General features: G+C 36.2%; 5 protein-coding genes and 1 long non-coding RNA gene across 12 annotated transcripts in view; 3 read left to right on the top strand and 3 right to left on the bottom strand.

Moving 5' to 3' along the window:
• LOC117411890 (protein Wnt-7a-like) overlaps window positions 1-13,541 on the bottom strand; it is a 17,409-nt gene extending 3,868 nt beyond the window's left edge. Inside the window, exons 1-3 of the mRNA XM_034019710.3 lie at window positions 12,628-13,541; window positions 10,799-11,025; window positions 4,807-5,078 (exon numbers count right to left, since the gene is read on the bottom strand). Of these exons, the coding sequence (XP_033875601.1) occupies window positions 4,807-5,078; window positions 10,799-11,025; window positions 12,628-12,698 (570 nt within the window). The 5' untranslated portion in view covers window positions 12,699-13,541. The remainder of the gene's footprint in view (window positions 1-4,806; window positions 5,079-10,798; window positions 11,026-12,627) is intronic.
• Window positions 13,542-17,281: 3,740 nt separating this feature from the next.
• On the top strand, window positions 17,282-23,251 carry LOC117412080 (F-box/WD repeat-containing protein 12). 3 transcript variants are annotated; one of them, XM_034904141.2, is made up of 10 exons: window positions 17,282-17,519; window positions 17,859-17,896; window positions 18,370-18,533; window positions 18,958-19,070; window positions 19,416-19,625; window positions 19,796-19,960; window positions 20,300-20,510; window positions 21,990-22,171; window positions 22,278-22,408; window positions 22,751-23,251. In XM_034904141.2, the coding sequence occupies exons 1-10, from the start codon at window positions 17,421-17,423 to the stop codon at window positions 22,848-22,850; spliced, it is 1,413 nt and encodes a 470-aa protein (XP_034760032.1). In that variant the 5' UTR covers window positions 17,282-17,420; the 3' UTR covers window positions 22,851-23,251. The 3 variants fall into 3 exon arrangements, with proteins under 3 accessions (XP_034760032.1, XP_058844430.1, XP_058844429.1); XM_058988447.1 differs by having other exon boundaries at window positions 17,481-17,591; XM_058988446.1 differs by lacking the exon at window positions 17,282-17,519 and adding an exon at window positions 17,527-17,576.
• Window positions 23,252-33,034: 9,783 nt separating this feature from the next.
• Window positions 33,035-35,105, bottom strand: LOC117411814 (E3 ubiquitin-protein ligase TRIM63-like). The gene is made up of 4 exons (XM_034019585.3): window positions 34,932-35,105; window positions 34,540-34,698; window positions 34,063-34,233; window positions 33,035-33,694 (listed from the first exon to the last, which is right to left on the bottom strand). Exons 1-4 carry the CDS (start codon window positions 35,103-35,105, stop codon window positions 33,035-33,037), a joined length of 1,164 nt encoding a protein of 387 aa, XP_033875476.3.
• On the bottom strand, window positions 33,568-49,670 carry LOC117412678 (protein tyrosine phosphatase domain-containing protein 1-like). Of its 4 annotated transcripts, XM_034021230.3 has the most exons (12): window positions 49,471-49,670; window positions 45,015-45,088; window positions 44,487-44,582; window positions 42,471-42,642; window positions 41,882-41,962; window positions 41,477-41,595; window positions 40,980-41,117; window positions 39,455-40,725; window positions 38,362-38,547; window positions 38,012-38,122; window positions 34,540-37,674; window positions 33,568-33,694 (listed from the first exon to the last, which is right to left on the bottom strand). In XM_034021230.3, exons 3-11 carry the CDS (start codon window positions 44,572-44,574, stop codon window positions 37,540-37,542), a joined length of 2,301 nt encoding a protein of 766 aa, XP_033877121.3. In that variant the 5' UTR covers window positions 44,575-44,582; window positions 45,015-45,088; window positions 49,471-49,670; the 3' UTR covers window positions 33,568-33,694; window positions 34,540-37,539. The 4 variants fall into 4 exon arrangements, with proteins under 4 accessions (XP_033877121.3, XP_033877122.3, XP_033877120.3 ...); XM_034021231.3 differs by lacking the exon at window positions 45,015-45,088; XM_034021229.3 differs by lacking the exons at window positions 45,015-45,088; window positions 49,471-49,670 and adding an exon at window positions 46,164-48,568.
• An 8,291-nt stretch (window positions 49,671-57,961) lies between these two features.
• Window positions 57,962-61,810, top strand: LOC117411809 (homeobox protein BarH-like 1). The gene is made up of 4 exons (XM_058988444.1): window positions 57,962-58,582; window positions 60,140-60,413; window positions 60,782-60,866; window positions 61,229-61,810. Exons 1-4 carry the CDS (start codon window positions 58,381-58,383, stop codon window positions 61,394-61,396), a joined length of 729 nt encoding a protein of 242 aa, XP_058844427.1. The 5' UTR covers window positions 57,962-58,380; the 3' UTR covers window positions 61,397-61,810.
• Window positions 61,811-68,026: 6,216 nt separating this feature from the next.
• Window positions 68,027-142,185, top strand: LOC131697695 (uncharacterized). 2 transcript variants are annotated; one of them, XR_009307446.1, is made up of 7 exons: window positions 68,027-68,741; window positions 71,107-71,247; window positions 95,293-95,363; window positions 123,254-123,348; window positions 124,199-124,260; window positions 135,354-135,487; window positions 142,014-142,185. It is a non-coding gene; the product is annotated as an uncharacterized LOC131697695 (long non-coding RNA). The 2 variants fall into 2 exon arrangements; XR_009307445.1 differs by having other exon boundaries at window positions 123,251-123,348.
• The last annotated feature ends 1,994 nt before the right edge of the window (window positions 142,186-144,179 follow it).

Here is a 144,179-nt window from a genome sequence, read left to right as displayed (position 1 = left end):
TGGCCTGTGGAATATGTGTCTACAGGCTTAGTACTGAAGCTTTTTTTTTTTTTTTTAAATAGTTTTACAGGTTGAGACAAAGGTTTTTAAACATTCCAAGTGAAAAATGCAAAAGTTCTTCGACTCATTGTGCCAGGATATGGTGTGCTTCACACTTTAAACCTGAAAGAAAAATGGGTTGTAAACGAAAATCAAAACAGCAACTACCAACTTCACAGATCGACATGCAGTATACAGTACACCTCCACTAAACTTCTCAAACCTTTACGAATAAAGAAAGACACTTCTTCCACTGCGAAGTACCACAAGCACCAATCAAGCATGTTCAAAAAACAAATCAAATACGTGCAGACATTCTTTCCAAACTAAGCACTGGGAGCCTAGCAAAACAGGCATAATAGATCTGAAATAAACAGACTGGGAAAGACGTTCACAGAGTGCCTAAAAACAATAGCCCTGTGTACACTGTACACAGATAAAGTGAAGGCATCAAGTTTCAGCCTTCCATGCTTACTCAGGGCAATCTGTATCTTTCACTATGCGACCAAGCTTGGATGTGTAGAAAGCCATTACTTAAGAGACATTAAACATTCTTAACTTTTCCTCTTTCATCTTGTCTGTAATAAGTTGAAGTAACCTGAACGCAAGAATGAGTATTCAAAGGTTTGTACAAAGGGCTGTTTAATATATCGGCTCGCCTTCATTTTTTTGTTACCAAAATTGCAAAAGATTTTTACTGGTCATTACCATTTTATAGACATCATGCCAATGACAGTAATGAAGTAACCTAATACTTAACAAATGAGCCTTCTTGTATTTCAATACTTTATTCATAAAATAACTTGTATCAAATTTGTAGTATACCCACAAGTTTTCAAATTGAATTTCCCGTATGAAACAAATGTTATGCTAGACAAAAAAAGTATAATATCTTTATAATGTTATTAGTAGTTTGTGGTTAATAGAATTTTCAACAGAACTACTACTTATTTTTCAATGGAGAAGTTTTAACAAACTGAATTAATGTGTTTGCCCAATTATTAAGAGAAACACTTTCCTACACATGCACAAATGGAATATCATAGGAATGAAATCACTACCAACAGAATCCATATGATTTGCAGACATTATTTTTAAAGTGTTACCAGGCTTATATGTGCTTTGTTATAGAAAAATATAAACAGATTCAAGATTTCTCCAAAAAGTGTCTTCATTTACGTTTTTCAATATGTCTGCGCATAACTGTCTGGGGAATCTCGCTGATTCGCGAATGCTCATTTACTGTTTCCAATATGCTGTTCTTTTCACGTTGCATAGTAAAACACACAGTCTAGAGAGTTCATAGCTGGGCATCAAAAACACTAACACATCAACTGTACTGTGACTAAGCACTGCTGACTCCCTTTGTCTTCCTCTATGAGATCTGTGTGAAGGAATATGCTCCTGCTTTAATGTAATTAATTTGATTCGCATAAATAAAAACTATTGGGCATAAGCTTCTTCACAAGGACAGGGGAGGAGAAAAAAAAACAAACAGCTCCATAACTTCTACTAATCATGAATACATTATTTGTTATAGAGGGACGATTTACCTGCCTGGCTAAACGAGCGTGGATTTAATTACACATAATGAAAACAGCGGATTGCTTTCTTGCAGTCTAAACGGTATCTCCCATTACGCTCGGAGATGGTGCAGCTGTGTGAAAGCCAGCTCTCTGTGACTCGGGATGATAATGCCCCCTGATTAGATGCTTGTTTCCTGTTCAATGAGTAGGAACTCTGAGTGCCACGGCAGCCTCACCCACTTTTTAATTATTCTATTTTCTATTTGAATACCTAGACATTCTGGAGTCGTTGAAGCAATTTTCAACAGCTTCAAATATATTATTATTATTATTATTATTATTTATTTCTTAGCAGATGCCCTTATCCAGGGCGACTTACAATTGTTACAAGATCATTTATCTTGGTCTGAGTCCCACTTCCACTAAAGCTCTTAGCTGTGGCTGGTGCTCCGCGGTGCTGGGTTACCTTGTCAGGCTCTGTATGCTAGAGCAGCAACACCAGCTCTGGTAACCTGCAGTAGAACTGCTATCTTAGACTAGCTCAGCAAGAAAGTCTATCAATTCTAATTCAAATCTGCCCAGAGGTCTTCCTCAGTGCTGAATGAAACTGTAAGACTTGTATAACAGCTAGGGATATGCAAATGAAAATGCCCCATCAATTTAGGATTATTATGATGCATTACCCGTTATTTAAATCTGCTGTACCTAACATTATGATTCAGTTATTCAAAACCCCCACTATAAAATGCTCTTGGGGGTTTTAACCCCCCCCCCCCCCCCCCCCCAATGCCCTGTCCAGTGTCCTGAAATGTACCGATCTCAAAGACTGATGAAAACATTTGTTTGATTTCTTTCAATAATAAAAAAAGGCAATTGTTACTGCCAATCTAACTAATATAGCTACCGATTTCCCTTTCACTTAAGGCCAATGAAACAGAACTATTTCTCTTTCTTCCTTCCCTTCAGATGCATCATTTCTACAGGCTGTTATCCACACTACTGTACATGCATTCCCTGGAAATAATGCCAGCTTGCAGCTGCACAGATCTGTACACTGGCTGAAACAGCTTCTTCTGAAGTACACTAAACACAATGTGGGCTACAATAGCACTCTTTGCGCTAACCTTAATCCTATGAAGGCTTAGACTTTTAGTTTCATTTCTTTTGATTTTCATATAAAAATTACTGAAAAAAAGTATTTCAGTGATTTGGCTCTAGGGTATGCCAGTGGGAAGCTAGCACCCCCCGATATTGTTGGTACAGGTCAGGTCACTTGCCAACTCTTCCAATGTGAGCAGGAGACTCCTGTTATCAGCAAAGGATTGCTTACCTCCTGCATAGTGTAAAGAATGTAACCAGTCTTTTCTAAATGTTATTGCTTTGAGTTGCCCATGGTATTTGCTTTCTGACTGCTGACTATGCAGGTATGTTCCCAAATGATGCTCCGTTAAAGGGGTCTGATGCAACTCACTCTTTAACTTGAAGGAAACAAGTGTTATATACATTTTTATTCACATTAAATATAAGGGGGGATTAAGCACTCATTTGCTATGTTATTTAATTAAACTCATTCAATTCTGTAGACCATATCTAGGATAATAACCAAAAGAGTTTGACAGTTTGTTCACAAAGGTCACTATAACTTTGACATCACACAACCTTGCTACGCTATAATTATAATACATAATATACTTGACATAACAGTAAAAGATGAGAAAAAAAGATTTAAAATTAACACAGGAAACAAAAAACACTCCAAAGGGACCGCAAGTTTGGCACCCAATCCGTCTGTTATAGGAAAAGTTAGATAGACAAATAAATAAACAAGGATGGAGTTCACGGATTCTTCTTGCCATCATGCCCTCCACCTCCTGTTTCAATCAGACTCCAGGCCCCCTACTGAGCTTCACTTATCTCCGTTAGATTTCACTTGGCTCTTCAAACGTGTTTATTTTGCTTTGCTTCCTAACCTGCATAGGCTAGATATATCTGCTTCAGGCTCTGGGTCTTTGCAAACACGAATCACTTCCTATTTCATCAAAATTTATCCAGAATCTGGTACAACAGGGCATAGCTAGTGACCAAAATATAATACAAAAATAAAATAAAAATCAGGATCATATTCCTGAAAATCGGGCTGATTGCTGGGGACTGGTTGTTGCCTATACATAGTTTCTTTATAACCCTTTCATAAATCTTCTGCAGTAACACTAGAAAATATTAGTATTTTACATTGCTGCAGTGCTGTGAGTGCCAATTCTATTTAGTGATTCCATTCCCCTCCCCACCCCTAGATGGTTCCTCTGTGTTTCACGTGTATAAACACAGGTTCAAATTACCCGCATTTTACAACAGACGGGGCCAAGTTGAAAGGTCACGTCCTCAAACAGGTCCTGAACTTGGAGGTAGCTATAGAAGGAAATCTCTGGAGGAACAGAACTCAGACCCACTGAAACTGATTGCAAACACCATGGAAAATGTTAAATGTCTTTTGTGGATTAGTTATGTAGCCAAGCAGTCGTTACTTAAAATATCTGTGTATCTACTAAAAATAAAAACATGTTACTTCACTGTCAGTTCTTTTCTCAAACTTCTGCTATTCTTCACTATCTTGTTCACTAAAACAAACCGGAAAACCAGGGTTAAACTGTTATAGGGTTAAACCTCAGTATCAATACAGCGGGACGCAAACTGAGGCCCTGCGGAGATCCTTGGTGAATTTTATCAGCTGGTACAGGGACTGTAAATCACACTGCCAAGGTTAGACTGCACTCTGGAGTTCTGTTAACCCATGATAACTACGGTGCTTTATAGATACAGCCATGTTTTCTTATCAATGTTGCTGCAAATGTTTATTCCTGCTCTAATTAACCCAATATTAATCAATCAAACCAATTCCTGTATTTAAAAAAGCAATGCCCACTGAGCTACTGTATGCAATGCACCCCTTTACCAACTGCTCTCGACCCTCTTTAGGATCTTTACACTTACAGATTACAATGTAGGTACCTTAGAATGCAATCAGAAGACCAGCAACAACTGTACTTGGATACAACGCCAGGGAAGTAATGCTCAGGAATACATATAGGAAAGAAGACAGTGATGATAAGTAATGGGTTTGTTCTAAACTTTATACACTAATTGAAACTAATTTCGGCCAGGTGATTTAGAGCATATTATTTTAATCTGCCTCTCCACACTGCGCTTGATTGAGTTTCTGCTCAACGCGTTCAATACACACCTTGCGTCCTGCCTCGTTGTTGTGTAAGTTCATGAGCGTCCTTGCGTTCTGTTTGATCTCCCTGGCGTCGACAAACACCTTGGAGAAATCCAGGCCGTAGCGGATGTCGGCAGAACAGCCTCCCCATTTCCAGCCTTCCTGTTGGGTGTAAAATCCTTGCTTTTTTTGGTCACAGCCACAGTTGCTCAGGTTCCCTTGGGTGCAGGCAGCTGTGATGGCATGAGCAACACCCGCGGCAATGATGGCATAGGTGAAAGCTGCTTCTTTACTCCCTGGATTAAGACAAAAGGACAGGTCTCATGTAACAGCAGAAGATGGATTGTGAAATTTACCCTCCAAACTTTTTAAATACACTTTTCAGAACCAGATTTGCAATCTCACACTAGCCCTGCCTCCAGTCCTGGATTTCAGGGCTACTGCGAGTTCTCAAGCGACGACAGTGAACTAGAATCAGTCTTCCTGCATCTACTACACCATGATTTGAACAGTTTCATAACATTTGATATGGTAGCACAAAAGGTCCCAGAGCAGTATTGGAAACTGCTATGGACAGTAGAGGTACTGGATAAATGATTCGTCTCCCCAGTGCCTTAGGTTTCTTTTCAGTAGTGCTTGCGGTTAAGCAAGTGAGCCTTCTACTTCCACATGTTTACACAAAATACCCAATCTCACCTGGCTCCACTGATGGTGGGCATCCGACTAGCTCTGGAGCTGCCTTCTACACTGAATTCTAGTGCATCAATGTGTGTGCTACCCATTGGGATTGCTTGTATGAAGATGGTGTTGTACAAAGCTTCTCTAGAATGTAATCTCCAGCACTTCTCTAAAATAATTAAGACCATCAGACCTCAGTGAGTGCTACACCACTTGCAAGCAGGGTTGTGCGACAGCCTTCAATACTTGGGTAATAGAGTTATATATTGTCTTCTGCATATATTGCTGGTACTCAACATTATTCATTAGTTTGCCCATATACGTTTTTACAGTAATTTGTTGGTTTATGCATCCCTCTAACATTAGGCTGTTTGTGAACAACATATTTTCTAAATAAGTGTGACTATTTTTACATTATGTTAAAAGATATAAACCTTGCATGTGATTAAACCTAAGGTTTTTTTGTTTGTTTGTTTGTTTTCACTAAGTTTGGAAGATTCTGCACCCTTTGCACTGCAGCAATGTGTAGCATTGGTGGAAGGAACAGTGCTTGGAATTCTGGGTGTGAAACTCTTAGGGTAAAGCAATATTATTTTTAGTTCACTTTCAAGCCAAAAGGACTTTATCACAGCCAAAATATGCTATGCAATACGCTTCTTTCTCTGTATTTATTATCTAAATAATCACTTAAACTTGAAAGTGGATCATCATGCACCCATTTGATCAGATTTGCCTTATCTGCCTGCATTCTAAAACAAAGAAATATGCATGGAGATAACCGGAGATAACTGCTTTTTAAGCATCAGACGGCCATCCAGATACAGTTAAGTATGTCTGTCACTGCTACAGACACGAACAGCCTTACTTCCTTACATATTGCTATGGAGTATACCATAGAGAAACAACAACAAAACCAACTTCTTTGGTTGATCTGTCAAAGATCTGCTCTTGTTTAAATCTGATTGATCTCCATCTGTAAAGCTGCATAGCTGTCAGGCAAGCATCTCAATTTCTCTTTATATATATATATATATATATATATATATATATATATATATATATATATATATATATATATATAGGCATGTATGTATACGTGTTGTGATAAGTAAATCAGGGGTTGAACTGTATGTACCCAAGTATCTCTTATATAAGTTTAGAATGATAATTTTGCAGTTTTCCAATGCTTTTCCCATGGTTATACTATAATTTACCATGGTTTGCATGTTTGTTTTTTTAATATGCTTGACCATACCTCTCAGGGTTTTACCATGCTTATCTGTGCTTTACCATGTATTAACTTTTTGAGAAAAATATTAATGCAAAGTTTTAATTTTATTTGAAAGGTTATACAACTACAAAGAAAAATGAAGGTGCACTAAGGGTTTTTAAAAATGAAGCGAAGATAGAGCTAAATCTTTAAAGGCAAGACCCAGTTCTCGTTACAAACATGTCACGAAGTTAATCTGGCTTGTGAAAAGGTAAGTATACAAAACTGAAAAGTGAAGCGTGCGACTACCAGCAGACCTTTGTGAACAACACAGACGACAGCGCTTACGTAGGCCACCATACTGAAGACATGGGGTGGGGGGGGGGGGGGTTGTTTGATGTTCTAAGAGCCCTCAAACCCTCTGCTCACAACATTGAGACCTGGGCCTATACAGTTTAAATAATGCAAGTTATGTATTCATTTTCCATCTCTGCTCACCTTCATTGTTTTGTTGTTAGATAGGGAGAGAAAGTCCCACACACCTTATTTACTACTTTCTTTGAGAACGAAGTACAGGCTAACCTGTTTTTGATAAACATCTTGGACCGGTGCCTTATTTTTACAATGTTCAAAAAAGGCATTTTAAGCATCAGTTCTTCCATTTTTTATGGTTTGAATGGGCATACAGCCAAAAAAGAAGGTGCGGCAGTAATTCAAATGAGCCTGCGCTACTTTAAAAATGTGAAAATAGTGCAATTCCAAAATGATGCCTCTTGCTTAGTCCACCGGATCAGGGAAGCGTTTATTTAAACCTAACTACAAGGCAATGAAAGAAAGACAGATAATAAAATCATAAAACATATGAGTTATTCTCTGTTAAAACACCATCCTACAGCACAGCAAAAGGTACATTTATAAACCTCACACAATATGCTTGTCAGGACATGAGAATTTATCAGGAAAAAAATGCTAGTTAGAATTACTCAAAATGGCAGTTGAACATTTGACAGCTGCAGAGGTGTAGTGTAGCGGGTATTGCAGCTTAATAACATGATTTAGCAGCGGCTGTGTTTCAATCTTTATTTATCTATCTTTTTGTATTTTCTTTATTTCTAATTACTGTATTTTGTATATATGTGTTTCTTTTGCATTTTTATTGCCTGTAATTTGTATACTTTTATATTTTAGTTTTAATTCAATTTTCTGTAAGTCGCTTTGGATAAAAACGTCTGCTAAATAATTAAATAATATTAAGAAGAAGAAGAAATGAGATGCATTCAATGCTTTACAGCAACAATCCGTTTGACTGCTTTCCGCTCATTTCAGAAAAAAAATACCCTGCTCTTTCTGTACAAAAAAAAGAGAGTTAGGTTAATATTTAGATTAGTGATTTACCATTTTAAAGACAGGAGAGTGATTAGGGCACATACATACCAGATAATTGCCATAGCAACAAAAAAGGGATTGCTTCTGGCAAGGATTAGTCTAAAAGGAAATATATTTGTAAAAAATATATATATATATTGTCAGACTAAAAAAACGATGAAAGAAAGTAAGAATCCTCAGAACTTAGTGTGTTTATTTTTTTTTCTAGATAACTATACTTCCATCTTCCATTCCTGCTGTTTAGCAATTTATGTGTCTATTAAAATCCTTGCAAGTTATGACATTTTCAGAACCATAGGGTCTTTCAGAGTTAGAAACAGCGAGTTAGACTGTATGAAACCTCCTACCAGTAGTGAAATCCCCTGTTTGAATGAATTAACCCTGAGCGCTACTGTGCTGGCATGCAAGCCCAGCCATTCAGCAGAGTTACAAAGCAGCTGACAAGTACATGTTCAGTCACAGACGCAGGTTTAACAGTGCAAGCAGTACCTTATCTCTTCTTCAGATCAGTATATTAATCTCCGAGCAATCTGCCATTACACACACAAGGGACAAAACAAGCACCGCTGCCAAGCTTCACTGTCAAGTTTGTTCCTCCAGCACAGTCTACCAGCAATGTGATATGCTTCCCCACCTCACTGCCCCAGTTTTTGCTGGAATGATATCATAGATAGAAGGGTAAACAACAACAGAGAAGCATACAGAACTCACATAATTGAATGCTTCCTAAAAATCCAATTTAGTGAATGACAAAGAACCAATAGAAACACAAGATTATAAAGGTCAGCTGACCATAATTTTTTTTTTTTTTTTTTATGTCCAAGCAACTGCATCACCAAAGGCTAGTGGAAGACTTCCAGTTTCTTGCCAGTATCAGACACTGAAATGTTTTCTATGCCACAGGCCTCCTCCTCTGTTAAATTAAGTAGTCTGATGAGTTCACCCCAACTGCACTATACTAAGATAAAGGTCAACAATACAGTGTGTCCCAGATTTCTCGGCCGTCCAATCAACCGCCCAAAACAACCTCTTATGGGATTTTTGGCTTTGCTCTAAATATGTCAAGACAACAAGAAAAAACAGACTAAAACAAGATCTTGCCACCTTTCTTTAAGAACAGGCCATTTCAGTATCTCATCCCTCTCTGGCCACCTGCCAAAGCTCACTAGCCAATAAGCAGGCTGTATTTTCCAACAAGTGAAAGCCTCCTGTCTGGTAGAACTGATCTTCCCACCAATGTCACTCGAGCAGCAATTTGTCAATGCGCTGAGACTTAATACCTCAAAAGAGTCTGTAATGTGCCTCAGGAAAAGGGGTAGCGTTACTTTTAAGAGAAGAGTTCGGAGGAATTGTAACTCTCACTTATATACATTTCAGCTTTTCTTTCTCGTGTTTCTCCTTGTCTGTGTAATCCCTACTTTTATTTCAATCTCTCTTCAGTCTTTGTAACACATGCTCATGAAACATTCAACAACCTGGTGCTAGTCCCACTGAGCGTCTAATGATTACTGTAGATATGTTATAATGTGCTAAAGAATACACACTCTTCAAAAAGTCGAGGGAGCTTGATATGGGGGAAGGAGCACGTTCAAACAGTAGCAGGCTGGGTTTTTACACCCCTGGTGTGTTTGGATTCTGAAGAACCTGAGATAAGATGACCCTCTCTCTCAGCAGGTCAGGGTAGAAATAAAAACTGTGATTTACTGTGGCTGCTTCAATCAGTTCAGCTACAGATAAAGACATTCATATTCCTGGCTAGTCTAATCTCACTTCTGTGAAGGCAAGCACGCTCCTTCTTGTTTTGATAGGGTCATAATGATAGGTATGTTGAAACACACTGACACTGTTCCATTTCATTATTCCACTATTTTATTACCTGTCTACAGTAATACAATTACAAGCAATGGAGAAACGTGTATGGCTTCATTGTGTATAGGGAAAGAGGATGCATTACACATCCTAACCACGATGTGATGGTTTTAAGAAAGTTACACTATATAGGTCTATTGGGGTGATACTGAATAGCTGAGCATCTACTGATCCTTACAAAAGCACATAATAGTGTAGCTGGGTTGTGTAAACTGTAAATACTGCAGTAACAATAAGAGAACCTGGACTGTAGTTTCAGGTTGTGTGAAATCAAGACAATACAAATCTAAAGCTCTTGGAATGGAAAATCCCTCTTTGAGAACACACCATATCTAAAAAGAGCTGTTGCAGCTGTGCAAGGCCTGGTAATGTTGTGCCAGGTTCACTCTGCCTTGTTTAGCACAGGTACAATGTGATAATGTCTTTTTATGATAATGGCATTTCAGTATTTATAGAAATGTTTCGTTTTATATACAATGCCTGCTTTTCTGAAAATGCTTCTGTGGCAATTTAGTGTCTGCAACAGGAATTGAGTGCGTTAGATCTTTGCAGCACTAAATGCAGTTATGAAAAATGCAGTTTAAAAAGGGGGCGACACTTACCTGTACTGTACCCCAGGGTCTACATTCTTATTTGACATCTTTAGACATTTCTTTCTACACAGCAGTTATTATAGCAGGCGTGTAGGGGTACACTTAATGCTAGCTGTGGATGTGAATGTCAAATTTCCAGAATCAAAGGGCGTTAAAGCAGGAAGCACTATAAACAATAATTCAATTCAATTGCAAAAAACGCACACCATTAAGTGATGTGTACAGTAACAGGACAGTTTCGGATAAATGCAAAGCATGGAGGATTAGATTTGTAACATACCCACTTTCAACTCTTTTCCAAAGACAGTCCTCTCCCCGAGAGCTGAGCAGTTCCAGCGTCCACTTTTGAATTGAAACTGGCATTCGTTGATTCCCATTTGGGCTCCTTCTCCGATCACAATGATAGCATCGGGTCGGCTCTGACAAATCGCCCGCTGTCTCGGGGCCAAACCTGGAATCTTGTTACAGATTATACTCGCTCCCAATGCTACAACGGAGGAAAAGCCCCTACCAAAGATAAAGAAAACGGCAAATAAGAAAAACAAGGGCATTTTATTTACAGACAGGCGGTTAAGCACAACCCCGTTCGACAGTTACACGATCTGGATCGTTCCTTGTACAGTACATATTTGAATAAGGTTCCACGCGTGGAAGCAAATGGTGCTGTTTGCACTCTGTAATCTATTGTTTGCCAGTGTAATTGTTTGTTTTAAATATTATCATTAACATGCTACAATACACAACTGACGTGCTTTCAGATACAAAATAATAATAAACACGATTTTACGCCTGCAGGTTTACGCAAATCGGTTCTGTTAACAGTGTTACTGAAGAATATTTTATTAGCCTATGTGCAATTCGTGTTTAGTTCTGTTTCCACTGTCTGTACAGGAGGCTATATATATCTGACCATGAAACTGTAATATTAATGACGTTTCAGGAAAAGGCTGTGTTGATTTTATGCCTTCCCTTTCCCCTATCACTTTCTCTATAATTAAAACACAGATGAAGAATCGGAGTCCTTTGCCAAAACGTGACAAAGCTTCCTGAATCATACACGGCCCGAGTATAATCAGAATGTGTCTAACAGTTTGAAAATTTGTTTTACTCCAACTTCGATAATAATAATAATAATAATAATAATAATAATAATAATAATAATAATAATAATAATAATAATAATAAATGCGTTTTATGAACGTTTTTATCTGCAACATGTGGATTTCAAATATCATTAAGAAAAGTTCATTTTAATATAATGCAATAATAGTTACAGATACAATTGTATTATACGCTATACCAATATATTAAGAAATGTTTAAAATAAACTAAAATTAAATGACAAACTTTTCGACTAGAAGTATTTTTTTCAAGGTTGAAACATTTTTCATTTCATTTTTGTTTCTTTTAGAATTTCTAAATTCAGCACTGTTGAGTTTAATAATTATGGCCCTAGTATTGTATTTATAACGATCCACTTAATTTTCATCCGATCCATGTGAATTTTATCTTCATTGGCAAATAAACGGTTATTGCTGTTAAACAATGACTAATACATACACTAATATTTTACTTTTTATGACCTAAGTGGTATTTAATATTAATGTTTTTTTAATTTCATTTAATTTAATTTGAAGTCTTATATTTTAATTTACATGACAGTCCATTAAAAAAAAAAACTCGTAGCTAAATAATATCAGTACATAATAATTTTGTAGATGTAATAACTGTATGCGTTTGATAATTTTTATATAAATTACCATGTTTGTGATTAAAATGCGTAAAACTGTCACTCTAGGCTATTCCAAAATGTTCATCGTAACCTTTATAATTCATAAAGTGTTTGACGCACTGTAATCGGCAATGTGAATCAAGTCACTTACCTTTCGATTATTTAGTGATATTACATATTTACCTCATGAAGATGTAATATCACAAAAACGAAGACTAAAGTATATACAGATTACTGCTGGCCAATTTTACAGTTATAATAATCTCAACCACCATAACTGTTCTGGTTTTCCAAGCATACAATTCCCTCTCACACAACCTTGAGAAGTTAAGCATTTATCAGGTCTGAACACGCTGAGATTAAGGAAAGATTCTTACCCTATTTTGAGATACACAATCCCGAGGCAGAGAAAAATATGAAAAATCCAGCGCCGAGTTTTCCTGTTCATGATGTTTGCTTTCTGTCTATGGTTTGTTCTGTATAATAATTCTATATAGTTATCGGTGTTCTGTTTTGAAGATCAGTGCTGGACGGCTCAACACCAGGTCAAGGTGTAGGCTACAGACAAAACAGAAACCCGTTCTGTGCTCAAAGTCACCTCACACTGTGTGCATTTGTAAATCCCAGTGGAGAATCACACTACTGTATCCAGCGACCCTGCTTCCCGTGTCTCTCTCTCTCTCTCTCTCTCTCTCTCTCTCTCTCTCTCTCTCTCTCTCTCTCTCTCTCTCTCTCTCTCTCTTTTTTTTTTCTGAGTTTATTTGGTATTTGTATGCGTGTCACACGTTACTTCAGAGATGTGAATGCCTAGGCAGGACTGCAGTGATCTCAACCACGCAGCTCCTGTTCTTCCCTCAGGTTTTATATAACTATCTCATCTATTTGGGCGTGTTCTCCAGAGAAAAGAGCGACCTACATTGGAATCCCATAAATAACTCCAGAGTGCGCATTCACCTGTTTATATTAGCGAGTCTTTTCGGAGGGCTCTCGCATCAGTGAGGCACTGCTAATTAGAGTTCTTACCGTCTTGACACACACGCAGCAAGCATGCTTATAAATGCAATTTAATTCTTCTTTACATTTTGTAATTTATTTTGTTGAACCCGCAGATTTAAACTGTGCATATATATGTTGCCTTTTCAGTCTTTATTTGTTGCTTTACTTATATATTTACGATTACAGTTTGAATGGGCGAAGCCCTATCTCTTCAGGAAAGGAAGCGTTCCTCCTTAATGTAGATAGCCTACTGGTATGGATTTTTTGTTGTTGTACTTCTTCCCTTGCCGGTGTAATCTCTGCAGCTGGTTTTTTTTTTATCTATTTTCCAACACACAGGCGCTCCTCCCTCATTCTACATAGACATTTGTTTGACTTCATTTCATTTTTTTTTGTTTTTTTGTTCATCTGATTTACGAGTCCGGATTAGCGAATTGTCACTCCAGTAATTCTTTCAACAGCATCGCTCAGACCACTGAATGGGATTATCTTGAATAGACAGTGGGAGAACAACTCGATCAGCACTGCAGCTAATTTAGCACAATCAAGATCGTATCTGATTTATTAAGGAGGCGAGACTAGTTAAAGACCACACAAAAAAGCCTTTGTTGCTTTCCTAACAACTTCATTGCCCAAGCGTCTTCACGCATTATGATCAATACAGATATACTGTACGAAACATGTCATTAAAAAAACACAACGAGCCTCAAGAAACCAAAAATGCTGGATGAGTGAGTTTGTTTTTGCTTCACACCTGCCTACAACACAAACAAGCTATACACACAATCATCACTTTTTTTAGATTAGCATATAGTACTGTATGATCTGTTGTGTGTTAATTTTTAGCAAAATAGGGTGCGGCAGTGGTTTTGCCTCCGCTGCAGTGGTATTTGATGTGCATTTAACTAATATGGGAACCACAGAAACAGTATGTTATCTAATTTCGGAGTTGAACCTGTGTATATAGACGGCTGTGTTAAAGGTGTTTTATGACTGGCGTCACAGGCACCGATTAGTACTAATGATGGACTACCTAATGTTAATTTGGATAAAGCAGCCCAAGGACGATAGCTTCTAATCAGTGTCTGTGAAACCAGCCGATAGTGTGTAGAGTAAACTAAGGGCGCCCCCACCTGGAAACCCTTATAAACTCAACTAGCTGCGTCCACCTTTCTATTGCATTAGCCAAGCCTTTGCTGCACTGCACACTTTTTGAGTAAAAATAAATAAATAAATAACTGCTTTAACACAAGAGAAAAAAAAATGTAACTTTAAAAATACCAAATAGACTGTAAGGTAAGCTAAGTCAAGCAGACAAACGTTTCTAGTACTGCCTCCACCAGTATCTTCAAAATGAATATAACCAGCTTTTGAAATAAATCTTCATATTTAAGGAGCTACAGTAATGTGCTAGAATAGTACATCTCATTTCCTTTAATGGGAAAGATCAGGATCAGGTCCCAGAGCTAAATTATATTCCTTTAAAGAGCTTAAAAAAAACAAGCAGTATATTTTTCAATATCCAGTAATAGCCATTCCTAAATATTCTTGGATATTTCAGATGCGATCCCCACCCTTGATCAGTTTCTGCAGTTCCTCCATTGCTGGGGCAGCTATCACTGCTAGTCCGCACTCTCAAGGTCTTTCCTCTGGATACTTATTGTTGCAATGATTCATCTTCCAACCCCTGCCCTTCCTCACTCATAAGGAATACCAAAACTCCCTGGGACTCCTGGGTCAGGCTCGTGCCACACATGTCATTTCCTTCTGGACACCTTGACAACAAGTGGGAAGCCAAGGGTCACATTTCCTTTATTAAAAGCTCAGTCAGCTTTAAAGGTCAACCCAACTACTACTAATAGGATGTTATCAGAGCTGTGGAACTTCTCAGCCGCGGAGTACAGTAGCTTCTCAGTAGGTGGAGTCGATTTCCATATCAGTGTTGGGGAAACACAAGCCATGCTGTGCTCTGACATCCCAGTGCTGCTGCCAGTAGTGGAAAAGAGTTATCGCCTGTACATCCTGGCTTTTTTTTTATCTGCCTCATTAATTATCATGCGGCAATGGCAAACAATAACACGTGAGGTGCACATCAGGGTGAGAAGCCTATTGGAGGAAATAAACAGTAAGATGATAAACACTATTTTAGACCTGCTATGTATTGCACTAGTCTACTCTAGGTGGCTCATTACATGTTGCTAATTGCCCAGTATGTATTCAAGTTTCCTTGGTTTATTACTGGTGGAAACTTGCTCACATGATCTCTCTTGTTTTGAGTTTTTTGCCTTCATACTTGACATAAGAACTCAACAGCAACCACAAGTGGAACACAATTCCATGCAGGCAGCCAACGTCACAAAGATTCTTTTAAGGTTCAGAGCAACTTAGAAAAAGGGCATTACAAACAAAATTCTTATCTTTTGTCTTCTTGCAACTTGGGAGTGCTACAGTATATTTCAAGTGAATCCTTTTACTCGTTACATAAATATATTGCTGATGAAAAGGCACCAGTTTTGCACTTGAGGTGAATCAACCAATGAAGATCTGTGGAAGGTTATGATAAAACACATACGAAGTGTAGACATTTCAGGTTACACTGGAAGACTATTGGCCCTCAATCACAGTAGCACCAATGTCACAGACTGTGAAATATGAGTTTTAGAATGATGTCACCCTTTGTTTCGTTGCGGAGACCTTACCTGCAGTAATACAACCTGCCTTCTTTACACCTTAATTTCTCAAGTGTGGTTACGTACAGGCAGGGTACATTGAAAATGATCAAGTGGAAGAACATCTTTATTTAATAAATACATTATGTACATTATATATATATATATATATATATATATATATATATATATATATATATATATATATATATATATATATATATATATCCCCAAATACTTTCCACTAACAGCATGTAATCCTTTCACAGAAGTGGCATGGAAAAAGGCTTTCCTTGTTTTAATTACACATCGTGATTTCTTATGGTGTGTATAGGACGTGTACACACTGGCACAGAAACCAGGATAAGTAAAAAAAAATTGAACACTAAGAAGCCTTTGTTTTTACTATAATGTTTTTCGTATAAGAGGAATTCAAACTTAGTCAAGGAGGCATTTTAAACAGTTATTATTATTATTTTTTTAATCTGAGTCATTGTGCCTAAGCCTTGGATAAATGACCAGCAATCACCTTCACTAACCATAGTAACAGTACAGACCTGTCAGTATGTTTGAAATCAGCACTAACGTCAGTATTTGGCGCAGTTTTCAATACGGAAGCACCTGCCAACCAAGCGCCTCCTCGCAGCCCTCTATGAAAGTTTGCCAGTGATTCCATTCACACAAACGGGTTTGGTGCAGTTGCAAGGGAGTCTGTGTTTTTGTCTAACCGCTGCAGGGTCTAATGAGACCTCCTGTAGCCATTTTTTCACTTAACTGCTATACAGTTTCCCCACACAGATGAATGACAAGATGTACCTTCCCTAGATGATAACAGCAAGACCTTTAAACATGTAGGGGAAAACAAAGACTTTTGGAATCCATTCAGTCAAAAGGGAAGGATCAAGCAGTCTCTGTATCTACTTTCATTAAATCTCCAGAGACAAGCAAAAATGTTATTGTTTTCATCTCTCCCTTTCACCTTTATCATATTTAATGCAGTTACTGCGTGCAAATCCTCGTCAGCAAAGCCCGCCTCTCTTCCCACAGATTTTAACTTTCATCAGCATGTTTAAACACAGACCAGTGCCAGTCAGATTACAATCAAACACGTTTTTACCCAAACCCTTATGAATGAAAATACATGTAGTAAATAAACAAACCACCCCATATTCAACACATTCATTCCTTTCTTAGTTCAAATCAACCCGTTCAGGGGGAGGATAGATCGATGGCAAGGCGTGCTAATGCACAAACAAGTTTATCTCAAAGCAATACATACCGTAATATTCAACTGTACCCAATGTGACCAACTCTACAATGCAAATAAAAACGCGTTTACTGATTTGTTCTTTTGGAGACACTGTAGCAAACCAGGAAGTAAAGGGCGAGCATTAAATGTTAGACTACAGAGTTACTGTAGAAGTATCAAAACAAAGCTACATTTGTTTTAATTAGTATTCAACCGATCGAGTATCTTAAATTATTCTTAAACTAGTGCTATACAGATGGAGTGCGAGTTTCCAACCCTGCCATTGGACTGTCTTGTTTGCATCTTCTCCTATTTAGACGCAGAAGATCTGATCACGGTTTCTTTAGTTAATCAGGTGAAAAGAAACAGTCACATCAATTAGCAAAGGAACGACGGTAACCAGTTCAGATGTGTGAGACATGATTATGTTCGTATTCAGCAAACGCTTTCAAACATTTCAAAGCAGTAGTGGTGCAGCTCATCCATGTGTTGTGTCCGTTGGGTGCGCCACTGACGTACGATAAAATATCCACAGAATTCGGGTAAAAAGTGAGGTTTCACAGATAGGGGTTTTATCACTTGTGTTTACTCAGTGGCGTAACAAGCGTTCTATTTATTTAAAAATGGCTTTGTATCCAATATTTTAATAAGAGGAATTAACTTTTTAAAAACTGTTTTTGTGTGTCTTCAATAGTCATGGAATGGAGCTGCAGAAACAGCATGGTTGTGGAGGTAAGTCTTTACTCAGAAAAATGATGTGGTGTTTGCCTATTCGATTGTTAAAGCTATGTGAGTCGATCTGCGTAAAATAACATGCTAAAAAAAACATTTCTGCAAGTGCCCAATTTTATGAACCAGTGTTTTAAGTAACGTGTTGTTACCTGGTTTGGCCACACGATGGCGCACTAAGCATACAGTATGAAGCAATGCTTTACTGTTCGACAGCCTCACAATGTCCTCGATCATTTCTTTTTATAGTAAAGAAAGAAAAAGTATTATAAATACAGGTTTCAAATGTCACACTGTAATTATGGCAAAAAAGTGAATAATGACATTGGTATTTTGTTAATTTGATATAATGATACATACATATAATTTGTGATTTACATATCATTATTTAAATTGTTGTGATCTTCATTATTTTATTATTATAACATACTGTGTCAATCGTGGTAAGGTTTAATAACTGCATTTCACACCAACAGACAGATGTGCATGCACCGCTGGACGTTTTGCAACCTCTCAAAACTGAATCCAGAAATGCAGACGTGGAAAAATTATTACCTTCGCCGGGCCAAGTTGGAGCAACACATGACGTCAGGAAGAGCATCTGCAGACTACACCTGTAAAACCTTGAGAGGTCACACCGGTATGTGCAATGATTTTAAGTCAGCAGGGCGTTCAGGAGCGTTCGGAAAAATCAACAACGTCCCATTTGTGCAAAGACAGTTTCTAGCTTTTTCAATTTGGATTTGTCTAAACCTATTTCTGAAAAAGTTACCGCAATTCACATATTTGACCACTAGGTGGCATGTGCACATTTGGATGGCATTATACACTGTCATTATTCATTTAACCATAGGTAACGATAAACATCAGAAAGAGGAGGACATCCTTTGTGACAAAGTTTACAATAACAAGGCATTGACAAATATTATTATTATTATTATTATGATTGTTATTATTATTATTATTATTATTATTATTATTATTATTATTATTATTATTATTTTTACTTTCTTTGTAGTACTGCTGTGTAAGTAAACGTTAAGGGTGAATTATGTTTTTTATAGGTAGTGTAGTTGGCTTGGTTTACCTCTCCGACAGCAATCATCAGTTTGACTCAAAGTCCATTGTTTGCTCTGCTTCCAGTGACGGCACCATTCGAGCTTGGAGCATTCAAGAGGTATTCCCCTCCTGTCTTTTTAAAAATGTATTCACACAGCTCCCCGCTGTATTCTGTATGTGCAACACACATTATCATGAGTCATGCATTTCATGTGTTGTTTTTCTGGCTTTAATGTTCCTTTACTCTTACATCCAATGGCAGTATAAAAGACAATTCATGTACTTTAACTTGCAGGCTCATAGTCATCTCTGTGAAATCAATAAGGCACACAGTGATTGAACTCTGTAACCTCCATGGTTACAGTATACTAATGCATTGAATTCATTATTTTACAAGATTTCACCTGAAAAAAAAATGTTTTGTGATGTTTTGAAATCTGAATACTGCTTTCGTCTTTTCCAGGGCATTCAGCTGTGGTCAAGCCAAGTACAAGACGCGCCTTTGACAAAAATTATTGCTGATCAGCAGACAGGCCTTGTGATCAGCACGGACTCACAGGGGAGGATTAAAGCCTGGAAAGCCCAAACAGGAGATGAACTGGCTTCATTCCCCACTGCATCGTCAGCATGCACATTGCTAACCTACTACAGAAAAGACCAGTCTTTCTTGACCGTAAGCTTTTTTTATTATTTAGCCGACGTGCTCAAATTTACTAGAAAGACAAAGGATGGTTGTGTTTTTTTTTGTTTAACTAGTTAAGAAGGCTGTTTTCTCAACAATACTTAAAAGGAGCATGGCACACTCCACACCACATATTGATGTTCGTATTTCTTTTGTTCCAGGCTGGTACATCAGGCGGTGCACTTCACACATTGACTATCCCAGCTCTGTCTCAGGTTTCCCATGTCAGAGCTTTCGATACCTATAAAATAGATATTTTGTTGTTGTCACCAGACAAGCATTGGGTAATAGCTGCTTTAAGGGAAAGTTTAGATTTGCACCCGAAGGTAAGATGCTTTCTCTTTTATTAAAGTTAACATATAGGTGCCATTATTTAAGTGTGATTGACGGGGATATAAGAGCATTAAGCTTTTTATTTATTATTAAAACTTATTATAACAACGCTAACATACATTCTGAAATAATTAAAATGTTGTTCTATACTGTGATCTACACTTGTGTGAGGGCATTTAAAAAAATAATAATAATTGTAGACATCTTAAAATGTGATTAGATGACAGATCAGGACCAGAGAGTTAGGGGGGAAATCATGTAAAGAATATCACTGGTATTAACGGCTGTTGGCTCATGTTTGCTTTGTTATAGTAGGTTTACTTTTTCTTTAGGTCTATTTCACTGAGAGTTTAAGCTGTCCTTGTGAAGATGATCCACCTGTATCTGCTTCCTTACCAGTTAACGGGTGCACAGCAGCAAGTTTCTTCCCCTCAGAAGCTGCCAGGGTGATGATCGTTCACAGTGACGGTCTGTCAAACACCAAAAATATCTCCATCTTTGACATCAAATCAAAAAAATCAAAATACAAAACAGAAATCATGGGTAAGATTCACTTTTAATAATGATCACGCAGCTGCTCACTTTACTTGCTTTTACACTACAGTCAGCACTCACATATCCGACACGTCAGTGACGGTTAAACGAGTGTGACGCATATCTGATTATTTAATCTGATTTGACGTGTATGTAGGTGAGCACGTTGTAACCAGCCCCCTACCACCCAAACAACCCCCTGCCCTGCACACACACACACACACACACACATTTCATACTGAAAGAAAAAGTATGGCTTGGATTTGAGGAACTGTACAGGGAGACGTATATTTTAGCCATATTTTTATTTTCTTTGGCACTGTTGCTATTTTATTTTTCTTATTTTTTTGCTTATATCTGACATATCCCAAGAGATGGCTCATGATGATGGTAGATCTTCCATGGAAGATTTGATTCAGCAGACTCAAGGCAGGATAGTTATAGCAATCTGTCTCGACTGTTTAACTATTTGAAGACGGTCCTCCTGTTAGTTTCGTTTTTCATCCAGAGGGGTATTTAGTTGATTCTTTCATTGAAATTTGTTAGAGCACGAGTTGGGGGAATAATACAGCACTAAAAGACAAACACTTGTCCGGTTTGTCAGGGAACACAAAAAAGATACAATGTCAGAAAATACATAGCTGAGTTTTAAAATAAGTTGGCTTCAATTTAGATGTTCTGTAGTTGGTTTTGTTGGTACAGTACTATATTTTCAACAGAAGTAGCGTTTAATTCATAACGATGATTCTGAAAATATCACTTGCCAAAACAGACGACACGTGGGCTGTAGTACAGCACATACATTTAAATCCAGTATATATTGTATTCTCAATTAACGATCCAACAGCAAAATTAAATTAAAATCTTAACCATACAGAACTGCGTACAACGTAAAAGGCAATGCAATTTAGCAAAAGATTAAAAACAAACAAACAAAAAAAAAAACACCAGTTTCCAGAATTAAAACAGTATCCAAAGTCAGTATTCAAAATTATAAAATATAGTGCTCGATAAGGCCCTAATGTCAGTTCACTCGCAAATGAAAATGCACAAAAGCAACTAAAGATCAGATTTTTAAAATAAATGTACCACAGTATCTCGTTCGCTTTGTTTTTGGAGGAAGCCACCTTAACTGCACAATATTAAAGACAAACTTATTTGCCATGCCAGAAAAAAAAAGAAACACGGGCTGTGCCGGATAAACAAGTCAATTCTAACACTAAAGAGATGGACTTTGTATCAGAAAACTGGAAATCGCGTGTGACGGGCAAGTGCATTCATTTGTTACACATATATATATATATATATATATATATATATATATATATATATATATATATATAATGGGGATTGATTTTATTCTTAATACAAGGCTGGTAAAACGTGCCTGACGTGTATCTGGGTAATGGGTATCCAAGTGCTGACTGTAGTACTTAAATAAATGTCTTGTTGTAAATGTTACTTGACTTGTGCTCTGCTGTTTTTAAGTTGAACAGGTTGGAAGTTTTAAATTGCTGTTTGACGGATGGAATTCAGATATCCTCCTTGAAGCACATGGAAGTGGCACGATTCTTATTGCCCAAGGGAAAGAACTGAAGTTGTATTCCATTGCGGGTACACAGATTGCAAGCTTCCAGGATCACAAGGAACACATCGCTGCCATGTGTGTGGTATGACCCGCATTGTCTTTTAATCCGTTGCAGTTCATTTCAATAGTTATATTTATTTGCTAAATGTTAATCTTTCTACTTGTTTGTGTCATGTGCTATTTTAAAGGACTCGTTCCGGGTTGTTACTGCATCCTATGACCTATCCCTCAGGGTGTTCACTTGGAAAAAAGAACAAAACAAGGACCTTTCTCTTGAAAGCCGTTATCATTTGCTGGGAGGATCCCACATGTTTTCAAGGTATTCCTGCACGGCTCTGGATTTTTCATTTATGTGCTCTTGGAACCCCTCCTTTGTATTTTGGCAACAAAGAAAAAAAAATGGCTGTAAATGCTACATTTTATACACAAATCTATCATTTTGACAATACAGTTAAATTCATTAAAAAATTATTTAGGTTATATTACTGCAGTGATTTTGCTACTTTGCAGTGAAACCTCATTAGTTTAAATTCCAATGGCCATTTTAAAGCATTTAATCAGAGACAGCAACTAGATTTTTAGCATAATTACCTTCTACTTGTAGCCTTTTACACTCACCCATCATTTTTTTGTTAATCATTCCTTTTTTTCTTGTTCACAGGGGATTTACACATGTGGCTTGTGACTACGCAAGCATAGTGGCCTCTGTAGCAGCCAAAGATGGAAAAGATGTCTTGAAAGCCTATTCCTTCAATGCATAAGACTTTCTGAAAAACCAGTCAACCAAATGAACTGTTAAAGTTGTAGGTTAAGAGTTTAGAGGATTTTGTAAAGGTGATAAGAAAGGTTTGAACACACCCGCAGATGGATTCCTTGTTTTGTAATGGAAGAGGCTTGCTTTGTTTAAACGTCTATGTATTATAATAACCTCACAGACTTTCAGCAAGCCATTATACTAGGATATATGCCCCATATTGCTAACAGCTATATAGATGTATACTGCCTATAAGGCAAATAACTTAACACTGCATTATGAATACTTGCTTACTACAGTAGGCATGTACAGCTCACCTTGTCTGCTTTTATTTGTGTGCAACCAGAGTGTAGCCAGCCTCTTGTCAACCACAGCAGATAATGTAAGTAAAATATTTGAGAATTCAAAGTTATTTGCTTTAATTTCTTAATTGTGTTTGTTTGTTTTTGGGGGGGGATTTCCTACATGCCTACAATACCTACCTAACGTTAAAAACCAAAATCGGTTACATTTTTAAGGGTGGCCTGATGGTTGTTAATTTTTATACATAACACATTTCATTTACAATTAATAGCTGTTAAGACACATTTGTTTACAGAAAACCCTCCAGTCAATACACAGTTTAAACAGATTTCTTTTTTATTTAAAATTTTTAAAAAACTATACAAAGAAACTTAAAAACAAATAAAACATACCTGTCATACTGCACCTTCATTTCAGTGCGTGACAAACACCAACCTTTGAACAGTTTTTTTTCCCTACATAAGAATGTTTAAACAAGTCACACGGTATAGTGAGATGCCCACCCTTTAATTCAGAAAATCCTGAAAACAGGTGGAAAAGACTCAGTCTCGAGGTGTTAAGAATGAGTTAGTCAGGAAGCTTGCATAACAGCATACAATCTACTGTGGTACAAGCAATACAACAGATCGATTTAATAACTACATCAAAATCCCCAAAAGTTAATTGTAAAAACCATCCTTTACGCAGGTAAACCCTTCAGACCTCTTTGACTCTCCTAATCCTTTTATCATTTATTTCCACACCTTCTCAACGTGCCCTGCTTTTAAAATGAATGTCGCTTTTTTTGTCTTCCGTGCTAACCTTTCTTTTGGTGCTCATTAAAATAAACTGCCTATTGTTTGCTCCAAAATAATACAGGAAACCAGCCATAATGTGTGTGCATATATATGAATTCCGATCAATTTAAATATTGTGGCCATACTTAGATATTCTGTTGCAATCCTGAAGCCCTAAGAAAGGCAGCAGCTTGTATAGTTATCTCCTCTGGGGCAAAATCCCTGCCCTACAACTATGCAACCTGCTACCTCTCCCCAGGAGCCCCTATTTCACTTGAATTTCTCCAAGGAAGACGTTGTCTTTCAGACTGCTTCAACCGATCCAGAAAAAAAAAGAAAACTTTAGTGTTCAGGTAATTCATGGTATGATGCATTTTATATGCACGTACGCTGCTGATGAAATAAAATTAACAAAAGCAGGGCTCGAAATATACTTTCTGGCTTTTGTGGGTGGGGACCGGCAGGCCAAGCGCACCTTTACCTTTTTTGTAAATCAAGCGTGATTTATATTTTTTAACAGATGAATTACTCGAAAGATCTTTAATAAATTAACTTAACCACTAGTGAAACCTTTAGTATATATAATAATATTGCAAATGAAAGACCCCGACCCCCCCTTCCCACCCAGGATATCAATAATACTGCACCTAAAAATAGGGGGGACTTGTTCTTATGAGGGAGTCCCGTTAGAACCCATGTATTTCAAACCCTGAACAAAATGTTTGAACACCTTAGTTATATGCACATCTTGTTTTATTAATGAACCGTTCCAACAATGATGACAAATAGTGCTGCATTGCTGCTCCTCAGGGAAGGCAATAGATTGTATAGTTATCTTCTAAACAGGGTAAAATCACTACCCTACAACTATACAATTTACTACCTCACTCTGACAAGGCATGATTGACAACAGGTGATTACACTTTGCAGAGAATAGATATTCTATAGCATAGAAATACAATTTCAGGATGGGTTGACTATTAAAAAAAAAAATAAACATTTCATGTTACAGTTTTTAACATATTCCAGTTTAATTTGCTTTTTCGGTTCTTCGTTGAAAACATACAATGATTAAGAGCTTCTGTCTTACTTTCCAAGAATTTCGCCACCCAGAACCTTTATACAAAATTACTTTTCCATTCATTTAAAATGAATACAGTATAAAACACGGAAAGCGCATCATAATGTTACAGTTTGAGCTCATCTGTATACCGCATTACAGTATGAGCTCATTATTATAACAAACACAGTACACCTAAACCCATCATTCTTACCTCACTTCACTTGTGTCCACATGGTAATATAGTATAAAATAATAAGTATAAAAAAACGTCCCTTGTCCAGCTGTATAAGTTTTAATCTTTATTTAAAATTTCTTCAGAATGCTAATAAAAAGAATAATGTACAGGCTATAATTTAAGAGGGGTACTGATGATTCAGAGAACGTCACAGATGATTTTCTGCCACTTTAGGAAAGACAGTAGATTGTATAGTTATCTCCCAGTGTGGGTGTGACCCTAAAACTATACAACCTACTACCTCATCCCACAGTGCAAACAACGTCTTCGTACCTGTTTCATGAAAAATAAGACAGATCGTGAACACTGTACTTCACGGTGAACTCCAAACATAACTTAAAAACAAATACGGTAGTCAAGTGCTTCAAAGTACCAGCTCAAAATCTTAATACAGCTATTGAAAAGTAAATGGTGTCGGCTTCTCTCTGCTTCTGTGTAGGTGTTGTCTGGAATTACATCTGTAACTCTGGCTAGACGGGAGTTGATAAAAAAAATACAACTTTGTGGACTGGTATTTTGAACGAGGTGCAGAATGCATGTTAACCGCATCATCGCATTAACTGAGATGCATCTCAGCCATTCAGCAACTGCTTTTAAGAACAGTAAACTGCACGGCCTAGGAATACATAATGTGTTTTGGGAGTAAAACAAAGCAATTAGGCATTCTCAGCACTAAATGGCTAGACTCCTTTTTTGGAGGGAGTTGGTAGGATGGGAACCAAAATAAATTTGCCTTTCAATACACAGCAGATCTTGGCAGAAACTTTTTCTTGTGGTCCAGTCTACTTTTTTTCTGTTCACACAAAAATAAATGCGCAGTGCAATAAAACTCGGAGGCTTTGTGCAGCGCTGGGTCCCTCACTGCAGACAGCAGCCATGTTTTTATTGTGTGCCTGCTTTGACTGTTAACTGACTTTTCTACTAAGCATGAATGTCATTCACTTTAGATGCCCTACTTCCCATAACTAACTGTCTTCATTTGCCAGTGAAAAGGGAGTGAAGAACCTAAGAACAATGAAAATCAGAATTAAAACGTGCATTTCTACAAAGCACAATTTTCTCCCAACGCCATTCAGTTGGCAAATGTTCAAGTAGCCGTATCCCCTTCCGATATTTGTAGTACAGAATTTGAATAAATAGTAATATGTAGCGGAATTGCTTCCTAATTTCTATCTTTATGAGGAAGTAAAGAAAAAAAAAACGGGGTAGTAATTCCTCAAATGATTGTGACCCACTTTTTACTGTTCTTTACATTCCAGTTAACAAAAAGCTCAGTGCAATAAGTCATCTTGATCAGATACAAATATAGAATTGATACAGTATTAAAATATTTTTTTTTTATGCTGGTATATATTTTGTATTTTATTTATAGCTTTTTAAATTTTATTTTGTTTTATTTTTGTCCCCCCGAAGCTGAAATACTTGCCACACAGACGTGCAAGAATTCGGAATCCACTTCTTGGCACCATCCCCTCTGCAGAAAAACAAAAAGAAGCCATCAGCATTTCAGGAAAGACCAGTCATAAACAAAAATAAACAGTAAAAAACCTTTTAAAAGCATTTGGTGCATATATACTCGATACCTCTCCAGCGTCTCTCAAAGCGCATCATAGATAACTTGCTTTAGCTTCTGAGACAATAAATAAGTCTTTGAACAAAGCCTTGATGAAAAGACAAGCTGTACTTCTGATGCATGCTAATGCACTGAATACTAGCCTCGTATTCAGCTGCATTAATATTCAAAAGCAAAGATGACGTTCCTTCCTACACCGTAATCACAAACCTTTAGTAGCATAGATGTTTACGTTTAAAAAAGAAAAAAAAAAAAAAAAAAAAACACAAGCACCATAACCTGCCATATCCTTTTATACCAACATATGAACAATGATTTGAGATTCTGCCAGGGCTTGGCGTATGTCCCAGATATGCTTTCGTGAACCCACAGTGCCCATCATCAGAATCTAATCAAAAGCATTTTTTTTTTCTGTTGTGTTTTTTAAGTATTCCAGTGCACAGATGGATGTAAGCAGTTGGTCCAAACTATCCCCTAACACAGATACATACAGAATATATTGGCACAAGGACAAAGATCAGCAGCCGTTGTGATACATTGGCACAAGGCCTTCACTAGATTAGCTCAATAAAGGATCTCGCAAAGGCCCATGGCAAACTAAAACCATTCAAAGGCAAAAACGGCAGCATTTTTTTTGTTTTCTTTTTTGGGAGATTTCAGCTAGCTTCTGATTGCCCGTATACAAGTACTTACCAAGTAAACATGGGAAGCCCTGGGATGGCGACATACGGCTCAGCCTGTTAATAAGATGCTGATGCTGATGCATTCCCGATTCATTGACTCTGATTACGTCAGAGGATGAGCCATGTAACCGCACTGAATAAACCTGTCCCTCCTAACAACGAAACCTACGGGCTTTCACTTAAAATCAGACAAATCAAATGCAAATGTATATATTATCAAAGATTAGGCCTTAAAAATATATAACATTACATACATATGTTTTAATAAAGCTTCACATCAACTCAGGACACTACAGATATATTATTATTATTATTATTTTTTTTTTTTTTGTGGTTTTTTAATTTATTTTGCAGGTCAGTCTGTTTTGGCTGTACACTAAAGCTAATAAGGCTTCATAATTCCTGTAACATGTAATTCTTGTCTCGTTTAAGCATCACATGCTTATGTTAAAAAGTATTACACAGCAAAACAAATGTAATATAGGTCTGACACTGCATTCTGGATGAACTGAAATGAATTACTTGAGAGGTATCAAACAACACTTGACATCTCAGCTCAAAAAAATACATCAGTAATGTACTAAGTTTATAAAATAAAGCAAAGCATTTTTTTTATGTAGATAAATGTAAAAGTGTTCTGATCGATTGTGAATGTTCCTTATGGAGCAGCTCCCAGTCTATATGACTTTTGAGCTCTTAAAAAAGGGCCACCGCTCCAAGTCTTGAAAAGTTCTCAAAAATGTTTTTTTTTTTTTTTGAAGATCTCAGAAAGTCTCTGAAATACAATAATTAAAACAAAAGATATATATACAAAAAAAAGATAATTTATTTATATATTTTTAAACGTGGCATTACCAGACCAAAAACTGCTAACCATGAAGTCATCAAATGCAGCGGTGCCTCTGCTAGTGGCTCAGATTCAGTTTTATAGCAGTGTCCCAATTCCTTGGCAGCCCCCAATACAAAAGGGACTTCCATTCCATGCAGTTTTAGTCACCTTTGCCGATCTCAAATCCATGTAAAGACTGCAGAATGCAGGTCAGGGAAAATCAGAAGGAGTTTTACGTACATGAACAGCAAGCCAAAAGAAATGAACTACAGCGCTGCTCTTGCATGTTAGCAGAGCGACCGCGTAAACCGACGCTGCAAGTCTGAAGGGCTGCAGTTGGCTGGAAGTTGCAAGTGTAACATCTCGCCATTTTCTCATAGCCAATTACAAATCTGTGCTGTGCTTCCCTTCCTTACGGTTCTATTCTGAAAAGGGAATCCTTGAGCCAAGAGCTCACCTCTGGCATCTATAGTTTCTTCATCTGACTTCAGTATGTTTGTTTTAATGTTTTAGAGTGATGTAAACTTTCTAAATGGTGATGCCTGAATGGACCTGTTACAGTATGTGTTTTATCCTATAGCAACAGTGTATCACAGCCTAGTGTTATGCTTCCATAGAGAGCCAGGGGCAGTAAAATGCTTTTAATCCTTGGTTACAAGTCATATGCAAGTCAATGCAAACATAATGAATGCATATTCTAATAAAATGTAATAAGTTATCCCCAAAAATGTATTAACCACCCTAATGCCAAAAGGGAACAAAGCACTAGTTTTACACCAGCAAGTTCACAATTGTATTACATTTTGCTTTGCTTGGTAACATAATGGTGTTTGGGTCTTTCACATCAGTTAGTATTAGCACTACATTGTGTGGTAAGGTTTATAGCATTGAATTATAGTTATATAAATTATTTTAAGCAGTGATGTGCATTTAAGCCATTCCAGTTTATTCAATTACGTTCATGAGGGCTCCATATTGACCACATCCAACCCTGTAACTTAAAATCTCTTAATAATAATTAACTTTTCTCCCAATTTTTAATAAATCGGTTAACTGTGTAAAACATATTTGATCTACATAGTTAATTTACTTTTAACATATGGGATCTGGGTTACACTGGCTGTGTTAGGTTTTATTGGCTGTATTAGGTCTACTTCATATTAATGATGCAAGTTATGTAATTCAAAAGCCATTAGCTATATCATCACTCAACACATTTGGCATGCAAACGTCTAAATACAGTGCAATAGACGCTATTACTAGCACTTTCAATGCGCAAAGACGTTAAGATATATCTGAGTCCTAACAGTACTGGACTCAGGACTGGAGGTAATCTTTAACGTACCAGAGCTACCGCTGCACCCCTTATGAATTAAGGAAGAGGCACACCTCCTTCTCCTTCCCCTCCCCCTCTGAATCCCTTTCCCGCAAGGCCAAGGTCTCCGACTCAGCCTAGCTTGACAGTGGAAGTGACGGCGCCTGGCCAGATTGACAATGCGTTACACCAATCCGGAGTACAGACTGACCTCCTGCAACCAATGCGTGAGAAGAGGGGTCGGGATATGCAGCCCTTTTTTTATTAGGTTGAGAGAGGAAGGTAGAGTGCAGTAAATGTGACTGAGTAAAAAAAAAAAAAAAAAAAATAATCTATTGATACCGTGATATACACGGGGCCACAATTAAAGGTATAAAACTAACAAAACATCAGTATAAAAACTACTAAGCGTAAACGAAACCATATTCAATCGTCAAATTAACTATTTTTCCCCCCCAAGAAGGTTTTTTTTTTGTGGAAAGAAAATAAACAGTTAAGAGCTAAAACTAAATAAATCACATACATATTAAGAGCTAAAAACGCCCATTTTTGAAGTTGCTGTTTTACTTTACAGTATCCTCCGCCAATCCCCATTAATTGATGGAATGAAGTAAAGCGGACGCTACGAACGCATATTTTAATACCCTTCCATGAATAAAAGGTCGCCAGCATCGAAAATAATACTGACCTAAATAGCAGAAATTAAATTGAATCGATTCACTGTGTATATATAACAAAAACACACATCTAATTTCCCCGAACTGAGTACTGTATGTGGTCCAGATAATTGTGGAATGTGTACGCCAAGGAATTTTTTTTTTATTATTTTATTTTTTATTTTTACTAACTGTTCAGTACAGTCTTTACTTTAAGTACATGGATAATGAAGAATATTGAAAGAAAATGGCCTTACCGTCTCCTGAATTTATTTTCCATCAAGTGGGACTGGGTACGGTAAGCAGCTCACCTCACGCGTTGAATCCCTCTCCCCTCCCCCCTGCATTTCTGTTAAACACAATTACCCAATTCCCTCCAAACAGCACACATTATTTTGTTCACAAGCAATTCACGAACACTAACTTCTCCTACAAACTTTCCTTCTTTACTTTCTCCTTGCACACCCCTCTCCCCCGTTCTGAAAAAATGGCGGTTTTCAAAGACATGGCTGCGATTTACTGTCGATTATTCCCTTTTTTTTTATTAAACTGTAAAAGACCAAAGGCAAACCCCGTGTTTATCATACCGCGCAGTCCCGTCTGCGGCTGCGTTTTTTCAATCCTCCTCAAAACTAAAACTGCATCATCTGACTGTGTGGCATTAAATATTTGTCGAATAGATTATTTATTTTTTTTTTCTACATTTTTTCAGTCTCCCCTCCTGGGTCCCCCCTCACTTACCTGCTTCTGCTCTCTTTCTGTACTGTACAGTACAGTAACCCGGAGATGGAAGTGCCCGGATGAAGCTGCTCATTTCTTATTCTCCTTCTAGTTGGCTGTGCAGCAGCCTCAACCTCACAACTGTACATGTGCTTGGAATGTTGCAAGCATTCAGTCCAGCGAGCACACACACACACACACACACCTACAAAATCCAAATGCATAGCATTCTGAAAAGCTCTGCTGTTCTTCAGTGAAAGATTTTTAAAATGTGTTTTAAATTAACACTACGGTGATTTAAACTCATTTTGTAATCATGTTCTGTTCAAGTGTATAATAATTATGCAAGCAGAATGTAAACATGTTTACAGTATTACTGTATAATCATCCATATAATATTTTTTATAAGGTTACAGTACTGTTTTTATTTGTATGTGGGCTTGCTCTAATTATTAGACACACACAACAGCCATTACACTGTATCTCATAGAATAGAAGAAGCATATATTTTAAAAAAAAGTCATAAATTAGTCATAGCATGACTAAATATTGGTGCAGCAGCTATACACATGTGGGTGGTTTATCCATTAGCACTGTAATGAAATAAAACAGGAGCAGGCTGAATTGTAGCTGCCTTTGTGGTAGGATTTGTACTCTGGACCCAGGTTACAACATAAGAATGTAAGAAAAGTTGATATAGGTAGCTAAGTAAAATTCCCCAGCTTACACAATGACCGTTGAAAACAGGTGTTTTCTCAAGGAGATCAGAAACAATGAATATGACAAGAAATACATATGAACCAATGAGAAATGTAACTGGGCTGGTAGCAACAGTAGATTAAATGGAAGAGGGGTGGTCACAGTTCCTCTTAGCAGGGAATGGCATTGCACACTATTACACACAGTGCAAGTTTTATCACTCACATTTTTTATTTTTATTTATGTTAGTCATGTCCATAAATGGGGTCAAGAAAAGTGATTTTGAACCACTCTATTATCCTGCTATTCAAAATGAGCTAAATGTCCCTTTACTTTATTTAACTGTATATGGCTGATTAAAAATGACCTGGCCAGATCACACAGCTGGTGACTACAATTCTAAACAGTTCTTTATATGGGTGTGGGCTGATCCGAATGATTAGTGCTGAGGAACTGTTTAGTTATAGTGCGTCTGTCATGACATGATATGTCATTTTTGGTTCGCTTTTAAATCTCTATTTCAAACCACTTTTCTATTGTTTGGATGAATAGCAAACTATTACTTTCATTTAAAAAAAAACAAACAAAAACAACCTGAATACTAATTTTGTAATGGAACTATTTTAAATTTAACAGTGTACTTCAAAATAATATGTGTAAAAAAATGTCCAAAATGTCCACTGCGTGAACAGAAAAGTTTTGGTGAATCCGGGCTCTGAGCCTCTAAAATTAAATCTTCTGTGTAAGTTCCTTATGTATACACTAGATGGTGCTGTTACACATGGGAACTGCTTATTTACAGCAGACAATATACTAAATTAGTTTTGTGTACATGCTGTTTATAATTAACCACTCACCTGCACATTCCCAAAACAACTACTGCCAATTAAAACCTGGTTTCCCTGGGGAGCAACCAAATAATCCCTCTAACTTTTAAAAACACCATTAAAAATAGAAACATTTCACTCTGATGACGAATTTAGCTAAATGTGTGTATGCTTGACTTATTTAAAATAACTTCAGTTGATCAAATACCGTAATGTTTGATATACATGAAACTGTTAGACTTCTGTTTATTTAACATCAATCAAGAACATGAATAGCAAACATAATTTCATGCATACTACAGTCTTTAAATAACTCACAATGACAATCCACTGGAACATTTTTTTAAATGCTAGTATTTCACTTTAACCCTTTGAAAACAGATTATCTGACAAAGTATAAGGATCATTTAGGAGCAGTAAGATCAAAATCAAGTCTATTAACTGTTAACTAGTAAGCTTAGTAAAGTAAAACATTGTATAATTGAAATGTCCCCAAGAAGACGCCACAGGATTTATAAAGATGTTTTTTGTATTGTGATAACTTTAACCTCTTCTGGGGAGTAATTATCTTCAGATGAACCGCTGGTCGAGTAAGGTGACGGACATTCCCAGCTCAAACTATTGTTTGCATCACTGGACTTCAGTGTTAAACTTGACATAATTTTGCGTATCATCTGATCCAAGCCATCGTAAGATGACGTATCTACATTCGAACAGCTTGAACTCCATGCTGCATACTCATCACCAACTTTCACAAGAAGATCGTCTGCTTTTGATATGGCCACCTGTTTAATATCTATGCCCTTGATTAGCTCTTCAATATACTGCCCTACTGAAATGTTATCCCTCTTGGGCACAGGCAGCGGACGGTCTTCTTCAAACAGCTTTGCCACTTCAATTTTCAGCTGCTTGTCCTCTTTGAGAAACTGTATGGGATTGATGTGTTCCTCCAGGAGGGATTTCATTTTCATGTACAGTCTCCGGGATCCCTGTAAGTCCTCCAGAGCGGATTGCAGTTCATTGCATTTCTCAGTGCTTTCCTTGTCCACCTTCATCTTTAATGATGATACTTTGAATCGTATTTCCATCAACAAGCTGTCCCCGACTGCGTTGATCATAGCTTTTGTTTCTTCGGCAGTTGAAAGAAGTTGATCCTGCAACTTTTCCAGTTCCTGTAAAAGAGAGACTGTGTTAGAATTTGACACAAAGATCAGTTTTAAAAAAATTAATTTAGACTTTGGAGACCTGCCTTCTATATTGGAGACTATTTATGACCATCAGTAAATCACTGCAATCAGCGATCCAGTGTACTGCAGAGATCAGTGGTTGTTTCATGCAGATATGAACGTCTGTACACAAAGAGAAGCTTAATAACAGCTCACCAGGAACATTCAATAAATTACAAACAATAAAAGATGATTCTGTTGGTAGTTCATTTGTCTGTGTGTCACTGCCTACACATCTCTATCAGGATTATAAACTAAACCTAATTGTATTGCATTACATCAGCACCCTCTAAAATGGCATCATATCTGTGTACCTGGCTGACTCTTGCTGCAGTTTCAGATTTCAAAACTATTCTCGTGATCTCTTCAATAAAACTATTTTTCCTTCCCTGATAAACTTCAGACAGTCTGGCCACTTCATGCGTGTTGTGGTCCCCAAACAATTTGCAGATACTGCATATCGGAATATCATCATCCAGACACATCTGTGAAAGAAGACACAAATCAGGAGGTTTATCTTGAATTTACAAAATAAACTCATCTATCAAACCCTAATGTCTACAGAACACACCCATGGCATGGATGCAGAAAATACATCTTAAAATGTTCTCAGATGAGCATCTTCGAGTGAAGGGGAGAATAATCCAGATGGGGATATAGAGGAGATGCCCTCCACAGATGTCACATATTTATCTATAGAATGCAATACCAATAAGTGGAATAAAGCAATAGTGTTATGTTTGCTTGGTAACCTTCATATTAATAATACTGAATAAAAGTCAGATACATACCAGGCTCATCACTTCTTCATGTATCCTGCATGTTTGGGATTTCACATTGTGTTCTCTCACTTGGATCTTTGCCATCTCTTCTTTAACTTTTTCTAGTACATTTTCAACAAAGATATTTCTTTTTAATCCAGTTATTCCTCTTCCCCGCAAACAGATAACCTAAAATAAACACAACAAAATGTCCTGTGGCTTTTAAGATGTAGAGCTTTTATATTTCTGTTCAATCTATAGGAACTTGTGTTGTGGCTAAAATGCAATAGTTGTAGATAAATACATTAAAACTACTGACATCATCTTTGCCTTGCTTTATTTATTGATATGTTTGCATTTACGGTCTTCTTCGCCTTTTTTCACAGAAATGTATATATCAATATCAAACCAGCATCTCTTACCTTCCTGCACATGGGGCAGCAGAATTTCCCATTGACATGAGTGCAGTTTTGGGAGATAAGAGTCTCATGAATGCACTGCCTGCAATAGTTGTGGGAGCAGGGTAGTTCCAGCACTGGCGGGGTGAACAGCTCCAAACACACAGGACAAGAGAGCTCTTTACAGAGACCCTCCATCTCCAAAGCCTTTCACCACAATTTCACAACTGACTTGAATAAATAATCTGGTACATTCTAGAAGCCTGTTTCAGAATTCTAGAACCTACTTGTTGACTGTGTAACTCACATAACAATAATGTGTTTGTTATTTATCCTAGCAACTACTGCATTACAAATACATTGTGTAAAAACAATTTGGATTGTTTTTACAATATGTTTCATCATACATTGTCATATAATTGTGATACTCACTATGGGCGGAAGTCAGATATTTTATTGCTTTATTTTGCTCTTATCTGCCCCCTATTTTACTGCATTTAATCCTGTACTTCAGAATACTGTAATCTGCCAAGTGTTTAACCTGTAGTACTTTGTATTTAATCACATCCTGATGTAACTATCACTATTTAATCATATCCTGATGTAACTATCACTATTATCTGCTGTATTATTGAATTGTGGTTTGTCACACTTGTACTTTGCTTGAACAAAAGTTATTGTATTTCTTGCTCTTATTGTATTACTTGTATTGTAACACTTGAAATGTATTTGCTTACGATTGTAAGTCGCCCTGGATAAGGGCGTCTGCTAAGAAATAAATAATAATAATAATAATAATAATAATAATAATTTTGGTCTAATTCATTTTGGAATTTGGAAAATAAAATTATCTCAATAAATAGAGTGAATATGGGATTGAGATAAACTACAGCATAAACAATTTTGTTTTTGTTATTATATTTGTGTGTGTTTCAAATAGCTAAAAGAACATACTTTCACAAGCCAGTTTTTTCCAATATTTAAATATTAATATTTAATATATGAACAAACAAACATATCACCAGAAGCAGCTGAGGATGTGTTCCTCAACTGCAATCTCCAGGCACAGTTTTATTTTTACAGAGTAAATACTGACCTTAAATTATAGTTTTACAATACAATTAAGCAGACTTTTTAACAGTGTATATTTCCCCCAAAGGATATATAACACTACTGTAAAAGTCAGAAGAATCAATGGTCATCCCATAGCTCACACATTTAAAAAGCAACATATATATATGAAACTCTAGACTAGACTTACATTAAGTGCTGTACTAACCTTAATCAAAGAAATACAGTACCAGCAACTGCTGACATGTTTGATCTTGTTTTCAGTAGTCTAGTACTATATATTCAGGCTTGGCAATACTGTACAAACCTATTAGTTGCTAGTAAGAAGTGTAACTGCATCAAAATCGCTGAATCGATTTGTGTTTCTCATTACAGAGAAATTGAGGTTAAAAGGTTGGAATACTTGACAATCAAAGGTCTAGAATTTTTCATCCATATCTACGACAAATATTTTAATAACCAGAATATATATACGATGGTTTTTGCAATCATTTTGAGTGGTCCTTGGTTCTGTGTTATTATGTTTTTTTCTCTACTATAAATCTGCTTTTATCTGGCTTTGAACTTGATTTCAGCTTGTCTGATGAATCCTAGGTGCCAAGACTGAACAGACTTCCTCATTCTATTCAACAGAACCCAAAAACATCCAGAATCCAAATTATTCCAAACTCCATAAAATAGTAAGGGAAATGTAATCAAAATCAACCTATCTATCTATATCTACATATCTATATCTATATATATAATAGACCCAAAGCCATATATATCATGTACTTAGAACCCTGCCATTTCCTGAATACTTAAGTATAATGTGGGATAACTTACATTTATTTACAATCTATACAGCTGAGAAGTACAGTACATTGCATCATTTACTAATGTTGAATGTTGCTAAAATAGATTTGAATAGCTTATTTTCAAGACTATGCCGGTCAATTGAAATGTTTCTACGAATGATGACCTGTTTAAAATGTGTACCAATATGCTAAAAAAAAATTAAATGGTTGGTAAAAATAATTAGCTTTCTTAGTTGCATATCCAGTGTGAAAAGGTTAATGAAATTGTTGGTACACTGGCATATTCTTTGCTATGTCTTTTTTTTTTTTTATCAAATCAACTTTTTTATATTGAGTCGCTGTTGCAATTCCATTAATCCCATTTGCCAAATATTTAACACACAGACAACACACCAAAAAAAATAGATTATTAAATACATCTAAATAATAAAAACATTACATTTCAACAATGAACAGAATGTACCAAAATTACTGTAAACACTAACATACAGTATATTCAAAAATAAACAAACACCTTTAAGCATTGCAACATGGCACTTGTCAATATGGCAGTTTATATAAAAAAAATGTTTTGAAAAAAATCAACGATGTGAAGACACATCTCGTCTTATTTTTTACAACAAAATAAAATACAAGCAAATCACCAAATAGCAGCAAAGCACTGATTCCATCTGCTGGGATTATAATTCACCTTGTTATCTGTATTCGTTCCATTTCCAAACCTGTGACCACCAACATATTAAATACAGACAAGCCCAGGAGTCTTAGGGACAATATAAACAATAGCAGGAGTTTTCTGACTCTTCTATGGCTCTTCTTCTCTTCTCATGCAGGACTGGCCTTAAAATAGCTTTTAGGGTGCTGTATACCATTGGTCCGTCAGCCGCAGCAAATGTAATCTGGTTTAAAAAATGATATAAATATATAGATATATGATTTCAAATGTAGGTAAGGTAATTACACCTATACCTAGTTAACTCAATGTTGTATTCATACTGATGAAGTATCCTTCAACTATCGGCGAGAAAAAACATTTCAACACATGAAGAACATACATTAAGCTTTAAAAACATTGTATTATATTTGCAAAGCCTGTTATGGAATATTATTAAAATCTATTTATCAAAAGAAATTACATAAATGGATAAACAGTAAGTACAATTTATAGATAACCAGACACAAACAAAATAGTCAAAATGTGAAATGTACACACACAAATATACACTCTGAACTTGCCTTGGTAAAAGCTTTTGTAATACGTGCAAGAAAAGCCTCCTCCACATCCTCTGGTATCGAATGTAAATGTGCTACACAGTCTACAACAGAAACAATGGTTTGCTGTGGTCCCTAAATTGGAAAAATAAAAAATAGTGAATAACTTAATTCAAAAGAATTCAGAACAATTAGATATGCTACAATTCAGCAAGCATGTACATACATATAATACAAGAATATTTTTGAAATAATAGTTAACAGACTGACTGCGCTAAATTAGACTGTAGTTGTACTGCATCATATTAAAAAAAACTGTAAAACTGTACTGTATTATCTGTTTGTTCAAATATAAAATGGGGATTAAATATGACCTTTTCCAGTGTGTAAATGGCCTCATCCGGATTATCACATTTTTGTGCTAAAATTTTAATATCTTCTTTGGTTATGACTGGCTCCTTCAGTTGCTCCAGCCAGGACCATAAAAGGCCAGACAGTACAAAGGGATCTCTTTCTGTGCATATTCTGTCCCAGGCTCCTTCTCTCGAATTAAGTTCCCTCTGTCAAGTAAAATAAAACAATCATATCACAAAAAGTATAATCCTCAACCCTCAACCATTTGTAGAGTTGTATGTGCAGAACCAAGCAACAACAATAAAACCAGAAGCCTTTTAAAAAATTTTCATCAGGTTTTGTATAGATTGTTATTAAATGTTATTCATGTGTTACAGTAATTTAAAACTGACATTCTACAACCTTTATCTTGGGAAAAGGCTTGCAGAGGCATCAACTGACTGCACTCACAAATCATCAGACCACCCAAAATATTTTAACGAACAAGAATGTTTTACAGCTATTAAGAGTTGCTAAGCCAGGAGCAGCACCTGCAGCTGTAACAGTGGCTACTTGCAAGGGGACCATGGTTGGAAACAAGATCTTTGGGGGAGTCAAGCCAGCTCACAATAACAGCTGTGACTCCAGCTGAAAGCTGATGCTTCTGTGACAGCTACTGAGATTTCTAGAGACAGACAGAACAATCACATGAACACATACATGTACATGTACACAGTTAAAATACAGCTTGCATGCAGTGCATTTCACCTAAAACAGACTGATCTTGACATACTGTCAGTAATTAGTTTTGGAGCTCTGCAGTCCTGAATCAGGCACAGCTCAATCTAGACCCTCTACTACCAACTCATTCACTACAGTTGGGAAAACTCAAAAGTAGAGGCTGTTTCAAGGTATTTTAACATGTTATTGTAACTGGAGAATACCAACCAGCTGGTATGTTGATAGTTTTTATGGGATGGCTTTAAAGGAAACAACCACAATATGATATTTACCTAATAAAACCAGAACCCAAGACTAAATTGGTACATACACTGTCAACCTTTTTATGAAATGTTATGAATGTCATTACTTCCTGACCAAATTGATTACATGATAAAGTTAGTCAATACGTACCTGCCAACTTTCAACTTTTTCTATGAGTTCTGCATCCCCATCACAGTCCAAGTCAACTGCAAGTGCTTGTGCTACCAACACCCTTCTGGATTCAAGAGTTAGCTCAGACTGTAAAGTAATAAATGGGATCTCCTCTGAACTATCAGTATCTTCTTCTCCAATATGAAAGACAGTTTTTGAAGATGTGGGAGCTTCTGTTAATGGGGATTGGGAGCTGTTGTTACCCTGTAACACACAAGCACTTTTGCCATTAACAGAAGATTCTTTCTGTTTGGCACCTCCACTGTCAAACTGTGCCTCACTCTTGGTATTTTTTCGAGGTCCCTCCGGCTGGTTGCTAGTTTTTACTGATGAGGACCCGAGAGAGAACGTTCTGCTGCGCTGCACTTCTTTTGGATGTTTTCTCCTTTGGAAAAGTGGAGATCCATTTTGTTCCACTGTGCTAATTACTTTTTTCTGGTCCCAAACACTTGATGTTGTTAAACAAAAAGGATCTTGTTTGCTGTTGCCTGATTGCAACGTTTCAAAGAGAGTGGAAAAGTTTGGTTTTGACGGCTCTGTTACTATACAAGATTGCAAGTTGTTCTGAGACAAACATTGTTTACTGAGGGAGTTGGGGCACAGCATCCCTGCAGGCATGGTCAGAGGCGGACCCCTGTGCTCCAGAAGGAATTCTGCCCTCCTCAGGTCAGAGTCACTGTAACTAAGGCGCTTTTTCAGATAAGATAATGGCTGGAGATATTCAGCATTACGCCTTTTCCAAAGAGGACCAAATTCATTTTCACTGGGAAGTACAGAGTCACTGGGTACAAATTCTGCTTTGGGCATTTTGGATACCTCAACACCCTTTCCATGTAATTCTTTGTCCAGCTGCAGGATAGCCAGCTGCGAGACTGTTTTCTCTATCTCTGCTGAAAGGTCTGGAATCTCTAAAACATCTTCTTCTATAACTTGTCTGTTCTCAGCAATGTCCAGCAGTAACTTGCAAATGAGTTGAACAATTTTTGGCACGTTTTTCAGCTGTCGGGCCTCATAGCCATGCAAAAGGTGACGCTGGCGGATCAAATACTGAGACAGAGTTACAGCATTTGCTTTGGGTTCAGCACAGGCAAAAACATTTCTTAGTGGAATCAAAAACTGGGCAAACTCCCGTACACACAACAGCTGACCTCGGGTCTGAATTGAATTGGGTCTTTTAGCCCTTACAAACAGAATGGCTTGGTCTGCAGTCATTCTTACTGCAAAGACTAAATAACAGGCTAACAAAACCCCTAGAAGAAAAAAAAGAAGAAAGAAATTACATATTTTAGATGGTAACATGAATGGGGTAAAATTACTTGTAAGGTCACTTCAAAAGTTACAATATCATAAATATAAATATAATATGAATTAGGTCAATCTGTGCAGAGCTATCCATAATGACATGATTAAAACGATAAATGAATTGGTATTATTAAATATGCATATCACTTTAATTAATAGAAAGTCTGTTTTGTTATATGAAAAGTACAGGACGATTTTTTACCTGTTCTTCCAAGTCCTGCATGACAATGAATTGCCATTTTCCCCTCTTGCATTGCAAATGACATGACTTTTACCATATCAAGGATAGTAGTAAGTGAAGCCACACCATAGTCCTTCCATCCAAAATTATAAAAGTAAACTGAAAATGTAAATAAATAAATAAATAAATAAATAAATAAATAAATAAATAAATATATACACTGTATATAAACAAAAATGAACATATCTAGAAACAGGAACATTTCATCTTGCTTTTGAACTGAATTCATAGATTATTTAAGCAGCAAGCTCTTTACCTACCTACATACTGTACAAACTCCTCCAACATATACCTGTCAGCAGGACATTCATCCCACCAGGGGGATAAAAATAATCATAAATCCTACTTGTCAATTAATTTTAAAAAAAGAATGAACCTTATCCTGAGTGATGATGCAGAAATCTATTAGTTATGTGCTAATTAAAAGGAGAACAACAGAACAGCAGGCATTGACTCACTTCCAGCATCCATAAATATCTCTGGACGGTAGGTGAAGCCACTCTCTTGTTCCAGTGAGTTCCCACAGCTTGCATGCTCTCCAGGGCGCTGCAGATTAATTATGGTCTTTACATCATACCTGAATCAGCAAGTACCACAGCGAGACAGTAATTACAATATTGATTTACACAACTGTAGGCCATTAAAGATTTATATTTCAACAAGCGTGTATGGCAGAGAACATATCGTTCACTACCTGGTGATGTAAACTAGAAACAAACAACAAATCAATACAGTCCATGGTCTCTTCAACACTCAAATTTTTTTGTTACTGATTCTGTAAGATTTTGTTGTTCCTGCAACAATATATGATGACATACAAAGGTAAAACTGATGTGTTCTGTTACAATTCATTTTAACCTTACCTTTGAAACTGTTTAATTATGTTGTACTTTTCAATAATTTCAGTTGAAGGCCGTGCCATTGCCAGTAAATTATCTGTAATCCTGAAATAAAAAATATTTTTTTGTCCAATTTAAAACTTGTCATGCATACTGCAATAAAGGTTGTGCTATATTTTTTCTTTCATCTGAAAAGCTGATCAAATGGAACTGTACTGCTAAAGACATTTGCCCCACTACAAACTCTAAAACTCTGTTCAGTAAAGAAAATTAAAAAATAAACCCTCAAACAAAAGTCCTTATCCCTAAAATCCTGATAATTATTATGTATTTGAACTTTGTTAATATAGTTTTTAAAACAAAAGTCCTATGAGCTTTAAAAAAAAAAAAAAAATCTATCCCTGCTGATGGAATACAGTTCTAGTCAATACATGCATTTACAATTGATTTTGTTTGTCACAGTATACATAGATTTTTTTGGTCTTAATATTTTTATTACAGCATACATACTTGATTGTACTAACTGCAATATGTGTTTCGATATGTAAATATAGATGGGTTCTTTGCACTGTTTTGCACCATTTTTGAATGTTTAGAGCTATGTATTGTTTACCATGAAGAATAGAGTCCTTTGATCGCTTGTTCCTCGTCACTCCATCTCGATGGATTTTCATACTTGCAGGCACGGCCTCCACACGCCATTGAACACTGCATGTGACCTGGGATGACATGTCGCAGTCTCTCTCCAACTTTTGTATATTTTGCAGTTGGTCTTCTTGTAATAGCTAAACATAAACAACAAAAAAAGACTCGTCATCTTAAATTGCACCTGTAAATCTTTTCTGAATACTATACAATTTGATAGTAATCGTTACCCTTCTCTAATAATAACATTTTAAAAAAATGGTCAATAATACATGCTACTATATTTGTTTGAATGGATAAACTAACAGAAGGTTTTAAACGTCAAAGAAATTGTATTTTAGCAAACAATCTAAATAATAGGAGCAGCATGATACTGATAGCACAAACTAACACCTAACACGACCGCCAGTTGCTCCACAAATAAAAGAAGCAAGCAGACCAGTCCCACAGCATTACATTTACTCCCTGTCAAGTCTGTGTTTGTCTCTGCGATGCTGACTGAAGAGACAGCCGCCATGACCCGATGCGTGGATGACGAAAGCCTCTCGACAGCAGAGCTTCGCCGCCTCTGCAACACGTTCAGAAGAACATCCGAGGCAGAGTGTCTCTGTCCCTGCCTGATGCTGTTTAAAAAATCCAAACCTGAGGACCTCTTCCTGGGACCCTGCGTTCCCAAATCCACTTTCCTCATCTGTCTGCACTTCCACTGAGACCGAGATGGAATGACACTCTAGCTAACAGTGAATCAGCACAGTGCAATTCCCCACTGGTACAGCATTGTTATGATGGTCCAATCCGATCTAACAGCTCATTACCAGAGCTTGAGATGTTTCTATGACAACCAATTCCTAAGCTATCAGTTATAGACTGTGACTGCTGTATTCTACTATCTGGCAGAACTAGTCATACTAAGCAGCAGGGTAGTGGTTTGGGAAGATTTTTTTGTTTTTGTTTTGCCCCAATCTAGTGTGTTAAAATGTATATTTTCTTGGTTTATAAAAAGAAAATACTGCAGAACCAACTGTTGTATATGGGCCAGGTATGTTATGTTATTCTGTAGCTTTGTCCCCATGTACTATGGGATACACAAAGAACATGGATACAAAATACTGTGTGTTAATTTCTATAAATGTGTCAGCAAACAAAGTTTAGGATGGATTTAGGAAATGTCTCAAAATCTTTAAGTCTAGGATTTTATAACATTTTGTAGGCAATTACAACAAAAGACAGCAACCACATAGACATGCATTGAAATAACAGGTTAAGGTCCAACACAAAAGTTAGAAACAACAAATCAAAGCTTGTTTATCAAGTTTTAATGTAGTGATTACAGTAGTTACTTATAACACTATACTAATATATCCGTTTTAGAGAAGCACTGTTAATTTATATAAGATTCATTATAATTTTAGCTTAGATACGTCATGCTGGACATCCCACACACTCCCCTAGGCTATAGATGTAATTACATTCAGTCTGACAGCATTAAGAAAAGATTAACAGGATATTAAATACTGTAACAATAACAGCTGTTTAATGTTGTCTATCACACATCCCACCAGAAGCAATATCCATATTAACATATCAATAGCATAGCTAGTTGGCATGTATCAGAAGTCAGCAATACAAATGGATTAGACGTCATTGTCAAATTGAAGATTAGAACAGGACAAGCTGACAAATAAACCAGTTAGGTTACCTAGCCAAGTGCAAAGCTACAGAACAAATCTGTGGACAAGCATCGAATGATTATTTTCCATGAAGGGCATATTGTCAACAAGCAATTGAGATAAATATTTAGAGCTTTTCAGACATTTCATTTTTCAAGCCAGCCAGAAGGTGAGTTACATTAGATCACAGCAAACTAAACTATAATGTAGTAAACAATGTGACTGTTCTGTTCTTTAATACCACTTTGAAGATAAAGTAATAATAATAACCAGTGTGGAACTGGACAATTAAAGGGTTAATTAAACTGTATTACCTGATTCCATTTCTGGATTATATCCCCAACTATTTACTACTACTGGTGAGTAAGTTATTTCATTCTGTAAAGAAACACCTGCTGCCATGGCAGTACCTGTTAGAATAAAGAGAAAACAAGAGATTTGAGTTTAAACTTTCATAAGTGAAAATTGGTTTAATTTCCAGTTTTCCGTGAATGTGATTATGTGCAGTTTATACTATATTACACACATTTATGATATGACTGTGTACTGTAACCTGTACAGTATGATCTACTGCATATTTATTGTCAAATGCTGCATGAAAATAAATACTGTAGTACATTACTACTGGATTTTTTAAAGCTAAAACTAGGTACTGTAGTGACAATAGAAGCAAATAAATAAACCAGCAAAACAGTTTGGGCGACACCAATTATGTGTGTAAAGTGGCAGAATATTTAACTTGGGGATGAGTAGCAGAACAGTCCATATCAGGTTTTAAGAGATAAAATGTGTAAAATGGGTGCGAAATACACTTGGTTTATAAAAATAAATCAATAAAAAACCTTTAAAACCTGGTCTGGGTCATTCTGCTTATATGTGCAGTTGCTTATTCTGTGCTGGATGTAGAACATGGCATCTGGAAGGAAAAAAGTTATCTTACAATATAGATTTTAAGATTTGAAGCAAACAATCTCTCACAAGGAACCTGGGCCAATTTCAATCAATCATTTGAAAAACTGCCAATATTTCTCATTGGTTGTTCCATATTACCTCCTTAACACCAGTGACCAATAAAATACAGGATAGTAGTGATGGGAGTTGCCGCTAGAAGTATTTTGTACACATCAACAGGTTTACGTGTAAATGGGGGTATACAGTGTGCACACCAATTAACATAAGGTTTGTTTGGGTTGTTTTTTTTGTTTTACCTTAATGTTAAATACCAAGGCAGAATTACAGTATAGCATTTAAACTAATGTTATGAATATTATGAATTAATTTACATTGATATTTATGTTTAAACCTCAAAAAGGCCTCATCATTTGTGATTTTACACACAAGCCTAAACAAAAACGATCTGACCATTCACAGATTTAATTTAAAAGTCAGAATCTCCATAAAAAGATAAAAACAATAAATAATGTGCAATTTGCAATTTGAAATGTGGTCTAAACCTGTATACATCTTTAAATCAATATATAGTATAGGATGAAATGCAATATGCCCACAATTCAAAGAAATGTAATGGAAAGTATGTAATTTGTTCAGTGCCTTACATAAACACATTTCTGGTCAGATCCCGTTTGAACAGTTTGTCATGTCCCAAAGGTTACAATTAATTGAATCTATAATGTGAGTCACGCAATAAGGTATCAGCCTCAAGCTCCACTGCCACAACAAGATTATACTTAAGGTGGTTCAAGGAACATCAAGAAGCATTGAAAAGCAGCAATGTTATTCTTAATTTAGCTCTATTCAATATCCTAATAAATGTAACACTTTATGATATACTGTACATTTTATTAGCTGCATATTAACTGTGTTCATATAGGCACCTCTGCTCCCATATTAAAAAAAACAAACAAACAGAAGGCTATGCTGTCTGCCAAAGAATTCCAACATATGGTGAACTGCTGAAAACTTAAACATTATTTGTAGTTTTTCTTTGGTTAGACAACTACATCATTTAACATGAAGAAAGGATTCTTTACCTGTTACCCAAACAAAGGAATGACTTATAGTCATCTGCATCTTCTTTGAAGGTACAGTTACTGCAGCTAATGAAAAGAACAGTAGACAAATACAGAACAACAAAAGCCTGATGTCCTCTTGACTTCAAAAACACCCCGAGAGAATATTATAGACCCATTGCAATCCAACAAAGTCACAGTAAAAGAATAGCGTCAAAGATATTTACAGCCACTGCGCCTGCCTCCTTGTCCTACTTAATTCACATTTATCCTCCCTGATCCTTTTGGGTAATAACTAACAGAGATGATAACAAGATCCTAGAATTCAATTTATCACATTAGCAGTTGGCATTTTGTTCAAAACACAAGCTTAATGTAACGCTGTGAGATGTAGTGTGAATTCTTGTTTGCCTATAAAAAAGTAAGGCTGCCAAAAGTGTGTAGAGCTGCATGGTGTACGTGACAGTGCTGGGAAAACAAATCAGATGGCTACTTTTGACTCCTCCTCGATTAACAGCCTAATCCAATTACTCCAAAAATAACTACAAAATCTACAAGGTATACCGCTAATAAAATAAGGAAACAAGTACATTTTAAAGGAACCTTTAAACTGTAAACATCTATAATGTGCCAAATTATCATTTACAGTATATTGTATTTTAAAAAAAGGTAGACAATGGTTTAAAATGTAAAATCATTGTATGCATTGTACCTGTACGTATCAATAAATAACAAAATAACTTTAAAGTATCATGATGAAAAAATGCAGATTTAATTTGACCAGATCTAAATGTAAAAAAAATTGTAAACAAGGGGTGTGATAATTGTTGTATAAATAATGAGAAAGTGAGCACTGTACTGCTACTAGATATATCGTATTGGAAATGAAACAGGACTGGATCAGGTGTATTTTCCACTGCAAATTAACAGTAAATAAAGTAATATTTCTCTAAACCTAGTTTTTCCATTCACATGTACAGTATTATAGTGCATTGATGTAAACATCCATCTTATAATTAATGCAATTGATTATTGGACTGGCCTGAATACAACCTCTGATCTTGTTAAGATGGCTGGAGCTAGTTCACATCTGCTGCCGTTTGATGTTTAGTGCACTAAACATCTTCAGTGAGGAAACAGAATCAAAGAGCAAATGCCACATCTATACTTAGCAAAAGATTTGTTCAATCTGCAAAACATTGGCCCTGAAAATAATTAAAAGAAATAGATTTGTTTTGTCTTATAAATATTGCATGATGTGTAGCACAAACGGTATTTTCTTTTTCTCAAATGGTCTTACAGAATTTTGGGGTAAAAATATTATAAATAAAAAATATATTTAAACTCAAATTCGATTACATCCAGGGGAAATCAATAAAAAAAATATATAGAATTTGGAGGATTCTACATTCCAAATCAGCACAGAAGTTGAAAATCAAATTCACTTTGCCAACAAATTCTAAAACTAGGACAAGGACTGTATTGTATATGCCTAAACTTACAGAAAGATCTACTGATACTACTTGTATACCTACAGCATGTGCAAAATGGTTTGACTTGGAAGTTCTTACAATACTTAATTTGTTAGTCAGATTAAACAGACGATAATGTACTGTAAATTAATTATGTAGAAGTTAGGCTAGCACTTGGGCTTGTCCGGACTTGAGAAATGATATGCGGTTAGTCAATTAGAACACTAACAAGCAAAATATGTTTGTTTGTTTTGTATCTCCAATGCTGACTAATGGAAACTGCAAAGCTTTGTTGCCAAGAGACACAGGGCTTTTACCTTTAAAGTGTTGGAACTTTCATTTCAGTCGGAAAGTTAAAACCCCGCCACAAAAGCCCTCCCCGACGGTCGGAAAAGCGTTGATATTCAGGGCCAGTATGTCTTAATCCAATTTTCTTTAGTAAAATGAACTCAAACTTCATAATATTGTATTGATTGCAGTGTTTTTCAATGATGTAAAACATTATTGGATACTTTCTTGAGGCTGTCTTGTTTAGAGATTGCCCCTCATGTCTTTCCAGTTGCTAGGAATATGGAAAGCCACATAATCCCATGTCTAAGGCTATAGGAGACACTGTGATTGGAAGGAAGTTATAAAGGCCACTCTGAAATCTTGTATTGACAATATTTGTACAGTACCTGTAACTTAGTTTACAGGAAGTTTGCCACTTTAAAAATGTAACATTGTAAACCACCTACAGTAAACTGAGTGGCATTTTTTAATAGAGGAGCACAGCAATCTCAAGCAAATAATTTAATTGAAAAAATAAACCATGAAGTAAACTGCCTAAGTAATATCTTTAGATTCTTGCTGCTGTGCTACATAGTGCATTCACTATTATAATAAAGAACCATGAATATAATGTGAATTGTGTGATGTTGAGTACCTGAGCAACTATACAATTAAACTATTTGAATGTCTAGCACTTACCTCGGTTACAGTATTAGATCACATCGTCTCATCTTATCTTGCATTCTGCACAAAATCTCCTTTTGATGAAGAAACCTTCACAAGCGAGCTACTTCAAAGAGGGAGCTAACACAATTTCCTTGTCACGGCAAGTATTTGGATAGTATTATATACTGCTTTGCCTGATGTGTGTTACAAGACACACCACATTGCGTTTAGTTTAAAAAATAAATACAGTGGCCCTACATACACTAACTAGTAAAGGGAGGAAATGTAGTTCAGTGGGGAAAAAAAATAATAAGATGACAGCTTGATGACAAATAATAAGATGACAGCTTGCTATCTTACCAGGATTCCTGCAATTAATAAGCAATGAGTTTACAAGCGATTAGGCACCAACCACATCACTTATTTTTTCTACTTCATTTTTTTTTTTTTTTTTTAATAAATTCCAGGACTGGATTTTTGATGTTTCGTGACATCAAAGTCAGTTACACTTGTGTTTTTCGCTCTTCTAAGATTGAATGAAAAAAATAGTAACTGACTTTTTATAACCATGTCAAGAACACATTCTTAAATGCTGAAAATGGCAAGTGCCAAAACACAAAGAAACTCTTGTATTGACAGAGATCCATCATTTTGTAGACACTGTGCTGATACCCAAATCGTCTCGGTCACTACACGTACACAAAATAAAATTAACCACACGGTATATAAATCTTAAAGTGGTAATAATGAAGCGGGAATGTTCCCTTCACTTGTTTTTTTCCCCACAGTCAAGTCCCAGAAGAAAATGTCTGGCACAGTTCACAATAATACACAATTAGGATTAGGCAGAGTTCTGTGTGTAGCAACCATCTCTGCTGTAGCCTACCTACGGTAACAGAAGAAGTCATTTTATACAGTACCTTGTGCTTCCCTTGACTTAAAGCTTGGGTCAGGTCCCTTTGTTCCATAGCGACTCAAAACAAACAGCACTGTGTTATTAAAAGCTCACATCTAAGAGCTTTTAGCCAATTTTACCGAATTGTGTACATTTTCTATTTTCAGTACTGTCATGTATCCAATACAGTGACATCTCTCCCTGCTCCTCAGAAGCAGCTCCCATTCGCCGAGGCTTAGCATGTGACCACTCCAACGCTACAGCGACTAACGGCCGCTGAGGATTTGGTTCTGTGCGCGTGCACATGGGGGCACGTGCACACTCTGCTGCAGCTTGATCAAGGCATTTGTCTTCATTCCCAAGTTTCCGTTTTTTTTAAATTGTTTCAATTAAATTTTTTCAAAATGTATTACAGAGTCACTTGAAAGGTAAGGGCAGCTGGCTCTTTGAGCTAATATATATATATATATATATATATATATATATATATATATATATATATGAAAAAAAATTGGAAAACTAAGTAACGTTTTAATATTATGCGCAGCTGTGGAAAGTTACCGTGTTTATTTGTCAAAGGATTAATTATGCATTTTTAGGGTCGGAAACATGGGGACTTTAGAATACTTTACAAAAAGGCAAAATGTAAGTTAGAACCTAATATTTGGGTTATTAAATCATGTGACATGTTTTTTTTGTTGTTCTTTTTTGTTTTTTAACTATATGCAACAGTATACGCCGAAAATTACGTAAAAACGGACATAATTTTTTTTAAAATTTGAAAATACGATATAAAAAAGTTGGAAGGGATAGTGCTGGAATTAATACAAAATAAAAATATTAATTGTTCATACTGTTCCACTATCTAAGTAATTGTGTCTATCCATACAAATAAGGAAACATACACTGTAATATATTATTGATGTGTGTGCATATATATATATATATATATATATATATATATATATATATATATATATATATATATATATATATATATAGTTTTATCACTCCCCCTCCCTCTAAACTGTATTTACCGTTGGATAAATAACTTTGCCTTTAGTGCTGCATGGTGGCCAAGTGTTATACTTATGATAACAGCATTATGCCACCTGGTGGATAAACGTTGTACTTGTAATTTTTCTTTGCAAGAAAATACAATCTAAAATATATTTTGCTAAATAGTGTACCTTCAGTTTATGTAGATCATTTTTTTTATGCTTTACTTTAATAGCATGTCTTTCAACTCGTTTGTGGCAGTGTCTGTAACCCCTGTGTTTATCCATTAATAAATGTGTTAGGATCCACTTACTTGAAGTTCATGAACTGTTCACCAAATTGCTTACAGTCTAAAAGTGGTTCAAAAATATATTTAATATAAACAAAAACAAATGGCTTTTGAACAAAAAAAAGAGAACGTTTTACCAGAAGACTATGTGAATGTACGGACCCAAAGTTCTGCACAGCTCTTGGTTCTTATTATGAATTCATAATATATTTATTATACAAGCTATACTTGGTGGCAAGCTCCCATAGCCTTGTTCGCTGTGTGACATCATCCTGGCATGGCTATTGACTCATTTGATGCCAAGTTTATGAATTAGAATCAGTCACCTCCAGCCATGCATTGCTATTACTGGGCTTCTTTAATGCCACTTTCTTGAGCACCTGTATTCGTCAGCATTAGTATCCAAATTCAGGTCCTGTAACACCTCTCTTAAATGCACAGGCAAGCCTATTTTCAGATGTAAAGATGCAAACAGGCGTGTTGGTTGAACTGTCTATATCTATAATCTGTGCATTTGTCATTTTACCTGAAGAATGAAAATGTATTGTATATATTACCCTTGGGACATAAATTAATTGTTCTAGTGTAAGAAATCTGAAGGGCTTCCTATTGATTAGTATACCCCCACACCCTCATAATCAGTATGATTTACTTTTCTACTTGTGTGGTATATGTTTCCATCTGTGCCATGAAATGTATTTTCTGCAAGCTAAGCGTTTGATAATGTATTATACTGTATAGTTTAAGATAAAACCGGAACATGTTTAATAGTCTCTGAGCTCCATTTATTAAGGTTTGTACTCCAGTTTTTCTGTGAAAGTTACAAAACAAGCCACTCAAAAAAATGACTGACTAGACATTATTAGTAGTTCTTTGGAGCTTGTTTAAAGCAGCTACAGATTTCGCCTCTAGAGGGCATAGTAAAACCTGTTCTAGATCTTTTGGGAGGTCGAATTGGAATCCCAAGAGGTGGTGTCAGCCATCTGTTGGAATGATATCATCAGGAATGCTTCGGAATGCTTGATTTTCAATGATGTCATCCCATCAGTATAATACCCCCAAAGTTAACATGGCTGTGGGGTTATGTTCCCTCGAACACCTGTTCACACTACTTCACCACAGTGTATGTTAACTGCATATTTACATTTTACTCCTTTTGTGCTTTATTGTTACTGAAAGGGTAAGGATAAAACGACTGTACTCCTCTGCTAAAACTATTGTTTTCTATTGATATATCCAATTTTTGGGAAAAGACTGCAAGTGTGTAATAACAGCTTGATGGAGAAAAACATGAATCAGTTCATTTAACGAAATAAAAACATGCTTGAGACAAAAAATATTAGTCTCAAATTAATTAACAAACTAACGTGTCCAAGTTATTGTACATTATTTCATGTTGTGCTTATGTTGTTTTTAAGACTAAAATTGTATTTGTTTTAAAATATAATAAAAAAAAATACATTTTAATTTGCAAATATCAGTACATAGGGACTGATTCTCAATTTTGAGAAAATACTCATTTTTTGCAATTTCAAAAGTGTAAATATGCTTTGCCTTTGAATCTCCTGCAGACATCTGCATAATATAAAAATGCTTATTTAGTTTCAGAGCTTTCTTATGAGATATTTAATCAACATAAGACGATATACTAATTTAACAGGTAACAGATGTCAAGGTGAAAGGTTCAATAAAAATATATAACAAAAAAAAACACTTTATAAGTTACAAAATAGTGTGTGTATTTCAAGTTGTATCTGTGAGTTCCCTGAATGGTTTTCCATTGTATTTATATTGCTTTACTAATATGGCATGGTGCTATAAGTGTGCTTTAACCCTTTTAGTTATTTCTGGTGACCTATTATGATAGATAGACCCCCACATGTAAAGTATAACAGCCATACTTAAATGCTTTATTAATTTAAATGTGTGGTGTCACGTTTTCCTTTAAATTGTGGCACTGAAGGTTTCCTGAATATCAAATACCATTAGAAAGTAAGTTAGGGGTTAGAGTGACTAATTTCCCAGTTCAGATGCCCTGAAGGGGTTGGTGTTTCCTTGAGTGGCAAGAAGGTCAGGCGCAATTACAACCAGATGCACTTGGACAAGAGTGCAGAGGGGGAACCTGCCTGCCACCACCCACATACCTGCACAATGCCGCATTTAGGAAAACGAATGACTTTGTAACACACTTTCTAACACAAGACCAAGCTAGAAAGACATTTCATTTGTTTCTTTTTCATGGTTTCTGACAGATCTCTGTGCAGTGCATTTAATTAAACTCCTATGGTGCATATAATATAACTATATGAGTAACAAAGAGCACTGTGCATGGTGCTGAAGAGATAATACTCACAGGGTGAGAAAGAGCTGAAAAGGGAGATAGGCTTTATACTGACTAGATTATACGCACGTGCTTCGGTTTATAGACCGTACAAAAAAAAAGAAAAAAAAACGCTCAAATGCAGGCCGAGTGGATACACATTTTCTTATGCATTTGTAAAATAATTAAGTATACAAAAAGTGTACAATTTGAGCATGTTGTACCTGTACACATACAAAATATTAAATCGTGCAAGAATTTGAAACGGATAATTATATTTGGTAGTCCAACACTTTTTTTGTGTGTGGATTTTGTGTTTATCTTGTGATCCGTGTGTTTGCCTTGCACGTTTCATCTTTTTAAACTTGCTTATTTTTTGCATTAAAGAAAACAAAACACAGATTGGTAGTGTGTCTTCTGGATTAAATGGAGATCATGGATTAAATGGAGACGTTTGACCAATCTAACTTTTCATACTTTTTACTGTAGGCCTATGTATTCGGTCTAACTGCAATGCAGTGTCAATACAATGACCGAATGCGATCAACGGCTATGTTTGCAACGACTTTTAGCAAGCCACAACGGTGCGTTATCACCACAGTTTTAATTTATTTATTAATAAATAAAAAAGAAAAATCTTCATGTAACTGCGTGAGACAAAAGAAAAAACACAGACTGGTCTCATTCCACAATCCCAGGCACACATTTTTCAAAATGTTTTGTGGCGCTTGACTTTTTTATTAATATACATTTAAAATACGCTCGCAGTTTTAATAAACCGTTCACTGCATTACCGGCGTACATTGTAAACACTCATTTTGCAGACTTGTTCCCTTAACATCAGGTAATTAAGTGCTGATGTTACCTTTAGGCTATTGTATTATTATACTGCTGTATTATTGAATTGTGGTTTGTCACACTTGTACTTTGCTTGAACAAAAGTTATTGTATTTCTTGCTCTTATTGTATTACTTGTATTGTAACACTTGAAATGTATTTGCTTACGATTGTAAGTCGCCCTGGATAAGGGCGTCTGCTAAGAAATAAATAATAATAAAAATAATAATATTGCCATTTAAATGCATACAACATATATACAGTACCAGCGTTCCAGATATTGAACTCTTTCACACTTATGAACACATCCGGAGTCTAACCTTTATATTTCTTAAGAAAGCGTTAACAGTGTGATAATACAATAATGTACCCGAGACGTTAAACTAGTTTTCTTAATATGTTTATGGGGTTGTTGCATGGGTGTTATTATAGTCGCACACCTTTTTTTATAATTTGCCATTGCCCACTTTATATCTGCAATGTAATATCAGCCCCTGACAGTCTTCCTCCACAGCAGAGAAAGTCGGCTTTTGCAAGGGTATTATGTGCGTTCTTAAAAGACAACAGGTGTGGTTAAAAAAAGCACTTTTAAAAAAGAGGATTCGAGCCACGTATGGTATGAATATGCTAAATATACAGTAAGGCCTACATGTTGTACAGGCTAGGTTTTTAAGACACCATGCGGTGCTATATTGCTATTGTTAACAATACGTTTATTTTATATTTATTTTAATATAAAGTATATCCCACATTTATTTTAATTTGAACTTGTATTAAACTCTACGATTTTAGCATAACCCAATTAAAATACAATGACGCCCACCTCAGGTCACGGATAAGTTTGTTATAAACCTTCCTAAAAATGCAGATATATCGAAAATATGCAGTTACGCTAACAGCGTGCCAGTTTATGTGTTCTGTTTGTTTTAAACGTAGCCAATCTCTCACTTTGACATTGGATTAACATGGGGCTAATGCAACAACAAAAAGACGTAAAAGGCATGATGTGTCACAGTTTTGTTTGTTTGTTTCTGAACAGAATATGAACATCTTTTAAAATATATTATATAGAAACAAAAGTAAATTGCAGTCTTTGAGAAAGCCCATTCTGTTTTAATGTTGTTCTTCTACAGATGTTAACGCTGGCAAATCTAAGATTGTGTCTGGTGTTTGAATCCTAGTGCAACTTTGTTTTATATACATGTGTAGGGCTGCGTCCACCCGTTTGGGTACCTTGTCCCTAATTTCCCACATTTACTAGTAATTCAATTAATAAATTCCGAGTGTGTTTGAACAGCACAGCAGATATTTGATATTTGGACCACCAACTGAGAAAATACACATGTTATGATTATCAGGTTACCTGGAAAAGAAAAAACTTGTATGGCCTTCCGTCTGACTCATTATTGCTAAGAATGTGCAATGCGCCCCCTGCTGGATAAATTCGTCGTTGCACATTTGGTAAACTAATAGTGAGATCGGTTATATTTGTTGGAGCAATTACAAAGGCTGTAAGCGGTAACATGTTGCTTCAGTCGTAAATATAAATATACGTATAGATAGTAATAATGTAATAATTAATATAGGACCAATATATGAACATCCTTTCCCTTTGTGTTGATGTAGTGTCGCGAGCACGTTTGTAAGAATTATGATGAGAATCAAAAAACGCAACTTGTCGGCTCCTTGCAGCTACTGTTGGCTTATCATCTTAGAGCTATAACAATACACGATTTAAATAAATAAACGAAACTGATTTAGAATGTATTATTGTATTTTTAAAATTAAATAACTTACTCCTCAAACGTTTTTCGTGCTAAACTATTAGGTTCACGTAATTCGAAGTTTCTAAAGACCCCTAACCTGAATATTGCAAGAAATTAAAAACAAAAAAAAATACTTTAAACTCTGAAAAAAAAGTCTCTTAACACATTAAAGCCACTGTAAATTATATTACGTTTCATGTAAAAAAAAAAAAAAAAAAAACTCTTCATATTCCAAAACACTATTTTCACATTACAGCTGTTTTATATTATTATTTTTGTATATATGTTGGCTTAAATTCTTTAGTTAAAAATTGTAATTATCCATAGGCTAATGTATTTATTTATTTTTTTAATCCAAAATGACTCACTAAACACAGAAGTGGATATTACGACAAGCTATTGAAAACTATAGTCCAGCAAATTAACTGAATTAATAATTATGTCAGCTGCGCTACTAAGTTTATATTTAGTATTATTAGTCATGTTCAAATAAAGAAATATTAAATCGTAGATATGGTAAATATGTCACATATCTCTCTACCACATATCTCTGATTTTTTTTCCTTTTTTTTTGCAATAACAATGGTTTTGTATTTAGTAACAAAGCGTGAAATAAAACAAAAAAAATACATTAAAAACTGTTATTCACGAGTTAAACAAAAACTAATTTTGTGTGCACAAATTGCGACTCAAATGCATAACTGACTATTTGGAATGTACTCCTCGTATTATTAGTTTGATTGTTTGTAAAGCACTCCTAGAGCACGTTTAAAACACGTTTTCTATAAGTTTATTAAAAGCTTAGGCATGTTCCTGTATGACGTACGAAACTGACAAATATAAGAAGAAATTATAAAAGCACTTCCACATTTTACCAATATTCGATGTTTCATTCGCAAGGATGAACTGGCATATAAATACACCGCAGATCCGCTTTCATATCACTGAAATAATTAACGCAAGGCTGTTTTGCCAGTGGCAGACAAAGAAATAAAACCGGTCCCGTCTTGCTATTTAAACTTGTATAACATCTAAAACAACAGTAGGCTATGTTTTCAAATTTTTCTACAAAACATTACCTCATCTTGGATCCTTGTAACATCAGTTTAGTACTACTCATATCACGACTTTCCGATTGCCATATTCCATTTTCACTGGTTTCTGTTCAAAAATGTTGCTTGATCTTGTCAGAAAATAAAACGTACTGTCAATTAAAAAAATAAAAAAATAACGTGCGTAACAACATAATTTCCTTGTTTTACGTTTTTATTATATTTTCTTTAGAATGTATAGGCCCTCATATATTATTATTATTATTATTATTATTATTATTATTATTATTATTATGATGATGATGATGATGATGATGATGCATTGTTTTGTATTATTATCAGTATAAATGAGTCGTCTGGAAACAATAACCCATCATACCTCTGGCAATTTGGTGCATTAGTGTTGAACCTTGCACTCCGCTATATTCTTATTAAGGGATATTAGATTTGCGAACAAACTTTTACATTTAAGTTGTTCTTTTTTGATTTGATTTATTTATTGTTTTATGTTTATGATAACGTCGTTTTCGCTTCATATTGTGAAATGCTATTACAGTTTTATATAGTTTGAGAATAGTGAGCTTTTTTATTATTCTTGTAATGGCTGAGTTGTTATATACAAAATAAAATCTTTATAAACTCGTCTTAATCCTAACAGATACCTAATTAAAAAAAAAAAACATTCAAGCAGCAATATAAAATGCATGGATAAAGGGTAAAAATGCAAATTACACCTCAATTAAGTCTATTCGTTTTAAGGCCCCTTTTGGGGAATATATAACGTTTAATAAAGGTTTAGTTTAAGTGATATTTTGCAACGCAACTGTATTACATTTAAATATAATTATACATTATTTAAAACATCACTCAAATGCGCTGTAAATATAATATATGAATAGAACTTTATCCTTTTTTTTAATAACTACATACTAATTGATAGGCTGCTTATTGAAGCTGTGCGTATTCTGTATTTGCAAAGTAATGCGTGGATAATTCTAATCGAATTTTACTTATCGATAAGATAACCTCTTTTTTCCCCACACGCTCTGCGGGGTGATTTGTGTTTCTTTTTTGCAGGCTAATGCAGAACTTTTTAACTTTAAGCCATGTGTTAAAATGTTATGTCTGGGATCCTGTCACATTGGGTACGCGTGTTGGGGAAGAAAGGGGGTGGCACCCTTCAGTTAAAACCAGCAAGGGGGCCGTTGAAGCCTCAAGGTTCTGTGCGAAAGTCCCGTTTATCCATAGGTAAGGCTGGTCCTGCCGAGAACAGTAATAGGCTGTTTTTACTGAAGACTGGGCGGGGAAAGCCAGTGTCTCGTATGACAAGTTTGGACGGGGTTGTACAACTTGTAGTGCCTCACTGCTGAACAACAGCCTTTGCATATCCGCAATCTGGGTTAAAAAAGAGAGGGCAGAGACAAAGACGGATACATCCTAAATCAATGCACTTTTAATTTATTATAAGACTTACCGAATCGGCAAGAAGGAGTAACAGGATGCATTTGTTTAACCACATTTTGCACTGAAGGAAATGTATACGCGTTAGCCACCAGAAACAAGAACATCTCGTGAACCCATGAAGCTCTGAACATCGTTAAAGTTGAAAACGCGGCGTGGATTCTAGAACTTCAGTTTTGTTGGAATAGTCCATTATTATAACGCTTTAAGAATGCAGCATCCTTTGGAGCTGGGGGCCCATTATTTCCCACCAGAAGCCCATCCTGACCACAGGTCCCATCGCTACAGGAGTTTTATGATCGAGGAGATCCTGACTGACCACCCGGACCACAAAATTTCAGCCCCCGCGGGAGAGTTGCTCAAATTCGGAGTGCAGGCTCTGTTGTCAGCGAGACCCTACCACAATCACTTAGGTACGAGTTTAGTACAATCTGGTGTAATAAGCATGACGCCTGTCCAGATTAGAGAGGCTGGATTATCTGCACGCGACAAATTATTGACAACACTGTCCTAAAATTAGTGTTTACTTTACTCCCCTTTATGCGAATTAATTTAGTCGCAAATTCTGGGGGGGGGGGGGGGCGGGGGGGGGGTTCTGCATAATTGTATTATGCAAAATACCTGTTGTGCGATTTTTCAAATATATCTGTTTGATTATATATATATTTTTGTATTAAATATAGGTCTATTGAAGGTGCATTATGCTTTTTTATTTTTATTTTTTTCAGTCAATGTGAACACGCAGGCACAGAGCATAGACCAATCTCGTTTGTTTATTACAGGTCTCAATGTGTAAAATAGTTAATGTACGTAAAATATATAAGCTATTAAAATAGAAGGACGTTATCTAAATTATATTTACAAATGACAAGGATAGAATGATTGTTTCTATACCGCACATATTAAATACATGCAACTAAATCATTATTTAAACATGATCCCAGATATAATTCTAAAAAAAAGGACTAGGCCTATGTGTTGTTTTTATTTTATTTATTTATTTATTTTTGTATTTTTTTTTTTTTTAACAATTGGAGACTAGTCTAGTGTATTATTAATAAAGACATGCCTCTGGGGCGTTCTTTAATGTAGACGTCACATTTTAAGACACAACTGAATATATCTCCAGAAATGATTAGTACCTGTATATGGATGCATTCCATCCATACGGTTATTATGCCAGGTTAGTTACCCTGATTAACCTTGATTGGTGTTGGTATGTCTACAGTTTCAAGCACGTACTCGTCCTGTACGCAGTGCCACACAAACGAAGTTTAGTTTTAAGTCTTGAGTGTTATTTTTGGAAGTTGGCTGCTCTGCAATTTTTTGGTAATGTACTTTAGAGTCATCTGTTCCATAAATATTAGCACTCGATTAATTATACATTAATAAAAACAAATTAATGAATGCTGCGGTCTGGCAGATAGATGTGTGTTTCCTCTGCAAAATTAATAGCATAAGAGAAACTTTGTGTTTGGGAGTTGTTGCTAGTCAAGCAATAAATGGTTTAATTGAGATTCTGCTCATTTCCTATTTCCCAACCTACAGTTAGACTTTGTTTAGTATTAAGGAGCAATTAATCAGATTGTGTAAAAAGTATCCAAACAAATGTTATGGAATGAAAACAATTTGCTGGTATTTATACTGTTACATTTGTGTCCATCATCAATATGTTCCGTTTCTTCTCTAATAGAGGCCTATTACTTTCACATTTTAAATTAGGGGACATTTTGAGGATAGGCCTACTATATGGAACAGAACAATTGTAGCCTCGTTTGACAAATTACATACCCCAGAGTAAGCTATAATCGTTTTGTGCCCGAAGCATTTACTTGTAAAATGTATTTACTGTAAATATTTGGTGTTGTGTTCATTTCCATTGTCTTAAAAATGACTGATGAACAACTTACTATATAAACGTTTAAAAAAAAAAAAAAAAAATGTTGATAGCTTTATTTCATTTCTTACAGTTCTAAAGGCAGACCAGTCTAGTGTTTTTAAATTTCCCATGGCTCCTCTATCCTGTTCGCTGGGCGCCCCTCTCGGATCAGCGCTGTTGTCCGGCGGATCTAGTTCCCATCACCTGCCGTTAGACCTTCACCTCCGGAGTAAAATGGACCCGGGGTCAGATCTAACCAACAAGTCAAAAAAAGGCAGGAGAAGTCGGACTGTCTTTACTGAATTACAACTAATGGGGCTGGAGAAAAGATTTGAGAAGCAAAAATACCTCTCAACACCAGACAGGTACGCAGATAGGTCTTAAATGTTTATCACGTTATGTCTGCAAAACTATACCAACGATTGTTGTTTCCAATAAAACACACGCCATTTAAACAGGCAGTGTGATTTGCTTTTACCAAAACACGGCGACTATGTTTTTAAACATTTTAGTGCACTTTAAAATATTAAAATGGTTACATTTAAAACCGTTTAGCCTTTGTCACATGTGGATCTACACTATCGATCTATCTATAGGTCTATTTAGCTCGTTCTGTCTTTATACCCGCAGTGTATTTACAAGTGGTACAATACAGAATCAGTAATTAGTCATTTTATTAGAAAATATGGCATCATACTTACAATTATTATTATTTCTATATATTGCTCAACAGAATAGACCTTGCAGAATCTCTGGGTCTCAGTCAACTGCAAGTAAAAACGTGGTACCAGAACAGAAGAATGAAATGGAAGAAAATAGTAAGTTTATTTATTTATAATAATAAGCCTACATTAATGTAACTAATAGCGACTGAATTTAATGTGAGCAACAATCTCTTTTCATCTGGGAGAATAAAGAAACCTGGGACTTCTTGAATCCAAAATGTAACTTGATACAATTATTATTATTATTATTATTATTATTATTATTATTATTATTATTATTATTATTATTATTATTATTATTACGACTCTGGATTACAAATTGGTGAACAAATTGTTTAACTAATTGGTTTGTCATTTCACAAACCAAACCCATTGTATTCTAATTTGAATTTGTAGAGACTGAGGTCCATTAGGTATGGAAGCATTAATAGTATTCTTCTTTACTTTTCTGTCAGGTTTTGCAAGGCGGAGGTCTGGAATCACCCACCAAACCCAAAGGGCGCCCCAAAAAAAACTCAATTCCAACCAGTGAACAACTTTCAGAGCAAGAGCGATCAAAAGAAGCAGAGCGACAATCCGAAGGTTCTTCTTCCTCACATTCGGACGTCAATCAGGAGGAATAGCTGATATCCTTCTGCAGGCCGCCAGCGTGTATGGACTAATGAGGCAGTAACAATCAAACTGCTCTAATGAGAGGAAATTGTGACTGCAGCTCCGCCGCTTGCAGTCTGGAACTAATATCATAACTGATGTGCCATATCGTATATTTTAAATGTCTAGTGTTTTTCGCAATATGGACCCTTCATTTGTTTTTTGCGGGATAAACTCATCTGATACACCTATACATTTGTTTCCAGTGGAGGATACAAAACAAATGACTTTAATTGAAGAACTCTATGGTCAGTAGATCGACACTACCTTTTTAATTTCCAATGTATTTAAGGGTATTATTTCTGACACTCACACGAACACACATTTTCTTCATGTAAAATAGTCACATTTCACCAGAGTGTTTTAATTTTTTTTTTTTTTTTTTTTTAAGAAACTGCAAGCATCGGGTCTTTGTGTTTTTTTCTTTTCTGTGGTAGGCTCTATTTTTTGTGCATACTGTATATGCAATAAAAAGGTACTTAATGCTAACTGTAATGAGCGAAAGAGTTTGAGTTATTGGGGCATTCCTTATTTAAATATATTTATATAACATTATATATAATGTCGTGGCAGTTAGCCAGTAGGTATGATTCTGTTTATATTAAAATGTGCCCCGTTTTCTTGAATGACATTTTCAGTCTGTACTGTAGCAAATTGAGATAAACAGTAAATAACACACCGGTCTCATTTCGCTCTTCTAGCCTTGCGATTCCCTGCATTGTCTGCATGATGTTTTCTGTTCTGTTTTTGTAGGTTTCTTGTTATAAAATAAATATTTCTATATTTTAAATCACCCTTTAACTCATATGTTACTTACTTTTTTTTCTTATTATTTCGCACAATGCTTATGAACTTCAAATTATCTGGATTATAGTTTGAAAAGCACATAATTCCAAATACTACCTATTGTTACATTTGTAAACAACAGTGGTCAAGAGCGTTTGTTAAAGCATTGGACCCCTAGTAAAATAAAATAAAATAAAATAAAAAACAACTAATATAATAATTCGAGCTGTTATAGCCTATTGTTGCTACATGTGGCACCATTTCTTTAACCATTGGAAGCCCAGGCTATTGTTGCAAGATCCGCTTGACCGAGGGTATGCATCGTTTTAAACTTACAGCACACCGTTTTAGATGTGTTGCGTTTACTTATACACAAGTGCATTTACTGTAGCCTATAGGTTTTGTTTTTTTTTGTTTTTTTTAATGAGAAACAGCTACGGTGTATCTTCATAGTTTAACTAACGCGTTAACGATGGCGATAGGCCAATTGTTAGTTGAGCGTTGTGGTGTCTATCAAATGGAAACGGGGTTCCCATTACAAACTGCTGTCTAGTGTTTTCATCAAGTTGATTTACCCCTTATGTCACAATGAAAACAATTGCGCGTCTTCGTCTGGACTGCACCGTTTAGGAAGTTTTTAGAAATCTGACACAAACGCTGCCCGAGGGCTTCAATTTTAAGCAAAGTATAGGAAAAACACGAAGGCAAAAGGTGACCGAAAGTGCAAACAGGTGCGTACTGAGGAGGGGGCGGGGTCTTAACATCATATGGATTGATGTTTTATGACAAATTTAAACAGATGACAAAAATACAGTCGAACATTAAAAGCTTAATAAATTGTTTTTTTATTTCTCCAATGAAAACACATTTGAACTCGGCTCACCAGTATTAATTCCTATTTCGGCCTAGTTAATGCAGATCGTATTTATATTCCGCTAATACGTACCACTTATGAGATGGTTAAATTAGGACCATAATTAGCTGTGGTTTTCCAAGTGTCATTTGTTAGAAATAAACCTAATGATTACATAAATAATTGATAAAAATGTTAAAGAACTAGAACCATTCACCTAATTAGTTTTGAAATAAGCAATGGCACTTATGTAAAAACTTACTTCAAAGTCCATAATTTACCTACAAACAAATAGGTGTTTGTAAAGTGGCTCCATTATATACATAACTTTTGTATAGATGCAAAATATGTAACATATAAGCAGTGTGTCAATTGTTTTTTTCCTTCATTTTTATTTGTATATTTATAGAGTATATAGGCCCTTGTTATGGCATCATCAATATTAATTTGGTGCTGTCTGTAATCCAGAGCTTCTGTTTACTGTTTTCACCGCAGTCTTTGCATAAGCAACCTCTTTAATGCACATTTACTGCAGGAGTTTGTAGTGCAACACCCTGAGTTATTTATTCAATGCTTTTTAAAATTAATGTTTTCCCTTTAGGGGGAAAACAAACTGATGGTAACAGCTTTGTGAATATGGCACTAAATGTGTTCTTGCAGATTACAGTGTTTGGAGTGATTTGTGAAACAGCTTGAGACCAGCATACCTCTCCTCTTTACATGACTCATTCTCCTGGGTACTGGTGCCTGTTTCAAATGCTACCAATAGCTGTCAATTTCTTTCTGTGCTTTTAAACCCCAAGTGACACACAAGCCTAAATGAAATCAGACTTTATGCTGCTGCTATAGATAAACTTCACAAAGGCTTATGGCAGTGCCATAGTTTTTTATTTAATCCAGGCCAGTATCTGAGTTTAGTGCTTTTCCAACTAGCCGTTTCTAAAGTGGCATGTATTTGCATCTAGTAAAATGTAACTGTGTTGAATTGCTCCCTTTGCTAAATCGACATACTTAAGCCAGAGAGGTAAACATCATACTTACCTTAAATGTATGTACAGTAAATGTTTTACAGTATTTTATTTTACTTTAAACTTGAAAGAAAAAAACCCCACCAATTATAATTCTAAAAAGACAGTAAAAGACTGTGTTCAGTACAAGCCTCTAAATGTCTGAGCTTGTTTATTTCTGGGTATGTCAGTTTTTTGGTGCATTTATCGAGTCTTAACTGTTTCGTTGTAGTCCAGTGTGCTCGGTATCTTTCTGAAGATCTGGTATGTTGGACTGATATTCTGACATTCTAAAAGACTTTTTGAAAATCCCATCAATTGTTATCATTCCATAAAGTTAAAAATTTAAAAGCGTTTAAATTCCATTTTCATTGGACGTTTTTCTAAGTTATAATTTGTTCAGTTTAATTTTCAACAAATCTATTTTTTGTAGTCTAAAAATTGGTTATATATAAGCTTGAACCACATCACATATAAAGACCTTTAAGATCTTTAATTTAGGGCAGAAGTGTTTAGAATTAGAGTTAACTACTTTGGCAGTGAAATGTCCTTAAAGGATGCCAATTTTCATTAAAACTTGAATTCAGGGAGAACATGTTTACTCTGTAGTGTAAATATGTGGTACGTGCCATTGACTAACACAACATTTTCAGAACTTTGAAACAACTTATTTATTCTTGCAGAAATATTTACAGAACTCTTTTAATCACACAAATGACCTCTATGGTATGCTTTGTATGTGCAATAATTAGGAAAGTCATTGCAATACTTGTTTTAATTAGCAGATACAGCCAGTTAGCAATGGGGGAACGATGAACATAATATATAAACAAATACTGTGTATATATATATATATATATATATATATATAACAAAACAATTTAAAAAAAAACTTTACCTATACTCTTAAAGTATGTTCGTATTAAAATGGGTTGATGTAGTTATCCAGCTTTGTAGACCCTTTTGCTGTATTATTAGTTTATTAAAGACAAAAAAGGGTGTAATATGTGTATTTCAAACAGATTGAGTCTAAACTACAAAAATGTGGTTTAAAAAATGTGTGAAGTCTGTTTAGTTTGTTTTCTAGTAAAACATACATATTCAGTTACTCTATCATAGCTTTTTTTTTTTTTCAAAGGCTTCTCCGGGCACATACTATACTGTATATAGTTTCTTCTTCTTCTTCTTCTTCTTCTTCTTCTTCTTCTTCTTATTTTACTTTTTTCCCCTGCTGGATAAACTTGGTGACCCCAGCACACGGTCATGTATCAGTGGCGATGGCTTTGCCTTCAGAACAGGAACGATGTCATATTCCTTCTTATTAAGTATGTAGATGACCAGATTACTCTCAGTCCACTCCACCTCTTTCACATGCACCACAGGAACAAAGAGGACACACAGAAGCAGACATGTGAGAATAGGAGCTGGTTGCTCTCATTGTTTTGAACATTAGTTACTAAATGTGCTGTTCATGTGCTTAAGCAACGCGAATACGTCCATCTAAAAATAAACACCTACACTCTCCCTAAGACCCTTTAGCAGTATTTCAAACCAAATTCATTCTCGGTTATAAATATCCTGTTCAAAGCAATTATCCGTAATTATCAACCCCAATTTAACAATTGTGTATGTCTGCCTGCAACGTTTCTAAGTTAAATTTCCATTGGTGTTCCAATCATTTCACTTAATGTTCTAAATATCACATTTCACACGTTGTTTGGGATGATTTTTTTTTTTTTCTTAAACCGAGTTTTAAAAGATTGGATAGGTGCCTTTTAATATATATATATATATATATATATATATATATATATATATATATATATATATATATATATAAAGATAAATATAAAGATAAATATAAATTTAGAATGTTCTATACATTCTTATATTTTCTATATGTTCTCCATGGATTTATTTATTTGTGAAAGCTTGGTGTTCCTTCAGCTGTAGGCCCTACATGGCCATTATTTAAACAGAATGTACTGATCAGATATTTCATAAACAATTTTCGTTCATTGTTGATGATATTTGTATATAATTAATGGTAGCTGATGGCTTTGATCGTTTATTATGTGTTATTGGCAATCAAAAAGCTTCACTTTGGTAATTTCACATAGTTATATTAATCAAAACCAGCACTCGGACAATAGCTTACATTTTACAAGCAGACCTACACATTTTAACGGAGAATAAAACACATTTACTACATTTTAATTATTAATATTTAAAAAAAAAAATCTGAATTAAAGTGGGATATATAGATTAACACTAAATGTTTAAGTCAGAGAATAACAGCTGTTTTCTTTCAGTTCGCCAAACAAAAAAACATTTTCATTCATTAACAACCACATTCCAAATGTGTAGTTCTTCTTTCAAAAATATTTTTATGTCTCTAAATATATATTCTTGCAGATTTTAAACTAACTTGGGCCTATGTACAATGTTTAAAAAAGTACTTTAGTGTAATCCGGACCAGGACACCGTATGGTTATGGTGTTATTGACTGAGCAATAAATAAATAAATAAATAAATAAATACAGTCAGAAACGTACGATGAACTGTTTTTACTTAGTTTATTTATTTTAACTTATGTATTTTTTTTTTTTAAACTGTTTATTTTAGTAATATACTTTACTTCCTTCGCTATGGTTTTTAATCACTTGAATCTTAATCTCAGTCATGACGAGCGGAATTGCGTACATTTTGAATACACAGCCTGCCCCCCACACTCACCCGTGTTTTTTTTTGTTTGTTTTTTTTTTAGGATTTTATTAAATGTTCTTTTAAATAATCGTATGAATTAAAAAAAAATCAATATATTGCCGCACAATTGGACACACAAATGAATACTACAAAATTCAAATAAACGATATAGCTAGCAACTTGTATTTAATGTTGCATCAAAATCCCACTGTGTTACACAAACCAACAAAGAGTCATTGAATGTCTAATTTAATATTTAACTCAATCACTATTACATATGTTAGGACAGATACGACAGGCTTATATATATATATATATATATATATAGGCCTATATGAGCCTAATTATTAAGGGACCTCGTGGGTTGTGTTAGGAGAGGAACCGGACAGGAAAATCAGCAACGGCATCTGCCGAAACAGCAACAAAAAGAAAGCATTATACGAGCAGAGCTCGCTTACAGATACTCAAGAAATACAAATTAATAAGGATTTTTTTTTATTTTATTTTAAATGAACAATCGTGTAACGTTTTCCTCAGAGTGCATGAAAAGGACTAACAATTGCAAATAAAATAAATGTTGTCAGCCGCCATAACATGGGATCAAGGTAAAAAAAAAAAAACACCACACAGTTTATAGCAGTTTGAGCTTTAAACTAAATGATAAATATTAATCAGTCTGAAACTGCTTCAGACGACTAATTAAAAATAAATAGCTTGCCAATCAAAAACGGGGGTCTCAGGCCACATGTGCAAATTCTTACACGTGGGATGGTGAGATTAAATAGACAATTAACCTTTTCATTTCATTAGAGAGTTCGTGTCATTTGCTGCAGCGGCCGGCAGTTTATCCTCTCTTACTAGACGTTTTACTTTAGCTTGCTTCCCCTGTTGCCGTGTTTACGATTACAAATAAAATAGTTCAACTTTTTGGAAGAAACAAACAAAAAAAAAACGTTACTTCAAATGCCAATAGTATAGCCTGCAAAATGTATTTTTATAGACTTGATGATACTTGATACATTTATAATTCTTTACAAGGGCAATGTCTTGAGTATCACAGTTAAACATATAGGGTACTTGTATATGTTTATAAAACTTTTTAAAATGCACCGTATTACTTAACATAGCATGCTACTGGGCACACATACATCACGTGCAATCATTAAGAACGCAGACCTCACTGTCAGCGTTTTCTATTAGTCAATTTAAGGCTTTTACATTTTGGTCTTCCGTTTGTAGTGAAAGGCAGGTGCGCATAAATCAGAATGAAACGGAGCATTCAAGATAAAAAACAGACGAACAACTACAGCACTTTAGGGCATGTTAAGAGTTTGCATTCAACAGCTCTTAAATGTGTGTACGTGTATGCTTATTCATTATAACCAGCAGGTTAGTTTGATCAAGTCGTTGGCCACACGCATGCAGAGCCTCGGGAGGATCATAGCATTGCAAAGCAGGACTTTTTACAGATACTATTACATAGAATATAATGATGTGCATATGTATGTGCAGTAGCAAAAACAGCGTATCTTCATTTCATTTTGTTTCTTGTCGCACACTATTTTGTTTCCGGTTCAGTGTTCATTGTAGGCTGTCGATGAAGAATTACCAGACATGTATTTTAGTTTGTAAAAAAAACCCAAAAAAAACCACAGCATTTGAAACAAAAACCAGAAAGCACACAACACAGAGAGCTGGCTAAAATATTTAAAGCTTTTAACTAAAGAGGGCGAATACAACTAACAAGTACATTACGTTATATGCCGTTTAGATGTTTATGGATTTATGTGAAACATGCTGTCATCACAATATACATTATTGTATTTGATTTACGAAGTACTGTAGACAGAAAAGAAACAAAAGTTCCAACTCGTACTACAAAGGCAAAGGCAACAGGATTTTTTTATACAGGTCATTTATTTTTAGAAATATTCTAAAATGTTACAGTTGCCAAAAACAAGTATGGTAAGTAGCTGTTGTATTGCGTAAGATGTACTGTACCAGCCACTGTTATTGTTATACAGTGATAACGTCTTGCATTACGTGGAATGCATTCCCTGTTTTGACAAATACTGAAAACCAGTGTCTGGAAATGAATTTATATCAACATTATTCGATTAAAGATACAATTATATGAGCAGTTCAACGTAAACATCGAACTGCGTCATAAAATAATCTGGTGCTAAAAAACTTTTCAGACTTTTCTTCATTATTTATTTATTTTAATTAATCTTCGGAGTATTTCACGCAGTGAGTCCAAAAGCAATAACTTTCTACTTTTAAACCACCACCAAGCTTAATAGCTGTTTATCAGCTTAGGAAAAACACAAAGCACTGCGGTATCTAGATATGTGTTAATGGCTGTGAAGAACCAAGCCTGGGAGTCAGACAGTGCGTTCTTCTATCTCCTTGCTTGCTGTAATGAGAACATCTAAACGACGCAATCCCCGGTACTGAGGCTAAAGAGAACGAAGTTGCGATGGGGACATAGTGTTACCTTTTGTATCACAAAACACCTTAATATTCACTAATAATCCAGCCACAACCATGGACTTATATGGACCGTAATATGGTACTTATGTGTGTGTGTCTATATATATATATATATATATATATATATAATACACTTCTCACGAGCCATGTGACAATGGTTTTGGGTCTGCACAGCTATAAGAATGTGATTGCTTCATAAAATATTAACATTAACTGTTTATTAGCTGTTGACTCACAGCAGTCTGAAAAAACGTGTAATTGCTGATGTTTAAAATGAATGCCCCTGCCTGCAGTAAACAGTGCAGTAAACAGTGGTTATTCCATTACTGTTCTGCCATTACTGGTAATCTACCGATTCTACTGTATTACTGTAATCTCTTGCCATAATCTAAACAGTCCCCTATTAATGTGACCTCGGCTTACTCTTCTGTAATGTATGTTGACATTTGTTTGGGAGCAATTTAGTCTTAAAACAAAAACATGTATTTAAGGCAAATTTAGTTTAGGCAGAAAAGTTGGCTGTAATAGGAAACTGATGATGGAAAGCTAACATTTGGTGTGTAGATCTTTTTCCTGGGTCTGTATTTTGTAGAGAGGGAAAAAACAAAACAACAGTAAAGCGACAGTAAATGATATGTCATTATTATCTGGGTTTATTCACCACGCACCATTTACTGTGGTTGGGGGGACTGTAATACATTGAGAAGGTTTCTTTAAAGATAGAGCAGTAACTCATTCTTGGTCCTACCTCCCACATAATCATTATTCTAAGAAGGAGAGAGGAAAGTGGACTCCTCCTAATACTGGAGTAGCACTGAATGTATGTCCTCTGTGTATCTGGAATTTTACAGCTCTGCAGTCGCTTCCAGAATCCCATCATAGTCTATTGAAAAACATCAGTTTGAGCATTTCAGCTTTGCTTTTGTAGATGTAAATACTTTTTCTTCAGGAAAACTATCCAAACATTACGATATAGGATAACACAATTTATCCTATTGCTATAAAAAGCATCAAGGAACAATTTAATACTGTAAATGCCACATGTTAGCTATTACACAATTATCTACATATTTGAATTGTACCATAATATTGCTACCACAAACAGGATAAATAATATTTGTTGGTAGAAAACAACCAAGGCGACTGTATTTAAATAGAATTAAAACTTTTTTAATGGGATTTTTATTCCATTTTAAATCATTTACTTCAGATTAAATCTCTCAGCTTGATTGGATCTGGCCCAAACAAACTTCCTGCCTTGGGTAATGTTTTTTTAATTATATTTTTACACAGAAAAAAAGGCATACCACCTAAAAGGACCATGTCAGGTTTGAATCCAAGTTCAATAATCTTATCATGTACTTCTTTGTACCAAATCCCTTCTTTTTTCTTGAAACTGCCACATGTGCTTGCTTAAATCAAGTTAATGTTTCTCTTGGCATTAGAATGATGAAACTGGACAAACTGCCTGTGTCTTGGAGCCAGAACTAATGTAACAATTAGTTTTAATGAGATTTCTCAGAAAATTACAGCAGGGTTTTGGGTTTGAACATTTTAATCTTTTTACCTGTGTTCAGTAAAAATGACATCGCTCGTGGGCAGTAAGCTTATTTGTGTCTGGGTAAGAAACCGTGCAGTAAAGAACCTGCTGTGTGCTCATAACAATAAGACAAAAACCAAAGTATCCAAGTTACATGGCTTTGCATTTTCTTGTTTGCAGAATCATTGAATTTAAAAGGATATCTAATTGAAATGTGAAAATGACCCGCTATGGAATAGACTAAGATCAACAGATTTCTATAATAAAATGCCTTTCTTCTTCTTCTTCTTCTTCCAGTGATCTCCATTACCATTGGTTCACCTTGCTGTCTCTTTGAGATTCATAAGCATGTTGAAAAATCTTGACACCAGCAACCACCAAGTTTAATTGTAAACATCATAAACAGCAAAGGACAAGGTTAACACAGACTTCAAAAATGTAAGTTTATTTAAAATGTTTTACTATATCTTTAAAAAGGATGATCGTATAACAAGTATCTGAATCATAAATAAGTGGAAACTGGTCATTTGTTTGAGTAGCCCCTTGTTCTATTGTGATATTTATCACTTTTATTAATGGGCATTATACTAAGTGAGCAAGTCTTAACCTCTTACGATTAAATTATGAATAGCCAGAACCACCGGCATGCCAGCTAATGCACTGGAATTCATATGAATTTATTTGTGGCCCAGTATTTTAAAGCGTAACCAATATCTTTATTAACCACATAACATTCATAAAAATGTAGCCTGAAAAGAATCACAATTTACTATGTCAGTGGGATGGAAAGGAGTCTGTAAAATGTCTTCTTATTTAATGGGCTGCATGAATTTTATAAGTTGTGGAAACTTTCCTCCTCCTTCAATGTCATTAATCAGCCTTTGTTTTTCCAAACCTGCATCATTCCCTTCCTTTAATGTGACAGTGTACGGCAAACTTCAGATATGGACCTCAACCAGGCAAAAACACAAGTCTTTCAACTCAATATAATAAAGCCTAATTACTTCCTCCTGTTAACTTACAAGGCTGGGCAGCAACAAAAAAAAAATCCTTATGATGTAATCAGCTACAGGACAGTGTTAATTTCCCAAGAGGAGCTGCAAATTCTATTTCGCTAATAAAGCTAGGAGACTTGTTTTAAGCAACGGATTCAAGTCCATTGAATGTAAACAGGAAAATGGTGATTGACAAGAAAATTGATGGTACTGAAAGAAAAATAAAATCCTCTGTGAGCTGCAGTGCCAGCAAAACAAAAAGATTGAGGATCTGCATTATATGGAGTGACTGGAATCCTTATGTAGCAGAATCAGGGATAGTTTGACGGCAAAATACTGTTCCTTAAGTTCCGAATTAAACCAAAAATGCACTGACTCCATAATAGCCACTCCATATTTGTTTTTTTCCCCCAAAATGTACGTTTATTTGGAATAATTAATTTGCTTTCTTCTGAGCAGAAAATGGACTCATTAAAAACCCTTTGCATACAACAGACTGATGGCGCCACAGTACTGTAGCAGTGCACAGTATTCTAAATAAAAGAGAGAGTAACTTTTTTAATATATATATATATGCTTAGTAAATCATTCAAAATACCCTGCCATCTTGAAAGTTACACTTGTCGCTTTTAAAATGACAAAGTTTAACAACACCATGTTATTAATATTTAATTGTTTTGTTATTATTTATAAAATGCATTCACATAGGCATAGGTATTTAGGGCCCTGTTGTCCAGCTTTCCGTAGTGAAATGGCATGGCTTATTCTATAGTTTTAAAATGACTTGCATTTATTTTATATCAGTACTATAGTGTAAATTGTTGCATGTCATTAATATTACATTTTCAAAGCATTGTGGTAGTTTTAAAGGCCTTGTAAATTGTGTATTTCTAGTTTTCCGAACACTTTTTCAAATCCTTTATGAAAGGTTCAGTCTATAAACTATAGCTATACTTTCTACCTAAATAACTGTCCCAATAGCATAACCAATGGGAAGCCTGTTTGCTTATGAACCCTGTGGTTAAGAAACACTGCCATGGGTGGACAGATGTGCAATACAGATCTCTATCATAGTGGTAGTTTTGAAGAAGCATTTTAATAACCCTTTAATGGAATCTAGTCAGTAAAATAACAAACACTGATGATAGACTGCTGGTATTTACAGTAATATGCTGTGTCACGGTCTTAGTTGGTACATTCTCTCATAACTTCTTATCTGCTACCTAACACTCCCAGGCTTTCCAGACACATGTTCCTTCCTCTTTGTATTGCACGAAAATAAGAACAATGAGGAAAACAACAAAAAAGCAACACAACATCCATATAATTGTTTATGCATTTCCATGCTTTTGAATTCGTGTGGTACGCAGACTGTTCTGGGTCCCGTGTAATTTCCACAGAGACAATGTTTGCAGACATGTTTGATTCAAAGGCAGTTTTAGAGTTCGGCAAAGCTCTGTGTTTTCACAGTCATTTCACCAAAACAATTTAAATAGGGATTTTGTATCTGACAAACACTGGCTCCATGCACTGTTAAAAAAAAAAAAAAGCGAATGAGGCAAACTGTTGAAAGCCGTTTAAATAAAAAAAAAACAGTTAAAAGCAAACCTCTCTTGGCTTTTTATTCTATTCTTTTTGATGTGGCTCTTATTTGATAGATTAACATCTATCTTAAGACCATAAGAACACTGTCCCTGCTTCTTTGAAAAAAATAATGAAGCACACCAGACGATATTACATCACGACCTATAACTTCGTTCTTCATCAGCTACACTTGTCCAAAAAAGGGGGCTTTTATAATCCGTGAGAATAATGCCAACTGCATTTACCTTGTCACCAACAGCTTTCAAGGAGGCTTTGGGTGCAGGTGCTGACATTTTGATTCACTAGACACAATACACTGTTTTTGCTGTAATGTGTTTAAGAATTTACCTTTAGGAACAGATTATCACATTACTTAAGTGGGACTGTTTAAATTCTTGCTGGAAGACATACCTTGAATAAACCTTAACAAAAACAGCTATGGACAAAAGCTTTGCATCTCCCTATAGAATTTTATATAAAAAAAGAATGTTACGTTAACATATTGAATTAATTACTGTTTTGTAGTTTTCCATATACTTAACGAAAAACGGACAAAAATTGTGACATTTAAAAATCTAACATGACATACTGTACTACTATTTTGGCTTCTGGTAGACTTTTGCGATATCATTTTGTAGTTTCTTTGATTACATGATGTTAAATAAAAGATCTAGATTATGTTCCTACATATATATATATTTTTAATTATGTCTCAATCCTAAAATTCCAGGTGACGCAAAACATTTGTCCATAGCTGTATATATGCATGCTTCAGGTTGATAGTTAATGAAGGTGAGCTTATTTTTTCAAACAGACAGCTATTTAACTCAAAGCACTAGGCGTTTGACTGTGCATGAACAGAACAGAGATTATAAAGAACCTTCAGTTGTTGTAAACCGATGACAAGAGACATTTACAATCTGTGTAAACAGTTTAATGGATTGCTGAAAGGATTAAAGGAAGCCTCATTCAGTCTGATTTAAAACTTTTTAACATTATCTAAAAAATGTCAATTGACCATTCAATCTCCTAATGGGCTTTTCAGTCTGTCAGAATGAGTTGAGTGCACAACTCCTTTTGCACTTGAATGCTTAGCTGAAGATACTGATCAGTTTCAGGTTCATGTTTCTTATTGCAGATCCTGGTACTTTTGATTTTCTTGCATACATTTTTTTTTTTTTTCTTATGCACCAATATTTTCTACACTTTAAAAATAAAGTATGCATTGTATCACAGTAATAGAAAATGGATCTTGTACATTGAAGTAACTTAGACAATTGTAATTTTGTGGCAGGCTGACAAACATTTTTAGCTTCCTATAAGAAAATGAGGGATTGAAGGTCCTGTTAAATATAAGAACCACATTTGAGAATACCAGTGATGCAGACTAAAGGCATGCAATTATACAGTAATCACACAAAACTCTTGAGTATTGCTGTAATCATTACCACATCAACACTACCACCCAGAACAAGCCCTAGGGTGTCCCAACTAACTCTCAACAAGGAGGTACTTCCTTCGAGTAGCACTGCTTTTACAGCCATCCAACTTATCATTGTTGACATAGGAAGCAAGAGCGAATGTATCGTTATTAGTAAAACAATTTATTTTTCGTTGTGCACCACACCAGTTGTGGCCCGCAGTCATTACAGACACATTTATCACATTAGTAGCAGCCCTCATTATTGTCAAAACCCTATACCTAATTCTGACCAAAATCCAGTTCATGGCCCTGGGGCATTATTAAGTGTGGATCCGGTATTGTTTAGTCCCCATACTTTGTCAACCCAATTCAACACTAAGACTCCAAAGGGTCAATGACAGATTGCTCAAAGCTCAGGGTAATTCTAACAAATCCTTAGGCCAAGGACATAGCTTGGGTATGGCTTTCTAACATTTTTAAATGCTGCAGTTTAAGTCTGCTAAGATAAAAAAAAAAAAAAAAAATGGTATGACTGTGGTCTCCTCTATTGTATTCCATACTTGGAATGGATAATTACTATTCTCTTTTCAGAAGCAGTTCTTGTTGTTCTGCTCCAAAACAAACACATTAAATGTCAGAAGATGAGAGATTAAAGGGATTACCAACTGCTCTAGGTATGACTGGATTGGAAGTGCGATCAGATCACTTACAAACTGTAAAGCCAGAAAGGACCTAATCCACCTGAGAACCCATACAGGAGAGTTAGGTGTTATTTCTTCTTGGGAGGGAGGTTTGGTAGGGGGAGTTGGCAGAGACCTGGACAATATCATCCACAATTCCTCACTTGAAGAGGATTTCTGTGTTGACCAATATAAAACTAAAAGTGCCATTAAAAGATGCTGTTTATTTATGTATTGTAATGCTGTTCAAAGGATGATCTTTGGGGGTACAGCAGTGAGGTGACATTTAAAACGGGCATTTCAAATTGGGAACAGAAATACCTAGTATGCACTCTAAATAGAACATTTAAACATCTGCATATTTGTTATAACATGAGGTCAAGCAGTTGAAAGTCACATTATATAATAAAAGGACATGTGTTTCATGATATAACACATATTATAATAGTAGATATTTAGTCAGTAATACTAGCTAGAGCATCCCAGGCTGGAACATGTCTTGTATCACTGAAACTTAATAATAATCCTCAAGATGGCCTTCTGCATTGGATTTTATTACTTGAGGCTAAAGTTATTATTTCTAAAAGAAAAAAAAACCCTAAGAGTTATCAACACAGTATTATAGAGTGGTTAGTGCGATTTCCATCCCATAATACATGCAATCCTAGTTGTAACACTGTTACAACTCATTTGTAACACTGTTAATCACATCCGTCCATAGAGTACTGCTAATGCTGCAATTGAAACTGGCAGTGAGGTTTTTTTTTTTTTTTTTTCCTGAAATATAATTGTTAGCAATAGCATTTGAATGGAGTACAAGGTAGCTGCTGAAAAGAACATATCTAAACCCCCTAGATAGCTTTCCAGAAGGTTGATACCATTTCCCTTCACTTCCTAATGCTTTGTTCAGTAGAATCCCTTGAATTCGTATTGGTAGCTCCAGTCTCACCGAACTAAAGATTGTGGGGTAGGGAACTATTTTAAGAGGACTACAGCTCTGGCCATATGTTTTGCATCACCCTATAGAATGAACTCATTTTGCTTCATAAAGTTGAATAAAACCTCCTGAATAATGTTACGTTAACACATTGAATTACATACTGCTTTGTAGTTTTCCCATGTACTTAATGAAAAACTGACAAAAATTGAAAAATGTGACATTTTGAAATCTACTGTTATGGCTTCCGGTGGACTTTTGCATTATCATTTGGTACTTTCTTTGATTACACAATGTTGAATAAAAGATCTAAATTATGTTCATATAGTTTATTTTTTTTACGTCTCAATCCTATAATTCTAGGTGATGCAAAGCTTTTGGCTGTAGCTGTGCAAACAGTAGCTGGAGATCTCAAAACAGTGGCTTACTTGCAGAGGGTAATATCTCTTAATGCAAGTAAGACTTACAAGTTCACAACATCAGAACTAATCATGGATCTTTTTTGGTTTAGAAGTAGCTGCTGCATTCGGCGTGTTGCCTTCAGAGGCAAATCATAACCGTAAAAGGTCCAACAAAAATGGGGAATTGACAGGCCCACCATCAAAGCCCTGTGATCCAAAGGACCATAGGACCTTCCCTAGATAAATGCAGACCGCCCCAAGCAGCTCATTTCTTAGCGCTCATTCAGCATGATCAGCAAAGGAGTAATCATAAGATCTTAGAGCATTGTGTAGAGTCATCAGATTCATGTGGCTAAGGCACGAGATCAGCTTCATCCGCAGGTTCATCCCCAGGGCCCTGTGTATAGCGTGGGGTCAGACAAGTGCAGCTTCCAACAGAAATTACAATCAAGAGGAAGAGTCAGCACTTAGGAATCTGGGGATTTTGAACTTCAATATGAGATGCAATTTAATCATTAAGGGGGGACTTTCGTGGTGGCTAGATAGCATGCCTGCAGAAAGGGGAAGCTGACCTCAATTTTTTAAGCAGGTGTTTGTGAAATCAAAAGGTGCGCCCTTAAACAGAATAGGAACCAGGGCCAATGGCAGGCCGCCCGCTCAACACACACAGGAGACATTATCTACGATTAAAGCTTTTCTGATTAATAGTGCTTATGTGCCAAAACTGCACATGTAGAGTATGATCTCAATTAGAGTGAAACCTAATTGAAGCAAGGCTGAGCTCCAGATTCATCCTGTAATTTCTCCTTTTGTTTAACTTGGACATAATCTGACAACAGCATTTTTTTTATTTTTAACTATTATTAATGGATTTTTTTGTGAGAATTTCTTACTGATGGTATGACAAAGAAAGAAAGAAAAGAAGAAAGAAAAAAGAAAATGTTGTTATTGTTTTATTTGTGCAGCCCAGAAATCTAATGAAATTCAGAAGGGCTAGTGATAGTAACAGTTTTTTGCTGAAAATGATTTTTTTTTTTAAGAACTCCAAGAGTATTAACAAGCAAAGGCAGCCCCTGCCAAAGAAAACTGTTTTAAAGTGGAACGGAATATAAATGTATAATCACGCCACTGCCATTACCTCCGACACTAAGAAAGTAGGAAATGTCAAAGTCTCACAAGAAAAATAAGGACGAGTCTAATGAGTCCACAGGAGAGGAATTATCAACATTAATCACTAACCTATGTGGCAACTTAACCTTCTTTAGGCTTCCTACACAAAACACTGGCAGTAGACTCAGTTTGGAAGGGGCATTCACCTGTAGCTGTTGACAGCGCTGCACAAAGAGACACAAATATTTACCAATTCCGCACAGTTGTCAAATCCAAGGGCCACTTACCTACATAAGCCCGATATACGCTTCTTGCAAAGGAGCCGACTCTTTTGTACAGCGGTATCAGCGCTATGCTTTAGTGCGAGAGGTACTGGGCTCGTGCCCGACCTCCGCCTGTGTGTGGATTGCCTCACCCTGTGTGATGCACCTGCCTGCGTTGACCTATTTCGCTACAATATTTATATATTGTTTATTATGTAGGATGCATAACAGGCGAAATCCTTTTTTTTTTTTATAAAAACAGCTTTGTATTTATTTTACTGTATAAACTGTGTTATATGATATAACAGGTTAGTGTATATTTTTTATTGGATTCATTTAACTGTAGCCCTTGACACATCTGTTAAGTTGTTAAGTGGCAACTGCTGGTTTGCAACATTACCAATCTTTTTCTTAACTAAAATACATTCTATAAACATGGTGTCATAGTCATGCTGTAAAAACATCACTCCAGTGCCATGTAATGGCCTAACCTTGTTAACATTCCAAAGTTCCTTCCACTTTTTTTTCCTTCATGCGAAGTGATCTCTTAATGCTAATTTTAATAAACTACTGTCATTTAATCATTTTTAAATCTTTATTTTTTTCATGTTCTTCAAATATACCTTTATTACCAAAATAACCAAGGAGCCAAATGATTCAGGAAGGAAGGCAATAGTTTGCTCAGTAAAAGGAGAGAGTTTGAATATTCCCTGTGAGCTCACCAGTGGCTGGTCCACCACAGTGCAGAGGTGTCCTGTGTTTGAACTGAACAACGTTAACTTACGTCTAATTCAATTGTGATGCAAGTTTCATCCAGGGCTGTAGTATAACTGCATGGCTCTAATTACATGGTGGTTGGTTATTTACATGATTTGGGTTGGGTTTGCACTGTTGAATAAATGAACTGCTCTGTACTCTGATTGACTGAAACGGCCTTGAGCATTAGTATATCTACAGACTGTTTTCATATAGTATGTGCTAATGATTTCAGTTTTTGATTGACACCCTACCCCACTGCCATGTTATAAAACCAGGCCTACAGTAAGCAAGTAGGCCTCTGAACAAATGCCATGTACTAGTATTTACTGTGCCTAGCCAGCTGAACCAGTGCTCCCTTGGAATACTGTGTGTTTTGAAAAGGAATTTCTTAAAATATCATCATAATGTACACAGGAACTTGTATAACAAAAAAAAGAGGAAAATCATAAGGCCTGAAGCGAGGGGGATGAGAAACATTTGGTACTTTGCTTACAATAGCTTCTTACACTGGGGCAGTACCAAAACCAGACAGTGAGCAATGCCTTCGAAAATGTGTTTAGTTCAGGAAAATCATTAATCCTAGAAGTAAGGCATTTTCACATTTAATAGACTTCAATTAAACCCAATATTTCTTAATTCTAGTGACAGGTGTTTCTCCACAATCATGTAAATGACTGTGCAACGCCATACGCTAATAGGGGAAAGGCATTAAAGTCCGGGCTCAGCTAAATGGCCAAATATAAACAAGAGCACATAATTCCATCTGCTTTTTTGGCAACCTGAAGCTCCTTTTTTTTTTGTAGGCTTTTATTTTCTCTGTTTGTCATGTGGACACAGTTTGCAGGAAATGTCAGCCAGGGTGATTGATAGCATGAGATTGGCGATGCACTGACTTCATACTTCCATAAAGTAAGACAGCTGTTGAGAGAAAGAAAATCCTTCAGGAGCTTGGAAACATTTACATTTTCCATCTCTTAGGCTGAACAGTTGGCTTTTACCAGGCAAGTAAATAAAAAAAAAAAGACGTCCAAATAGTACCAGTAAGTCATTGTAAACCATCATTAAATAGCAATTACAAAGAAAGTAGGTATATCCTTTTTTGTTGAAGATATAGCATTAGGTAGGGGGATTATTTTAAACAAAAAGCTGTTAACCTACCCCTTTACACAGTGGTCCTCAAGGATGTTCCAGTGGGCAAATTTGTGCCCGCGAGACCAGAGTTTTGTGACGGCAGCTGACATAATCTGTAATACTGCAATACTGTTGTATTGCTAGAGGAACTAAAATCTACTGTTCATTGCTCTCAATCTCTGTGTTCTTGACAATTGACGAATCTGTATTTTAATGCCCTTTAATTTCACATTTTGGAATGAGCTGTTTGTTAAATGTCAAAAGAGAGAGAAAGCTCCATGCCCCAAAACTCTTAGGAAATACAAAAATGTGCTCTCGGGCAAAACGCTTGGGCAGGAACATGGCTCTAAAATAAACCTGTGTTGTTGCTATGAAACTGGAAGGAAAGGCACATTTTTTTTACTCTGGGATCAGGTAAAAAAAAAAAAAAAAAGAAAGTCTTTCCATAGAAAATCAAGACGACGCTCCATTCATGGAGAAAGACTCTGTAAGGGTTTGTTTTGAAACAAGACCAACATTTTTTCCGACTTGTCAAACACAGAACTTTAAACAGCGCTGTATTAAATGCTGTACAAAAAAAAAGTGTTTAATATACAGTATTTTTTTATTAATTATTTTATATACTTTAAAACATTAGTTACACCGCTTGTGATTTAATACTGAAGGAAAGGTTGTAATTAATTTTAGTCTTCCTAAATAAATGTCAAATAAATTGTACTAATATTTAATGTTTTACAGTATTTGCTTATACTGACATGACTAATTATAAATATTTTCATGTTCTTTATTGAGTGATTTTGCATTTTGGTAAATGTATTATTTCTGTTAAGTGCTGGTAGCTTTTTCTCATTACTCTTTGTGTTGATCCCTTGTGGACAATTTGTTAGGACGTTATACAATGTTGTATGAAATGCCAAAAAATGTATCACTGCAGGAAAATGTCATTCACTTAACTGATGCAATAAATTGTTCCTAAACCTAAACAGTAGAATAAATGGTTAGCATTTCTGCTAAACCTTTACTGGCCTTCACTTGAGACCAGTAACAATGTGCTAACCCCCAAACCAATCATTTGAGGTTTAATGATTAAAATATACCACATTGAGCTCCATTACTTTATTACGGAGCCCAGAAGGGGACATGAGAGACAAAATATATATATCTTGTGCTCACGTCTTACTATCTCGTGGCTGCAAGATAATATCTCGTGTCCACAAGATATATATTTGTTTTTTCTCATGTCCCCTCCCGGGCTCCGCACTTTAATGATCAGTGGCAGATATAAACAATGCAGCTCTGTGACTCTGTTTTAATTCAGCTGGGATTTTCCCCGCCGAGTGGATTTATAAATCGTCTTATTAAAATTACTGCAGACAATAAAAATACAGTGAAATGAGGTCCACAAAAATGTTAGGCTTGCGATATTAAGATCTGTCATTTGCTTAGGTCATCAAAATAGACACTGTTACCTCTCATACTGGTACAGATGCCCTTTTGTATTGGCTACATTTGTGCAGCAAAGTTCTATAAACAATACAGACATTTAAAAAAAAAACATTTAATTATTGATACAAACTACAGCATTACAAAGTTCACATGAACATAGTGTGGCTCCAAGGTTGCAATTAATCGTGTCTCTCGGTGTAACTATCAGCACAATCTGAGTTACTGAAATACAGCTGCACAGTCTGCAGTCTGTTTGAATTGTGTTCCTTTAAAAAAGGTACCTTGGTTTGCATTAATCTGTCCAGGGTTATTCAAATGCAGCACCATACGGGGAGTTAAAGGGGTTTCTGGTATCAGAGGCGGTCACTTCTCTTACAACCAGTAAATAGTTCCATAATTGCTAATCACTGGTGCTGCTCAATAGCTCTAAGCAGAATTCAGAAACAAAATAATAACTTGGAATAGCAAAGAAAAATATACAACGTCAAGCCCTAATTATCATGATTATATAGCAGTGGAAAGCTGCTGACCTGAGCACTCCAACAATCTCCTTATTGTTTCAGTCTTTCTGCTTTTACATATTTCATAATACTGTGGTGTATTTTTTTTTTTTTTAACATATACAGGTTTAATGATACAATCGACTATGATACTCTAGATTATTTGAATAGATGCGTTATCATTTTTTTTTTGTTTGCTTACCAGTTACATTTTTAATAAAGTACCGGTATTAAGACAATCAGAAAAAATCATAAATTGTGAGGTTAAACTATAAAGGCAATTCTATGAAGGCATTTCCTGGGACACTATTGGATTTATTTATATTGTCCAGTCCATACACTAATGAATTAAGTACAGATATTTCTATGCACACGTGTTTGTGATATTATTTTCGCCACAATATTATGTTCCTCTGTCACAATTTCTGTTGTGCTGCTAAATATGATTTATTGTATTTATTTTCACTTTACTGTGCAGTAAACAGAGGGCCTAGCAAACAATGGTTTCAATCTTTGTACTACCCAAAAGAAATGTAGTAAAAACCAATGTATATTGTATACATGTTAAATAGGATCATCTAAGGGTTTACAGATGATAGGAAATAATCCACTATCAAAAACAAACATAGGAAAGTATGCGTCATGGTTAACTAGATCACCTCACCACATTACTGCTGCACGTACATCTTTTATTCTTATTAGACTGATTTTAGAAATAGTACACCCATAATTGCATCGGCAAGTTTCAACTGTGCACAGCTCTAGCAAATCAGACTCTTAAAACAGACCATTGGAGGTTTTTTTTTTTGTATTTCCTAAGCATTCATGCTTTGTTTGAAGGCAAATCCTTAAGTAAAACAAGTAAACTACAAAAAAAAATAATAATAACAGAACCCCCCCAGTAAACTAAATCTCTTCATCTTAATTATTTAATTGTTTATGTGTTTAATCTTTCTCAATATAAGTGTATTAATATGGAATTATAATAAAAAGTTCTTGGTGCTTTATGATAAAAACAGAACCTGATTTCCCTTGCTTAGTGTGGATGCTGCATGCAGAAATAAACCCTTATTTTACCTTATAAAGCCTGATTTTTTGCATTATTTTTAACCCAAATACAGTACAAAATGAAATACGAAATTCAGAACCCCTACTTGTCATCCGATTAGACTTTATTATTTTTAATGTAGCGTTTATTCTGAAGACATTTCACAATACACGCCATTCAGTTATTTATTTGTTTTTGTATAAAGAGCGGTAGCCAACAGCAATAAAACAGTTGAGGAGAACAACAGAAACTGCGGTAAAAACATATCCTTATTCTAGTTTGACTGGGGTATGAAAGGAAGAAGCAGGATTTTAATGAGCCTGTGCCTTGTCTGTGTTCTTGTGCCTATATAAACAGAGCATCTTGAAAAATGGCAGTGAAGTACTGAAAGTGTCTTGTGATTATTACGGTAAGTTTACAGAAGAATAAGTCAACCTTGATATTAACAGCGGGGAAAGGCTAGAAGGTAAAAGAAGAAGAAAGGCAAGCATACAGATATTTCAGTAAATGCCTATGGAGTGGGAGGGAATGGTTGTACATGACACATGGTACTGTATATACAGTGCAGTAAAGTAAGTTTAGCAACAGCAGGTGTCAAATGTCAGTCGTCCTTTAAAATATGTCAAACATAATATTCTTCTTCATTTTCTCTATTATTTCCAAAATGATGCATGGGAAAGCTCATCCTGCTGTATATTTCACATGTGCAAAAACAGCCAAGTTAGAGAGTTAGAGAAGTTAGAGAAGATTTTTGGTTGTTTGCAAACACTTCTTTGTTGATGTTTAAGATGGAGGGCCACGTTTTTTGTTGTTGTTGTGAAGTAAAATTCTAAAATCTGATCACAGAAAAAGAAGCGTCAACGAATTGCAATATTATCAGATTGAGTTTCCTATATAATAAATGTATATCAATCATGAAAGCTGTTCCAACAACTAAGATCATTTTAACGGTATGAAGATTCACATCCAGTCTGCTGTACGAGGGGCTACAGAGCTTTAACTAGATATTCCTTTTAGAGAAATGTGTTGCGTAAACAGGAAAGAAAATCTTTTGTAATCCCCTAACCATGAGATTGTATTGTTTAGCAATCCATGAGGGTACAATGTGGTGTATCGAATAGGTTCGCGGTTGCTGTGTAAAGAATTCCAGTTGCTAGTGGCTCGGCAGTATAATAACGCTTTCTATTGTTTTCTTTTGCAGTTTATTTATCTAGATGCTATCTCGTATCCTTCAATTTCTTGTATACTTCCTACCATTTTTCTTCCATGAATGCTTAAGTGGTAATGATCTGGAAAAGAGCTGTGAATTCATTTTAAAGGCACTTTTATGCATAAGCCATTAATCCTACGTTTTACAAACTAGTTTAACATTGGCTTACTTAAGTGACTTCTAGAGCACATCCTATATAGATAAGATGACCATATGGCTCTGTGTTCAGAGGGACAGTTTGGGACAGTTCAGGCTTTGCAACTCGCAACCCAATGCATTCTGGTACGTTTTACCTGTCTCAGGCACCATTCTTTCCTGTAAGAGAAGCAGGACTATGCTTACCAGAATGCATTGGGTAGCGAGTTGAAAAGCGCTGAATTATCCCAAACTGTCCTGCTGAACACGGAGCCATATGGTCACCTTATGTATAGATCACTTGATTTAGAACCCTGTGTTGTAATGATATAGATTCCTTAAACAAAAGCGAAAAATCACATTGTGTTATACAAACATTTGTATTTGATATCTGGTACTACACTAGGTTAAATAAATCTCTGTTTACAATCCTTGATTTAAAATGGTCTTGCACTTCTTGCACCTCAACCAGTCAGTGACATTTTTCTCCACCCCTTCAAGATCTGTTTTCCTGTCATTAACCAACTAGCTGCTTCCTACATTAATTTACATACTTTGCAGCCAGTAACATGCTTAGACCCTGAAAACACAATTAGCTACCCAGCATTAATCTCTTCAAATGCATACATACATGTACTCGACACTTGATGTCAAATGTGTTTAGTTTCTTTCTCTTGCTCATATAACTGCCACCTGCAGTCATCAGTTTAAATAGACAAAATAATAAATAACCCATTACCTGTTTTTTTTTTTTCTCCACTGAATTAATTGGCTACACAGTTTCATATCATTCTCCACTGCTTCCCCTCTCCTGTCAGGTCACTGTTTTGGATTCTCACATTTCTGTGCACACTTCCCCAGCATTTATCATATAATTGGTCCCAGGCCTCCCCCCAGGGCCGCTGGTCAAGATGTTAAGTTTACTCTTGTTTCTGATAAGTTCAAAAGTCAGGTTAAGGGATAATCAATGGGGGCATCTGAAAAAAATATATTTAAAAAGATATTTAACAAACACTGCTATCGGAACTCATACAACGGCTAGCATTTGAAGACATCAGGCCCTCTTCACAAAACTGTAAGGCCTGTTTTTAAGAAATGTTTTTTTAAGGACTGTTTTATGAAGAGTGTATTTAACATTTTCTCTGCACTTACAAAAAAAAAAAAGAATAAACCTTCTCAAAAACAGTTTAAATGGGTTTCATAAACTGCAAATTAAATTGATTCTTAACAAAGTATTTATTTAAACAGTCCTTAGTCGGTGAATAATACAATACATTTTTCTGTAAAACTGACTTTGGCTGTACAAACAGAAACAGGAATCTCTATTTTTTTATAGGGAAGTTCCTTTTTCAAGTTGCAAATCAGTCAGCCTTTCTTTAAAAATAATAATAATAATAATAATAATAATAATAATAATAATAATAATAATATAATATACAAGAATTATGTAAATAAATAGAAAGAATATACCAACTATTCCAGCCAGTTTCATAGAGAAATTGGACCTTTTTCATTTCCTACTTTTAATAAGAGCTTACATGTGTTCCTTTGCAAGCCCCACTGGGATCAATCCAAGAGGATTTCATTGCAGAACACATAATCTTTACATTTGTGCATTTCAGAAACTGGGGGATAGCCCAATGCAGAGAACCTGCTGGTCATTCCCTGTAGCTGACTCAAAGAAAAGAAACATTTAAAAGATTTCACAAGGCAAGGTGTCAGTATCATTGTAAAGTACTGTATTGCTGAAATTCAAGAAATGCAATCGTATCTAAGTTATTATTACTGTCACCTGAGCAGATTTTAACAAGTTGCTGATTGTATTTTGTTGTTATTGTTGTTCTTTTCAGTTTTAATTCTCTCAGTCATTTAAAACATTTTTTGTTTAATTTGTGTGTTTATCTGCAGCCCTTGTTCAGAGACTCGCAGCTTCTGGTTTGTGCAGCTTCACTCTGCTGTTGAGTCCAGTACCCATGCACAGGATGGGGGCTGCGTGGGGCAGGCCCAGTGGAATGAAGCAGGTTAGCTCATTGTCTTTCCTGTAAATGCCCATTAAGAACGCTCACGTGGAGCAAAGCTGCTAAGAAGCATTGAGAACAAGGAGGCGTTGTGAAAGTAAACAGGTGTTTTATATCACAGGATCCTGTTTCTAAATGATTCAGCACACAGAGTGTGAAGCCGCATAACACAAGATAATTAAGAACTGAACACAGGTAAGCCATTAGAGGCACAAACATTGCATTGAGTTCCTTTCTGAATGCACATGACATTCATTAGAGCTTAATGAACAGTATGTAAGAATTTTAACACTAGAATGCCAACGCATCTTTCAAGAATAGGCAGCAAGATGAAAAACATTGAAAAAATAATCTTTCAATTTAAATGTTTTCCTACGGGCCACCCAGTGAAAAGTGACATATTTTAAGCCCTCTGGTTGCTTAAAAGCGTTATTATTGGGTATTAATGTGCCAAAAAAATCTAAACGAAATAACATGAAATTTGCCAAGAACATCTTAAGAAACACGCCTTCATTTTTTTTTTTTTTTACACAAAGCGTTGTTGAAAAATGCAGCTTGAGCAGCCAAAAGATTTCTGACATGTTGACACAACTGATGGGAGATGAGTTAGCCAAGGCTTTGGGTCGAAAATAAGAACATCTGCATTAAGTAGCTAACTCTCTTAAACACGCTGATCAAAATATGAATGTACGTGTAAACACAAGTGCTTTATCTGACATTGATTTACGTGAAGAAAGACCTTAATCCAGCTACGCACCACATCCTTGTTCATTAGCAGAAGTCTTTACTTAACACTTCAGGGCGGCACGCACAGGTGGACAATCTACTCAGAACCACTATTGTGTTTATGTTATTTTTTCATAAGCCCCGTTTGAAATTTGTCAAACTGCATCATTGTTTAACTATGTGCCAGTCAAAGGAGACACAGCCAGATGGAGTGCCTTTCCCCTAACCTTGCTCCAGGCACTACAATTACACATAGGCCACGGTCTTATGTCAGTTCCCCTTTTTATTATTTTTTTAACAAGCAGGGCCAGTGAATAGGTATGACTATGTGCATTGACAAAACCTGGCTTTCTTGCACTGCTAATTTTATATGAAGGCTTGATCCAGTGGTAAATACAACTTCATGGTCGTCATGTCAGCTGTTAACTAGGTGCTCATAATTTATGTGTTTAAGGGTGGCCTGTCCACCGGCAAGTCAAACAGTAAACCATGTTATATAGGTGTTAGTGTTTAGAGAAGCTGTAAATAAATGTCAAACAGAAAATCAGGTTTCAGAAAAATGATCAAACTCAAGTCATCTATCACTGGAGAGTCTGAAGACCTGCCGCTGCCAAAGCAAACCGTTCTGTTTTCTTGTACTCTGAAACCATTAGAGTATAAAACATGCAGCTGGTTAAAATGGAAAATAATCCAGTGAGAAGTAGAATTTGACAAAGGACGTGCCAGGACGGTCTTGAAGCATTTTTCTTTGTTTTATTTATTTTTTTTAAACTATTGTTAGGAATTGAAATTAGTAGGAAACAATGCTGGTGTCCGAACAGTTTTTACCTTCTTTTGGAAAACATATAAAAATTGTTTCAAATATACTTGGCAAGCTTATATTTATTTTTAAAGATCCCTGTACTATATTGTATACATGAAAGTATTGGATTCAATCATGCAGTATAGTGCATTTAGAAATGACTGTTAGTACAGTAGTTTTTCACATTGTTATTATAAGACTTCACTTATATCATGCTGACTGTGGCTGAATTAATTTGCTTCACATTTCCATAAGGTAATCTATCATTTTCAGTGTAGTATTCAGTTCATTAGCACAGAAAGTTTAGGTTTGGTTCTATGGTATGAGGTAATCAATGAGCATATACCAAAATATATGCATGAATGTCTCTAACTGATTTGTGTCATTTTTTTTTTTTCCAAAGGGAAAAAAAAACACTGTTAGTGTTATTTTCTGTTAATGTTAATGTTAAAGCTATTTTCTTTTAAAATGTGATGTGGTTTTCAATAGATAAGATCAGGCAGCATTTCATAAGGTGGTTTACATTTTTTTTTTATATGAACACATTTAGGTTAAACATCTTAATCTGCTCGTGTAACACATTTACTAAGTATAAATAGGCATGCTGAAAAATAATTTAAGCATGTCAGATAATATGTAACAGTATGAAACCCTTGAAGTATCTTGCTTCAGCAAATAACTGAAAAATATGTTGATCTTAGCAGAAATGTGCTCCTTTACACAGTCCTAACACCGCATTAATAGTTTAAAGATCACAAATGTAGTTAAAAATAGGTAAGACAATTGTTGTTGGTATTTTAAAAAATAATTTTTAAAAAGCTTTCAGCAAACATTTGTACACACAGTCTTACTCTATTTGTGTTTGGTTAATGCTTTAAATCATATCTACAATAAAAAAAAAATCTTAATTTTTGTGTTCAATGTACAATGTATATATATATATATATATATATATATATATGACAACATTTTAGTAGAATGAAAATGATTTATTTTAAAATGGATTCTTTGACTTTGTTTTTCAACACGCATTAGAAAGCATCTGTCAAGGAATTTTGTGACTTTTCTCAAATTTAATCAGCTGTAAAATAGAACCGTACATGTATCTGATCCAAAAAAAACAGACACTTTGAATGAAAATGGAAACCATGGCAACCCGCCGAAGTCCATCTGTTTCAATGAGTTCAGTACCTTTGCAGTTAGATTAAATCATCTTCATTATTCAATCAGGCCAGAGAGATGCCAAATCTGGAGCCAAAATGTCATATTTTTGGGAGCGCTTTTTTTTTTTTGGACAAGCAGAACGCATTTATTCTTTTTAATTTTTTTGTTTAACAAAACATAAAATTAAATTAAACTGTTTTGGAGTACTGCTGTTTAATTGGGGACTACTGTACACCACAAGCAAGAGCTGGTGCACCTCCATATAACACAATAACAATGTGGTGGTCTACACACAAATCTTGTGTTAACTTGTTGGTCACACAAAAGTATGTTCACACAACATTGTGTTGCGGTTTAGGGTACAAAACAAATACATTGATTTTAAACACCAGTTTTTGGTTTTAATACAGAAACAAAGCTGTGGTCAGTGTATGTAATGCCGAGTAGTCCTGCCTTGAGGGAAGTTGCCGGTATGTTTTTTTTTTATGGCCTGACCAAAGAGGTCAACTCAAATCATTTTGGTGGTCACTTTTCAAATGGCTGCATGGGCATTAAATGACTGCATTATGAATAGTATTATTTGTTTAATCTGGCTCTTGCCATGATAAAATAAATACAGGTTTTATGTTATAAAATATATTAAGTTCTGTGTACCAAATTCCTTAAAAAAAAACAAAAAAACATGGATGTAACAACATACCGTTGTTACGGGTATCGTAAAATACAGAATAGATTTAGAGCCCTGTTCAAATGTGATCCCTGGCATGGAAAGGAAGTTAAGCAATTTATGGTAGGAAGCTGTTCAAGTTCTACGTATAATCATCTTCTGAATATGGACCCTAAATGACTACTGATTAATTCAAAAGCCCTTTAATGCAAAACAGACACGGTGGATGCGTGAAAAGGGTCTGTCTAGGAGTATTTCAGATACAAGAGCCCTGGTCAGCTGTGTGTTCAGAGCTGCGTTTCATTTAAACAGGTCAATTTATACTGAAACACTTTTAAAGCAGGCTTCCATTACGGTTATATTGCTGCAATACAAAATTATGACATTTAACGCATATTAATGTAAGTCTGAAGGGTGCTTTGGGACCTTTTAAATGGAAAACTGGCTCAGTGAATTCCATCTTTAGGCCAAACAGCTATCTGAAAAGACAGTGGAAATTGTTGATGTCTCCCAGAAAAATAATAAGAGCAGCTGGAGGCTAATTGTGCAGATGCTTGCTGAGTAACACAGTCAAAAATGAGTTCCTGTATTTTAAATAATCAACCAAATATTAAGAATGTTAACAGCCTTCCCACAACTCTGTTTTGCTAACTCTGTATTTACACAAGACATGCTTTTAAAAACTTCGACATGGCCTTGTTAAGTGCCTTGCATTAGGCTAACTAAAGAATGTTTAATTATTTTCTTCTCACTCGCGATCACTATTACATCCATTACATTACTCTCTGTACTTTATTTCAGGCTCTCTGAACTTTATTGTTATTGTCTGCTGCTTTAAGCTAATGAGACGAGCCCAGCTGGCGATATCAACGGCTCACGCTGAAATCTAAACACTATGATGTGCTGCAGGTGCTCCCAACCTCTTCATGGCACCTTTCTAAAACATTAGGCTAGAGCTCAACTTCCTCTGTAGCTTTTAAATGCAGACACAGGTCAGGCCCTCAGATCAGCTGGGCCCATCCATTCTCTGACCTTCTCGGCAGGCCTTAAAGCCCTGTAATGTACTGATAGCACAAGCTGAAGGCGGAACTGATAACACAGCAGCAGGAGTCCTGTGCGTGAGGATCTTCAAGGGCCGCTTTCATTTATAACCTGTGAAATGGCACTTGTTGAATGTTTGTATACTGGAGGGTTGTAATTTGTTTCTGCTCAAATGCCCTCAAACCGCCTTCTGTTTACAAGTTGCCCCAGTAGGTGGGCTTCCCTCCGCAGCAGGGAGGTTCTGAAACTGCAACTAAATACAGCGAGGTGCTGAAAGCAATGACTTCCCTCCCCCTCCTCGTGCTGGGCTCAAATGAATGACTGTTGATTTGTATTTAATGCTCAATTTCCTCTCCATTATTGCAGACCGTGCAATGCAGACTTGATTTGAGACAATTCACGTGAGAGCGCCGTCTATCCGGTTTCACATCTGTCTGAGGTCCTGCGTAATACAAATAAAATGATTGCATGCAACGGATTCATTTTTTAATTAAGCCCTATTTTAGGGCAACTCAAACAAATGTTTAAGGAATAAATGTGGAAGGACCGCCAGTCCTACAGCCCCTGTATTAAGAGCCCGGGCTAGCTCAGCCTGCAGGTTTAATATGGGCCCAGAGATTTAAGTACTGTAACTGCATTGGGGAACATGCTTGTCAGAGATAATTATTACACACTAAGACTGTTTAACGCAAAGCGACATACAAAGTGCTGTTAACCCTTATTTTGAATCCTTAAAAATGAACTAAAGAAACACACATTGTAGTAGTAGGTTAATATTTCCTAAATTAAAAATACTAATATGATTTTAACCTCTTTTCAGGGATGTCCCTGTCTGTATTGATGGGGGTGGGGAAGGTGGATTACATTAGCCAGAGCAGGAAGAATTTAAACCAGGGCAGGTTTGTGACCTGTAATTTAGCCAGCATACCGGGGTTAAACACCCCAGCTCTCATTTATAATTGTGATGCAATATGTTTAACGTCCTCGTGTAGACGGGGCATCGGGTTAACATTTAGTCTGAAGGACACTGAATTGGTATTTCAGCGGGGTAGTTAATGAAATAGGCCACATGTACTTCATCTTTACGTCTGTGCAATAATCAGAAAATCCAGATGCGTGCTGAAAAAGACACAACAATTATAAAATGAATACAGTTAGTAAATAGTACAATAATAGCCACACCATGTCCTTTTGAACTCTGAACTGTAATTTCCAATTCACTTCTCGACCAGATCGTTTGCAATCATTGCTTTCACAATAGGGAACAAGTCCAGAACTCTCAAAGCATAACAAATCATTTACTTCCAAACTCCACTACTGTTTTAGACAGTCCATTGAATTCTGCTTCATCTGTGCTTGAGTACAAATACCATAATCCATTTTTTTTTTACAGGAAGCTGTAAGATGTTACCTAATGTTGAACTTTTAGATTATTGATTATTTGTTGACACTGTTTACCAATGCGTTCAAACCATTTCTCTCTTCACAGTCCTGTGGTCTCATCACAAATTTCCGCTGTGGTTTATCAGGCATTAAGAGAGAATCCACAAACACCACCAACATAGTGTGATGTTTATGTAGGAAGGAAGGAGCAAGTATGTGCAGTACAATGCAGATTCTGATTCACAGTCGTTCTTCTGTGCTGTCCTTCACACAAACTACAGCTATGCCCAAAGGTTTAGCATCACCCTATAGAATTAACAAATGTTGCTTCATAAAGTCCAATGAAACCTGCTGAATAATGTTACGTTAATGATACTGCTTTGTAGTTTTCCATATACTTAACAAAAAACTGACCGAAATTGAAAAATTTGACATTTCGAAATCTAACATGAAATACTGTATTACTATTATGGCTACCATTAGACTTTTTGCGATATAATTTAGTAGTTTCTTTTTTTACATGATGTTAACTAAAATATCCTCCTTTTTTTTTAATTATGTCTCAATCCTAATATTCTAGTTGATACAAAACTTTTTGCCATAGCTGTACTTCGGGACTATTTTTTCACCATACATGTATTTGTTGTTATTTCCAAGGCAACCACAGTGGTAAGAGATGGTGACGTGCTTGTAACCTCTTTAAATACATCTACTTTTGTTGCGACTATATCACGGAGGCTGATGTCATACATTACGTCCAAACGTGAGCCATTGATTCCACTTTGAAGGAAAGAGAATGATGTAATCCAGTTACTGAGTGCCAAGTGCAGTTTATAATGAATAAAAGTTCCCAATGTTTATTTGAAAATAAACTATGGGAAATGTTCAAATTATATATAAGATATCATTAATATCACTAAAGTGAAACATCAGGAGATTATTTTAAAACAGGTATACAGAAAACATTTATTTAATACAAATGGAAAATATTGAAAATGTATTATTAATTATTTAAAAATATATATTCAACCAGTGTAAACTCTTTGCGACTCATGGCTCAGTCGATGGTGTTTAACGGTTTCCCAGCGAAGCAGTCCATTTTTTTCTTTCTTTTTGCAGCTTGCATACATTTGGTATTCTTTTCCTGACACGGGTTAATACTCCCTAACAGAGAACGTCAAACATAAGAGAACAGGAATGGTGTCCAGCTGCATTGTTTAAGCAACTCTGTATTTATCTGCATCCTGGTAAATCTGCACAAACACTCTGTAAATGAATTTGAACATACAAGGTCATCTTCTAAGCATTTGAACTATGAATAACACACCCTTGTTTGTCAGCTGTGGAAGACCACATGTTATGTGAGTTGTTTATATGGAATTATTTAAGATTGTAATCAAATGCTAGTTTAAACTCAATTCTTAAGTGTTCTCTGCATTTTAAAGACTAAAATAGCAACAAAAGAAACATCATAGGTTGACAAGAAACTTGCATCCATAATGAGCACATTTTACCCAATACCTCCTGTTATCATAACAAAGACAGCTGGACTCTGTTCTTTATCATAATATGCAGTCAAATATCTAGTTGGGGCATTTAAGATGTTGTATCCCTTTACTGATGAAGTAGTTCATTTCTTCCCCTTGTGGCACATAGGGGTATTACTTTCAGTTACCAAGTATTAGCCAGTTTCCATGTTTTCAGGCCAACGATATATTAACGCAGTTGGGTAGCTTTGAATACAGACACGTTTGTGTCACTTTTGAAAGCGCGTAAACAAATGAAGATGGAGTTCAGTGTGGTTATAGTTGCCACCTTTTCCATTAACGTGATGTAATGGTCCATTGCTGGTGATGATGGGAGGGGCTGGTTTGTTTTCTCAGGTAGGGTGGTGTTTGCACCGCTTATTCAAGCCTGAACTGGCTCATGCTGTGTTCGGGTGGATGGGAGTTACTGAAACTTTACAAGCTTTGAACGATAGCCCCACCTCACATTTTAGCTGAAAGTCACATTTTCACCACTCATTTCCGGTTTTTAATAACCATGCGCAAATAATGCCTGAGGGGTAATATCGCAGCTCACGTGAATAGAAAAAAAAACTGCAGAGAAGCAGTTGCTCTGTGTATTGAAAGATTCAGGGTTAGGGTTAAGGGTGTCTTCGGTTCAGATAACCAAGACGTGAAGTTCTGATTGATTACGCTTTCCTGTTGTTACGTTACAATCCATATTTTTGAATTATTTTTTTTTTTTAGACACTGCAAGAGCTTGTAACTCAGGCACCATTTTTTTTTTGTATTGAACATTTTAATACTATAGTGCTACTCTGGATTTTAATTTATTATTTTGTGTTGTGTTTTTACACTTACTGCAATTTCTTATTTGCAGAGATTATGTAAGGCTCTTTATTTTAGTGGATCGAAAAATTCCACGTGTTTATATATTTTTTTAAATGTAGCAACTTTTATTTTAGCATTTTTCACCTGCAAACTGGGTTTTCATTAAGTGGGTTTGCATTGGACACTGCAGTTTTAACGTTTAATGTTTGTTTTGTGAAAAAATCTGAAAAGACAAAAAGGTGGACATAATTGTATTTAACCAGTAATTAAATATGTTGACTGCACGTCATGGTTCTTTATTGTGACTGTGTGCTGAGCTCAACCTTTTGAATTTTTACTACACAGGTTACCATTGCTATTATTGCATTACTGTTGCTGCTTCCTGTTGCAAATATATTTAAAAAATATATTGTGATTGGATTAAACTTTATTATTGATGTCCTGGGTCATTATTCTATCTGGGGATTGCTACCAAAAGTAATTTGACATATTCAGGTTAATATCTGATGGGTTTACTGTATGTAAAAGAAATGTCCCTATCAATCACAGCTACAGCAACATGGATGCCACACAAAAGCATGTTGCAATAAGACACTGACATATGCATAGTTCTCTATCACTCTTGTTCGTCAATGAGTCAAAGCCTCACATGTATTTTTTGTCCGTTGTGACTTATTTCCATGAATTGAGGAAAAACTGAATAACTGCTATTGTATCTTTGCAGTCTTTGCTATGCATCATCAACTTTTGGCTGTAGTCCTCTTCATGTCATTCATCAAAATCCATACCCTTCAGGTAAGCATTTGTTAACATTTATCAATGTCACGTGGCCAGCGAATTCCAGGAAAAGCTATTCATTTTTTTGCTGTTGTACTACTTTGCTTATTTTGTCTTTTTAATCCTGATGCATTTTGCAAAGTAGAAATTTACTGGAATTTTGGAACGTCTTGAAACCTTTGAGGAAGTATCATGTTTCTTAGAAAAAAGAACCGTGAACACAATAGTGTAATTTCCTGACCTGAGAGTCTCGCAGATAACTCTCTGTAGAGCGTGCTGTAATTAAGCATGATCCTTGTTTGGAACCATAAGCTGCACAAGGCTGTGCAAGCTTTCAAAGCATCAGCAACCAGACTCACAGCAGTGCATGTGTCGAGGGTCTTTGTTCCATTCCGAAGGTTAATGAAATCCAACAGAATTCCCCAGTGCTGTAAAGTCCTGGGAGTGCTTATCCCGGCTGGGTATAAATTGATGCTATCAACCACTTTGCCACCTTGTGCTGCTGTAGTATCCCTGTAGAAGGGGGTCATTTCTCAAAACAAATAGTGGCTATATTGAGAAGTTAATTCAATACAACATTTCGGCATCAGCTTCAGCTTCCCTTATCCATGCTGGCATCTTGTCTTTTTCCAGGTACCAACATCTGCTTTATTTGTTTTTTGTTTTTCTCACAGCAGCACAAAGTGGCTATGGGATTTTGTTTTATTTAGTTATAAACCCTATTTTGGTCTCTAGCCATTTCATATCATTGTCTTTGACTGTTTGTATTAAGCAGAAAGGCATGTTAGATGAAAACTAAATCCAGGTCTAGGGTGTCTGTCAGTTCTATTGCAATGACGCAGTGCAACAGTTCAATCAAATACTGGCGTTCTCAATCTGAGCGGTATTGATTTATTTGCCAAAAGAAAACTATTTGAATGTTATTGATTCATTGTGCTTTAGCACTTTAGCAGCTGCCAAAGACGTATGTTAACGTCATAACAGCATAGCAACAGTCCTACAACAAATCTAAGCACAGAGGTAGACACTTCAGTTTCATGTGGCTATCAGATTGTGATTAAGACTTTCAGGTACGTCTTGAGGCTGTTATGTTGACAGGAGAGCAACCTATAAATGATTGTAGCTGCAACCAAACGGTATTGCTAAATATGTGTAGCTCAAGTAGTGGTTGAAAAACTAAAAAGATCCTCCTTTTGGTTTTTAAAAGGTCGGCTTCAAGCTAAGTATGAGCTCCCCCAGCCGAAAAAAAACAGCATTGATATTCTAAAACCTAGGCTGCTTTTAAATTGTTTCTTTATACCAACAATATTGATTTATTCCATTTAGAAAAAGACTCACAAGTAATTTGCTTAATGTGAAAATAGTTATAGTGGTAGTTTTCTAGGTACTTAGGTAAATTCACTAGTGGTTGAGCAGCCACCACCTGCCCTGTTGGATGAGTCAGTAGACCCCTCCCATATCAGATCGTACCAAAGGGTAGCTACAAGGGTGGAGGCAAAGGGATGTGAATGATTCTGATGCAATAGAGGGGATAAGTTACAGTTACCAGCCTCTTTATATAGCTGTGATATGTCACAATTGGATGACGTAAGGTGTGTAGGGGGCAGTTCTTCCTCCAGAAGTTTAAAAACTTGATTAACATAATAAGGCAATATAAGAAACGGATGCTGCTGTAAAGCGAAGATATTTGCACACACATAGTTTATACTGTAACGTCGTACACCTCTGAGTCAGTGCCAGCATGTGAATGTTGGCATTGACAGAGTTTGCTGTCCCTGCCGAGGGCAAGTGCTTCTTCCAAACCCCTCCCGTGCCTCAGAAGTGGTTTCTCCCAATGTCTTAATATACAATCCACTTGGATTCTGAGCAGCATGCACAAGGTTAACAGACCAACACAGATACCATGCAGAGGCAAGCCACACCACTGCCTTGAAGAAACATGTTGATTTGAACCACACTGATTCATCCGTGTTACATCTCTTAACTACATCTCTGTTTCACGGACAGCTCATTGATAAATACCAACCATTTAAAAACGGCCGCTTGAGATTTCCAGAGTTTCCAGATTCTCCAAGCCAGAATGATACATTTGATTGTGATTCAGTAATTACATTCCCTTGTCATGTTCCTTTCTTCTGTGCTGTTATCACATTTTCCCGGGAGGTTACATAAATAAACTGACTTGAGACAGCCAAAACGTTAAGTGAATGACACAGTAACAATGTGACAGTTATTATTTGAATGCTGATGTAACATGTGCAAGAAAATAACACATTCAAGATCAATTATACACTGTGAAAAGGACATGTTTGTTTTTCATTAACTTTATATTATGCTCTTTAGCCACAGCGTGTATATCAACCAAGACTATAAAAACATGCTTGCCCTACAGGGCTCACACTTATCCCTGCCTTTCAGCCCCACCCATGCTGCTCTTCATAGCATTCCACTGTGGCAGCTTTTAAATAAGCAGCACATATCACAGCTTGTCATGTCTTTCCCATTGTTGAACTCAGCACCTGAAAGAATAACATTGGATGCATCCCATTTGACAAAACATCCCATTATGTTGTGACAGACCATTAAGGTGAGGCTGCCTTTCTTCAACCGTGTATTTTTTACTTTTTGAAAAACGTTATTAACAATTAAATAGAATACATAAAAACAATATTATAAAAATCAGATACCTTCAAATCATCATGAAATCATAGTTCAGCCCCCCCCCCCATAGTGAAACTAAATGACATAAAACACTGTCAACACTGCAGTACATGCAGGAACAACAACTAGGGTCACATTACAGGTACTCCTCCAGTTCATCATCTTTAACAGCACACAATACACTGTATACATATCAGGGCAGTTCAGACATTTCCACACTATGCATTGCTTTATAGAAGTTAAAATCCAGTCTAACCCGTGTTAAAACAAGCATTCTTAAAACAACGACAGGATCATAATTTTAAAAGCCATTCATATTGTTTTTCCTGCTCTTTTAAAATTGCTAGCTTGGCCTGTCCAAGAATACAGTTCCCCAACTGGATTGCGCTCTTTCTCTTTTCGAAATGCCTTACTCCAAAAATAAAAATCACATAGTAATCTGGTGCAGTGTTAAAAAAGACAATGGTAAACAGCTTCCCTCTGTGAGCAGAAGGGACGGGAGTCTCACCTCAGGGTTTATGAGCCTCATACAGGAGTTAACGGCAATGGTGGTATGTAAGGTTCTCCACTGCAGATCCCTCAATCATTTTGGCAGTGGTGGTTTATACAGGGTTCACCAAGCTGGCACTATCTGTCCCTCCACCCCCAGCCTCTCTCTCCGGTGTGTGGAGTGCTCTGAGCTGCTACCGGTGACGGACTCTTCTACACACCCTGTGCAGCTGCTTTCCCTCTACTGTGCACAGAGAGAGGTCTCTCAGACCCTCTACAGTCAATGAGTGACCCTGCTCATCAGAAGCCTGACTGACTGTTGGGGATACTAACAGTGATGGAAAAGGGGAATCGGTGTGCAGGACACTCTGTTCCCTGAACAGCTGTCTCAGGAGCTCCAGCCCCTCGCTAGGCAGAGCAGCATGCACCTGGGTGGAGAAACACACACAGCAGTGTGGACAAACCCCAGAGCAGACACTAACCACTGAGGAACTTTGGAATCTCTTAGAATGAACATTCTATTCTGACATGATCGTGACATCATCCACAGAATTCTTGAAAAATATTTGTTTAAAAATGTGTTTATTTATAATATATTTATAATTTCTACATAATGCAGCTGATTCTTGCACATCTTAAGATATCAAGACTGAACCATCATAACAAAAGCGCTACGTGTCTGGTGATGTTGAAAGAAGAGAGGTTATAAATGTCACTAGTCTAAAAAAAAAAAAAAAAAAAAAAAAGTAATTAGCTGCCACAAATGTCTTTGTTACACCAGAACTGACAGACAGGCAGCTCAAACAGACAAAGAGCTTCCTGATCTGGAACAATATGAGGCCTGCATTAACCCGATCTCTTTAGACAGTCAGGAAAGATTTAGACGTATGTTTTGAGATTGGTGTTTTCTTTCTAAGTATACTGTGACAGTTAATGAAGACAGAAACGTCTCTGGCATTCAGTAGGGGACGAGTGCTCAGTCTCCCGTAAGCCTTATTTAATCTAAGGTGGCAGCAGGTCATTCGGTTTCATGATATCACGCACATCATTTGCTTTCATTCTAGTCTAGTAGAAACACAGGACTCTCAGATCAGCTTCAAGTTGTATTTTTCACCATGGCGAGTGGATTACATTGTTTCCTACAGCTCATAAATGAATACATTTTCCTATATAAGTAACGGTCTGGTATTTTTTTTTTTCCTGGGTTTTGTACCGCTGCCAGTATTCGGTATTGTAATAACAAGCGTGTTTTGTAAATTAGTTTTAAGGTCATCTGCACTAAACTGTTACTAGTTAGGATGAAATGCAAGGTTTAGCACAATGGGTCGTATTCTGAAAGCTTTTTACTCCTGTGATTACTACTGACAATTTGGGGCAGAGAGCTTTGAGAATCCAGCCAAGTAGCTTGCTCACTACTGTCATAAAAAATCATCTTAAAATCTCAACTCAAAAGAAGGCAACCAAACCCACCACAGCATCAACATGGAAGCCACACTACTGCATTTTACTAAAGACAAAAGCTTTGGAGACGCACCATATTAACCTAGTTAAAGAAATATAATCAATTGTAAATTGCGATTTAATATTTCCAGAACTTTATATTTTTCTTCTTGTAAACATGTACCAAAGCATTCCTTGGGGTTGCACGGTATTCCAAAAAAGAACATGTTTCTGTCTGGCACGTTTAAGAACATGTAAAAAATGAGACTGCAGACCTGGTGAAGCTCCTGTTGGATTGCAAGCAGAGGGGCAGGAGACACCCTGGTGAAAGATGCAGGTGGGAAAGGATCTATGTAATAGCAGGTATTCTCAGAGATCTTGGACAGTGTGCTTATTCAACAGCACAACAACAGAAGAGACCTGAGGTAAGCAAGACCATTCTAATCCGAATGTTGTGGAACAGCCAGAACTTCAGATGTGAGCCTTTGATCTGTTGCTAATCAAGCCAGAGGAGATATTGAGCGCATTGAGGCTGTCAGATCCTAGCACGGTGAAAGGACCAAAAGTTCATGTTGTCACCTAAGGATAGGAGGACTTGAGCAATTTTAACAGATGACTAGGTAACCATAATAATCACATAATGATGTTTATGACAGAATCCCTTGTTCCTAGTTGTGCTTTGTATTGTTGTGCCGGTATCATAGCGACAGAGGTTACTTGGCTTTCGTGGGTGTGCTATTTAGGGTAAATTATTTTAATCCTAAGGGAATTACAATATCCTCACCTTATTGGCTTCTCTTAAAGATAAGTTTATGATTAAATAATAATCACCTGTGTACACAAAGCTTCCTTGCTGCTGACACTCAAACTTTTAAAGATGACACAGTTATGTCTTTGCAATGTCCAATGCCATTAGTGACAGTTGAATTGATGCACTGTATTGCAGTATGGTACAGTCGCAGTAAATTAGGAGGTGTAGAATTTTTTTAATTAAATATTTTATCTCACTTTTATTTCACCTAAGAATATATGTAGCAATTTAAAATGTTTGGAATGCACTCAATGGAACTAAGTCAGAATATATAATGTGTTCATATAGCTCTAGCATGGATGGCCCTCATTAAAATGGCAATTGCTAAAATTTTGCTATTTTTAAAGTTTGCTGTCTGACCCACCAACCTGCCTGGCTTGTACCTAGCCTGAAGAATCAGAAAGAAGGATTGGTATACTCACCTGTAGATGGGTTTGTAATGGATCAAAGCTTATACTGTTTCTAGCTCTCATTTTTACATATTTTTAATATAGCAGTTGCTGCACTGTTTGTGGATTAAATCTGATCGCTCATTACAGCTACAAATGAAAAACCAATGTACCACTCCTTTCTGCATCCTACCATATTTAGTCAGGATTAAAAATAACAAACTATTATCCCAACTTTTCCATATTGCATACAGCTGGAATAAGTGCACGTTCCAGCTCGTACAGGAGATAAAGTTGAGGCTTATAGTGGAGAATGAGCTCATCAGTAATTATGGAAACCTTTTTTCAGACAATAAACACCACAATATCCATCGCGAGTCCTGTGTTATTTGAAGTTTCTATTGCTTGCAGCTGCTGGGGCTAATTCAATATGTTCCAGGGTTAAGCCGGGATAGGTAGTCATTCTGGCAGGGTTGTTCACTTGCAGCAAAATAATAATAATAATTTCCTTGTCATTGTAATCACAGTATACGCCAAACGAAAAAGGTAGTCAGGTCGTTAAAATATATATATATATATATATATATATATATATATAATATATATATATATATATACACACATTTTCCAAACAGCTTGTAGGTGCTAAATCTGTATAATTTCAGGGTGGGGGAAAAACCTTTAAATTATAGAATCTTATTCACTTTAAGCACTTCCTCTGGCTATGAAATACAGCAATTAGGTTTGCTGTAATTGGCATAAATGTACAGTAGCTGCAAATAGTATTTGAACAGCAGGTACCAAGGGAAATAATTAGTGTCAGCTTCATTTAATTATGTGTAACCTATGTCAATATGTCAGTTCCTACATTTTCTGTAACATTACTATCAGTCAATTACAACACTACGAGTAAATTGAACATACAAGGCAACTGTTTGCGCACTTTTACAGTAAGACCACACAAATGACTAACAGGCAGTAAACAAATATTTGGAAAGTAGTTAATGGTTTTCATCCGAGAAGGTCTCCAACTAATGCACCTTTATAAAAAGTGAGTTTCAGTCCCTATTTTGTAGATTGTCCATTACATACATATTACTTAACATGCAAGTCTTGTTACATAACACTTAAGACTAAGTCAGTTGTATCTGTTTCTGTACTGGGTGTTGGGACTAGATGCCATCTGTAACATATTTTTGCTGTTAATTTTCACATGTTATTTGTTAATCTTAGTGATTGTTGGCATAGATATCTGCTAGAAATATCTTTTTGTCAAGTGGAGAAGTGGTATCCTCCACAACATCACTGATTTTGATTGCAATTAGTTCAAGAAGTTCAGGAATAATTATCACAGTATTCTTTAAAAAATAAAGAACCGGAATATTGTTAACAAACAAGCTTTATGTCTGTAGTCAAGGAGGGAGGTTGCTTTCAAACAGACAGCACACATTTTATTAAAGCCAGTACAAAGGAAGATCAGCAGTCACACCCTTTCTCTGTGATATACACTATGCTGGCAGGGTATAATTTCCCAGACCGCTACATAATCAAATATGTTTTCTAGGCTGTTTGTGTGTTCAGCATTTACGTAAATGTTATTTAATGACTTTCCCACCTTACTTTTAGCTGCTGTAATAAAGGGAGGGGGAGGGGGGGGGATCAAATGAAGGATTAATTGCCAAGACCTAACTCACAGTAAAAATGCAAGTAGTCTATCAAAGCATTTCAAAAGCCCTCTCCGTGAAAAATGAAAAAATGAAACAACATGAAGACCAATTAAAAAAGTATTTTTCTCCAGCAGTATCATTAATCACACAAGTAAACAGTTCATCCAGTGACACCTGGCAAGGTTAATGCTTAGGACCTGAGGTCATTATGGCTCCCCTGAAAATGGCTTGGCCAACCCGTCACATGAAAGCTTATGATTATAAAGGAAATGTGAATTAGCAGAAACATTTCAGGAAAGGCAGCCTCAAGTTCTGTGGTAGCAAAGAGGCAAAGAGAAACGTGGAGGCTGAGGACTGATTGGAGGGTCCCAGGGGAAAAGGGAGGGGAGCAAAGGTCAACTCTACACCAAATTAGTAGTGTCTGTCATTTGAAACCAAAATAAAGCAGCTACAGAAGTAAAAGATTTTCGAAAGAAGAAATACATTTCTGCACTCTCTCTTCAAATTACTGAGAGGCCACATTGCAATTAGTGGTTTGTTTCTTTTAGATTGAAATATGGCCATAATATATTGCTTGCAAATCATTTTGCTGAACAAATATATAGGTTGGCTAGACTGGAGGACTAATCTCAGCACATGATATGGCAATTTGTTACCCAAGCATCTAGTACACAAATTACTTGCATGGTTTAATGTAAAAGTAAAGTATGGAGTGTAGCCTGCCACACTGTGGAATAGATTAAAGAAAAAAAACAGCTTTGTTTTATGGCATTATTCAATTACGTGAGCACAATACAGCAATACCAAGTGTAAAAAATGTGTGTTTCCATTGTCACTAATATGGGCATGCTGTCTGCTTTTCCAGAATTGGATGGAACTGTTACGCTGATGGAAATAACTTGTAAGCATGTTTCTCCAGGTATGACAGCTTTGCTGATGTTTCTATTGCAGTGCTGCACACGCAACCCAAATGAATGTGCTGCTTTCCAGACTGTCAGGAATGTTAACAGTTCTGAGGAATTTGGCTGCTGAAGTGGAGGAGTTCAACATTTTTTACCTTGGCAACCGTGTCTGACATCTGTGCTGACCTCATGTGTTACAAGTTCAGGCAGTCTCAGAGTAATCCCTACCACACACACCACAACCCCAACGCTGGCACTTGTTTGGCATAGCTGATGAGTTTTTGTTCAAATGAAGCCGCTGGGATGATTGCATAAAAAAAGGACTAAGGAACATGGCAAAAATGTGTTATACAGACGTGCTCAAATTTGTTGGTACCCTTACAGCTCATTGAAATAATGCTTCATTCCTCCTGAAAAGTGATTAAATTAAAAGCTATTTTATCATGTATACTTGCATGCCTTTGGTATGTCATAGAATAAAGCAAAGAAGCTGTGAAAAGAGATGAATTATTGCTTATTCTACAAAGATATTCTAAAATGGCCTGGATACATTTGTTGGTACCCCTTAGAAAAGATAATAAATAATTGGATTATAGTGATATTTCAAATTAATTAGTTTCTTTAATTAGTATCACACATGTCTCCAATCTTGTAATCAGTCATTCAGCCTATTTAAATGGAGAAAAGTAGTCACTGTGCTGTTTGGTATCATTGTGTGCACCACACTGAACATGGACCAGAGAAAGCAAAGGAGAGAGTTGTCTGAGGAGATCAGAAAGAAAATAATAGACAAGCATGGTAAAGGTAAAGGCTACAAGACCATCTCCAAGCAGCTTGATGTTCCTGTGACAACAGTTGCAAATATTATTAAGAAGTTTAAGGTCCATGGAACTGTAGCCAACCTCCCTGGGCGCGGCCGCAAGAGGAAAATCGACCCCAGACTGAACAGAAGGATGGTGCGAATGGTAGAAAAAGAACTAAGGATAACTGCCAAAGAGATACAAGCTGAACTCCAAGGTGAAGGTACGTCTGTTTCTGATCGCACCATCCTTCGCTTTTTGAGCGAAAGTGGGCTCCATGGAAGAAGACCCAGGAGGACTCCACTTTTGACAGAAAAGCATAAAAAAGCCAGGGCTGCTGTTTTGGGGCTGCTTTGCTGCGCCTGGCGCAGGATGCCTTGAATCTGTGCAGGGCACAATGAAATCTCAAGACTATCAAGGCATTCTGGAGTGAAATGTACTGCCCAGTGTCAGAAAGCTCTGTCTCAGTCGCAGGTCCTCCAACAGGATAATGACCCAAACAGCTAAAAGCACCCAAGAATGGATAAGAACAAAACATTGGACTATTCTGAAGTGGCCTTCTATGAGTCCTGATCTGAATCCTATCGAACATCTATGGAAAGAGCTGAAACTTTTAGTCTGGAGAAGGCACCCATCAAACCTGAGACAGCTGGAGCAGTTTGCTCAGGAAGAGTGGGCCAAACTACCTGTTAACAGGTGCAGAAGTCTCATTGAGAGCTACAGAAAACGTTTGATTGCAGTGATTGCCTCTAAAGGTTGTGCAACAAAATATTAGGTTAGCGGTCCCATCATTTTTGTCCATGCCATTTTCATTTGTTTTCTTATTTACAATATTATGTTGAATAAAAAATCAAAAGCAAAGTCTGATTTCTATTAAATATGGAATAAACAATGGTGGATGCCAATTACTTTTGTCAGTTTCAAGTTATTTCAGAGAAAATTGTGCATTCTTCGTTTTTTGTGGAGGGGTACCAACAAATTTGAGCACGTCTGTATGTCTGGCTTGTGAAAAATACATTTGCATAAAAGTTAGACAGCTATGACTTAAGCCAAACCAGTCTAACAAGCCCAGTAAACCCCAGTGAGTTTGTGGGAATTAAATTGACACAACACACACTCATTCTTATGATACGTCACCACTTTGCAGCCTGTGTGTCTTCAATTCTTTCACCCATGTGTAAAAACAATACGAACTCCATAAATCCTGTATATTTCAGCTTTAATTAACTTATATAAAAGCGGTCTTCTACTAAATAGCGGCTGTTTTATAGTAAATATATGAAATATGACAATATACGTGCCATACTACTTTTGGAGATGGACACTAGCAGCTTTGGTAAATGCAGTGTTGCTGGTATGTATTTATGTATGTTTGTATGCATGTACAGTATAGCACACACTTTTCCTCATTTGACAGACTGGGACTTATAGTTGCACTGGGCTTGTTTTTTTTTTTAACTCCATTGTGATATCAAAGACCTGAGGCGATAGGTTGTTCCATGTACAAAGAGATAGGTACTTGAACTATTTCTGCGCAATTACCTATTCCATCCTCAGGCAAAATAAATCTATTTTCAGAAACAATACCATGAGTAGGCTGTATCAGCAATAATTATCAATAATTAACTGGGAGCTGCATTGTTTAAGGGTGTGATTTACATTTTTTTTTTTTTTGTACCAAACCTCAGTATCAGGTTGGACATTTTGAAACTAGATCAGCTGACAATGGTGTGTTCTTTGACAACTATGAGAGGTTAGTGTAATTTGATTTACTTTTCACCATTTAATTAACTGTTCTACTATACATCAAATGGTCATATGTTAGGAAGCGGGAGAGGGGTCTTGGCAAGGCAATATTTTTTTTGATATCGTATTACAGAGTTTATGTTTTAACAACATATAATCAGTTTTATATTTTTCACTAAACAAAACTAAATATGCAAAACATCTGATAAGCTAGACATAATACACGTTGTAAAAACACAAACATGAGCAAACATGACATGCACTGTGTAGAACAGTTATCTTAATAGAATGTAGCTTTGCTGACACATGCATCACAATTAATCATGTAATTATGGGTCTATAAGCACTCTTGAGAAATTAATTACACAACATGTCCTGGCATTTACAAGATATGCAGTTGCTAGTACATGTATTTCATATCTCAAACTCATCTTTTAGCAAATATAACTACAGAATGAATTGGTTTCATCTTGTTTGATCAGTATTCGGCTTACCGAAACGACTTTCAATAGGCCTGTGGTGGGTGCTTTGTAACAGGTGGGGTGGTCCGAAACAGTTATTATCAGATGCCTATGGAGAGGTGGCTAAACAAAGAGAAGACTTCCACCAGTGCTTATACCCTTATGCTCTCCACAGTGCAGCCTTCTACTCTGAACCAGACCTTAGTTGGGTTCGGTCTTCATTATCTTGAATGTGATACTTGGTTTCACCACTTTATAGATCGTATCCAGAGCTGTACAGTACAAGCTGGTCTCCTCTCCACCAGTGGCTTTAGCAGTGAAGAAAGAATACAAGTCAAGAGGGGAGTCATTTAAACAATATGGATATTCAAAAATGAATACAAATATTATTATTTATTTCTTAGCAGACACCCTTATCCAGGGCGACTTACAATTGTTACAAGATATCACATTATTTTTACTTACAATTACATTTTTTTTTTTTTTACACATTATTTTTACATACAATTACCCATTTATACAGTTGGGTTTTTACTGGAGCAATCTAGGTAAAATACTTTGCTCAAGGGTGCAGCAGCAGTGTCCCCCACCTGGGATTGAACCCACGACCCTCTAGTCAAGAGTCCAGAGCCCCTGACCACTACTCCACACTGCTGCAAACCTTTTTAATGCTTAAAAACTCAAAATATTAAATAGATTTTTTTTATCAGTTTGTTTTACCATTTAGAAAAAAAAAAAAGGTTTGTAGAAAAAGCTAAGTGCGATCCGGCCCATTGTCTTGCAAATGTTGACCACAAGGGTCTCTTTGTTCTGGTGTTTTTAATGCAATCCTAGGTTCATATCGAGCTAGGCAAATGGTCCTTTATGTATCCTCTACCTTAGTGTAAAGATAACGCAGTTTAAACTTTCGAGGTGCAAGCTGTCACTTTCAAGGTCATCTTAGCTTATCTTAAACAAAGGTTCCTTATTTATTAAATCAGCCACCCAATATGGGGCTCGTTAGAGTGATGAGCAGATTAGCAATTAGCTGCCTCATTGAAGTTCTAAGAGATGAGCATACTTTCTGAATGTTTAACATTAACATCTCTTAGAAGACTTGGCAAAAAAAAAAGGTCTTCCTGAGCATCTGGCACACTTTATCCTTTGCGGTGATAAATGGAAAAGTACACTTAACGTTTTCAATAGAGGTTCATGAGGTTTTCATACCCAGCCAGAGTTTACAAGTGGCCTGCAATAAATAAAAGCCCAAAAGCACTTAGAATGACAGAGGAGACTATTTAAATACTTGTATGGCAATATGAAATATTGGAAGCTGCTAAATGCATTATGGTCACAGATGGACTTCACAAATAATGTTTTGTTTTTTTTTCATTTCTAGCAGGCTCTGAACTCTTGAGAGCATAAAACAGTGTTTGCATAGAAAGTCACATTATACACTGTCATTGTTTTTAACTTTGCCAGAAGTGCTTGTTTCACCAGATAAATAAGGTATAATATATTTGGAGGAGTGGCTGGATGACTCTCTCCCCCCTAGAGCTTGTCCCTCCAAGGCAGACCAGTTTCCAGTGCTTCCAATGCAAAAAAAGGCTTCAAAATACAGTTTCTAACCTCGTATTAGCTTTGTTATCATTATTACTGGTCTCCCTTTTATTTTTTCAGATGCAAGATAAATAGCTGCAGCTTGGTACTGTTGCTGTGGGTCACATGGTTGCATATACTATAGGGGTGAGTTTAAACTAGAACCTATGCAGTAATTACAGAAACAGGTATCAGTGTTTCACTGCATATGTATATAACTGCATATGCCAAATTAAATGATAAACAAGTAAAGAATCAGAACTTCAACACAAGAAAACGTGGGGCATTGACAATACTGCCAGAGCAATAATATGAAAGCACCTTAGTTGTAATGATTTTTAGACACAGAAAGTGTTTTATGTCACCTTTAATGTACATTTGAAGAGGTGTTCCCGATAAAGCAAATAAATAAACTCAAGTGATGGCTGCTGAGCACCTGTTTTGTACTGAGCCTCTTTAAGCATTAGCAGATAGCAATCTGACCCATTAACACAACCCTGTAGTTCCATTTTAATATGGATTTATTTTGCTGTCAAACTACAGAGGTTGGATGAAAAATAGAAACACCAGCAAACTTAATAGGGTGCAGGGCAACCGTGGACATCCATACAACCAGTCATGGGAGGAATGATACATTTACACAAAATGTGCAGATATACATGGCTGCCAACAGTTGTTCTACATCCTATTCATTTTTGTATTTATTTTTTTGCTAACCTATGCTTTAGAATCTTAAAGCTAACATTTCTTTTAAGTACAAAACACAGAGTTCATCTCGTAAAGTAATTACACTTGGCTTTTCCCTTTACTTTGAAGACGGATGAAATAGCTTTTGAAAAGGCTCAACGGGAGGAAATACAGGCATCTTGGTGAAATATGTACTGTGTACATAAGAGATTGTATTACCTGGTCATTCGGCAAATCCCCTTCCCTCCTTTCTGCTTGCAGTTTGTGAGCTAATGTAAATTCCATCTCTGCCAGTGTTTATAGTAATGAAGCAGGTCAGTGATTTGAGGTGATGGGTTTGCTGTCTCTAGCAGTTAAAAATCTTAAATGATCGTATTTGCTTATCCCTATGTCTGCAGTGACTTTGAAAGGAATAGCCAGTGAGCAGTGGCTATTTGGATTATTTCTCTAATTTACTGTCTTTGAGTGTTTTTTTTTTTTTTATTTCTCCGGTTGCAGGGATGAAAAAGCTGTTCTGATATTTAACTAAAATAAATACATCTTAAATGAGGTTTTAGTTGTACTTTTACCAGATACCCATTCAGTTAACAGGTGTATCCGTTCATTTACAATTCTTCTAAACATCTGAAGGGGAGTTGAGAGAGAGAGTTGGATCACAAAAATTACATTCGGCTACTTTGTGATGTTTTTTATAGTGTCAGGGAAATGAATTAACAGCACAGTGGGGGTGAGTGGCATTAACGTAAAATGCCAAAAAAACAAAAAAAAAACCCTGTAATTGAGATCTATATCTTTTCAATTAATACCAGCACAATTGAGACAAAGTGGAACATTAACTCCAGTCTTGAAAGGCCAGTTCCCCTTTGTAAAACAAGTATCACCATTGCTGTCATCACACACAAGAGATCTGGAGAAACTTTAGACCATTTTCCAACCGTCAGGCGCTGATTGGAGAGCTAGCTAACTGAATTTGCATGCTAAATTAGCAAATGGTTTCTGCATCAATAAACTTCAATCTCCCGTGTCAGAGTGCTGGATGTGCTTTAGGTCATGCATTAAAAGATATTTAATCAGTGTGACAATAATGTGGCATGAAGTCTGCTATCCCCTACTAACGTGAGCCTGGCTGAACCTTGCTTACCTTTACCACTGTGGTGGAACGTCTCAGTCAGACCTCGCTTTACTTGCTTCGGTGTTGATAACCTAAGAGAGCAGATTGAATGTTACTATATTCAATCTGCCCTCCTTTGTTTAATCCTTTGTTTAATGACTGTTAATCTTTGTTTTCTATGCCCGCTTCCTCGGCTTACACAGTTAGATACACTGTTATGGACTCTTGTTGATTTTGTCATCTTTATCATCTTTAAGCCTGACACTAAATAGCTTTTGTGACTTCGATCTTTGTAACGTAGTTTTAAAGAGTTTTGGAATGCACTTTAGTTAAATACCGATACTTTGATATAAACTGTTCACCCAGCACAACCATTACCTGGTCCGGAGTCTTATTTCTGTCAAGAGGAATTCTCGTTTGGGGATATTATCAAAATGGTGGTCATCATATGTCCTCCAGCAAGGTTTTGTTGTGCTGTGGGCTAATGGCTTTTCATAGCAACGACAAGTAACTTTATAGCGATCCTCAATAATTATAAATGACCCAGGAGCATGCTTTGCGTTTCCAACATATGTCCCATTTCTTGATTAAAAGTTTGTTTTAGTCTTTAACCGTATGCCTAGAACCAAAGAAAATCTAGTAATCTAATTGTTTGACACCCATGGTTTGGATCCCAAGCTTTTTTTTGCTGCAGCTGCACTGGTGCACTTCCGTGTTGGGCCAGCGCACCAGCATGAGCAGAGCACTGCTTAATAAAAGGGGGGACAATACAGTGTGGAAAGATGATTGGAATGCTAATTTCCAGTCTGTAAAATAAATCTACCAGAACGGCTGTATAGAATGTACTTGGGAGGCCGTTTATGTCTACAGGAGACAACCACATAGAAGCAAAATAACATCTGAGCTTTGCTTCAGTTTGAGAAGCCTGACATGTTTTCATCCTTAATTGCTTTTGCTTAAAAACATTTTAACACCTGTTTGGAGACGGAATAACAGCTTGTCATACCCCTATCAACACACTCACATTCATAACCAAACACAATTGAAAGTCCAGAATAGTTCCCATATTATTGATGCAAACACTGTTACAATGGCGACGAACAAATTCTTTGCAGACACTAAACAGGTTTACCGAGACCATTATTAATGACTCTCCCATTTTACCCTTACGCTTTGTTTGCTGTCACGCTGTCGTGCCATGTAAAGATTTTTAACGTTATTGACACAGATCCAGGTGGACATGAGGAAAATGCTTATGTGTAACTGTTTCATAATTACCATGAATATTTTTTAAATGGCTTATGTTTTGTAAAACCAAGGTAGCTTTAACAATTGTTAAGAATGCTTATCAGTTTCGCTTAAGGGGAAAGTCTGGCTTATTTGATTACAGGGGGTGAAGTATAGCAGAACTGCAGGAAAGCTGCCCTTAATCCAGTTATGTCATAACAACTAGTTAGCTTGATTCAAATAACAAAATAACATACACTCTTTAGGGTCTAAACCAGTGGTTCTCAACTCTGGCCCTCGAAATCTAATCCAGTCCAGGTTTTAACTCCAAGCAGGTTCTAATGTAGTTAATTGAAGCTGCTAAGAGGCAATTAACTAATTTAGGACCTGGTTGGAATAAAGACCAGTACTGGAATGGATCTAGAGTGCCAGAGTTGAGTACCACTGGACTAAACCAACCCCAGCATCTGCTGTAAAGGGACTTAACCCCCTTTCCCTTTGAAAATGTAACACCATGTGACCCATCAGCTATTGCCTCTACCTGTCCATTGCTGTACAGTACAGTATATCTACAACAGGAGCGTGAAGTGGCCAAGCTACTGTACTTTATACCAACACTTTACAGCAAGTGTCAACAGTCGTCACACTATCATTTTTTCTTTTTCTGTTCTGTACGTGTGTGTATGCAATGCATACATTCATCATTTTTCCATCTTGGTGTATAGACCCACAGTACTATCCTGCTTACTTATTCTGAACTTGTGATAAATGAACATGGTAGGTTTGAATGAGCAGATAGATGTACAGTATAAGCCCCCTGTTAATGTTCTAGAGCAGCTATAAAGCTGCTTTCTTGCACGCACACCCAGTGTTTTGAAATGTCTCCCCCAGTAAAACACTATGCAAGGATACTAGATACAGGTATTGGCTGATTCCTTAGATTACAATAACCTGGTACAGTATCTGAGAAAATAAAGCACTCGCGTGGAATCTTTTTCATTAGCTGACAGGGTCATCCAGAGAGTGTTTGCTGTCCGGTTACCCAAACACTAGGATATCTTTGTTCAACAAACAGCAGCTTGAATGTGAGGACTGCTGATGAATTGGAATAGTTTCTATGAATGCAGGGGAAACCCTTTATAGAATATTTATGTTGGACATGGAATAGGAAATAAGACTCTTGTTGCATACGTAGCAGTTGGAGCTATTTTTTTTTTTACGATGTCGACCCGATGGAGTTTGGCATCGCCCTGGTGTGGATCATGTTTGCTGAACGAATGCATAGCTTACTTAAGCATCGTTGCAGATCAAGTACACACGCAGTGCTGCACTTGTACCCTGATAGCAATGGCTACTTTTGATGCTTAAAAACCTAATATCTCATTTCATGAATATCAGAGGTTATTTTATTCATAAAAAAAAACATTCTTTAAAAAAAAATCATAAGTTTAAAGTTTTGTGAACATGATGGGACCATTAAATATTTATACTGTTTAAATACCCTCTAGTAAACCGTTAACAGTTAGCATGTGCACCAAAGTGTATAAATGTGATAATTACACCAGGGATGAGGTCCACAGTGGTCTGTTAATGAAATTTATTCTGGGACTGAGTGTATGGTATGTTCAGGCTTGCAACAACACAGTCACTATTTAAACTGATAAGAATTAAAAAAAAAAAAAAAAAAAAAAACAGCTTTCGAAGGTCTGCATTTCAGAACCTAGTAAATATATCTAGGGTAATCCCGTAAATGGACATTCAAAATGACGGCTCACCAAGTATAGCCTTCAGCAACCACTTACAAATAAATGAAGTGTCATACTGTATATTTAACCAAAGATCTTTGGAATCACCTTTCTTTTAACTCCTCTACGGTCTAGTCTGGAACATCTGATTACCTGGTTAGTCTTGATTAGTGTCCGTCTGACTGTGTGTTTGAGCATCGTTTTGGTTTTAAATATCCATCTGCAAATTGTACTGTATAAAGCTCTTGTGGAAGTAAGGGGGGTATATTTAAAAGCTTTTCTTAGTTTCCCATGTGGCTTAAGATTATCCTTGCCACCTTTTAAAACTAATCTTGTAGCCCTATACAAGTCTTCAGCACCAAGTCTTTAGCACCATTGTTTTCTTCTTTAGAAAGAGATACAGATAATTTGTTTGCTCTGGTTCTGCTTTTCAAGTTAGTGGATACTTCATTCTGTATATTTCTTTAACAGGGAAAAGCCTCATTTAAAATATGTGTAAAACACTGTTTCTACAGTTTACCAAACAAATGTAGATAAAGGACTGCATTGGAGAGCAAATGAAGGGACTTAAGCTAAAAGGTTGATCTTCCCAGCAGTACAATATATATTATTTTTAGCATGTTAACATCTTGGATAATGTGAGGTGTGCTACACCAATCTAATAAAGAATGAAGACCAACAATGAGATAGTGCTGAGGTCCACTTACCTCCATTTGAAGGATCCACTCTGAGATTCAATTAGACACTCCAGGCAAAACTTGCAAGTGGTGCCCCCCCGAGCCAATGCAAACCCCGAGCCAATGCAAACCCCGAGCCAATGCAAAGGTTGCATGAGGAATTCAAGTGTCTGCATTCTGGTTTCTGTCTGATACGTAATACTGGTGTAAGAGGCTGAGCCTGATTATCACAATTGCATGTTTGAGGAATCCTAAGAACAAATAAAAATGCAAACCGGAAGGCTTCTTACACCCAGAAGATGAGCCGTCAAGCTTAGACAATATCATGCTCTTGTGTAATCATTTCCTGCAGGCCAGCAGGATGCAAAGGGTTAAAAGATTTATAGAAACAAACAGCGGGGCAGTGCGGTGGGTCCAGTATCCAAGGAAATCCATTGATCAGCTAAATCTAGAGTCGGGGACATTGTACAGCAGTTTCTGGAATGTATCGTCAGGTTGCTGCAGCTGTTTCTTTTTACAAATGCCATATTGTCACATGCCATACATTTTTTAGGCTACCGTACTTCAAGGTAAACGCCCATAAATCAGCCTATAACTGAGAATAAAGTGTCAATAATATAGAATGAATATTATACATGAAGGCTGCTTTTCATCCGATATGCATTTATACTGAAATGGTAAAGCTTCTCTTATTGTTCCTATTACATTAAATTAAATATATAGGTATTTTGTGGTCAGTAACTATGGTAAACAAAATGAACCATACAGCAGGGAACATATGTGCATTTGCTTTTAAGTGAATAAGTCAATTTTACATGGAGTTAATGAGTTAAGGGGACACCACTCAAGGGCTCAATTGACCAATCCAATTGACATCTGCAAATGCTCATCTAATTCAGTGCAAACTCAAAACGTTAGCCACACACTGCCAAAAAAACTCCAGCCTCGTATGGTTTGGATTGTTTGGATTTCCATGGCCAAGCATATTCCTCACAGTATTATTATTTTTTTTTTTCTGTAGGATTTAGGTTTGTTTGACAAGATGGCTTACAAATTGTCTAAATTTACAAGGGGATCAATTTTAATATGATTTTGCTTATAATCGTAATTACATGTGGCACAAACTATATCGCATGAAGTTATTGCAACTACAGTAAGCAAACTGAGATCTTTAAACAAGACAATTGCATTGCTTTAAAATGACATTGTCCTTTTACCTCCAGGCGCTATGAATGTTTCTATTTGATTTCTTAAAGGTTTAAACTAGGATTAAACATGTTTCACATGTTGGAAATCTCTGTGCCGTCATGACAATCCCTTTATTTGAGTGTGTTTACTTTTTTATGATGTACTACAAAAATATAAACAGTAAAACTTATATCTATGTTTCAGATTCATATTTTTACAATGGAAAATCCCTACCTGGTAGTGTACCAGACAAGCTTTGTGTGTGTCCTTCCGCCTCATGTCACACTTCCTTGATAATGCCTGGGTAATACGCAATGACAATTCAATGAATGATTCCAGTGGTTACAGTAACGGCACACACAACAGCTGTTGGCCTCCTAAAAAGATCACTTTCCTGTATTTAAAGTCATCCCTGGCAGTGTTTTATTTCTGGCCTTTGATGCACCCAGTGAAAAGTATACAGCCAAACTGCTTCCTGTGTACAGTACACAGATAAGACCCTCCCACATTTAATCAAAGCCATTCTTCCATCCACATGTGTAATATTTAATCTTCAAACATGAGAATAGATCCATTACCCATGTAAAAATGTTGATAATACATTTACATTTTAGTCTGCGTTGTAGACTGAGCCAGTTACAAGCACTGATCAACCACAAAGAGAGGTGATAAGATATTTTTGGCTAAGAGCACTTTGAATTATTATTATTATTACACAGGTCCACTTAGCACTTAAAAGCAGCAAGCAAACATTTATTAATTGCCCACCCCAAAGTAAGATTACACAGGAGGGTGGAATAAATAGCTTTGTTTATGTACTAAGCCATTTTATTTTATTTTATTTTATTTTTTTGCTCCCAATGTTTGGATTTCACCTTCATTTTTATTTTTTAATGTTCATATCTTCATCATGACAAGGTTACACCTACTGCTATACCTTATAAGTTTAAAAATGCACACAGTAGGTTACGATATGACCCAAATGCTTTGATTGTAAATGATTGCTTTCTGTCCCCAGGCTTGGACCACCATGGAACTGGAAATACATCTTACGGAGCAAATAAATAATCTTAGAAATACATCCTCCAGGCACTTTCCATTACATACATTTACAGCTAATAAATTGTTATATTGCAACTTTCCTGACGTTTGTGATCACAAAACTCCTAACATTTCCCCTCTACTGAAGCCCTTGCAATCTTGGAACCGCTGGTCTCCTTTACTCCACAGTAAACTTGCCTGGGCAATTTCAGGCAGCGTGAGTTGGTGGACTGTCTCAAGCCAGTAGTCTCAATACTTTACCTCTGCAGACATTGTGGACCGACAGTAACAGAACAGCACATGGGCATCTAAGATGGGCTTTCCTGAGATGAATAGACTCTGACACATTTGTTCAAGCAGGTTTTTTTGGCCAAACAAGCAGATCACAGGACGGTCCCGTAAAGTAGTATCTAATGCCATAGTCCGCACAAAGAGACTAGAATCATTACTTATCTGGTTCCACCACCGCAAGCTTACACAACAGTGAGAATGAATCTGGACTCATTTTCTGCAGTTGAAACGACAAGCACTGTGCTAATGTTTCATTTCTTTTCTCGGGCATTCTAAACAGTTTGTGATTGCACTCAGCCATGATTTGAGGAATTAGTTTTCAGTTTATCACTTAGATAAGTGTAATGTGTGATCCTCAGCATTTTTAAACAAATACTGGTGTTCAAGAGATATCTGCATGTGCGTGCTTCTGAGTGCTATTGAAAGCTAATGTCTGATGTGTTTTGTGTGTGCTTTCATGTCTTGTCCACCCCAAGTGATAATGTTTCAACACATCTTGCCACACATGCTTCTTGCAATCATTGCCTATTGTGTGTTCTGTACAGTATGTTTTTCCAGCCTGTAGCTTAGTGTTCAGAGCAGGTGAGAAACCTCTTTCGACAAGGGTAGCACCATTAGAGTCAGTTTTTCAGTACAGTAATGCTATTAGATTCATTTCAAAGAAAAAGTCTGCAGCCTGAATAAAATAGGGGAGAGTGTGTCAGATTTTTGAACAGTATATATTTACCATTATGAACTCTAAATGTAGCAAACATGCATTCAGTTTGACTGTCTGCTTATACAGCTATGGACAAAAGTTTTGCATCGCCTAGAATTTTAGGGTTAGACATAATATATTTTATTTAACATCATGTATTCAAAGAAACTACAAATTGATATTGAAATTCTCAGTTTGTCAGTTTTTCATTAAGTACTACAAAGTGGTATATAATTAAATATGTTTACGTAACATTATTCAGCAGGTTGCATTCAACTTTATGAAGCAAAATTAGTTAATTCTATAGGGTGACGCAAAACATTTGACCATCTCTGTAGATGAAAATCTCTTTTTTCATTTCAAAAAGATTTTTCTTGTTCCAATTTTACACCACAAAACAATTCGATTGTTTTTGTATTTCACATTGTGAGTCATTTAGTTTTCCTGTTGTAATATTAACAGATTCCTTCTTTTTTTAGATAAGAACACTACCTATGAATAGGCATGTTTTACAAGCAGGTGCTTTTGTACTATTACAGACAGATTCAAGTGGCTCAAGAGCTGAAATGACAATTGCGTTTCAAAGCATTCAACCCTGCAGTCTGGAAAATGTGTCGCTGGCTATTGTTGAACTCCGGCCTCTGTAGCCTCTTTCAAGACCATTTCTCAGCACATGCCAAAACAAGCAGAGTCTGGAAGTTGCAGCTTTACAGAAGCAGGACAGTTAGAGAGGTGATACTCCATTATTAAACACCATGCTCAAAGTGGGTGGCCATTCGTCAGCCTGATGTGGAAAGTAAAACAGCTTAAAGCCAATTACATCGACAATCTGGGAACATTCTTTACCTTCTAAGATCCTGCTAAATATAGAGATGTAATAAAAACACATCGAGCCTTTGGAGTTGTTTTACCAAATAACTTCTTACTGACAATTATTACCCATTAGTGCTAATGGTTGGCCTAATTACTATATTTCTATAAAAAGGCACTGCAGTTAGGAGAAACTATGAATGGACTGGACATTAACTTAATTACAGGACCATTCTCTCCAGACACTGAGCCACTATGCATGACACCTGCTATACATTGTCACTACAGTAAGTACTTAAATTCACATTTATTTAATTGTTGTAATTCTGGGAAACCCTGTGTGGTTGTAATCTCATTACATTTTAGGGACAATACAGTCAAGTGTTACTTAGTGAAACATGAATCCTATAATTGCTAGAGAGAGAGGAGTGGTTTATCTTAAGAAAACAGTAAGAAAATTCATTCATTTAGGGATTGGTATCCCACAAAAAGAGATCAGTAATTGCCAGAGCTGCCAAGAGGATCATTATACCTGTGTAGACATTCAGATTAAAATATCTTCAGTGAGGCTGTGGGTCCCCTAGTGTTCATTAGCCAATAGTTGTTTGTCAGCTGCCAGTTCTGCAGCAGATACAATTGCTTGGTATGTCCCCGGTGATGCACTGTTGACCTTGTCTCTTAAATGTATAATCTCGTGAGAATGAGAATGTTGTGCTTAACAAAACAAAGTGTCAGTTGAATGCTGTGTAACCCCACATAGGAGCAAGAGTTGCACATCAGTTTTGAATAAATGTTATTTTTCTGTTCTATGCAGAATTACTGTATTTTAAGTCCTATAACACTATAATAAAATTGGGTAACACTTTACTAAGTGTGTCTAATTACTGTGTATTTACATAGTTGTTACTTATAATGTTATTAAATGTACAATGTACGTAATGTGTAAATCTTTTTGCACAATATATGTAAGTACATAATTGTATCAGAAAAGGGTTAGGTTTAGGGTTATATCGTGCAAAAAGATTTATAGATTTATTTGGCTTTGCATGGCTATGTAACTGTAAACATGTCAATCTTCCACATGCATTGCTGCACCATAGCTTCTGCATTTAAGGGATCTGCATTATTTCCATACCCTCCATTGTTAGAGAGGCTTGTTTGGGATTTTTTGACACCGCTGAGTTATAACAGATTAATCTCACACCAATTGTATCACACCTCCTTTACATGAGTCTGGATTTCACCATTCATGGGATTTGTAACTTCACGCCATGGTGGCATTAGCCTGCAGACACATTTTGTTTTTTATAATTGTGTTCCATGTATACATGTTGAAAAAATGAAACGTTTACATCATATTAAATTACCGTGACAGGCGCCAATTCAGCACAGATCCCAACATGTTTTTATATGCTATTAGAAATAAGGCTGTCAACCCATAATCTTAAAAAATCCTTAAACCGACGGCCTATTCTTGCAAATCCTTCTAGTGTTCAAGATACAATTGCGTACATTAGGGTAGCACAGATTACCCAAATCATCTCCAGGCTGCACTTACCTGATTTCCAAGAAGCAGTTATTTTTGGTAAGTTGGTAAGAAATTATATTTAATGATATGCTCAACTGTTGCTCACAAAGCACTCTCTATTAAATCATTTCTAAAGCATGTGCACACAATTCATTTACTTTCTATTAGTAATGGAAAGGGGAGTTAAGGAATGCCCTGTGCTTGTGCTGGAAATATAAACATCCTATTACTGGGGAAACGGCTTCTCAAATGCACATTTGTATGCTGCTAAATATTTATAAAGCACGCTTTATTATTCCAAAAAACTGTCATTAAAAATATATTAATACTATTATCAACAAAGCATAATATAGTGCCTGGGCAGAAGCACAACTGCAATTTCAACCTGAAACTGCTTTATCATTTCCTTGTAGTTGCTTCTGTTACAAGAAAAATCTTGTTCCACTAGAAATGCCTTTAATGTGAACCATGTAAAACCCTGACGTGCATTTTGTGCATTTCTTATAAAACTAGTTAAATGCATCTAGCACTATCTGGTATGACAGAAGCTGAGTCACATATTGTAACACGATGCTCTGTGTCTAACACCCTTGATAAAGAGATGCCAATGAAGCATTTGTCTTCCTTATATGATTTATTTTAATATCATTGTGTCTAGCAGACTTACCAATGAATAACACAACTTCATTGTTTGTTTTGCTGTTTGTAAAACTGCTTTGTAAACCGGGCCCACTGGCTTGATTCTTCCAGCGATTTGACCTGCCAAGCTTGTTTAAATAGCAGAGATTACTGGCAATAGGAAACGTTTTTTTTATTTTCAATGTGATATGAAAGTGCCTGATATGCTTTATTAAGGAAGCATTCGAAAGTATATTGAGACAAATTATTTCATATAGTGGTGGGAGTAGGAACCCTCCTTCATGTATTAAAATGAATTAACTTTTTTTTTCTGAATGTTCTGTCAGCTATCCATTTTCAAATGCTGTTAAAAATCTTTTGATGGTTTAAAATTCTAAAACAAAAAAAAGTGCATTTTAAATGTATTGAGACTTCGAAGGCGTAATACTCATTGATAGTACAGTAACATACTTTATGTACTCACAATAAATGATCTTGGAAAGGAATGTATGACTGATACTGATTTAATGCGCTCTGCTACAGTGAAGTATAATCTGCTGTTCCAGGTGCTTATTGTCTAGAAAGTTTTCCTATACCACAGGTTTATATAGGATGTCTCTGTTGCACAGTGTTTGAATAGGTCAGGCCATCTACAGATACTTAAAAACATCTATTTAGCTGAGTAAGTAAATGTAACAGGTTCATGTTCCGTGTGGTTACGGGTATGTGTAGAAATGAATTAGCGTGATGACTGTTTTACATGCGTCTGGTATTATATATCATCAAACCCAAAATTGGCAGATTTATTTTCATAATAATGTAGAGGAATGGATGACTCCAGGTTTCACAGTAACCTTTAGTTGCTAAATGACTCCTCACATGTGGAGTTAAACTCCCGTTAAATTCAGGAACGGCTAAGGCTGGTTGTTTAAATCCTCTAGCTCTCAAACAGTGGGATTGTCGAACACAGGCTCCTAGCAACTACATTATTATTGTGATTATTTTAGTGTTGATCGCCAAGTGATCCATAAATAGCAGCAATACCCGGAACTGCTTATAAGGCATTATCTTCTTTCTCTTGTGTGAATGTAAAATTAGTTGCAGGCTGTGTGAAATATAAACCAGTTCCTAATAATTAACCATCGACTACAGTTGTGGAATAATAGACCATGTGGTACAAAATGATTGATTATTCCATCATGAAAAGGTTGCTGTTCATAGGAACAATAATGAAATGACTTGTCGTCATACTCCCATTTAATGTTGTGCTTTTAACATACTAAAGAACAGATTGCTTTCACTAATTAATCTACAGTTCTGCTTTTTGCATTGCACTGCTTGCTTAGCCACTGTATCTTCCTTTTTATATGAATGTTACAGTGCTATTTTACTATATGAAGACAGAACATACAACTGGTTAAAACTGAAGAGGGTACATGAGTCTTATCGTTTTAAATTGAGCCTAGCAAGTATAATAAAATGTTGTGGGTGAGCTGTTTCTACTTAGTATGAAATCATATGATACTGGTCCTGGAAGAAGTTGTGTTATTCATTACTGCATGTGTGTATTTCCACACTTTTTATGTAATATCTCTTTGATCAAGCGCCAATAGGGTGAAGTGGATCACACGGCATGGTGAAATTGCAGGACGTAGTAGATCTGGACTTTAAGTTAAGGGTGCGTGAGTTCCCTATAGCTTGACTGATTGATTTTTGGCCTAAAAATTCAAAACGTCCCCAATTGCATCCGGACTGGAATATCTTGGCACAGCGCATGGGTTTAAATTTAAAGGGCCCTAATCCATAATAGGATTTGAAAACTTTGTTAAAAAAAAAAAAAAAGTTGGTATATAAACTTTATGTTCAAAAGTTTTATTTTAAATGAGAGAGTTACATTGCAATAAAATAAAAACATTTATAAAAGAGAGTAAATACAAATAAATCAAGACAAAAAACATTTTGCATGTACCTTTCGTATTAAGCCTTCGAAAGCTGAATACTGTATTATATTAGCTGTGTTATTGTTATTAAATAAATATATTGTATATCTGAATAATTGTGCCACATTGGTATGCCTGCTTTATAAGCACAAGTGCATTGGTTGAGTGCTTTCGTGACAGGTTTCCTACCCTTGTCTCAAAAACTGAAAAGCGCTTTCATAAGCAGAAGTAGCTGCTTGTTGGTAGAAATGCACTAAGCTGTTTAGTAGAGAAAGCAGCTGGCTGGAAATGAAGTGTGCACCTCCATGTGTCTGTTTCATTTCAACGTTGGGTCTAGCGAAGGGGGGGGGGGGGGGGAGTGACATCCGTCAAAACACTGACTTGAGAATATCTGTTGCCCTGTGATTTGTCGTAGCGCTGGTACAGTACAAGGTGGGGGGGGGGGTGAGTGACATCCGTTAAAACACTGACTTGAGAATATCTGCTGCCCTGTGATTTGTCGTAGCGCTGGTACAGTACAAGGTGGGGGGGGTGGGGGGTGTTTGAGAGAGAAAGAGATGATTGATTGGTTTCCATTAGCCCTGCTTTTAAAAAACATTCTGTGAACTTGCAGATAAAATGGGACTAAAATGTTATTACAATAGCGCAATAAATCATAAGCAGAAATGAATTGATATAACTACTTTAAAACCCTAAAGACACTTCCCTATAGGGTGCAATAAAGGGGTGAGGATCATCATCTAGAACTCCGGATTTGTATGATGATACACATGGGAGCTCCCTAATGTGAAAATGTACACAGGCACTCTTGCTAAAAGCTTGTTCGGTAGAATATATGGGTTACTAATGTAAAACTAATTGATTCACATTTATATACAAATAATCCAGCAGTGGAGGACGTGAGGGATTATTTAGTATATTGCTCTGTAAATGCCACTATAGCACACAGTGGTTGTGGTGAGGATTGTGCATTTGCACTAGATACAGCGTGAGTAATATAATACAGTAGGTATAATAATACTAAATATAAACACACACACTGTATATAGATGCCTTCTTCAGTCAGATTACTGATGCTTTGCTGTGTAGATAGTTATTTATGTTAGATTTACAGTTTAGAAGCAGGGCAGTCCGAATGTAGAGTACAATAGCCGTGTACTGGTATTTGTGGGTTATTACGGCCACATAAAATGGGTATTAACCGTTAAAAACTAGCTTACACTAATTCTAAACAAGTTACTACATATTAACTAAACATTAACATAGTTGTTTACATGTTAATAAGCGGGTTATTACTCATAAGAGGTCAGTTTATATGAAAGCCTTACCAGTGTTCTTCATTTTCAGTTGCTGATGCTTTATTTAGTTTTCTTGTGTATGTGTGTTTCCGTTCCCTTTCAGCAGGTGGTGCTGTAGTGCAGTCCAGGCTGGTGCTTGTGAGGAGGAATCCCAGAGGACAGAACAGGAGGAGAGGAGCGAGGGGGCCAAGAGAAGCCTGGGTGGGTTAAAAAAAAGGTTGCACGTGTCTGTATTTAAGGAGTCTCCTTCCAAAGATGGATTTTACTGCAAATATGTCAATAAAGATCCACTTTGTTATTTTATTTATCGATTGAAGGGAAAGTCCGTATTTCTGATTATGCATCAAAAAACTGAAAGGTTAGACCCAAATTGTACAAAGAGCAAATCAACCTCTAGTGAGATCCGTGCAAATGAAGCTGGTGCAGTGTGGCGTGTAAATGTATGATTACAGTGGAAGATTTCTATTTCAGTTCCCTAATGTTTTGCTGCTAAGCTTTGCAAGGTATTTGCGGACCTCACATAGATAGGTGGTGGTTGTCAGTTCAATCGGAGTGCCAAGCAGCATTGCGTTTAGTGTTTCCATCTCCTCCATCGTTACACACATATCAAGCTTGTAGTAACGGTTGTAATTTCTGCAATTAAGGCCACCATTATAGCTTCCTTCACTCAAATAAGGAATCTAAACTACTTGCCTAAATGCAACCACAAGTTGCTCCCAGAACTGATCCAAACCAACAGCTGAATACATTGCTTTCAGCTAAATGAACTAGTTTGTTTAAAATAGTATATGTTTCCCATGCTAGCGATACTATGACTTTACCTGAACCTCAATCTAAATGTTGTTGCATTTTTTTTCATGTGATTAAAATGCTACTGTACTGTATATGTGAAATAAATTGTCCAGCTTCTCTTTGGTAAAGGAATAGCACCCTGTCTAGTATGTATCATTTGTTGGTCCCAGATTCAGAGGTCATGTTACTTTTTCAAATGCTGTTTTTGGAGGCTTGATGCATACAGGACAGTAACTCTAACCCTTGCAATCATTTTCAGTTTGGAATCCTTTAGTCCCTGTCATCCTTGTGCTAAGAACCAGCAGAAACCGGTGCGTCACAGTGAGTCCTATTTCTAATACGTTAACAGAATCAACACTGTAAAGGTTTAAACAGTAAATACAAATCCTAGTATTTTACTAATCGTTTAATGAGGATCTTGTATGGATTTTTTTTGTTTTGTTTTACATTTTCATTAAATGTCATGATTTGTAACATCATTACATAGTTAGCCACTGTACAGTATGTGAAAATATTAAAAAACAAAAAAAATATACAAGAGTAAAAAATGACTATAAATAGCAGAGAAACTGTAGTGATGTTGGGTTTTACAACCTTGGTACATACAGGGCCTCATTATAATCATCTAAATAGACATGCTGTTTTAATTTGCTGTTGTTTAGGTAATTAAACTGGGGCTCAAATGTGCTTAATGTTAAGGAAACTCTGACGTTTCTGCTTATTCTAGGGATAACTTTGACACCCACTTGCTGTTGGGTTCCTTCAGATTAGACCTTATCTTAATTACACTTCATGGCAGAATGCGTTTGTTTAACCACAATTTTATAAAATCAAAGGAAAGGAAAGCTGTAAGCGGTCAATTTGTCACTCGTTCCCGCTACAAACAAAAACTCCTGCACACATAAACCATACAGTGTGTTACAACACAGTTGCATTCTGAAATGATAAAAATTCAAACTGACATTTTTCTTGTAGCACTGAAGTGTACCAAAAGGGAGTTGGTTTCCTTGTTAAGCTAGACACTTTTGTATTGAACTCCTTCAACACTGCAGACCTGTATCCAGATGTAGGAAACATAACTCCACTCAGACTGCTATTGCACTTTAGAAAACAGCTCCATGAGCAGTATGTCTCAGACTGGGCTCCCCTTTTAAATGGATTTCCAGTTTTAACCACAATAAAATAAGAGGTTTTATTCTGAATCAGACACTATATGATTGTTTTTTTTGTAGTTGTTACTCTAGAACAACATATCTTGTATTTCAGTCTATTTATAAACGCTACACAATTTGTTTACTTACTTTTTGAAGTACAGCTGTAGATAGGATTTCATATTGTATTTTTTGTCCAGATCAGTAATGTTGACAGCTGATCATATCCAACCTGTGCTAGACACAGAACTATGAGTGGTAGTTGTGTGCTTAGTAAGGCTAGAGGTTAGTGGTTGCTTGGAACTTTCCCAGGTCATGAGTTCAGCAGAATACAGAACTTCAAGCTGTTAAGAATTCCATCTCATCACTGCCCTTGGGATGAATGATATCATGAATGGAGTTTTGGAGAGACTGATGTCCAGCCTGCATTCATAGACCAGCTGTGCAGGTGGCACTCTGCATACCCAGCATATTATATAATATGTCTACTGGATTCTTTCCATTCAAATTTATCGTTTATAAATCAGTTTGTTTTTCAAGTGATTCCCGGTTGCAAATACCTGTTTAAATCATTAAAACCATTTGGCACATTAGCATTTCAGAGTCAAGACTAGAAAATAAATGACGCATGTTTAGTAACTTGTTTAGTTTTCAGAAATATTTTTTTTCAGCATTGTAGCCTTTTAAACATTAAAAAAAAACAGCCCATGTAAATGCATATGAGCTTGTTTAATAGTATGTAATACATGCAGTTTGAAGACTAGCTAGACAGTGCTAAACTTCCTGCCAGATAAAATATTGTAGCATGCACGGGGGTAGGCATGAGGACTGGTAGGTGACGCAATCTAAGCATGAAGACATAAGCCCGATATCTGCTTCTGCAAGGGAGCCCGGCTCTTTTGTACAGCAGAATCGGCGCTAAGCTTCAAAGCGGGAGGTCCCGGGTTTGCGTCCGACCTCCGTCTGTGAGGAGCCCCAGCTTGCGGGAACCGATGTTTGCTACAATATAATAATGTTTTGCTTTGTTTTTCACGCTGCTGTCTTCAATCAGTAGGTAATAATCTTTTTTTGTTTGTTTACTAAAGCTTTAATACCATAAGGTGTATAGACTGCCCTCGCCCACTCTTTAACTTTATTACTTAAAGCTCTTAGCAACCACAAGTGCTTTTTAAAGATCTTTCTTCCAGACACTAAGAAATAATTCAACTCTGAATCACTGCCCTGCCGCTATGATGCATCGCATGGTGGATAAACACTGATAAACTTGTCCAGTTAAGTAGAGAAACAGAAGGGGGTACTGGTGCTGCAGTACTGGAGGAGGAAACATATGAGAGCAATCCAAACGCATGACAAACTGCAGACATAACAGTCGGCTCAGACACTTGCTACAAGCACATAAACACTTGCCATCCTGGGATACGAAAGGAGGCCAGCAGCAGCTGAAAGCTGGCTAATTCACCAGGCTTGTGCGGATCTGTCATTTATCAAGCGCTAATTAACTGTTCATTTGCCAGCCTTTAGGTTAAAGCACACAGCCAATTTATCATGCACAACAAACACACTGTCAGGCACTCCCGAAGAAGGCTGTTCGAAATCCTCCAGGAACTTTACCTCGGAGCTCTTTAAATATCGCAGCCCACATTAATAACTTACCTGCTGTATACAACTGGACACTTTTTTTGTTTACAATGGTGTAAACAGACTTAATTGTGCGTGTCGGAATTTCTCTGAGATCATTTGAACCTGATCTTTTTCTTTTAGGGTGAAATAATACAAGTTAGTAAGCCAACATTTTTGTATATTTGATGCTAGTTGTTTTCTTTTATTTGTGACATTTTTGCGGTTTCTCTCTATGTGATCATTTCTCTTTTAGATCCCTTCTGTGTTACTTGGGTGCATTTTTTTGTGCAGTTGAAGCTCTTTAATTACTGGTAACTCATATGAATGAATCGTGATGGTAAATTATTTAGTAAGACCACAATTCACAAATGTATTTTTGCTAGCAAGGTTTTAGTGGATTAATATGGCATTTACTAAATGCTGTACTCAAAGGTGGAAGACTGTGGTTATTTGTCTGAATTCATTATTCGTTTTTTAACAGTAGGCATGTGTCCCCCATATGTATGACCCAATGTTTCTCTGCCAGAAACTGACAAACTAGGACTGCTTAAAATGCATAGCAAATGTGGTCAATTCTGTAAAAATCCAGTGGCTGCACCCCACAACCCATTTATGAATTGGAATATGTGTCTGCACTTTTTCTGTCCTTATTGGATGGATATGTAACTCTATCTCCACAACAAATATGCTTTCTAATCATTTACATTTAATGTCATTGGCCAAAATCAAACCATTTTTCAGTGTGCTAAAGGTTTGACACCCAAAAAAGTGTCTGTTTGTTTGTTATTTTTAACAAGTGTATGAATCATGAGAATTAACTCCAGTCCAGAAAGGCCTCACTGTCTTTATTGAATTCCTCACAGCGGTAGTTCAGTGAGTAAGTCCCACTATTGTACATTCCAGAAGCTCAGCTTTCCTCCTGGAGTTTGAGGTTGTCAATGAGCTGTAGACTGAGAAGGAGAGTGGTTCATGGTCAGACAGGCCTCTCCTGAGTTCTGATGACAGCTGCCATCACCCGGAAGGGAGGAGCCCATGTAAAATACAGTCGCTGACAGCTGAAAGCTTGGGATTTTGACAGAAAACAACAATCTTCGTGTTTAAATGCTCAGTGGCTGATAACAGATGTATCACTTTAGCCATTGTTTGAGTCAACTCATCAGGATTTAAATGCCTGGAAATTTAACCAGACAGTAATAAATGGAAAATTCAGAAATTGTTTTCATATTGCCAATTCTGCCCGTTTTAAACTTGATGAGAGGGTTTTTGTTATAGGATTCAGTGCCCAGACAGGTAGCAGGATTGCTAAAGCATTGAAGGATAACGCCATGCACTCCCTTGACTGGGGAGTTGTTATCGGCTGACAGGACTAGAATGTGTGACTGTTGCATCCCTATATAGAGAATAAAAGTCAATTAGACTGGTTATATAAACTGTGGTAGTAATTTGATTATACTTAATACACAAGATTATCACTGCTTTGGTCTCCTCAGTTCAGATATGAATGTTAGGGTTGTATAAGACCATCAAAGAGCTAAAACAAGGTTTAGCAGAGTGGGATAGTTCATGTACAATAAAACATGATCAATCCAGTGCCAAAGCAAGGAAACATATCAGACTGAAACTGCAATCTGCAATGGCAACAGTATTAATGTTTATAATAAAGGCATGTAAATATATATACAGTACTGTGCCAAAGTTTTAGGCAGGTGTGAAAAAATGCTGTAAAGTAAGAATGCTTTCAAAAATAGACATGTTAATAGTTTATATTTATCAATTAACAAAATGCAAAGTGAGTGAACAGAAGAAAAATCTACATCAAATCCATATTTGGTGTGACCACCCTTTGCCTTCAAAACAGCATCAATTCTTCTAGGTACACTTGCTCTTTGAGCTATATATATATATATATATATATATAAGCAAAGGCATTTTTATGTTAAAGGATATTAGGAGATCCTCTACAAGTGCATACATTATCTGCAAATAAATGGGTATTGCTTATACTGTACTTGGTGGGTGTGTGCAAACCCAAACCAAAAACCATACCGAACTTCGGGTTATTCAACATTGAAATCTGGTGGTTGATTTCAATGTTGAATAACGTTCTTATTATTGAAGAAAAAATATATACAGTTTCATTTTGAACACGGTAATAAAAACAATTATTTGACATGTTGATTTTGTATATATATATATATATATATATATATATATATATATATATATGTATATTTATGCCGGACACGCACAGAGAAATAGGAACACAGTTTATTTCAGACACCGTCTGTTTCGCTACACGGTTTGAAAGCCTGCATCGTACAGTTACGTAAAGTTACATTGGTGGGAAAGGACCTTTAACTAAGTTTTGTACTCTAAAGTAACATTTAAACTTGCCTTCAGTCAAAAGCAATAGTCTTTATATTATTGCTTTTGGTGTGCTATTTAAAAGCTCTTGTGTATGTTGATGTAATTAAACCTACATTATTTGGTGGCCTTTCCGTGAATTCTCGCCCGTGAAATATACTAAAAATCACTGAGACAAAATCATATCCTTAATAATCGATGATGTCAGTCACATACTGATTTATTTAACAAACTATTTATTATAAGTAGTAGTTTTAAAATAAGGGTGAGGCCAATTTTTAGGGGGTAATGACTTGGATACATAAACTACAACCCCAAAATCAGGGAGCTGTTCATTAATCCCATCTGACATCTTAAGCACATTTCTTTTAAATATGAAAAATGCTTCAAGTTTCAAAAACTTGTTATACAACTTGCAAATGAGATACTTTTGTTTTCCATGTCTTCTGCCAGAAATAAAAGTAACTTCATGACCAAATGTTTCTCCTTTGACACACTTTTTTGAACATTTGCACAAAAACTTGAATGAAGCTAATCCCACTAAAATACATCCCAAACAAATGTAAATACGACTTTGCTATTACAGGGGTTTTTTAAACTCCAGGTTTCTCAGGCTAATCACTTTTAAGAAACAAACAACAGATTTAATTCATATCACCTCCAGTTGTTATTAGAAAAGTTATACCCAGAGATTGCTAAATGAAGTCAGGTCCCACTGCAATTATGATCACTCAAGCATACATTCGATGTATCGTGCCAAATTAGGTCTATTTGCAGCAATTTTGCTTCCTTTAGCAAACCTCATGGGTACTTTTGAGAAAGTGCAGACTGTTTACTAACAGTTTCGGATTTCATGGGTAACTGTGTGTAGCCGAATACCACCAGCACACACTACTGCACACCTGTTAAACAGTTTCATAGCATAACCTTATTGTTTCTGTATGTATGTGCAGTGCAGAATATGTGGTAGTTCTACTTAATGCCATCACTTCTGCATTATTACAATGAAGCAAGAAATATCTTTACATCTTCTAAAGGTGTACAGGATATTGCACTTTACAGTGTTTGTATATCTTACCATCTGGATAATTACCCCATTTGTGATATTTACACATCTGCCCCTGGATATTTTAAATAAAGTCCTCCACATTCAACCGCATTGAGCCTAGAATAAGCTACCCAGTAGGGTGTAGCCACAGGTCCAGCAAATTCAGCAGCTTTACCTACCACCCATAAAGCATAACCAAAATCTTCATGAGCTGTGCTTATTACAACCTAGATTCAGACAAGGCCCGCTCTTTAACACTGGTTGCATTGTAATCAGAGATCAGTGATTCATTATTTATCATGCAGTAGGTGTAAGAGGTTAATGAATACTTGGATTGGGTTACTGTTACGTATACTGTAGACAAGGCAATTTCAATTTAAAAAATAATGAAACACACAGTAAAGCACAGATCATTATAGAACCAGACAAGCAAGACAGCTTTGTATTACTGAATGATGCAAAAAGGCTTCTTCTTATTGGCAAGGATTACAAGATGATTCATTTGGGACGGGGGTGAATGTATCTGTTATGGATCACTTGAAGCCTGCTCTAACTGAACATGCGTTGAGTGTTTAGTAATGATGAGGTAACAAACGGCATTATTCAAGTTACTACGTTGTGGTTTTATTTTCTGATCTTACCTTTTTGATTTTCCAGTGGGATTAAAATCCCACCACTCAGCAATAATGGTTCATTACTTAAATGGGTCATTTTTGAACTGTGAATGGGGGGAAAAAGTGTTTCAGATCCGACATGCATTATTTAAGATAATCCTTTACTTGTTTGTCTGATAAAACATAATATTCTACAAACTGATTTAAAGCTGTTTTACAACAACAAAATCAGATGATATGTTAAATTCCGTAAACTTAAAAAAACTTCTTAAATGACCACGACAATTAATTTCCTCGTGTTAATCTTTTGCACATGCTTAATTGCTTTTTCTGCCTACGTAAAATGAAAAACGATATGGTTTAAAAGCCTTTGTGATGTGTCTAATGTATTTACATTTTTGCGTGTGTGTGTGTGTGAAATTAAACCAACGCGCTTTGTTCCACCGCAATTAAGCAGCAAGATGTTTCTGTACTGGTCTAGGTCAGTGTAATGCATTCTGATAGTCCCTTCAACATCCAGAAAAGTATTTCCGCACACAACCCGAAGCTCAAAGCTTTTGATCAGACCCAGGGCCTTCTGGCTTGCACTCATCTGTTTCTGTGTGCACATGTGTGGGTGCGTGAGAGTGTCGCTTTCAACTGGAAACGCATCCTTGTGACAGCCAACTAAAAGGAGACTTGTACGAACGCCTGCTTTTGCAATCTCTTCAAGATGCCTCCAATCAACAACCATAGAGCATGAGCGTGTGCTATTACACCCTTAGGACCTGAGCTGTATTCCTTCATAGAACTCTGGGCCTGCATCTTGTTAGCTCCAAAAAAATAGGGTCTGATGACCTGAATCTTAATTGGTTCAGTATATACAATACATTTTTCATGCAGTTTATTAAAAATTGGACATCGTGTTACATTGTGCTACTTACAGTACATAGTATGTTATGCCAAAACGCGTAGCAGTGGTCTCAGTGAAATAAAAAATGCCTTTTCTGGAAGTAAACAGTTTTATTTTATTTTAAAATAGATGAAGATATTCATATTGATATAAAATCCATGCATCATAGACTACATGTATATAATCTGAAACCGACAAGAAATAGAGATAATTGAGCTATTACAATTTTTTTTTTTCTTTTTTTTTTTTTTTTACAAAACTAGTAATTTATTGTTTACGGTTAGTAACAGTTCTGCATAATCACAGAATAGAGAGCAAACTGTAATGTTTATGCCAAATGCTGGAAAAACAGCATTCAATCAAGCACTTTTTAATTTGAATTATTCTGGTTTCCTTTTAAGTCTGGTGCCCAGGCTTTGAAATTGAAGAAACAAAAAACAAACACTGCTCCTGGTAAAGAAAACATCATGGCTTTTATATACATAAAAAAAAAAAAAAAACATCATGGCTTTTATATACATAAAAAAAAAAAAACATCATGGCTTTATATACATAAAAAAAAAACATATCATGGCTTTATATACATAAAAAAAAAAAAACATCATGGCTTTATATACATAAAAAAAAAAAAACATATCATGGAATTCATTGTGTCTACATCTTGGCGCAAACCAGTTGAGACAGTTCCTGAAGGTGTTGTGTTGTAAAAAAATAAAATAAAATGATGTACCCGAAACACAAATATACTTTTACCATGATCTACATCATACTGGCTAATCTCTCCTCTCTTTTAGAATATGGCCTTTATATTATCACAGCTGTCAGCATGCCAGCAGAGTAATTCACCTGAACTGGAATTGCTCTAACAGTCCCCACACCCTGTGTCGACTGGGAACAGTAATGGCCTGTTTATTTTGAAAGTTTTGCCTCTAGCAAATCATTCCTTATCTGTCACCCCACTATTGTCCCATTGGGTAATAGTCACTGAAGAAACTAACCACATGTTCCTGCAATTGCACAGCTCCCCAGCTAACTTAAGCAAACAGTGATTCTTTTGTAATAGCCTACTATTTTTTTTTCCGTTTTTCGTTTTTTTTGCACTGCTTTGCATATTAATGTTCCATACATTACATATTATCGTCTGTTTATCTGTGGTTGCTGTGCTGGTTTGAGGCTGCCATAAAAAAAAGAGTAATTCCAACACGTTTTAGGAACAACCCTTCTTTTATTTTTCCAGTACTGATAAAATCATTCACACTCCGACACTACAGAAAATACACTGTTTCTGTTTAAACATACCTCAGGGTTCAATTTTGTTATGGCACAGTTATACTTCTAGTGGATCTTTAAAAGTAATAACAAAAACTGTGTGCATATATTTATTCCATATTTTTTAACACAGATGTCTGTTTTTTGTTATTTGGGTTTTTGTTTTGTTTTTTTTCCTATGGGAAGTTTAAAAATGAATTTCATCTTCAAAACGAATGTATGGTCTGTATGCTCAGCTATGTTAAACACACTTACACAAATCCATGAACCCCTTTAAAGACCAAGCTTGCTGTCAAGCATGTCTTGTTTGTTTTAGCTTTTTTCGTTAACCGTTCAGAAAACACTATGATAGATAAGGTGAGTAATAAAAGCAATTCCACGATGGTTTATTTGGATTATGGCAGCTATGCACCAGAGCAGATCCATTACAATTAAAATGTAATTTGTATTAATCAAATCACCACAACCTCTGCATGTTATTTTAGATACACCATGTGATGAAACAGTCATTAAATGAAACATGTTCTTAAGCTTTTCCAAATGTGTACAAACAGAACAAATGCTACATTTCCCTCTTTTTTGTGGTGTGGTGTGGTGTGGTGTGAGGGGGAGGGGAATTTTGTTGCACAATAACATTTAATTTGGCATCCAGTTACTGGCTGGGTTGTGTTTTTTTTTAATTGTGTTTATTTGTTCTTTTTGAGTAAAGTTACAAGATAATGTAGTTGACCTGAATTAAGAGTTGTGTGATTTGAGATTTAGAGACAGATTAGTGCATATACAGTAATTATTTCCAATTCTGTCGAGTGTCTTCAGAAAAAAAAACAACACACACACACATATATATATATATATATATATATATATATATATATATATATATATATATATATATATATATATATGAATGCTGCTTTACCTATTGAGAAGCACTCATAGAAAATGTGGACAGTCTACTGTATATAGTGATATTAATACAGAAACAAGCTTGTCAATGACATTCACCACGCTATACATTTAAAATGAGAGCTATGAATAACATGACAAAGTAGATTGCCATTAGGGCGACAGTGTTTCGATTGACAGCTGTTTCGATCATTAAGGACCCTGTTGTGACGTACGGACATTGTGACAGACAGAACGAAAGGGTGCTTCCATATACCCTCACTAGCATGTGCTTTACTTTCACACCACTTCTGCAGACAGACAGTTGCACAAACAATCCTTTTGCTTGTAAACGGATAAGCAGTACCTTGTGCTTTAGCAAGTTTCATCAGAATTTGACAAAGAGTTCTCCAGTTATTTATTAAAATGGAAATGTGGCCTACACCCATATTTGGATAAGTAGATCTCTAGATGTAAGTGTGACATATATATGTCTAAATAGCAAATGAACACTGACATTAGACAGTAATATTGCTTTCTGTGAGATAGAAAGGAAATGCTACTGGTTTTAAATGTTAAAACCTTCTAAATTCCCCAACCACGTTTTTTTTTTAAAAGAAAGAAAAAGAGCAATCGCCCACCCGACTAGCCACTTAGGTAATAATTGACTTCAGAGTTCTGCTATCAAAGTCTGTTTGTGTTCCTCTTGAATGGAAAATGGCCATGGAGCTAAGTGGAGCTGCCTTTTGTTTTCTAGAGCTGTTGAAAAACTGAATTAGTTGCTTGTGTGTTCTGTGTGGTTTTAGAGGAGCCTGGTTTACCACTTGGAATCAGTGTGCTGCTATACATCAATGGCTTTCAGTCCGATTTTGTATCTGCTACCACTTAGTCAGAAATGCAACAAATTTTGTCCTAATTAGTTTAATTTTACCACGCTTGTAAATACTTGAACTACAAACCTGGATTCTGACAGTTCATTTATTTTATTTGATTGCCGGGGTCTATTTATAGAGAGAAGCCAAGAACTGAATACCATACATATGTAGAATGTGTGTCTTGCATATTATACCCGAGACTAAAGAGTCGCAGTTATTATTATTTATGTAAATGCATACATTTATTTATTGATCTGAACCTCTGCAAAAACAATATAATCGTGTTGCTTTTATCTTGGTGCCATTCCGTTAACCCTTTCCTGGGCCTCTTATGAGGAATGAACGATCGAAGCAATGATTTAAATAGCCATTCTTTTAAGCAAGCTTCCTCACATAGTCCTAAGATGAAGTGTGTTTTATGCAAAGCAGTAAAGTTATCAGGCCTGATTTACGAAAGGTAGAGATGTGCCTATTGTGATTCCAGTAATACTGCTCTAATAGGTTCCCAAGTGAAAGATGTGTTTATTTTTATTTTTTTATTATTATTAAGTTGCCATAAGCGTCTTGGTTATGTAAATGTAGCATTAGTTCTAATCTTGGCTGATATTTACTTAAGGATGAAACTGACAGAAATCCAGTTTAAATTGACTCTCTTTAAACCTTGTGTTAAGTAGACAAATTGGTTTTCTTCACCAGACGGCTATGCTGAGCAGATGGAATTATGTGCAGCACTAAACAGAACATTCCAGTAGATCTGATACATCGACACTCCAAGGACTTGTTAATAAATGCTGATCGGAGGGGGCATTGATTGGTACTCGGTTGTAAAGGTGAGGGAAGGACAGCTTTTCTTGTTTTGAAATCAACACATTTATTAATGGGTTTATTTAATACCTTTATGTTTATGTTATATTGATGATAATATTCTAATGTGTGATTTTAAATAACTATCTATTCCTGTTTCAACTATTTGTGTGTTTGTTTTCAACACATCAATATTATTTTTCTGTATGGATCTGATTTATATATATATATATATATATATATATATATATATATATATATATATATATATATATATATATAGAGGGCAGCAGTGTGGACTAGTGGTTAGGGCTCTGGACTCTTGACCGGAGGGTTGTGGGTTCAGTCCCCAGTGGGGACACTGCTGTTGTACCCTTGAGCAAGGTACTTTGCCTAGATTGCTCCAGTAAAAACCCAACTGTAAAATGGCTAATTGTATGTAAAATAATGTGATATCTTGTAACAATTGTAAGTCGCCCTGGATAAGGGCGTCTGCTAAGAAATAAATAATAATATATATATATATATATATATATATATATATAACTTAAATGATACCAAAAACTTTAAATTATTACAACCTATTACTTTAATGCTACCAAAGTGTTTTTGTACTTAACTTATAATACAACAAGATAATGAGTTGAACAAGACACAACAAGAGATTATCACAGATTTAGAAAAAAAGGATTGCAGAAACTTTGAAGGTGATGTGTTACCTGAAGGGAATTTTGCAGTGCCAAACGATAAACCCTTGATAAATGAACAAGAGTGATGAGTGAGCAAAGAGAGAGGCGCTTCAAGGGAAGAACTACTCAACCAGGGCAGGTATTCAGCAGCACATGGGAAATACAACACCACAGATTGGAGCAATGGAGTTATATTACCATGAAGGACGGGCTTTGTGCTTGCTGTCAAAAATTATAATTCATGTCAGGATCATTTAGGCTCAAAGACTGATCTGTTTATTTTGTCCAAGCCAGCAGATGTTGGGTGAAGATGGGACTCCGCTTTACGAATGGAGTTGTTTATTCTACCACTATCAACTACTGTTGACCACACAGACAGTAATTACACATCATCCCTCACCTTTCCCTGATCTCATCTGTTTAATTAAATACAATGGGTGACAATACAACCGTCATCTGTTTTCTGGCATAGATGGCCACGCTCCATTTAACTTCAACAAACGCCCAGGGATGTTGTCTTGATTAAAGTCAGGATAACATGAGTAGGATAAACGCACTAGAAAGAGCCAGTCAGTCACAGGTTGTTAAGTCTCTTTTAGAGAAACTGTTGACATTTTTTTTTAAGTGAATGTCAGGTTTCTTTTTTTTTCTTCCTTCAAAAGTTTTCCATGTAAAAAAACATTAAGAGGCAAAAGGATGCCAATGCGTGTGTAGTGGGGCTTTACAATCACCATAAATGTGTTTATTTTTGTAAGTACAATTAAATTGTACTGTTACATACAAATTTAATTTATAGTAGCTTCTAGAATTACAATTTCTAACTAGCTATTGCGCTGTAATATAGCAATTGATTTTAACCAACATTTTGAGCATTGCCCTATTGACCAATAGTTGGAGTAACATACCGTTTCTATAGTTAATTAACTGCAGGCCACTGTATCACTGTATCCATTTTGGTTTTTAAAATGTAGAAATATACATGGTACACAAGAAATACTAATGTTAAAAGCAGAGCTAACACTTTGCATGAAGTGTCTCTAATTACTGTGTATTTACTCAGCACGTACATGTGTACTTACACAGAATTACATGTAATTATGCGTAGTTACAATGTACCGGTACTTAATGTGTAAATCTTTTTGCACTGTATAACCCTAACTCTAACCCTTTGCTAATACAATTGTGTACTTACATAGCATACACTTAATGTAAAGAGTTACCGACTTTAAACCCTGGCACAGAAAGACAGATCATGCTTATCCATTTATTTACAGGAGAGAGTTTATTTTATGATCCCTTACAGCAGCAATAGAATCAAACTGTTTGGCTAGTGGAGTGTTTTGTTAAAGCAGGTCTCGGCGCATGGAATATTAACAGCTCAGGGAGCTGAGTAATAATGGCAGCTTTCAGCCAAAGGCAGTTTCTTTCTTTCTTTCTTTCTTTCTTTCTTTCTTTTTTTAAAGAGAAAGGTTCCCCAATTAATTATGCTCACTGAGGTCAAACGTCAAGCTCTTGGAAACCAAGAGCAGGCACCTTGCGCTTGCTGCACGGTCCTGGGCGGAGCTGCTGACATGCTTGATTTTTCCCACACACTAACTGTTGGTAGAAGATACAATCTGGGCAAAGAAAAAGAGCCCAACGATCGGAGAGGGCTGATCCCCAGAGGGCTTAAACTGCAGTGCCTGAGGACAGGCAAGGTGTCAAGCTACAAACAGACACACACACACACACACACATGGAAACAAGTACCATTAACTCACTGTGCCTGGATGGCTCCTAAGCATTTTTTCCTTTTATAATAAGCCCTTGTTGCATTTTCCAATAAGTTGTGTTCAATTACAAAGTCGTGCCACCTCCTTAGTGAAAATAAGCATTGTGAAAGTACTTTTCTCAAATGAGGTCGGAGGTGACGTTTGTCTTGGTGGATGATGTATGGTTGGAGTCAATTGCTGTACTTGAGGCTACTTCTTTTTTTAACTCTTAATTGAGGTGCTGAAGGTGCTGCAGTAACCTTAACTTGTACCTTGGTTTACATCTTTGTTATCCCACTGTGTACACTGATCCAGTTACTGTGCTTGAAAGACTGTGTACAAAATAAACTGAACTGGGTAAACCATACTTGTGGCGGAAGGCGATATCAGAGGGATTTTTGTTTACATGCTTAATTTGAGTGCTTTTACAAGAAGACCAGTCAAGTTAAGTTTGCTATCCACTCATCAGTACTGTAGAGTGGTTGCTTTGCCTTTTCTTAGGATCAAGTTAACCATAAGGCTTGTGGCCAGAAATTTGCAATAAAATTGTGAAAATGACATGGGCTGCACCTGTAAAAAAAAATATTCTTTCCACGTCCTAATTGGAGTATAATTTTTATTAAATGCCATGAACATTTTAAATCACGCCTCAACTGCAGTTAAAATGTTTATAAAAAGTTGTACTTGGAGAATAACAATTTACTGTGTAATCTACCGTAACTAATCAATCTTGATTAACATGCTCCTGATTTAACAGTTGAAAAGCAATACAATGTGCATGTGATGAAACAGGAGAGAAGAAATTCTACAAACTGATTGCGAGTCAAAAAGTAGAACAATGTCCCGTTCCTGTAGCTGCTTATCAACATAGAGACAAACCCCCTGGTATTTCTTTAGGATGGGTACCTCATTTTTCAGATTTTCTACATGTGGCTACCTCTAGTTTAAACCGATCAGGATTTAACCACTACCACCCACTCTGTCTACAATACACAATCCCATGTATTTTTTTGGCCTTTTTATTTATTTATTTATTTTATTTTTTATTGTGTCTGGAACTCAATCAGCCCGGATATGTGTGGAGAATAGTGGCATTTCACTAGTATGACTTGCCCTTCCCTACTATTAACCCAAGGGAAGGTTTAAAGAAAAAACTACCAGGCACACAACACCCTTTTCAGAGCACACTCCCACATTAAGATGTTTTTAGGTCGAAAATATACATTTCAGGGGAACACAAACTGTGTTCTTAAGGGCAATAATATCCAATGTCAACAGCAGCAGTCCTTTTCAAAGGTACACTTCAGAATCCCATCTCTTTTTATAAGTTGCGATTTGGCAGGGTTAAGGGGTGAAGCATTATAGGCAGGCAGCATGTGACCACATCATTTTTGTCAGGAAGGCACATGTTTCCTCTGTGTGCTGTCATTATACACTCACTGGGCCACATAAAAGCCCAGTCATCATTTAAAGATCCTGGGGTACTTAAATATCTGGGCTGATTGACTATTATCTAAATGACTACATGTTCTATATCAGGGTTTTTGACTACATAACTAGCCAGTTAATATTCAGAGGAAGTTCCCAGGGTCAAAGAGCACTCCTCCAGCAGACCCTGGGGGTCAGATGAAATTGCACTGAGAGGTGGCACATGGCAATGAATGAGCTCTAATGATTTAAATGGTATCTATTACACATCCAGGAGAAGGAGGTAATCTTTAAAGGTTAATAAAAAAAAAAGAAAATGGAGAAAAAGCAGAGTACCACATTTCTACTTAAAACATACCTTCAAGTTTACTTCTGTTACAGGAACATGTGATGTGATTACAGGCATGTAGGGTTACCTCTTTGTTGGAGGAATGATTTGTAACGATGTGCTGTAACTGAGAAGTTCTTGTTAGTTTTACAGTGTTAAAAATGTAATCTCTGAAAACTTGTCTTTGCCTGAATACTGGTTTATGAAGGCTGTTATTTTGAAAGCTAGTTAAATTGTACGTATTGGTATTCTGGAAAACATACAGGGTGGTTTATCATAATAAACATTTTTGGAAGTTTCTTTAATTTATAGGGAAGGAATTGAAAAGTATACCTGTTTAAAAAAAGAAATGACGAAAAGTAGATTATCGCACTAATTAACAGATTGCGTTTTCTGAAGCAATGGTGCCCGTTGCTTCTAGTTTCCATTCCTTCGGTTAATTTCAAACCATACAGAAGCCCACTGTCTGTATATGTTCATCTATCTGTGTGTATTGAGTTCTCACAGAAGCCTGTACTCCGTGGGGATTAGCAACCATTTGGTTTCACTGTGCTTCAAATATGTTTTTTGAATAATAGTCTATACACTTGCTGATGTATAGCATGGCTTTGGATTCTCTTTTTAAATGCTGCGTAAACATTAGGCTTATACAACAAAATGCTGTTCCTTTAAAAGTGCGCTTTTAAAAGCAATTTCCTTTTTTGACTACTGCATGTAAATATAGTAATTGCACTTGGGTTACTGTCTGAGGACAAGTTATTCTTGCCTTTTACGAAGTATAAAAAGATTCTGTTAGAAAATGCATGATGATCATACCAACAGAACTCAACTCACTTGTTTGAATTAATCTGATGAGTTTTGTATTCCTTTTCTAAAGGATTAGATGCATTTTTTAAAACCTTTTAAAGGCATAATTGTGGAGGCAAATATTTTATATTCTATAAACAAAAATGTATGTACTAAGTATTTAATGAATATAAAATTGACCATTTGCTGAAGTTTAGTTGCATGTTAAAATAGATTGTATTGCTGCCTCACAAGAAGGAATGGATCAATCGACTCACTACTGTGCAAAGCCAGATAAATAATGGGCTTCAACGAGACCTATAATCAACGAAGCTGGGTCTCAAGCCAGTGCTTTGTTGATGTTCAGTGAGTTGTAAAACTGTTATGTTAAACAACATTCAGACTCCGGCATCTTCAAAGATTCATGAATCATTACAGGCTGTTTTCTATAAAGATGAATATTTAATGCCAAATGTTTGCTGCTGCATAACTTGTTTTTCTCTCTTTAAATTAGAATATTAGAGCTTTATTTTTCATTCAGATTTTTGTTGCATTTCATCCAATTGGACTGGAAAATCACGTGTTATATTTCATTTTTTAAAGTGTTCATAGTAATATGTACTACTTTTCCTGCTAATTATCCAATTGTAGCAATTTATAGAGTTAACTAGAGCTGATGAGACATGGTGTGTGTCTTTCTAACCATTGTATTAGAGCACTACTGTAGGGCAGGGCTACTCAACACTGGTCCTGGAGGACCGCTGTCCCTCCTGGTTTTTGCTTATTAGAAGTGTAATTGGTGTACAGTTAGAACAAAAACCAGGATGGACAGTGGCCCTCCAGGACCAGGGTTGAGTAGCCCAGCTGTAGTGCTTTGTATTGATGTTCTTCTGTAAAATGTTTATTTAATGATTTACACAGTTGAATAGTTAGTGAGTGTAAACTTCTTGTTAAAGTCACACTATCTCTATATTATTATTTATTTCTTAGCTGACACCCTTATCCAGGGCAACTTACAATATATCACATTATACATTATTTCACATTATACAGATATCACATTATTTTTTACATACAATTACTCATTTATACAGTTGGGTTTTTACTGGAGCAATCTAGGTAAAGTACCTTGCTCAAGGGTACAACAGCAGTGTCCCCAGTGGGGACTGAACCCACAACCCTCCGGTCAAGAGTCCAGAGCCCTAACCACTACTCCACACTATAACTTACTTTTTTCATGTGTTTCAGTCTCTAACTTCCTGTCTCACTTTGTTCTCTAGTTGTTTAAATCTAACTCTGGGTCTTTCTCTCTTACTGTTTGATTCTCGTTTCATTATTACTGTGTGTCATAATAACTATGTTCTCTAACTGAAGTTTGTCATGAAGTGTCACTTGAACTGTATTAATTCCCCACCTCTCTCTAGGGAGGCTCCTCCCACCCACTTGTATTGACATGCCCCTCTGCCTACCGTTTCTCCTCCCCTTTGTCGCTCCACTGAAATGCAGAATGCTAGGAATGCTAGGGGCCTGTATTCCAGGTTTAGCTAACACATGTTCCTCTCTCTTGCAGGTGGTAATCCTTGGTGACTGCATTTGTGGAAGGGTGCAGATATTTTCACATGATATGTTTGGTTGGCAAATCATGTTTTAACCCTTGTAAAAATATTTGACTGCAATTTGTATGCTATGCTTTTGTTTGCCTTTAACGTCTCAGTGACTTTGAATAAAAACCCATTTCACTGTCTGATTTTCATGGTTCATTCTTTCAAGCTCTATTCACTTTACTGTGTTTGTGTTGTTTTTTCTTGTGTTTTCTTTGGTTTTACTTTGTTCCTTTGTTTTTCTTATACTGTTTCTTTACTCACTGTAATAGGTAATTGTTTTCATGTATGATTTTAACTGTCACAGTCTTTTTCCCAAAACTAAATGTCTTTCGTCGGTTCCACTGGCTCTTGTTCGCTCCGTTTATTCTCGGATTCTAGTGGTTCACTCTTAATTTGTTCCAACTGTCTTTACTCATTGTTTTAATGGTTTTCTCTAACTTTTTTCTCCAATGGTTTTATTCTAACCATCCTAATTTGTTCTCTAAGGGCTTAATTATTTCTGTCTTAATGTGTGTCTAGCTAACTTAAGTGTCTTAACTTCTTTCTTATTGTCTAACTTACGTCATTTATTTCTAACTTAATGTCTAACTTACTGTCAAAGTTACTTCAGTTAATTCTTGGTTGTTTTTCCGGTTACATTGTTCATTAACCTTAAAGTCAGTGAAAAAGCAGTCTCTTCCATCCAAGAGAGATGGCACAGTGAGCTAATTCATTAGCATGTCGTGTTGCTCATTTTGAGGTAATGGGTTCGAATCCAGGTGAGTTCCTTCCTTTAGTTTCAAAGACTTGGTTAAGTCCCATATATTCAATGAAAAAGCAGGCTCTTCCACTGAAGTGAGATGGTGCAGTGGATTAATCTGCCAGTATGCTGTGCTGTTTTTCTTGGAGGACTGTGTTCAAATCCAATTGTCCTTCCTTTATTTTAAAATAATTGGATCTTTTACTATATAGACAATAATTCACTTGCCTACTATGCTGTTCGCAGAGTAAGTTCAAATCGTTGATTCCTTTTGTTTCCAAGTACTTTGTTCATTAACCTTAAAGTCAAAGAAAAAGCAATCTCTTCCATGCAAGGGAGATGGCACAGTGAGCTAATTCACCAGCATGCTGTGTTGTTCCTTTTGAGGTAATGGGTTTGAATCCAGGCGAGTTCCTTCCTTTACTGTCAAAGAATTGGGTAAGTCCCTATATATTCAATGAAAAAGCAGGCTCTTCCACCAAAGTGAGATGGCTCAGTGGACTAATTCGCCAGCATGCTGTGCGGTTGTTTTTGGGGTACTGGGTTCAAATCCAGCCGATGCCTTCCTTTGTTTTCAAAAAATTGGTTCATTGACCTTATGTTCAGTGTGAACCCCAGATTTCCTGTGGGAGCTGGTGGCGCAGTGGTTAAGGCCACTGCCTCCTCTCCCCGAAGACGGCGGTTCGAATCCAGCTCCCGGTAAGTTCCAGAGGTAAGTATATGATGTCAGTTGTAAGTAATGATGTCGGTTGTGTTTCCACAGATGGAGGAGGAGGAGGTGGTAGCAGCAGCGGTGGAGGCAGGAGAGGAGAGAAAGGGGGGGGTCTGGCCCCCCCGCCTGGGAGGAGAGTGCCAGGTTGGGATGTTGCTACCCGAGCAAAGAGAAATGTGACCAAGTGTTGTGTTGTGTTGTGTTGTTTTGTTTTGTTTGAGTCTCCTTGTTCCTTGTTCATTCTACAAACTACAACTGTCTCAATATGTGGTCTCTTTTACTGTCATTGTAAAGAAGATATTTATGCCACATGTTTATTAATGACAGTAAAAGAGACCACATATTAAGACAGTTGTAGTTTGTAGAATGAACAAGGAACAAGGAGACTCAAACAAAACAAAACAACACTTGGTCACAAGTCTCTTTGCTCAGGTAGCAACACCCCAACCTGGCACTCTCCTCCCAGGCGGGGGGGGCCAGACCCCCCCCTTTCTGTCCTCTCCTGCCTCCACCGCTGCTACCACCTCCTCCTCCTCCTCCTCCATCTGTGGAAACACAACCGACATCATTACTTACAACTGACATCATATACTTACCTCTGGAACTTACCGGGAGCTGGATTCGAACCGCCGTCTTCGGGGAGAGGAGGCAGTGGCCTTAACCACTGCGCCACCAGCTCCC

The sequence above is a fragment of the Acipenser ruthenus genome, chromosome 16, assembly GCF_902713425.1.
Source record: "Acipenser ruthenus chromosome 16, fAciRut3.2 maternal haplotype, whole genome shotgun sequence".
Taxonomy (NCBI): domain Eukaryota; kingdom Metazoa; phylum Chordata; class Actinopteri; order Acipenseriformes; family Acipenseridae; genus Acipenser; species Acipenser ruthenus.
Note: the sequence above shows the minus strand (reverse complement) of the source record. Positions and strands in the feature narration are given on the sequence as shown.

Excerpts from the sequence above, each read along its gene's own strand:
- LOC117412678 (XM_034021228.3), bottom strand. The coding sequence starts at position 43,193 with ATGAGGAAAGTGGATTTGGGAACGCAGGGTCCCAGGAAGAGGTCCTCA. Across the intron at positions 40,726-40,979 it reads TGCAGGACTTGGAAGAACAG|GGGTTTTGTTAGCCTGTTAT; the intron begins GTAAAAAATCGT and ends TTTTTCTTCTAG. Across the intron at positions 38,123-38,361 it reads CCATTTACACACTGGAAAAG|GGACCACAGCAAACCATTGT; the intron begins GTCATATTTAAT and ends TTTCCAATTTAG.
- LOC117411814 (XM_034019585.3), bottom strand. The coding sequence starts at position 35,105 with ATGGAGGGTCTCTGTAAAGAGCTCTCTTGTCCTGTGTGTTTGGAGCTG. Across the intron at positions 34,234-34,539 it reads ATGAAGAAGTGATGAGCCTG|ATGTGTCTGGATGATGATAT; the intron begins GTATGTATCTGA and ends CTTCTTTCACAG. Across the intron at positions 33,695-34,062 it reads CTGCAGCAAGAGTCAGCCAG|GAACTGGAAAAGTTGCAGGA; the intron begins GTACACAGATAT and ends TCTCTTTTACAG.
- LOC117412080 (XM_034904141.2), top strand. The coding sequence starts at position 17,421 with ATGGAGTGCGAGTTTCCAACCCTGCCATTGGACTGTCTTGTTTGCATC. Across the intron at positions 18,534-18,957 it reads AACCTTGAGAGGTCACACCG|GTAGTGTAGTTGGCTTGGTT; the intron begins GTATGTGCAATG and ends TGTTTTTTATAG. Across the intron at positions 19,071-19,415 it reads GAGCTTGGAGCATTCAAGAG|GGCATTCAGCTGTGGTCAAG; the intron begins GTATTCCCCTCC and ends CGTCTTTTCCAG.
- LOC117411809 (XM_058988444.1), top strand. The coding sequence starts at position 58,381 with ATGCAGCATCCTTTGGAGCTGGGGGCCCATTATTTCCCACCAGAAGCC. Across the intron at positions 58,583-60,139 it reads ACCCTACCACAATCACTTAG|TTCTAAAGGCAGACCAGTCT; the intron begins GTACGAGTTTAG and ends CATTTCTTACAG. Across the intron at positions 60,414-60,781 it reads TACCTCTCAACACCAGACAG|AATAGACCTTGCAGAATCTC; the intron begins GTACGCAGATAG and ends ATTGCTCAACAG.